The 144,179-nt window shown below is 35.1% G+C and overlaps 1 protein-coding gene and 2 non-coding genes across 5 annotated transcripts; 1 reads left to right on the top strand and 2 right to left on the bottom strand.

Moving 5' to 3' along the window:
• Nucleotides 1-30,589: 30,589 nt before the first annotated feature.
• LOC114088292 (U6 spliceosomal RNA) lies at nt 30,590-30,696 on the top strand. The gene has a single exon (XR_003581955.1). It is a non-coding gene; the product is annotated as a U6 spliceosomal RNA (small nuclear RNA).
• Nucleotides 30,697-31,590: 894 nt separating this feature from the next.
• On the bottom strand, nt 31,591-31,697 carry LOC114088291 (U6 spliceosomal RNA). Its single transcript, XR_003581954.1, has one exon. It is a non-coding gene; the product is annotated as a U6 spliceosomal RNA (small nuclear RNA).
• A 26,439-nt stretch (nt 31,698-58,136) lies between these two features.
• Nucleotides 58,137-132,904, bottom strand: Arhgap5 (Rho GTPase activating protein 5). Of its 3 annotated transcripts, none has more exons than XM_027929611.2 (7): nt 132,866-132,904; nt 115,644-119,526; nt 92,056-92,203; nt 70,271-70,348; nt 67,226-67,357; nt 65,472-65,577; nt 58,137-61,612 (listed from the first exon to the last, which is right to left on the bottom strand). In XM_027929611.2, exons 2-7 carry the CDS (start codon nt 119,361-119,363, stop codon nt 61,285-61,287), a joined length of 4,512 nt encoding a protein of 1,503 aa, XP_027785412.1. In that variant the 5' UTR covers nt 119,364-119,526; nt 132,866-132,904; the 3' UTR covers nt 58,137-61,284. The 3 variants fall into 3 exon arrangements, with proteins under 3 accessions (XP_027785412.1, XP_071463927.1, XP_071463928.1); XM_071607826.1 differs by lacking the exon at nt 132,866-132,904 and adding an exon at nt 132,488-132,650; XM_071607827.1 differs by lacking the exon at nt 132,866-132,904 and adding an exon at nt 132,488-132,650 and having other exon boundaries at nt 92,056-92,200.
• Nucleotides 132,905-144,179: the final 11,275 nt, after the last annotated feature.

Here is a 144,179-nt window from a genome sequence, read left to right as displayed (position 1 = left end):
CCAGCCTCAGCAATGGCAAGGCACTGAGACTGTCTCTAAATAAAATACAAAATAGGGCTGAGGATATGGCTCAGTGGTAGAGTGCCCCTGAGTTCAATCCTCAGTACCCACCCCCGCCAAAAAAACCATCCTCTCTGGGTAGACAAATGATAAACAGATCCTGACCATCTCACGGCATCAGAGGGCAGGAGCACATACTTGGTGACTGGAGATGGGTTTAATTTAAGAACACTGCATGCTCACACCTAGCTGGCCTACATGACACCTTTTTGCCTACTATCAATTCATGGCTTTTAGTACATAAGTGGTAGATACTATCTGCAGTTTCTCACCACCAAAACCCTGAACAAGAGGGGCTCTACTTTCTAGAGGAAGTGGATATAATACATTTTTGTACACTTCTCAACTTGGAAACTCATCTGAAGTTCCTTAATGCCTGAACTTTCTTTATCTGCACATTGTGGCCAATCCTCACACTACTACTCTCCCAATAGTAAAGTATAAATTTGGATTATTGTCAAATGCAACACAAACATAATTCATGGAAAACCATTTTACCAAGAGGTAGTTATGAAGCATAATATCCCTGGATGACCAGAAGTCTGACAACTGCTATTAGAAGCAATATGAAAGATTAAAATCTTTTGTTGAGCAAAGGGGTGGGAGGAGTAGGGAGGGGACATGGGAGCAGGAAAGATGGTGGAATGAGATGGTCATCATTACCCTAGGCACATGTATGACTGCACATATGGTGTGATGCTACATCGTGTACAACCAGAGAAATGAAAAGTTGTGCTCCAGTTGTGCACAATGAATCAAAATGCATTCTGCTGTCATATATATGTAATTTAAATGAAGTAATTAATAATTTTTAAAAAAAGAAATATTCAAGTAGGACAGAGAACATTGTGCAGCTGGGTTGAAATGCTAAATCATTCAGAACAGGATACAGATAAACAAGTGCCCATTTTCCCTGTCCTTAATCACTTTGGTTGTTTAGGCTTGATTGATTCTTGGCCAGTTCAAGATGAGAAACATACTAGATTATTTTGGTTAATCCTCCAACTGAGGATTCTAGACACTCCTTTTAAGGTAAGCCCCAGTCCCTAGTTTAGCTGAATGTTTCTAGAACTAAGATAACCTTTCTTTCCATAAACTTGCAAAGTGGGTGTGTATGTTAAGTCACAATAGCAGTAAGCAGAAAAGTGAAAAGACTCAATGTTGCATCAATGCCATTTATCTGCATTGTTGAAGAAGAGAATATTCTGTACCTAGGGTAGCAAAATCTCCCTAAAGAACTAGAGACAGGGTGACTGCTATATTTTCCACACCTTTGGCATGGCCTTATTACCCAAATGACATTTGAGTAATAATACTCAAATGTTATGCTGCATTTCAACTAAGAACTTTTCAGTGAGTCTTTCAGTATAGAGCAAACAACAAATAAGGGAACTATGGATTTATAGTCCAAAGATACTGAGTCTAGAAACCATTACAAATTATCTTCTCTTTGGAAAAAAATGTATTGAACACCAGGGTGAGAGATGGTTTGAAGATGACATAAACACAAAAACCCTCTCCAAAGAACCTTAAAAGGGGGGGAACAGACACCAACGTGAATAAATAAAATAAAAGAGGGAAAGAGTCCAAGTATATGGGATTATGACTGCTGAAAAAGAACCAAATTTAGAACTTGCCACACCATCAATACCTTTTAAATGTTTTTCATTCTTCCAAAATAAAACCTTATCATACCTGCCAAGGACAGAAACTACAATAAACAGAAATATGTGTCTTGGGGAAGACTGTCTGTACTCTTCTATTTTCTAGACAGAATCTCTAAGACCTTTTCAAATTGAATTTTTTTAACTTTATGAATTTTTTTATTTGTTTTAATTAGTTTTACATGACAGTAGTTATACATGGCCTATGGTTTTTGGTGATTAGTGGGCTTCGCTTCACATAATATTCTCTTAACTCCATCCATTTACTGGCAAATGCCATAATTTCATTCTTCTTTCACGCTGAGTAATATTCCATTGTGTAAATGTACCACATTTTCTTTATCCATTCATCTATTGAAGGGCACCTAGGTTGGTTCCATAGTTTAGCTATTGTGAGTTGAGCTGCTATAAACATTGACGTGGCCAGTATAGTATGCTGATTTTTAAGGCCTTTCGGTATAAACCAAGGAGTGGGATAGCTGGGTCAAATGGTGGTTCCATTCCAAGTTTTCTGAGGAATTTCCATACTGCTTTCCAGATTGGGTGCACCAATTTGCAGTCCCACCAGCAATGTACCTTTCCCCCCACATCCTCACCAACATTTATTGTTGCCTGTATTCTTAATGATTGCCCTTCTGACTGGAGCAAGATGAATTGGTTTTGAAGTATAAAAATGATTTGGTTATTAAGACAATAAACTATCCAATATATCAAAAGGATCAGAAAGGTCCACTGAGGCAAAATCATGATCCATACACTGGTAGGATCATACCTGGATTCTATAGCAAGGCTCAGAGGGAAACAGACCTTACTAATTCAAAGGCATGCCATCATAACTGATAAGTCCCTATCAGTATTTCACACCCTGGAGAAAGAGTAGCTGTGGTCCTAGCAGGAAGGTCTGGGAAACCAACTCAGACCTCCTGAATATACATTAAAAAAATAGGAGACTTTGCTGATGAAAGAAGTTGATCATTTGAGAAAGTAACAGGATACTTAAAATCTTCCATCAGATCCACTTCAGCTTAATTGCAAATCTTGATTCCAGGCTTATTTCTGAAATATATCAAACATATAAAGAAAAATAAAGTATTAGGGAAAAAACATAGTTTATGCTACATGGGGGATAGAGAATGAGACATGTAACAAATGGCATGGGGAAGGGCAAAGAGTTTAATAAGATTTACTACAGGATTAGGCATTCATTTGTTTAAAAGCAGCCTATACAGGACAGAAGCAGAAAGAAATCACACTGCTTTGACTCATCATGCTTCAGGGTGTGCAGCCACCATTGTGTAGACAGGACCAGGTAGAGCCATGTACACACAAGCCCTAGTAAGAGGCATCACAATTGGTGAAGTGAACTGTGAAGGTTATACCTTGCTCTTTAGTGTTATTAAAGTCTAGGTCAAAAAGACAGTAGAATGAATCGGACATAACTTTCCTATGTTCATATATGAATACATGACCAGTGTAACTCCACATCATGTACAACCACAACAATGGGAAGTTATACTCTGTGTATATATGTCAAAATACACTCTGCTGTCAGGTATATCTAAAAAGAACAAATTTTAAAATTATAAAAAATAGATAAAATCTAGAAAAAGGAAAGAACAGCTCATCTGGTACAAAAAGAAAAAGGGCCAGTTTTATATCCTCAGCATCTAATATAATAACAGGCACATTAGTGCTTAATAACTGTGATTTGAATGAGTTAAGGTATAATCTCTTGCTTATATCTAAGAGGTCCAGAAGGATATATAGGTTTAGTCCAGATTTGCCTGACAGTCCTATAACTTTGTATCAGCATAAGGCTTAATGTCATTTGCATTTGCAAATGGTTATCAATGTAGATAGTAAATTGAATTTTACTTTAGTTTTATCATCAAAATGAATGGCCTTCTATTGGTTAGATTATCATAGAGACACATGGGGAACTGTATTTTTTCCATCAAGTTACTCCTTATAGAGCGTAGCTTAGATAAATTTGGAAAGTCCTTTTCTCTCTGGTCTCCCTTTGTTTTTACTCCCTCATGTCTTCATCATTTCTTCTATCCCAGTCTTCCCCCCAAGTGTCCTGGCATTATTCTTGGAGTAGGGGAATACAAATCAACTTTGATGTCCTTCAGAGTCTTAGAAGAATATCAACTATAACATTGCTTTTCCTGACTCTACTAATATTTGCCATCTTTCATAGTATAGGTTTAATATACTATTGTTCTGACAGTTCCATCTTTTTCTCTGACTTATCAAAAAATCCTTCCAAGAATGAGTGATAATGAAGAGAAGGAAGCAAGGGAGAAAGAAAATCCTATCTTGCCTCAAATGAATAAATGAACAAATAGGGAGGTTATGCATGTGGGTAAGGAGATATACTTTTAGCCCTTTGGATTTTTTTCTTATTTACCAGAAAGGAAGGACTAAATTACATGCTTGGTTTTTATGTAAGCAGACTGATTTATTCCTGGGACTTATATCTATTTCCATTTATTTAGCTTATAGTTTATAACAGCAGGGTTCAAGAACAAATCCTATTTTGTTCAAGACAAATCATCACTCACTCCAGGAAGCCCAAAGCCATCACAAAAATAAAAAGAAACAGGAAGAGAAAAGAAAGATAGTATTGGTTTGGGCTTTGGTATCTTTTATATTTTAATTTTTATGTAAAACTTTTCAACTCAGATGAGTGGGAGTTTGTTTTCTGGTGTGTAAACCTGTGAGCTTTGGTATCACTTTTTGTATCACTATTAATAAGGAAAGTAAAAGTAGATCTAGGGTCTCTTCCTTGGTAAAAAGGAAGGAAGAGACTCATTTGGCCCTATCAGATGCAAGATTGAATTAGAAATCTTTTAAAAAATAAATAAATAAATTCAACCCCACATAGCATGATATAGACTCTGAAGACATGGATTAGAATCCCATCTACTCTTGTCTCTTCCTATCTGTGTTGACTTAGGCAAAACCCTTAAAGCTTCAGTTTCTTATTTGCACACTCAGGGGTTTGTTTGCTGTGACTTTATCCATCACTAATTACTTGATCAAGGAGAATTTCTTTCCCCTATCAGCCTGTCAGGGAAGATGGTCCACTCTCCTCACCTATGCCCACATCCCACTAATTATCTTCAAACAGAAGCACATGGGATCGTGATGCACTCTCACAGCCCATCATAGTGATTTCTGGTAACAAAAACTGTCTCTGCTCACCATGCTTGGCTATACGTTGACTAGGAACTCTCAGCACAACAAAATACCTCAGATCAAAGGATTCATTTTAAGCTAGAAAAAGAGTTTGAATAATCAAGTTTGCTACAAAGTAGCCATTTCAGGTCTGTCACTGAGAAATCAATTGTTCAGCTTTCTGAGACTCTCTCCAGTATATATTCAATGGATTCAATCCTTCCTTCTCCTTGGCAAGGAATGTTACTTCATTATACTTGCCTAGAAAAGTTCAAGATTTCCTTACTTGCTACTGACACTCCGATTCAAATCTGAGACATATTTGTTTGTTTAAAAGAGCCTAAGCAAAGCACATAATATTTATTTTCCATTAATGAGTAAAGGTCTTGCAGGATCTTGTCAACCTGGTTTAAAAATGGTAGTCACAATTTGTTAGAATCATGTTCTTTTGAGATGGAAACATCTTTAACATAGTCAGTCCCAGTAATTTTAAACATCATTTAGATATTTCCTAAAATAACCCTTATAATACTACCCCCCATGGAATGAAATAGATGATGCATGTGAAATACACCAAACACAGCACATATAGGAACTCTATTTTTCCCCCCAGTGATGGGAAAGATGTCTTAGAGAAGGGAGACTAGAGAAGCTCTTTTGATGATGATAGAGGACTACTGGGATCAGGTGGTAAAATGGTAGGAGTGAAAAGAAGGAATGGATTCCTAAGTAGGTAGAAAAATAGAAACAAACCAATATGGAAGAAACCATGGGTACAATGTGGGAAAGTTCTCCAGATCTGGCTTCTCAGCATCCCAAATGACCACACTCATGAAAACCTTATTTACTGGTGTTTCTTAAGTCCCACTCCCATTATAGCATCTGTAATCTATCTATAAACTTCCTCCTACTGCTTCCTATATGCAGCAGTCATAAGAAACATACCCTCTGCTCTCCAGTTCTTGTGTAATTCCTACATCTCCCCCATGGTATCAAATGGAATTCATATAACTGCATTTGATTTCTGTGATCTGAGTAGAAACAGGCATCTGAGGTTCTATTTTATAAGTAATTTGGTAAATTCCATGTTATCCAGGCCCATGCTTACCTTGTTCTCTAGGAAATTAATTTAATGCTACTCTGTATTCAAGGGTCCATAGTTGATATTTTCCTTATGGAAATCATGGAAGTAATATATAGACTTTCAAATCCCTTCAGTGATGAGCTGAAAACAGTTTCCTACATGAGGACTATTGTGCTCCAAACATCAAGGCTGCCCCACCCTCATTGCTGGTAAACTCTATTTAGACTAACAAAATGTCCCCAAAGAGAAGTTCATCAAAAGCTTCCATAATTCTAAATATTAGGCTTGCTAGACTAACTCTTCCCTTCCCAACTACAAGACAAATTCCCCATGATCCTTGAATCCCATCTCTGGTTCCTGAAAGCTGACCACAGACATTCTTGATCTTCCAACTCAAACCATAACAAGGAACCCTTGGACTGATTAAATTTGTTCCCTTTTCCTTGATTTTCTTTCTCTAGCTTTCTCTGTCCTCCTAATTACATATAAGCCTCTCCTTCCCTCATATATCCTAAACTTTCCTGAAGGAATTATCTGTCAAGTTCTGGCAATTAGAAAAAGTAGCAAGAATGATGAAGATCAGTGCAAAAACAAAAATGCATTTGGTTCCAGAAATCACATGCTTTTATACTTTCTTAGCCAGTAGTACAGAAGGGTCTCCTGAGAAGGAATCAGGCTATAATATTACTCAATATTGAGGTTTGAGTAAGCATTGCAAGGTGATATTCACCATGACTTTCCTTATACTAGAGCCTGGATTTCCAGCAATTTCTTCCCTGGGGCTAATTTCTTTTAGTTTTATGGCCAGCAGAAGTTGCTACACAACTGTGCAGGAGAGAGGCAGGAATTAGATCCAAGTCCAAAGTATCATTGTCACTACACACAAAAAGCTGGCTAATGTAGGGAATAAAAACTGGGAATTGATCTGGCCACTTGGCAGCTTTAGGGTGTCATTAGCTGGAGAGAATGTCTGAGTTATAATTAAGCTAAAAAAGGAAGCTGGCACCTCACCTGCCAGTTCTATGTGCACTGAAATAAAAAAAGGAAGTCCAGCCTCTAATGCTTCTTCCAGCAGCCAGTAGGTTGGCATGACAACTGGGTGCTAGTCTCTAACCCTGCCTTCACTATAACCCAGTGGGAAAGTATCCCCAGTATAGAATTCAATAACCTAGAAAGAGATTGTAGATGTGTTCTTGTTTGGCTTCCCCACTCTGATATCTTTGTGTAAGTTAGAGGGCCCTCACTCTGAATGGACTCAGAACCATGGGTACAAGGGTTAGGTGAAACACAGGCTAGATTTCAGGCCCCACAGGTCCCTGTGCTTAGGAACTATGTACAACACACATTCATACTGACTACCCTATTCCATAGCTCAGGAACAAAAAATAACTTAGGTTGAAGGCAGAGAGCTGGAAAAAACAGTAGCTATCATGCCTGGTCACCAAAAGCTGCCCCTCTGTGCACTACAGTGCAAGTCCATGCCAGGCAAGCAAAGAACAGAGAGTTTAAAGGAATAGGGGTAGAGGGAATATGATGGCCCTGCCAGAACTCATACATACCAGCCATATCCTAATCACACTGTGGCACAGCTACTGAAACTCAACACACTCCTATCACCAGTCTCCAAATAGAATTATTAAGAACAAGTCAGGCTTGCTTGCTCTGGTCATATTTTGGGATCCAATAGTGACATGAGGTGTGAGTAATGGGCAGAGCAGCATAGTTACCAATTAAGGAATCAAAAAGAAAGGGAAAGCTCTCGTATCAGGATGATTAGTTCTTGAAAGAAGAGGAATGGAATCACACCCCTCCCAGCAAAGCACCAAAAACAAGTAATAGATAAAATGTCAAAATAGGCTCAAAAGCAAGATAATAATCTCCTTGGACCCAACAAATTTCAGCTTTTATGGATTCATGGGAATCCTACACATAATGGGGGCTCTGAAGCAAGTTCATTGTGGAAAATCAGGACTAGACCAGGGTCCCCCATGGCAGAAGAGCTACTTGCTGCTGCTGCCTAAGGTTGAGTCTCTTGTGAACTACAAACTAGGGATACAGGAGGAAATTGACCTGATCAATCAAGATGACCTGACAGGGCCCTTAGTAAACTGCTCACAAATGCAAAAACTGGGCCTGTAATGTATTCCGTTTCACAGATGACAGGAGTCCACACAACCTATATAATATTCAACTCTGATGTGTGGCTCCTGGGGGCTTGAAGTAGAGACAACCATTCAAAGAGATAAGTGAAGAGAGAGAATCAAGGAAGAAAAGTAAGCAATAAATGTCAGCTGATATTACAAACACAATGGAAATTGTAATCTAAAAAGGGTGTATGTATTTTCAGGATCCTCACAGAGGTAAAGGAAGGAATAATATTCATTTGAAAAGTGAAACAAAAACAGGCACAAATGAAATTAGAGGAGATGGATGCAAGATATAATAAAAGAAAAATACAGAAACTGAAAACTTAATAACAGATAAGAGAGCACCTCTAGTCTATATACACTTAAAGAAAGAATAGGAAATTGAAAAATTATGCTGAGCACATATTTCTGAGAAGGAAAAAAATTATGAAAGTTCAAAGACACAGAGACTTTATTGAGAAGCTTCAAAATACACCTAAATCAGTTCCATAATAACAAAGAGAGAATGGAAGAGAAGCAATATTCAAAGGGTCTGTACCTAATAATTTTCAAGAATTGAAGAAATATGAGTACACAGTTTGAAAATGCATTCTGAGAGGCAAGATGAATCAATAAAGATAAATCCACAACGCCAGTGTGTTATCAAACTACAGAACATTGCAAAAGCTACTGGAGAGAAAAGACAGATTCCTACAAAGGAATGACAATTAGACTGACAAGAGATTTATCACCAGCAACAATTAATTCCAAAAGAAAGTGGAGCAGTATTAAGAGGAATTCAGGGGCACAGAGAGCACTGAGTCTCAAAAGGGAAATGCCCATGAACCCTTGGAATGCAAAACAGACTACTTGCAAGCAAACTAGTTGCAGTCCTTGCCTGAGGCTTGCTGACTGGTTGATGAAAAAGCAAAAACAATCTGAAAAACTAAGGAGGATTAAAACATGGGAAGGCAATGCTCAAGCGTAAGGAAACTACTGGTGACAAACTGTATAACCCTGCCCTGAGTCCACCTCTACTCCAGCCCCCAGCTTCTCTATAAATATTAGAACCCCAGCCTAAAATGGCATGACCTCCTCCCTCACTCCCCCCCCCTTTACCCCTTTCTCCCTCTCACTTCCCTGAGTTCCCCTACACTCCCATTATTGAGTGTGTACTGTCCCTTTATGATAAATCTCTTGTTCTGCTACTCATACTGATTTACATCCTTAAATTCTTTTTTTCTGCAATGTGGCTAAAAACCAGGAAGGTCTGAGTAGAGCTCTAGGAGGAGATGTCCTTGGACCTCCATGTCATGACAAGATCTTCCACATACCAGAGAAAATTATTATCCACTCTGAATTCTATACCCAACTATTCAGGTATAAGAAGGGTGGGGGGGGCACGGGAGAAGGAAAGATGATGGAATGAAATGGATATCATTACCCTAGGTACACGTATGAATTCACAAATTCTCATGGGGAAAAAAAAAACTAAAGAATGTACTTTAGCAAGAAAGAATTCAGAGGGCAATAAGCAAAGAAATTAGAAAAGAATAATAGTAGTATATTTAATTCTTAACTATGAAAATAATTTTTTGTGACTTTTAAAATAAAAACCCTAGATAGTAATAAGAAAATGTATAAAGCAGTGGTTTGTGGAGAAGAATAATCAAGAAATTCTTATCTACAGAAGAGAAATGCTGACTACACATAGGCTTTATAGAAATTTCAAAAATTATGTATATGTTAGAATTTTGAGAACGACCTCTAATACAAAACAAAAAAATACATCACATATATTCCACGCCAACAAAACAAATGAAAAGAAATAGGGGGAAAATGTCAATCCCAGGAAATACCATACAGGGAAGGGAGGAACAGCAAAAAATTGGGTGGCTGTGACAGAAGTATCCAGATGTCTGCCAAAGGTATGTGTTATTCCACCACAGTGAAAGACTGCTGTTAGGAAGTGGCTGCCATACCAAAAACTACATTTCCCAGGCCCCTCATGATTCTAGGTGGGATGGTATGTCTAGTTCTCATTAAAAAAAAAAAAAAAGAAGAAGAAGTGCTGCTATAAATGTTGATGTGGCTGTGTCACTGAAGTATGATGGGGTTTTTTTAAATATTTTTATTTTATTTATTTTTATGCAGTGCTGAGGGTCGAACCCAGGGCCTTGCACACGGTAGGCAAGCGCTCTACCACTGAGTCACAAGCCCTGGAGTGTGATGTTTTTAAGACCTTTGGGTATAAACCGAAGAATGGGAGGGCTGGGTCAAATAGTGGTTCCATTCCAAGTTTCCAGAGAGGTTGCACCAATTTACAGTCCCACCAGCAATGTAAGAGTGTGCCTTTTCCCCCACATCCTTGCCAACACTTACTGTTGCTTGTATTCTTAATAATTGCCATTCTGACTGGAGTGAGATGAACTCTTAGAGTAGTTTTGATTTGCATTTCTCTAATTGCTAAAGATGTTGAACATTTTTTCATATATTTGTTGATTCATTGTATATCTTCTTGTGAGAAGTGTCTGTTCAGTTCCTTAGCCCATTTATTGACTGGGTTATTTCATTTTTTAGTGTTTTTTGAGTTCTTTATATATCCTGGAGATTATAGCAGCACAATTCATAATAGCTAAATTGTGGAACCAACCTAGATGTCCTTCAGTAGATGAATGGATAAAGAAACTGTGGTATATATACACAATAGAATATTACTCAGCATTAAAAGGGAACAAAATCATGGCATTTGTAGGTAAATGGATGGAGGTGAAAAATATCATGCTAAGTGAAGTAAGCCAATCTCAAAAAAACCAAAGTCCGAATGTTTTTGGTTTTTTTGGTAAGTAGATGCTAATCTATAATGAGGCGGCGGGGGGCGGGAAGCATGGGAGGTATGGAGCAACTTTGGATAGGGCAAAGGGGCGGGAGGGGAAGGAGGGGCATGGGAGAAGGAAATATGATGGAATGAGATGGATATCATTACCCTAGGTACATGTATGAAGACACAAATGTAACTGGCTCTACTTTGTATACAATGAGAGAAACAAAAAATTGTGCTTCACTTGTATACTATGAACTGAAATGCATTCTACTCTCATGTATAACACATTAGAACAAATAAATAAATTATTTAACAAATAATTTAAAAAATAATTTAAAATAATTAAATAAATAATTTAAAAAATAAAAATGTGTAAAAGTGATATAAAGGACTTCTAAGATGATATGGCTAAAAAGCACATATGCCTTCTCCACTCTTGGAAGGTAAATGTAAGGTGTGGCAGAGCCACTAGATGAAAGTAGCTTGCATTCCTGAATGGCTACAGGGAGCAAATAATCCCTGCTATGCCATTGATGGATTTTACATGATAAAATATACAATCATGCACTGCATAATGACATTTAAGTCCATGACAGACCATGTATACAATGGTGGTCCCTATGATTATATCTCTCTAGTGACAATGCAGCTATCTTAGTTTGTGTGAGTATACTTGCACAATGATTAAACTGCTATCTCAAAACATGTCCCTTTCATTAAGTGATACACAACTGCATACTTCTCTGTGCTGAGCCATTGAGGTCTTCAGAATCATCTATAATCTCAGTCAGCATTGCCCTAAGTAATGCAGATGGTAAATAGAAAACACATTACTTAGGCTGGGGTTGTGGCTCTACCTCTGAGCACTCACCTACCATGCGTGAGGCACTGGGTCCATCCTCAGCACCACATAAAAATAAAGTAAAAATATTGTGTCCATTTATAACTAAAAAATAAATATTAAAAAAACACAAAATGAAATGATAGAAAGAAGTCCAAACATTGTCAATCACAAAAATGTAAATAGATTAAGCATGATTGGTAGGCCAAATACAGCCCTGCCCATTCACCTACATATGATCTATGGCTGCTTTGGAAAGTTGGAACAGAGAGTGTATGACACATAAAAGCAAATGTATTTACTACCTGGCCCTTTACAAAAAGAAGATCACCAGCCCCAAGACTAAACACACATTAAAATGCAATAAGAGACTGGGTCAATTTTTAAGACCCAAATAATGCTATTTATGAGAAATATAACTTTGAAAAATCACATCAAAGGTTTAAGAACAAAAATATAAAAATATGCCAAGCATGCTGGGCACTGTGGCCGCATGCCTGCAATCCCAGTGGCTGGGGAGGTTGAGGCAGGAGGATCACCAGTTCAAAACAAGCCTCAGCAATTTAGCGAGGCCCTAAGCAACTCAGTGAGACCCTGTCTCAAAATAAAATACATAAAGGGTTGAGGATATGGCTCAGTAGTTAAGTGCCTCTCAGTTCAATCCCTGGTACTTAAAAAAAAAAAAAAGCCAAGCAATGGTAGCTCAATGGTAGAACACTTGCCTAGCACGTGTGAGGCATTGGGTTAGATTCTCAGCACCACACAAAAATAAGTAAATTAAATAAAGGTATTGTCTGTTTTAGTCGGCTTTTTTGCTGCTGTGACTAAAGGACCCAACCAGAACAACTGTAAAGGAGGAAAGGTTTATTTAGGGGCTCCTGGTTTCAGAGGTCTCAATCCATGGACAGCAAACTTCATTTCTTAGGGCTCAAGGAGAGGCTGAACACCACAGAAAAGTGCGGTGGGGGAAGCAGTTCACACGGTTATCAGAAAGCAGAAAGAGAGGTCTCCACTTGCTAGATACAAATATATGCCTCAAAGTCACACCCCCAATTCCCACCCCCCTCCAGCCACACCCTTCCACTTCAGTTACCACTTAGCTAATTTCTATCAGGGGATTAATTCACCGATTGGGTTATGTCTCTCAGAACCAATCATTCCTCCTCTGAACCTTCTTGCATTGTCTCACACATGAGCTTTTGGGGAAAATCTCACATCCAAAACTTGAATGGGTCATGCTTTTAGAATCACATAAGGAACTTAAATAATACATACACTGGCTACCTTAACCAGACAGGAGAAAAGGGAGAGAATCTTTAAGATCAACTAATTCAGTATACCTCTGTTACTCTCAGGAAGAAGACAATATTAAGGGTATTATGCCATTGTTTGTTTCATGCTTTTATAATGAAATATCTGAGACTAGGTAACTTAAAGGGAACAAAAATTTATTTTCTCACATTTCTGGAGCCTAGAAATTATCTGATGTGGCACTGGTAGAGTCAGTTGTTTAGTGAGAGTGAGGGTGCTCCTATAATGGCACTTTGAACGCTGCATCCTCTGAAGGGTGTCCTCATATGACAGAAGGCAGAAAGGCAAAAAGGGAACTCCCTCCATCAAGCCCTTTCAAAAAACACTTAATCCCATTCATGAGCAGAGGAGCCCTCCTGACCTGACCTCTTAAACTTCTGACCTCTTTTTTTTTTTTTTTAGTTACACATGACAGTACAGTGATCTTGACATTTCATACATTTGAATCAAATGGGGTATAATTTCTCATTTTTCTGACTGTACAGGTTGCAGAATCACATTGGTCTTAATATCATCACACTGATCATTAAATTTAAACATCTGAATTTTGGACAGTACATGGTCACACTTATAGGTAGCAGACAGACATGAGCAGTGGGAACATAAGATTAATCTAGTTCTATAGATTGGGCCTTCTGTGCTGACTGCCACTTTTTTTTTTTTTTAAGCAATTTATCTGAGGCCACTCTGACCCTGTCCTGATTTAAGTCAGTAGGTTATACTATATTCCTCAGCAAACAACCTGTTATCTGCAGGAGAAATGCAGGCCCAAAGACCTCTCCCTGCTGATAAAAAGAAAACAAGTTACCCTGAAGAGGGGACTTTTGTGACCTTTATATAAACCTGACTCCATGACTGGGGGAGATGAGATAATTAGAAGCAAATTTCCAATTAGAACCAGTCTGTGTGGGCCAAGGTAACAGGTTGCCTTGGATCTTTAGCATGTCATTATAATAGTAAAATTTCGCCTCTATGAGATAAGACTATGCACAATGGAAATCTGAAAGTCTGATGCAATCCTATCATTCAAAAGGTGGATCTGGGCAGGACTCTTTAGAAACTTCCCTGGAACCCCCAATAAAATTGGAGGACTGGGGCTGTAGCTCAGTGGTGGAGCACTTGCCTAGCACATGTGAGGCACTGAGTTCGATCCTCAGCACCACATATAAATAAATACATAAATAAATAAATAAAATAAAAGTATTGTGTCCACGTACAACTAACAAAAATATTAAAAAGAAAAAAAAACCCTGTAGGGCAGGAGGGATGTACTGTCCCTTTCCTCTCTCCCTCTCTCCCTTTTTCCCTTTTTCTTTCTCTTCTAATAAGCTCCTGTCTGCTACTATGTGCAATTTGCATGAAAATTTTCAGGCATGTTTAAGAGAGCCAATGGTTGCAGACCATCCCACCAACCTCTTCAAATGGTCCCTTCAGTTCTGAGGGAAGATTGTGCTCTCTCAAAAAAAAAAAAAAAAAAACTAGCAGCTATGGTGAAAAAAGGTTGAATGAAAAGTGAAAGTCTTTCTTGAAGTGTTGGATAGCAGTCAACTTGGATGATAAGTGCTCTCTGAAAATAAATATAAGCTAAGAAATTAACATATAATTATACATGTTGACTTATCAATTACTTAAACCAATTCCAATGCGGGCTAATCCATGGCTACCAGAGATACTGAAGAACTAGAACAAAGAACTACAGCAAAACATCTGTTTTAATAGTGACCAGTTATCTCTCCTAAATTTCTGGATAATTGATTCTAAATTTCATGACTTGTCAAAGTTTTGTCTCTAGTAGTTTCAGTTTAACTAAATAAGAAGTGCTCAGTTTAACTAAATAAGAAGTGGCAGGAAATATTTTTAAAGTTGTTGAAATCGACCTATATTATCAAGTTAAAATTTTGGTCATCCAACTTTAGGGAAATTTTGCCAACAGACACAGTATGAAAAGGTGCTCCATTTCCTTTAAAAAAAAGTTCAAGGTCAAAATTCATTGAGCAGGAGAAATTCAATTTAACCTAAAAAAAGCAGTCAAGGAGAAGTTTAACTTTGATAAAATAGAAAAATACAAAGTCCTCCTCCAATCAAGTCTATTTGATTTCCTTTCTAACCCTCACCTATAGAAAGAAATTTATAATAATGTAGCCCATACAGCAAAAGTTATCCTTTACAAGTAAGTTCTATGTCATTAAAGTCTGCAATAAATATATTTTCAGACTCAAAGGCAAGATAAATAAATTATGTCTAAATAATGGACAGCAGGAGATATTTTAGAGCCATGAGAACACAGCTGTTAGAAAAAAAATCTAATGTGGGTGACGGAGAATTAGTGATGTTTACTTCTGATGTGGGAGACAGAATCACAAGTATTTCCTGAGAAGGTGAGCATTATGGGTTTATGCAAATGATAGTCAACTATGTGCAAAAGGGAGTCAAGCAGGAAAAAAGAAGCTAGAATTTCTAGTCATCTAGACTTTCTGGAGTCAAGATATATGGTCATGAGAGTGGCAGGGGGGTTCAGAAGACCATGAGAATGAGATGTAAAGTAACTGAAGACTAAGGTGAATGAGCCAACTGGACTTAGTGAATAACTGGGTAAGAAAGAAAAAGGAGCTAGGGATATAGCTCAATTGGATGCATGCATAAGGCCCTGGGTTCAATCCCCAGCACCACAAAAAAAAAAAAAAAAAAAAAAGTCATTTTGGGGGATGGGGTTGTGGCTCAGTGGTAGAGTGCTCGCCTCTCACGTGCAAGACCTTGGGTTCGATCCTTAGCACCACATAAAAATAAATAAGTGATATAAAAGTATTGTGTCCAACTACAACTAACAAATAAATATTTAAAAAAAAGAAAAAGGAGAGGGAAGGAGAAAGAAGAATAAATAGAGGAAGACAACAATGCATTTGTAAAACTTTGGTCTAGGTATTACATAGGGAAGAGAAACATTTATTTATAAAAGGTTAATTTTAGGTGCCTTGAATGTGAGATAAAGGGGGTGGGGGTAAAATCCAGGCCAGCAGCTAGAGAACACAGTGATTCTCAAAAGGTAGCCTACAGAACCGTGAATCAAAATACTTTGGGTGCCTATTAAAATAGAGATTCTAGGGCTCTTTCCAGATCTACTAAATTACAATCTTCAGGGGTAGAGAGGAAGGAATGGGAGTTCAGAGAAGGGAAGAACTGAGCAAAATGGAGTATATTACCTACTTAACCAGAAATGTAGATATGCACACTGTATAGACCAAATCCTGAGCAGCTAAGCTTACCTAGTTATTGAAAAGGAAGAAAGATCCAAACATTAAAGCTTGAGGGTCTCAACAGTTATGGGTCATGGACAAAGAGTAGCCAATAAAAGACACAGAAAAAAAAAGGAATTTACAAACTTAGCCTACACCAGAATTATACATTATCACAAGGATAGGGGAGTTTCTAGCAGAAACACTACCAGATGCTTAGATATTGTTTTGTTTTGTTTCTCCCTCTAAAGTTCTGGATGATTGCATTGACAGCTTTACAGCTGACCAAGAATACAAGTGTGACCAATCTTCCTTGAATTAGTCCATGAAATTGAAAGGGAAAGAACACTCCCCAATACATTCTATGAAGCCACAATGACCCTTAATCCAAAGCCAGACAAAGACACATCAAGGAAAAAAATCTATAGACCAATATCTCTGATGAACACAGATGCAAAAATCCTTAATAAAACATTAGGAAAATACATTCAAAAATTCATCCAAGAAAATAGTACACCATGATCAAGTGGTGTTTCATCCCAAGGATACAGAGTTGCAAATAAATAAATGTAATTCACCACATAAATAGAATTAAGGACAAGAGTCATATCATTATCTCAATAGATGCAGAAAAGACCTTTGATAAAATCCAGCACATATTCATATTAAAAACACTGAAGAAACTAGGGGTAGAAGGAACTTACCTCAACATTATAAAGTATATATGAGACAAACTCACATAAATACTATATATGACAAATCCACAACATATTGAACAGAGAAAAATTGAAATAATTTCCTCTAAAGTCAGGAATAAGACAAGGATGTCCACTCATCACTCCTATTTGATATAGTCCTTGAAACTCTAGCCAGGGAAATCAGGCAAGAGAAGGAAATTAAAGGGATACAATGGGAAAGGAAGAAGTCAAATTACCTGTTTGCAAATTATCTATACAAAAGACCCCCCCCCAAAAAAAAAAACTCCACCAGAAGACTTCTAGAGCTGACAAATAAATTTAGCAAAGTAGCAGGATACAAGAACAATATTCACAAATCAATAAGTTTCTAATGGTGATTCTGCAGAAAAAGAATCAGGAAAACTACCCCATTCAGAAAAACCTTCAAAAATAAAATAGAGAATTAATCTAACTAAGGAAGTGAAAGAACTCTACGATGAAAACTATAGAATACTGAAGACCTTAGAAGATAGATAGAAAGACATCCCATGTTTTAGATAAGCAGATAATATTGTAAAAATGGCCATACTAGCCAGACACAGTGGCACATGCCTGTAATCCTACTGGCTCGGGAGGCTGAAGCAAGAGGATGGGAAGTTCAAAGCCAGCCTCAGCGAAAGTAAGGTGGTAAGCAGTGAGACCCTATTTCTAAATAAAATACAGAATAGGGCTGGGGATATGGCTCAGTGTTTGAGTACCCAGTACCCAAAAAAAAAAAAAAAAGTCATACTACCAAAAGTGTTATACAGATTCAATGTAATTCCTATCAAAATACCAATGACATTCTTCACAGAAAAGAAAAAATAGTCCTAAAATTTATTTGGAAAAATAAAAGACCCCAGATAGCCAAAGCAATCTTAAGCAAGAAGAGTAATGCTGGAGGCATCACAATACCTGATCTCAAATTATAGTACAGAGCTACAGTAGCAAAAACAGCATGGTATTGTCATCAAAATAGACATGAAGACCAATGGAACAGAACTAGAAGACACAGAGACAAACCCACATAGTCATCTGATACTTGAGAAAGGTACCAAAAATATACGTTAGAGAAAAGATAGCATTTTTTTTTTAACAAATTCTGGGAAAACTCGATATCCATATGTAGAAAAATGAAACTAGATCCCTATATTTCAATCTGTACAAAAGTCAAATCAAAGTGTATTAAAGACTTAAGAATTATACCAAAAACTTTGCAACTGCTAGAAGAAATCATAAGGTCAATACTCCAACATATTGGCACAGGTACTGACTTAAGACCCTGAAAGTACAAGAAATAAAACCAAGAATCAGTTTAAGTGGGACAGTAACAAATTAAAAAGCTTCCATCCAGCAAAGGAAGTGATAAGAGTGTAAAGAGAGAGAGCCTATAGAATGGGAGAAAATCTGATTCCTCTGGCAGGGGATTAATATCCAGAATATATAAAAGACTCAAAAAGCTTAACAACAAAAAACAAATCACCCAATCAATAAATGGGCAAAAGAACTAAACAGACATTTCTCAAAAGAAGAAACATAAATGGCTAACAAGCAAATGAAAAAATGTTCAACATCCCTAACAATCAGGGAAAAGCAAATCAAAACTACACAGAGATTTCATCTCATTTTTGTCAGAATGGCAACTATCAAAAATACAAATAAGAATAAATGCTGGCAAGGATGTAGGGAAAAAGGTATACTCACATTGTTGATGGGACAGCAAATTAATACAACCACTCTGGAAAGTAATATGCAAATTCCTCAGAAAACCAGAATGGAACTACGATATGATCCAGTTATCCCACTTCTCATTATTTATTCAAAAGAATTAAACTCAGTATGTTATAATGATTAAGCCACATCAATGTTTATAGCAGTGCATCTCACAATAGCCAAGCTATGGAACCAGCCCAAGTGCCCATCAATAGATAAATGGATTAAGAAAATATGGTATAAGGCTGGGGCTGTAGCTCAGTGGTAGAGCGCTTGTCTTCCACATGTGAGGCACTGGGTTCAATCCTCAGCACCACATAAAAATAAATAAAGATATTGTGTCTAAATACAACTAAAAAAAAGAGATTTTTAAAAAAGGAAATATGGTATATATTCACACAATGAAGTTTTACTCAGCCATAAAGAAGAATGAAATTATGGCATTTTCCAGTCAATGGATGGAACTGGAGAACATCACAAAATAAGCCAGACTCAGAAAATCAAGGATCAAATGTTTCCTTTCATAAGCAGAAGCTAGAGAAAACTAAGGAGGAAAAAAGGCAAGGAGGTTGGATATTATAAAGACAGAGGGAAGATCAACTGAGTAAGAGGAAGAAGGAGGTACAGGAAAGGAAAGGAAATGCAGAATAAATTTGACAAAATTATGCTATGTCCATGTATAAGTATACCACAGTGAATTACATCTTATTTATACCTATAAAGCACCATTTAAAATATATAAATGAATGGAAGGTAGACCAGTAGACTAGAAGAAGGGAGAAAGGGAGATGGAGAAGGGGAGGGAAAGGGGAGCACGGGGGACTAAAATGGAATAAATTAAATTTCATGCATAATTATGTCAAAATGAACAACAAGTGTTATGTAAAATTATAATGCACCAATAAAATCAAAAAAGAATAAAAGAATACAGCCTGAGCCTGTTGATATTCACAATAACAAAGGCCAATAGGCCAACAGTAACTACAAGTAATAAGGCATTTAAGTCTTACCCAAAGTGATAGTGAATCTTCTCTAATCTTCACCATGTACTTAAGAAGGATGACCCAAGAGCTGGGGTTGTGGCTCAGAGGTAAAGTGCTGGCCTAGCATGCATGAGGCACTGGGTTCAATCCTCAGCACCACATAAAGTAAAAATAAAGATATTGTGCCCACCTATAAGTAAAAACTAAATATTAAAAAAAAAGGATGACCCAAATGTACATAACTTTTGGGTTTAAAAAAATGATTAAGAAATATCTGATACAGGCCTGTGCATTAAGATCCTGTTAATATTTTATTTTTTGCTGTGCTGGGGCTCAAACCTAGGGCCTTCTACACACCAGGCTAGTATTCTATCACTGAGCCACATCCCCAGGCAAGATCCTTTTAATATTTAATTAATATGTAAGATCAAAAAACTAGGTTATATTAACTACTATTTCCTCATTTACTACTATCTTTCTAAGATGAATGATTTCTTTTTCATAGTCCAACAGTTTTGATATTAGATTCTCCTAATGTAGTTTGATTTTTAGTACAGCAGACCCTCTTTCCCTTGTGGGATATGTTCTAAGATCCCAGTGGACACCTGAAACTGCAGAAAGTACCAAATCTTATATATGCTATCTTGTTTTCCTACACATACATACCTATGATAAAGTTTAATATAAAAATTCAACACAGATATTAACAGCTAACAATAAAGTTATGTGAATATACACTGTAATAAAAGTAATATAATCTTTTTTTAAAAAAGTTTTTTGTAGGTGTAGAGAAGCATAATGCCTTTATTTTATTTGTTTATTTTTGTGCAGTGCAGAGGATCAAACCCAGTGCCTTACACATGTTAGGCAAGCGCTCTGCCACTGAGCTACAGCCTCAGCCCAAAAGCAATTTAATCTTAATCTCTTTCAAGATCTTATTGTACTGTATCCTTGTTGACTACAGGTAACTGCAACCATGGGAATAAAACCATGGATAAGTGTTTAAAAAAATGATTAAGAAACATATTTAACAGATGCCTAGTATTTTTAAGTTTGGGGAGAAAAAAATTTGATTGGCCCCAAATGAGCTTTTCCTAAAGTCACACTGTTTCCTTTCTAGTGATGTTTTTAAACAAATATAGTTTCCAAGGTAATGGCTAGCAGCTGTTGGCTTACATTCCTCCTCTTAAAAGAGTTGTAGGCAGGTGCTCTTTGGGATAAGGTCTCTGAAGCTAACACCCAAATGCTTTTCTTGAAGTGAGTAAAAAAAAATAAAAATAAAAACCCAATCAATGTAAGCCATACAGATGAAAAAATTTCTCACTGCAACAACAGCAATTTATACACCTGCCATACTTTACAATGCACAAGGCACTCTCTCAAGCATTTCTCACAGATGCTCTCACAAATAATAATTATTATCCCTATTTCACCAGAGGATATGAGTTGTCCAAGAGCTGGAGCTGAGATTTGATCTCCCACCACTGGATCCAAATATCTTTCCATGACACCCTATATTGTCTCTGAAATAAAGGGGGATAGTAAAACACCATGTTCCTTAATGTCCCCTTTCTCCTTCCAAAAACCTAACCAAGTTATGGAAACAATGAGAGCAATTCTAGACTAGAAAGTCCAGACACATATTATCTTGAAGGAGTCTGGTTTTCTCTTATGCACACTAGGAACTAGAGCAAATTAGTGTTATCTGTAGAAAGTTACTTTCTAAGTGTGTGTCAGGACAATTGCTACTTGGAATGCTGGTCATATGAGAAAATTAATTAATTAGCAAGCTAATGCTGATTACATCACTGCTTTTGCAGCCTAACATATAAAACCTCTCTCTGAATGGGGACAGGCACAGAACAGAGAGCACTCTAAAAAGGATAGGTATCACTTGTCCAGCTGGCCACCACTGGACCAAACACTGTGAGGGAAAAGGAGGCACTGCTTGGCAAAACATGGTGAGGGACAGATTCTTTCTGTCAGCATGTCACCACTGAATTCTCCTAGGAGGAGCCGCCCATCTTTTTTAAGTGTTCCCCTAATAAACCATATGTCTCCCACGCTGCCTCTGAACACTTTCTTTGTCCTGTCTGCAATCTATCCCACTGCCCTGGCACAACCAGGCTATGGACGAGATTCACACAAAACATGATTTATTAAAAAGGGATATTTTCTTTCTTTAGAAATAAATCAAAGAGAGAGTTTGTCTGATCAGTGTTTTGTATGCAGTCAACATTATCAAATACTACAATGGAGGCAGCCTTAGTTTTTCTAATGGACTTGAAGTTTAAAATTTCCTGGGAAACAAAAACTTTTTGCTGTTTAAACCAGCAAAAGTGGTAAGAGAAATGAAACCACCGGATAAGGAGATATGAAAAATAAATGCTTTTTGCAGCTGGGGTCTTGGCATTAGAAACTAACTCCTACTTGCCTTATGATCCAGGAATATATAGAGTCACTCCTAGAAGCAGTAAGAATGGAACACAGAAGTAGTCATCTTATACCAGGATCTAAACAGTCTCCCAAGGAAAGAGAAACTGCAGACTCATAATATGGGCCCCGGGTGAGGGATCAGGGCCTCACCTGATCATTTGTGATCATTGTGGCCTCACCTCACGTTTGTCATTCAGATGCACTGTTATGGAATGATTCAGGAACTAATCTCAGCTGGTATAGAGGTGGCTAAGATAAAAAGAGAAAATTAAAATAATGGATTATCCAACATCTTCCTGAGACCCTAAGAACCTAAGGCAACACTTTTTTCTGGTGTTTTTTTTTTTTAACAGACAGTAGGTAGACTGAGCAAAGGGAGGTAGACAAAAAAAAAAATCCAGCTCCACTCCTGAGTGGCACCCAACTGGCTATTACCATCACCTAGGAACTACACTTTATATCCAGTTTTCCCCATATTAGTTCCCTCCTAATCTGGGGAAAACTGGATACAGCCAGCCTGAGAGACTACAGCATGAACATAAGGACTGAAGTATATAGTCCTTGGGTGATCCCAGTTCACAGTGGTATCATTTACATTATGCTATGCATGCAAGGGGTGGGCTGGGGGGTTGCTTAAGTTGTTCCAACATAGGAAAATTGACAAAAGTGAATCAAACCGAGGTGAAAACAAATGCAACCACCCCAAAATGAATAACTCAGGAGAAAGGATGAAAAAGATCTCAAATAGGCCATAAAAGCCCACAAAGCAGAAGATACCAGGCTGCTCCCTCTCTTGATATGGCTAGCTCTACATTCTCTGGAGTGTACTTTCATTTCTGTAAATAAAACCCTTTGTGCTTACTTTGTGTTCCTTGACTGAAATCTTTCTTCCTGAAAGACTAGAACCCAGGAAATTTCACCCAGTAACAGTACTGGTTTTTCTATAGAGCAACATGAAAGCACACAGGGATACAAAAGTTATTTCTGAAATGACTCACATGTGAGCATAGGCCATCTTAAAGTGTAGTAAGTAAGGTAAAGTCATAAAAATATTATGTTGTATGGCCTTCCTACACATTAATTCACTCAGAAAGTACTAAGGAGACTTTGTGACATCATTTTTTGTAGATGAGATAAAAGCAGTGAACAACAAAGATGAAGTCTTGCTCCTCAGAAAATTTATTCTAGGGGGAGAAGACAGAAAATGAGTGAACAAATAAATATATATGTGGTGTATGCAGCTGCTGCAGAACAAAATGAACAAAGTAAAGCAGGATAAAAAGAATGTGACTTCGCAAAAAATAAGTTGCATTTCTGTTTGAGGTGTTTTTTTAGATCGTCAAAATTCATTTGATTAATCTTAGTAGTTGTGATTGTTGAGAAATGTTTCATAATGATAACAAGATCGATTCATCAAGAAGACATAGCAATCCTAAATATCAGAGATTCCAAATGCAGCAAAAATTGTCAAAACTAAAAGGTCAGGGGCTGGGGTTGTGGCTCAGCAGTAGAGCACTTGCCTCAAATATGTGAGGCACTGGGTGTTGTGGGGAGACGGCTCAGAAAACACACCAACTCCAAATTTGAAATAATTTGACGGATTTTTATTTTACCTATTTTACCAATTATACCTGGCCAGCGGGTGAGTCTAACAGAGTCCAAGTGGCTCTCTGAAAGAACAGTAATTTTCTGGCCTGTGTCTTGGGAATTTAAGGAGAAAAACCACGGCTTAGGGACTTTTCTTAGTGTCCTGCAAGCAAGCCAATCACAGAAGCTAAAACAGCAGTTAGCAGAGCAACTCAGACAACTGCATCTGGGGTTTAAGCAGGTGTTAGACAATCATATCCTGAGTTGCATACATTTTGTGGGGTACAAAGTACAGAAAACAATATATTTTTTTTTAATTTAGCAGAAAACAGCTTTCATTTTGTTTTCTCAGAAATGGGTCCTGCAGCTGTCTCTTCACAGGAGCAATAACAGAAAAACTAAGGTGGAGTCTAGAATAGCTGAGATGGAGTCCCTACAGCCATACCTGTTTGCTCTTATAGCCATAGTGACTCTATTATTGCTGCTTCAGCAAGGAGGGAACTGTTACAAGTGATCAGGTAGTTTTACCATAGCAATTGCTTTACACAACCAGTATTAATCTATAACCTATACCTATAGCTTATACTCTTATTGACTTTATTGATTAGTCCACACCACAACATGGGTTTGATTCTCAGCACCACATAAAAATAAAAAAACAAAATGAAGGTATTAAAAAAAATTGTCTTTCCACAATTACAGCTGAAGATTTCAAAAGTCCTCTCAAGAATTAATAGAAATACAAAAAAACAGTAAGAATTTGCATGATTTGAATGTTATCAACTAACCTGACCTATGAACATTTATATAATGGTTGAGCAATCAAATGCATATTTTCTTCCTGCACATGTGGAACATTCACTAAGGCATAATATATTCTGGACCATAAAACAAGTCACAATATATTTTAAGTTATTGAAAGCATACCATAAGAGAACTAAACTTGAAAATTTATATAAAGATAAATGGAAATATTTGAAACTACAAACAAACATCTAAACAACCCATGTGACAAAGAAAAAATGAAAGTAAATATTTTTAACCAAATGAATATATTAGCACAGCACATTAAAATTTAAATGGCTAAAGAAGTGCCTAAAAACAAAATCACATAAATATTATACTAGAAAAGGAGAAAAGTCTAAAGTTAACCATCTAAACTTCTACCATGAGAAATTAGAAACAAAAGAGCAAATTAAATCTAAAGTAAATGGAAGGAAACAATAAAGAACTTAAATAAATAACTAGAAAATGAACAATAAAAAAGAAATTAAAAGCTGTCTTTTTAAAATATGGTAAAATTCATAAAAATTTCAGTCAGAGAGAACAAGAAACAAAGCCAGGTGTGATGGCACACACCTGAAATCCCAGCAGCTCAGGAGGCTGAGGCAGGAGGATTACGAGTTCAAGGCCAGCCTCAGCAACAACGAGGCAACTCAGTGAGACCCTGTCTCTAAATAAAATTCATAAAAGGGCAAGGGATGTGGCTCAGTGGACCAGTGCCCTTGAGTTCAATCCCTGGTACCTAAAAAAAAAACAAACAAACAAGAAACAGGTACAAATTACCAACATTAGGAATGAAAAAAGAGAGATCTTATTATAGATGCTAGAGAAATTTCTTTAAAAGTAATATAGGGGGGCTGGGGTTGTAGCTCAGTGGTAGAGCGCTTGCCTAGCATGCGTGATGCACTGGGTTTGACTCAGCACCACATAAAAATAAATAAATTAAATAAAGGTATTATTATTTTTTTAAAGTAATATGAGGCAGGGGCAGAGCGTTTGCCTAGCACTTGTGATACACTGGGTTCAATCTTTAACACCACACCACATAAAAATAAACAAGTTAAAAAAGACAGATCACAAAAAAAAAAATAAAGAAGAATATTTAAATTAGAAAAACAGAGAATCAGCCAAATTCTATTGTCATTTGGAAGTCAAGATAAATATGTCTAGGCTTTAAGCAGCTTATAGTTGTGTATGCTTCTATGATGAAAAGTATGCCTGGTTTTCTTAGATGAATGCAATGGACAACTGAGTGGAAATCCTCCAAACTTTTATAATTAACGAGAAAAAGGAAAATCAAACCTCATATGGATTTTTAAAAGAACAAGTATTAAAAGTTTGATTTAATATATTAATCCATGAGTATACAAATGGAACAAAACTAGCTTCTTGCATAATGGTAGAGAGATCAACTGAACTTCTACTGGTCAAGATAGAATTTGCAAGTCTATAAACAAGAATTACTTTTTGCATTATTATCACCTATCTACAGTTTACAGAGTTGTAAAATAGCTTTCATAGAATTGGAATCAGCTACTAGATTCCATACAATAAACTTGTAACCACCCAAGCACAAGTTTTTCCCCCCAGTTCAAGGGACACCTCCCCTCTAAGACAAGAAGGGAACAGGGTGAGTATTTACATAGGTAAATTTGTAGTGATTATAAGAAATCACTACAATCTTTCTCCCTCATTCTGTGAAAAAGAACATGAGGTTATCTGCTACAAATTAAGGGAACTGATTACATTGAAAGGGCTTGAATGCACAAAAAATATTTCACAACAGCCTCAGGTGAGTGACTCTATTTCATTAAAAGTAGATGTTAGCTCTGGGGTTGTAGCTCAGTGGTAGAGTACTTGCCTAGCATGTGTGAGGCACTATGTTTGATCCTCAGCACCACATAAAAATAAATAAATAATATAAAGGTACTGTGTCCATCTACAACTAAAAAAAAAATTTTAAGTAGATGATAGAACACAAATAGGTCATCTGAAAGATATACTAGATCATTCTTTGAATAACTGAAATGGGCCGATCTTCTGGAAGCAATAGGTGAAGGATATGGAAAATGACAACCCCCAGGACAGGAAAATGACAACCCCCTAAAACTGTCTGACATGAAGGAAGATGCAGGAGGAAGGGAATCATTAATCATCTCCCAGTAAATCCTTTCCCAGTAACAATGGGTCCCGAAGAAAAGAAAGAAAGCAATATTTCATCCCTTCCTGAGTTCATCCACCAAAAGCAAACACTCATCCCTTCCCAACCACAATGGATCCTTTTTTTTTTTTTTTTGCTACCAGGGATTGAACTCAGGGGCATTCAAACACTGAGCCATATCCCCAGCCCTGTTTTGTATTTTATTTAGCAACAGGGTCTCACTGAGTTGGTTAGCACCTTGCTGTTGCGGAGACTGGCTTTAAACCCATGATCCTCCAGTCTCAGCCTCCCAAACTGCTGAGATTACAGGCATGCGCAAATATGCTGGGCCCTGGACTTCAATCCTTTCCCATTGCCAAAGAGTCCTGAAAGGAGAAAAGCAAATACTGTAGCTCTGGGAAACGATGAATCACAGAGAAAGAGGATAAGCAGTGAATACCGAGTTCTGAGCTTTTCCCAGTGACAATGAGTTTCGGACTTTTTACACCTTTTTCTGACTACACAAATCTACACATTCTGATTCAGTCTCCAATGATTAAATCATCCTCATTGTAAACTATGAAACTCAAACCCCTTCCTACGCAGAAAATGAGCCCCTCCAATGCCTGATTGACTCCCCTGCAGAATAAAGGAAAGCTCACTGATATGTTTGAGGTCTGCTTTCGTCCCAGTTATTTGTGTTTCCATAATGGCACCAAAACCATGTTGGTTATTTTTGCTTACAGTAGGTTCTGGGAATCTATCATTAGACAAGTTTGAGAAATACTGCCATAGCATATTTTATTTAGTTTATGGGGCTAACTACTAGAGCTCTGAAGAAATAAAACCCAGCCTGATGAGTTTTTAAAGCTCCTTGTAGTTATTTCCAGGTGGGACATTAAGAAGGAGTCCTGGGGAGCCACTGAGTGAATTATTTGGAGGGAGAGGCTATGACCATAAAAGGAAGGGAGTAGTAAAACAAGTGGCAGGGTAGAGAATTCAAGATTAGCTTCCCCTGATGGACAGTTTCTGAAGAAAAAGAAAGGAGAAGAGGGAAGAAAGGCTGCTGACAAGCCAAAAGAACAAGATGGACTTTCTATTTATCAGTGTGTGCTGTCCTGTTGTTGACAAATGAGAACTCAAATGTGACTGTAAAATGTCAGGCAGGAAAGTCTTTTTTCTTTTCTCTGTAATTGTTGCAAACCTTATGACTTAGTAACACCATGAGTGATGCAACAGAAAGAGCAAATGAAGTTGGCCTCTGAAGATGGTAAAACCAGGGCCAGTACTGCCCAGGGATACCATTGCACTTATCTTCACCTCAGTTTTCTTCTCTGAAAAATGAGACACATTTCTTGGATCTAAAATGTCCTGATTATAAGCATTATAATAGTTTTTATTATCTACTCAAAAATGGTAGTTGTTTTATTCTACTGTAAATATAAATAGTTGGAATTATTATTAATAGACTCTACATCTTCCAGAATATAAAAATAAAGCTTTTTTATTACAAAATGTGATAAACTGAGGAAAATCAATGTCTCCTAAAATCAATTTAGCAATTGAGATTTATCCTTCTCAAATGAGTCAAATCTTAAGATACAAAAGATAAATATTTAACTAAAAAGTCTTTTACCTCAGTTTCCTATATAACTTCCAAGAGATATGATAAAGAACATTATTTTCATCTAAGAAAGTAATTGAAAATTCTTAGTAATAAGAGCAAGAATTAATTTTGTCAAAATGAAAATATGAGATCTTAAATATTTCTGAGTAATATCATAAGCCAATAGGAGATATATATATATATATATATATATATATATATATATATATTAGTTGTAGATGGACACAATACCTTTGTTTTATTTGTTTATTTTTCTGTGGTGCCAGAGATCAAACCCAGCGCCTCACGCATGCCAGGCACTCTACCACTAAGCCACAACCCCAGCCCACCAATAGTGTTTTAATATTGCAAATGTGTAATGTGAAGATATCAGCATAATAATAAAGGCATAAGGTGATCTGGATAAACATGTTCAGTTAGTGATGCATAAAATGTAATGAGGGAGGTAAACCACAGGAAAGAAGAAACAGGACGAAAAGGCCATAGGGGAGGACAATGGTTTGAAAAAAGACAATTTTTAACAAAAATGAGAGAACAGAGTAAGGAAACCCAAGATGTTTAAACTTGAATACCCCTGGCACAATGCCCTACTAAATGATGTGTAATGTAAGTGCAGAAAATATCCAAAAAAGAAACACAGCCTACATTCAAACAGAGATGAGTACAGGTGAAAAGCAAAGCTATTTCTGTTTATCCACTTGATTGGACAGGAAGACAGTATAACTAAAGTATAATAGTGCAGGAGAGGTATGGCCTAAGCCCTCAGGACCAGCATTAAAAGACTACAGAAGAGACCTCAGCAGTGAGGAGACAGACAACTTCAACCTAGCCCAAGTAAGAAAGGGAATTTGTTAGCTAAAAAACCTGCATTATGGAAAGCACCTGTTAATAGGTGACCCAATGATCCGGAGTCTCAACATGAACAATTTATTTTAATCTCTTTTCAAGGTCTTATTCTCTCAAGTGTCTTCCGTGGAGTACAGAACTTTGCCACCAAAGACCTTGTGGTTACATCTTTGTAACTCATGAGCCTAGGATTCAACACAAACCCTTTACCTGGCCAATGTTCATCATTGTATTCTAAAGCCACTAAGTGAAAGATTTCATGAGTATGTTATAATGGAGGGATCGGGCTGTTGATACCACCAGAACTCACTGGTGAGGGTTGCACGTCACTAACACTATTTCATGTTCCCTGCTGAGATGCAATAGCAAGTGCATATCCTATCAGTATCCTGTATATGCAAATATAAATAACTTAGCAGGAATCTGACTTTATACCTAACTATATATTTTCAAGAAATAATGGGGCTGGGGTTGTGGCTCAGCGGTAGAGCGCTCACCTAGCATGCGCGAGGCCCTGGGTTCAACCCTCAACACCATATAAAAATAAGTAAACGTGTACAACTAAAAATAAAAAAATATTTTAAAAAAAGAAACATTGCAAACAACATCCTTAAAAAATGGACCAAATTAAAGGCATTTCACAGGGCAAATATCCCGTTTTCTCAATAAGTCAATGGCATGAAGAAAAACAGAATGGAGACCATTAGTAGACAAAACAGACCTAACAGTCATAGCAACCAAATACCACGTGAAATCTTGTTTGGGTCCTTATGAAAATTCAATCATGAAGTGGCATCTTTTGAAATAAATAAAAAATTTAACATGGATTGAATATTAGCTAATATTAAGAAATTACCTTAATTTTTATAGGTATGACAATGGTCAGGTGATAACTCTCTCTCTTCTCTCTCTCTCTCTCTTTCTCTCTTTCTCCTCTCTCTCTCTCTCTCTCTCTCTCTCTCCCCTCCATGTTCTCATCAGAGGAAGTTAAGTTTAAGTGGTGAAATGACCTGCTATAAATGTGCGCAACCCACAAACCACTATCTCAGCGAAGCGTCTCCTGACGGGACGTCCCGTTTCCCGCTCCCTGGGCTTTCTACAGCCAGGAGCGTGCATTCCCAGCATGCCTCGCGGGCGGAGCGCTACGGCCGAAACTCTCAGCCTGGTGCCTGGGTGCAACCTGGAGGCCACGGGCCCAAAGTGCCACGGGCGCTCATTTGCATGTAACCCGACAGGTAAACTTAGCAGGTCCCTCACTACCAGATGCGATCTAGCAACGCGAACACCAAGCGTACGAATCTGGTGATGCGGTTCCGTAACTGCAAGCTTTCCTAAACGCCCCGGGGTGGATGAGATGGCGTGAGAGTAGGTCACCCTAAGTAAGAGAGGCGAGAGCCCGCCGTACTTTATATAGACTGTGTGCAGTGTGGTGAGCGTGCTCGCTTCGGCAGCACATATACTAAAATTGGAACGATACAGAGAAGATTAGCATGGCCCCTGCGCAAGGATGACACGCAAATTCGTGAAGCGTTCCATATTTTGTGCAGTTCCCAAATTAGACTTCCGTGAGGATAAAAGAAGTTACAGGTTCCTTGCTGTCTGGTTCTCCTGCTCTGTGTTTGGGCCCAAGCACCCTACTATCGATACAGCATCCTATTCACGTTACTATTACCGAAATAATCCTTCTGTCTGCACCTGAATACTATTTTCCATTTATCCGATTCTGCTTCTGAATTAAGCAGTGAACTTTAAATCATATTTCCTATAACAGAATCCGTCAGATATGTGTAAACCGACCTTTCTGATGGCCCTTTTTATACAAAAAGAGACTAGTGAAAACAGATCCTAATGAACTTGCTGCTTTTAGCCAAACTTTATTGGTCCTGGAGCTCCTCAATCAATTCAAGGCACCGGCCAACAGTGAGCTCATCCAGACAATACCAGCCCTTGGTAATAACCTTTGCTTTTGTGCGGCTTCACAGACCGAGAAAGAAAGGGTGGATGTCACTCAAGAAATAAATAATGTTGCTTCCTTTTGAAGGACTCATTAATTTAGCAATGATTTAGTAAAAATCCATCCAGCAATTCGCATGTCAGGTATCTCCTAAGTGAATAACAAACAAACAAACAAAAAAGCCAAACTATCCGGGCCTCTGGAATTTGTGCTCTTAGGTAGACAAATCATAACTCAATTTCTGACTTTTAAGTTAAATGACAGGGAGAGGCACACTGACATTTTCTCATGTTTGAGATACGTACTAAGGACATAGTCACACACAATTTTTCAAATGTAATTCCTTTTTGTTCTCTTTTCATAGATCAATTACAGGAATATTTTTGTTTGAAAGTTACATTTCAATATTGGGTGTTATCCACTGTATTTTGAGCCTGTTTTCTCATATAAAATAATGAAGTGCATTACATTTTGTGTTTGCACAAAATATGGAACGCTTCACGAATTTGCGTGTCATCCTTGCGCAGGGGCCATGCTAATCTTCTCTGTATCGTTCCAATTTTAGTATATGTGCTGCCGAAGCGAGCACGCTCACCACTCTGCACACAGTCTATATAAAGTACGGCGGGCTCTCGCCTCTCTTACTTAGGGTGACCTACTCTCATCTCATCTACCCCGGGACGTTTAGGAAAGTTTAATGTAAGGGAACCACTTCACCAGATCCGCACTTCTGGTGTTCGCGTCGCTAGGCCGCTCCTGGCAGTGATTTTTGGGACCTGCTGAGTTTACCTGTCGGGTTACATGCAAATGAACGCCCGTGGCACTTCGGGTAAGTGGCCTCCGGGCTGCACCCAAGCTTGGGGCAGAGTGTTTTTGGACCTTAGCTCTCGGCCCGCAGGGCATGCTGGGAATTCACGCCGCGCGCAGGCTGTCTCTCAGAAGTCATTCTGCGAGCTTGGGAATCCTTGGCCTGCTAGTCCCTGAATCGTACAAGGGTCCTACTAGAAAAATTTGGAACTCTTCTCAATATTTCACCGTGAAGTAGGGGCCTTTTGCCAGAAGGCTTTGAAGTTCGCCCAGAGCGATTCCTCTGGGCGATCCCTCCCAACGACTCAGTCCTGTAACTGTCCACACCACACTCCAAGTTGCCTGGGACTCTGCGTGCATGAGCACGCATTTATCCGTAGTACGCAGGCTCCGGACCCGGAGCGGAAGAACTTGGACGGGTGACCACGCCCCTCCTCTCCCAGTTTCCCCCCCCCCCCCCCCCCCGCCGCCTCAGGTAACTCAAGGCTGTGTCCAAAGCTGCGCAGGCGCAGTGGACTCCCGAGCGCAGAAACGCTGACCAGGGCCACGCCTCTTCACAGGTGTCTTGCCCTAGAGCCGGTTGCAGGTGCCAGGCTGCCTAAGATTCGCACTACTGAAGGACCGGCTGAAGCCTGCCTGTTTGGCCTGAGAGCTTGTTTTGAGTACTTAACACCGTCCACTTGCAGAATCATCCTTATACTGCACTCTGCCCCTATTACGATACAAACTGCCAGACAAACCTATATGCAAGAAATGTTCCATTACTGTCAAACATTCCGATTTTTAATTATAGTAAAATTTGTGCTGTTCGAGTCATAGCCTTACGCGTTGTGAAATGAAGTCCACAGGTTAAAGCCTCTGGTATTGATATGGTTACGGTATTCCACATACGGAATTAAGTGAAGGCCTCGAATTTAAATGGCATCATTAATAAGGAATATGGCATGTTAGTATAATAACTGGAGTTTTCTTTTTTTCTCCTTTCTGTTATTGCACTCTCACCCTCAACTGTAATACAGTATTTTTTGGAATAAAAACCTGCTGAACGTCAGTAATTTCGAGGAATTTCCTGACACCCTATTTTCTGATGTGCAAAAAGAAAATAGTGTGAAATCATATAAGAATTCTAGTATTGCTAAGACAAAAACCAAGAAGGGAATAGAAAGCCCACAGGGATTATTGCTAAACCTACCTTTCTTTTTGTTTATGATTGTAATTATCTTCTCTCACAGCTTTTGAAAAGTAATTAAAAACTATATTCATTCTCCACTCAAAAAAATGACATGCCTGTTGAGTTAAATTTTCCAATTACAAATAAAATATGCTTTGATATATTTCTTCTAATGGCCTGTCTTTCCAATATGCTATTTCTGACTTCAAAGCTATTAAGAAATAGTAAATTGATGTTCAGTTTTATAGTTTGAAGAAATATATCAAAATTCTTTCATCTTACTTTCTTAAAAACTTTACATTTATTGAATGATACATGCTTAAAGACATCTATAGTCGGAAAGCTGGTCAGAGTTAACAGGGTCACCAACTTGATGTCTCTACACGTTTTAAGTTCTTTCTGAGTCAGGCTACACTCCAGGATGATTATTTATAAACCTTTTATTCTTAAAAAAAAGGAGGAGGAGGAGGAGGAGGAGGAGGGGGAGGGGGAGGAGGAGGAGGAGGAGGAGGGGGAGGAGGAGGAGGAAAGAATTTGAAAGAAATGTTTGGAGGAGGAGAGGAGGAGGGGGAGGGGAGGGGGAGGGGAGGGGGAAAGGAGGAGGGGGGAGGGGAGGGGGAAGAAAGAATTTGAAAGAAATGTTTACCAAATATCAAATATATACAGAAAAAAATGGAAGGTTTGCAGCACAACAAATTTATTGAGATGAAAAATCTTTATATATAAAGTGGTTTTAAAGTATCAAATGTGTACAGAAATAGTAAGAAAACATAATTTTAGAGTCATGGCACTATTGAACAATGTAATGTTAAAAAAACTAGAATAGAGGGGATGGGGTTGTGGTTCAGTGGTAGAGCGCTCACCTAGCATGTATGAGGCTCTGGGTTTGGTCCTCAGCACCACACATTAAAAAAATAATAATAATAAGTAAATAAAAGAAAGGTATTGTGTCCATCTACAATTAAAAAAGAAATCTTAAAAAAAAAAAACTAGAATAGAATTTCTCACAGGTGATTTTTATGACACCCTTTAAAAAAAGAAGTTCTCCCTTGGACTTCCAGTGTTATTTCAGTGACCTATTATTTAGATAAATCTAAACAGAAAACTGGGCATAAACTCCTCATTCTTTCAGCTGTTATACAACTCTAAAACCAAAACCATATTTACAAATTAAATACAAAAGTAGAGATCAACAAATTCAAATTAACAACATTAATTTATTGCAGTAGAAGATGTGTTTGGCTTTAACAAAATCACCACTATTGGGTTTGCTAGTAGAAGGATGTAGCCTCAGGACACAGCACACAATAATGGGATCTGAGAATCTATGAAAAATGGTAATTTAAGAAAATCAGCCCTCCTCCTTAACACTGCCTCCCCAAAAAGTTTTTGTTTTTGTTTTGTTTTTTTATTTTAGCCTGAGTTCATAAACTGTTGAAGGCAAAGAAGGAACAAGGCTTCTCAATTTGGCCACTATTCCAACAACTGTTGGCAAGAGAGAAAAGGATTGACTGACAGAGTCTGTGTACTCAGAAATTCCCTCTTATTCCCAAAACAAAGCAGACAGTTTCCTAGAGTGAAACCAGTCTGACACAGGTATCACATGGCTTGGGTATTTTCAGATAGGCTCAGCATCACATCTGCTATGAATGAGGCTTGTGAATGCTTAAACTCATAGTGGTAATAAGCAGGTTACAGAAAGAACATTTGAACTCCAAGTCTTCAGAATCCAAATCGCATGCTTCCATAATTCTGTGATATAAATTAACATTAGAGATATCCACATATATATATATATATATATATATATATTGAGCCAGAAAAATCTTTATGAACTGTTTTGAAATTCCTAGGCAATCAATACATAGAACATAAAAATTTCAGCCAGGTCTTGTTCTGTTTCTAGATTATGAAGGAAAAAAAAAAATCAATCTCAAACTAGCTTTCTTCTTTCTCTCAAAAAGTGCTTCATGGTTCCCTTCTTTAGACTTATGATGTTTACACATGAAATGAAATGTAATATAATTGTCATAGAGGTAAAAAAAAAAAAAAAGGAAAAACTGCAGCCATATAAAACAGTAATGAAATGATCAAAGTGAGGTCATCTGTGCCTATGTTGTTCTCCAATAATACAAGTGATTCAGAATTGCATAGTGTTTTGTTATTTGAATGCATGTTTTATCAAACAAGATCAGCTTTCTAGTTTAGGCAATAAACTTTGGTTCTAATCAATTATTTTTCATTGTAGCATCCCCGTATAGCTATAGTTTATTTGTATTTCTTAGAGCTCCTAAAAGGGTTGGTAAAACTCAATTGTCTTTCAAGTGCACAAAAAAATAATTTGAGATATAGATTCTAAAAGAAAGCATAGGAAAGCATTTTGCAACCTCAAGGTTAACAAAGATTTCTAAGTCAGGATCCATTAAAATTTTGATAAATTGCACTTCATCAAAGCTTAAAACTCTGCTCAACCAGACATCCTTTAAAAAGTAATAGAGAAGACACATGCTGGGAGGAAATAATAATAATCAAATATCAGAAATTTATATAAGGAATAAATTAGGAGCCAGGCACATTGGCACACACCTTAATGCCAGTGGCTCGGGAGGTTGAGGCAAGAGGATCAGGAATTCAAAGCCAGCCTCGGCAATTTAGTGAGGCCCTAAGCAACTCAGTGGGACTCTGTCTCTAAATAAAATATTAAAAAGGGCTGGGAATGTGGCTCATTGATAAAGTTCCCCTGGGTTTAATCTCCAGTATGGAAAAAAAAAAAAAAAAAAAAAAACAAGAAGAAGAAATCAGGAACCAATAATTAAAGAACAACTCAGAGAAAATATTATCAAAAGTCTTGAAAAGACATTTCACAAAAAGATGTTTAGCATCATTAACCATCAGAAAACTTTAAGTTACTACACAGTGAATACCATTTCACACCTACTAAAATGGCAAAATTAAAATGACTAACAATACCAAAGTGTAAGTATGTGAAAAAACTAGAACTCTCACACATTGCTGGTAGGTTGTACATGTTTTGAAGAATTGTTTGGCATATTTTTATAAACATACACTTACAATGTGCCCCAGCAATTTTACTCCTACATATTTTTCCAAGAGAAATTAAGACATGCATAAAGATTCATGTTGTTAGGTGCAGGACAGGCTGAGTAAGCTGTCTGCAGGGCATGCCAAACAAAGTTAGCTGCAGGATTACCTGGCCTCTCAAACCCTCTGTCTGGTTCTTTATCAACTATTTGCTTCAAGCCCAAACGCCCAAGCCCCAACTCAAGGCTGAACACTCAACCCCCTGCTTAAGGCCAAATACGTAACCCCCCTTGTGCTAACAAGGCAACTTGCAGACCCAGAGACCTCATTAGATTTGGGTTATAAAAACTCCCTCCTGCCGGGCCCCTCTCTCTTGCTATCTCTCTTTCTTTCTCTCTCTCTCTCTCTCTCTCTCTCTCTGTCTCTCTTCTCTTTCTCTCTTTTCTCCTCTGTTGCACTGCTGCAATAAAGATCTCTTGGTTGCTCTGAGTGTTGTGGTCACTTTTCTTTCACATGTAAGAAAGTTTAAAATAATTTTATTTTATTTTTGAGAGAGAGAGAGAGAGAGAGAGAGAGAGAGAGAGAGAGAGAATTTTTTAATATTTATTTTTCAGTTTTTCAGCGGACACAACATCTTTGTTTGTATGTGGTGCTGAGGATCGAACCCAGGCCGCACGCATGCCAGGCGAGCGCGCTACCACTTGAGCCACATCCCCAGCCCAATAATTTTATTTTTTAAACATTTTTTAATTTTTATTTTTGGAAGTGGTTGGAAACAATATCTTTATTTTATTTATTTATTTTTATGTGGTGCTGAGGATCGAACCCAGGGCTTTGCATGTGCTAGACGAGCGCTCTACTGCTGAGCCACAATCCCAGTCCCTAAAATAATTTTATTTATAATTGCCCCAAACTGGAAACAATCGAAATGTGCATCAACAGGAGAATGAATAAATTGTGGCATATTAATAGAATCCAAGCAACTCCTGAGGCTGATGCAGAAGGATCACAAGTTCAAGGTCAGCTTCAACAACTTGGTGAGGCACTAGCAATTTAGCAACACTCCGTCTCCAGATTAAAAAAAAGGTTTGGGGATGTAGCTTAGTGGTAAAAGCACCCCTCAGTTCTATACCAGTACCAAACAACAACGGAATATTACTGAGCAATAAAAGAAATACACTACTGATGTGCACAATAACATGGATGAATTTCACAGACATATTGCACAAAAGAAGTAAACATGAGAGAGCATGTGTTGTATGATTCCATTTATATAAATTCATGATCAAGCAAAGCTAATCCAATAGTCATAGAAATCAGAACAGCAGTGCTTAGAGAGGAGAATAGAAATGCAGACTTGACTAGAAAATGGTAAGAGAATTTTCTGGAATGATTTAAAGTTCTATGTTTTGGTTAGTGTGTAGGTTATGTGTGGATGTATTCATTTATCAAAACATATCAACTATACACTTGAGATTTGTGTGTCACCATTATAAATTATATTGCAATTAAAAACATGCTTACTGAAAAGAAGGAAGCATCTGAAATAAGAGAACGATTGCTTAAGTCTAAAGCCAGTGGGTTTGCTGTTTATCCACTGTGCCATGGTTTCTGGAACTTTGTACTCTATCTGTAACTTTTCACTAGACATGTATTAATCCCATCTGATAACAAGGCACTTAGTAAAGCTGGAGGCTTCAGTCTAGTTGAGGTGAGAAATATATATATAATATATATGAACTTCTGAAGTAATTTGTTAAATGTTTTTCAATTTATACTACTCTGCACAACCAGACATTCTTTAAAAATAATAGGCAAGACACATACTGGGAGGAAATAATCATAATCAAATATCAGAAACTTGTATAATGAATAAATCAGGAGCTAGGCACGGTGGCATACACCTGTAATTCCAGTGGCTCGGGAGGCTGAGACAGGAGGATCATGAATTCAAAGCCAGCCTCAGGTGCTCAGTATTTATTGAGCACCTATTATGTGCCAAGCAATATTCAAGATACCAGAGATTCAGCAATGATCAAGACACTATACCCCTTGCCTCATAGAGTTTCATCTGAATGCAGAAGAGACAGAGAAGGAAAAGGTATGCAAACAGAGACCATTTCCAGTAGAGATGAATATGATAAAGAAAATTAATATACAAAAATGAAATATTTGGCCACATTTTACTCATTTCTGAGAAAGGGTATGCGAATCACACATTTGCACGTCAAATTACATTATATTTATCTCCACTATGGTTTTAAAAATCAATTCTCAAAAATTTTTGTTCTCACTGTATGACAAAAACATAGTTTCAAAACACAGGAATATATATATTTCATCAAGCCACATCTATGTACATTTTATTTTTTCACACTCTCTGTCATCAGAAGGACAGATTAACTGTTTTACCAAATCATTACACACAAATAAATAAAGAGCATGTGGACTGTGTTTAATCCGTTTTGTCTCGGGGTGTTCTGTATTATGGGACACTGGGACATAATGGGTTAATCTTGTAGCATCTCCTCTACATCACACGATTCACATGCAGAGAAACCTGTGCATATTGCCAGCTGAGTCTATATTTATGATCATTTGCCTTGTGAAATAAGGATGACAATGGTGATGTTGGCTCTAGTGAAACCCTGGAACAGGTATTCAAATAAAGGTAAGCAATTAAATTGAGAAGGACAGTTGGGGCCACACAGTCACCTGAACAAAAAGGAAATTTAGAAGCAAAACCATTATTTATGTTAAGACATAATAAGGGGGTGAGGGAAGAATAGAAGATCATTGTATTAGACAAAGGGGAAGGAAGAGAAGGAGAGAGGATGGGAATAGGAAAGACAGTAGAGTGAATCAGACATAACTTTCCTATGTTTGTATACGAATACACATCCAGTATAACACCACAACATTGTACAACTGCAAGAATTGGGATCCTAATTAAGAATACGTTTTACTCTATAAATGTATAATATGTCAAAATACACTCTACTCTCATGGATATCTAAAAAGAACTAAAAACTGCTAGTTCTTAGATTTAATATCACAGCATGGAGGGAAGGACTGGAGAGAAGGGGACTAGATAGAATAATATTTTGATAATCCAAACTTGGGAATAGGAGAGCAAGGACCAAGAAAACAGAAAAAGAAGGAGGCTAACCGAGCAAAAAAGATTTGACAAGACATGTTGATTGATTCTAGAGGACAGAAGGAGAGGGAACTAGAAAGCTCTAGATGGTGGGGATAAACACTCTTGACAAAGGGGAGCTGTTTTCTGCGGATGGAGGTAGATAAAGCAAGAGGTACCCTATTTTTTTTGAATGTTAAATTATCCTGTGTTATTCATTATCTTGCAAATAAAAATTTTAATTTATTTAAAAAACCATCATTAATACAGATAGCAGTATTAATGAGAATAAAAGTGGAGCGCTATATTTTATACAGTGAGACTGAGTTGGGTTTTCTTTTTTTCTGTTTCATGAAAATATGCTGAGAGGTTTGGTATCCATGTGAATAATAAAACTCCGGCTGGGGCTGTAGCTCAGTGGTAGAGCCTCGCATGTGTGAGGGTCATTCCTCAGCACCACACAAAAATAAATAAAGATATTATATCCAACTACAACTAAAAAATATTTTAAAAAATAATAAAACTCAATTACTGGGCTGGGATTGTAGCTCAGCAGTAGAGCGCTCGCCTAGCACGGGCGCGACCGGGTTCCATTCTCAGCACCACATTAAAAAAAAAAAAAGGCATTGTGTTGTGTCCATCTACAAAAAAAAAAAAAAAAGATATCCTCTCTCTCTTCCCCCTCCTCTCTCTTAAAAACAAAAACAAAAACAAAAAAACTCAATTACTTGTATCTTTTAAAGGCAGACTTTGAGGCTGATGGCAGAGACAGGAAAATGCCATCTCTTCCAGCTGAAAAATGTCTCACTCTAAACTAATAATTTCAAATCACCACTGGATGGTACAGATGTTTTAAGTCATCATAAAATGTTTTATCCTTCTTATCAGTCTGAGACACAGGATCAACAAAGAATCCCTTTTCTGTAAACCACATGGCTCCTAATCTATGGGATTTTTAGAAACACTTTGGGGCAGAACATATCTGGATTTGAATCTCAGCTGTGCCACTTACTAGGGTGATCCTGGGTTTGTCCTCTGTTTTTTGAACTGATAAAACCTTCTTCATAACATTATCCACATGAACATTTTGTATTTTCTATTTACCTTTTTCATACTTTCAGACAATTCTCTACTCGTCTTGTTCTCCTAACTGGAAATATGAGATCAGGGGCCAGAGTTACTTGTCTTTTGGTTTCCTGAAGGTCTTTGCACCCAGTAGGCATTTAATAAATTTTTACCAAAAGGAAAAATGGTATATATCATTAGAACTTTTTATCGGAAGTATTAGGCAAAGACATCATCAATTACTCACCCTTCCCTGTGCTCAATTTATAATGTCCTACATGAGATGAATATTCACCAGCTTTGAGCAGCCCACTGCTGTTGCTTTAGAACATAACTATTTTTGAACAAGTTCCTCAATTTGGACATTTTTTTTTCTGGGTTCTAAACTGTGAATGTATGATCTCTGGGTATAATTCGTCCATGTTCAGAGTTAGAGGCAGCAATGAATAATGTTTTCATTATCTGTAAATTAAATTAAATTCACACTATTGAGGAGTCAAAGTATCTGTTTACTAGAATAAATATCCTTTATCCTTCATTTAAATGATGTTTTTAAGCTGGGCGTAGTGGCACACACCTGAAATCCCAATGGCTTTGAAGGCTGAGACAGGATGATTGCAAGTTCAAGGCCAGCTTCAGCAACTTAGTGAGGCCTTAAGCAACTTAGTGAGAGCCTGTCTGAAAATAAGTAAGTAAGTAAGTAAGTAAATAAATAAATAAATAAATAAATAAATAAAGGGTTCGTGATGTGGCTCAGTGGTAGAGCACCCCTCGGTTCAATCCCTGGTACCACCCCCCCCAAAAAAAAAAAGAATAAAAAATGATGAACAATTTTGTGTCAATAAATTGGAAAACTTAAAAGAAACAAATTCACAGAAAAAAATTACCAGTCATATCAGATTAATAAGATTAGAGAATGGTATCTACTGGAAATTCACTTAAGAATTTTCAGGCACACACCAAAAAGGGAATCCCCCTACGATCCTCCCCAGATTGTTTGAATATGTCCTGTCCAGAAAAGGGAGGACTGACTGAATTCTCAAGTTTCGTGCTAAATTCTAATGATAGACTGAAAGTCAATTTAAATATTATCTGAGGTGGGAGTGAGAGAGAAAGGACAAAGCATCAGCACTCAGGTCAAGCATGGGAGGCCAGACAAGTCATGGAATTACTGTAAAGGTCACACTGAGAGAATACCTCCACTGCTCCTTTTCATTATTTTGTGCAATCTCGGAAATTCAAAAGTTTCCATCTTGAATTTAGAGTTGAACTCTTCCTAATTTGATCAAAACTGGAAGAATATCAACTTTGCAGGTTTATCTGCCATTTCCTGTTTCAGTAAGGATTCACAGTATTATGAACTTCTTCTTCATGTAACTGCGTTTCTACTACTTCTGCCCAATCAACAACAACAAATAATTAAGAAGTGGATGAAATTATGCAAGAACATGGGCTTTGAATTCAGTGGAACCAGGATTCAAATATACCATGTATTTTGTACAGTGGTATAAGATTTAGTAATTATTAGAATTACTAAGCCCAGTACAGAAAGCCTGTATGTAGGTGCTCTGTAATAAGTCTAGGCCCAGCTCCTTCAGAATATTGGTGGAGATAGCATGTTTCTAAATGGATCTAACTCATATTGATGAAAATGCTTCTCCTAGGGTCTGGCTTGGGAAGCTCTGAATATCACATATTTAATAATCCTATTGTTTGAACAAAAAGGTTCAGATTAAAGAACTTTTTTTATTTTTGGTTTACCACATTTCCCAGGAAGCTTGTTAATGTTTTAATCTGTTAGTATGAAAGATAACATCCTTTTTAAGTGGCTCTGGAAAAAGATAATAGAAGACACAGGGGCATCAGTTGGCTGGCTGCCAACCCCAAGCTGCTCTCCTGGTGTTCTATTCGTGTGTTGAACTATATGGAAAGCTACTTCTGTGGATTGGCCTGCCTTTAAAAAATGAATTCCCCCAGTGGGAAATGTATTTACAGCATAAACAACTTCTAATAAATAGTTCATATTTGGCAAATTCTTCTTTGGGTACATAATGATATCAAACTAATTTTGGACTCTAGGAATTGTTAGTTCTTATAACTCTCAACATGGGAGTTTTCCTAAACTCTAGGACCTAACTTATTACTGAGTTCTGAAGTCACCTGCTGAGGAGAACTGCAACTATCATTAGTTGATTATAAACAATGCTAAAAATATAGAGAGACAATGTCAGGGATCATCATATATAGTAAGGGGAAGTATTGTTTGGAAAACTTTTGTGTCTATGTTATATGTGAGTGTGTATGTGTGTATACACACAGGTATGGTGTCAAAAGTACTCCTTACTCTGGGTCTTGATCAAAATGAGAATAAAAGCAGCTCCATGTTAGCTGAGAAAAAGGTTTCCCAGTATGTGGGCCAGGGGGTCTAATTCTAATGGTTCTAAAATATGAGATCCCACAACAAATGCTTCACACACATAGCCCCCTTATACAGTAGGCAGTTGCCAGTGCTCAAGTTTGTATGTCAGTTTTGGGGGCTCAGAGTATATCATATAAGACTTATTAAGCCAGTCCACTAAAGTCTTCTTTTTGTACTCATTTATTTTTTTGTTTGTTCTTTTTTAGTTATGCATAACAGTAGAATGTGACTTGATATATCATACATACATGGAGTATTACTTCCCATTCTTGGGGTTGTACATGATATGAAGTTAAACACTGGTCATGTATTCATATGTGAATTTAGAAAAGTTATGTCTGATTCATTCTACTGTCTTTCCCATTCCCATTTCCCCTCTATTCCCCCCATTCTCCCCTCTCCGATCCAGTGAACCTCCACTCCCCACCCCCCCACATCCCCACCTATAGTGAATTAGCATCTGTATATCAGAGAGAACATTCAGTCTTTGGTTTTTTGAATTGGCTTATTTCACTTAGCATGATAGCTATCCATTCACCAGCAAATGCCACAGTTTCATTCTTCTTTCAGGCTAATATTCCATTGTGTATATGTACCACATTTTCTTTGATAATTCATCTACTGAAGGGCATCTAGGTTGGTTCCACAGCTTAGCTATCATGAATTGAGCTGCTATGAACATTGATGTGGCTGCATCACTATAGTATGCTGATTTTCAGTTCTTTGGGTATATGCTGAGGAGTGGGATAACTGGGTCAAATGGTGTTTCCATTCCAAGTTTTCTGAGGAATTTCTATACTGCTTTCCAGAGTGGTTGTGCCAATTTGCAGTCCTACCAGCAATGTATGAGTGTACCTTTCCCCCCACATCCTTGCCAAGATCTATTGTTGGTTGTCTTTTTGATAAGTGCCATTCTGACTGGAGTGAGATGAAATCTCAATGTAGTCTTAATTTGCATTTCTGTAATTGCTAGAAATGTTGAACATTTTTTCATATATTTGTTGATTGATCATATTTCTTTTGTGAAGTGTCTGTTAAGTTCCTTTGCCCATTTATTAATTGGCTTATTTTTTTGAAGTTTTCTGAGTTCTTTATATATCCTAGAGATTAATGCTCTGAGGTGCAGGTGACAAATATTTTCTCCCATTCTGTAGATTCTCATTTCATGTTATTGTTTCCTTTGCTGTGAAGAAGCTTTTTAGAGGGCTCGGGCTATAGCTCAGTGGTAGAGCACCTGCCTTGAACATGTGAGGCACTGGGTTCAATCCTCAGCACCACATAAAAATAAATATATTGTGTCCATCTACAACTAAAAAAATTTTTTTTTTTTTTTTTTTTAAAAGAAGCTTTTTAGAGTGAAGTCAAGGACTGGCCATAGAGATGTCTTGCTGGATGCTGGGTCATCCCATTCTGGAAAATTGTAGATGGGATTGTAAAATAGTGATCTAAAGTCAAATTTATTCTACTAATATATTTTTAGCTTGGACAGTGTGTTAAGAAATTTTGATTTAGACATTAATAGTTTTTCAAAGACTAAAGATTCTACACACACACACACACACACACACACACAAAGAAGCTTTTTAGTTTGATAAAATCCCATTTATTGATTCTTGATTTTATTTCTTGAGCTTTAGGAGTCTTCCTGTTAAGGAAATCAGGTCCTAAGCTGACATAATGGAGAATTGGGCCAACTTTTTCTTCTAGTAGGTGCAGCGTCTCTGGTCTAATGCCTAGGTCCTTGATCCACTTTGAAATGAGTTTTGTGCAAGGTGAGAGATAGGGGTTCAATTTCATTCTGCTACGTATGGATTTCTAGTCTTCCTAGCACCATTTGTTGCAGAGGCTATTTTCTCCAATGTATGTTTATGGTACCTTTGTCTAGTATGGGATAACTTTATTTATGTGGGTTTGTCTTCATGTCTTCTATTCTGTACCATTGATTTTCACGTGTATTTTGATACCAATACCATGCCATTTGTTACTATAGCTCTGTGCTCTGTAGTATAATTTAAGATCTGGAATTGTGATGCCTTTTGTTTCACTTTTCTTGCTAAGGATTTTTTTTTTTTGCGCTATTCTGGGCATCTTATTTTTCCAAATCAATTTCATGACTGCTTTTTCCATTTCTATGAAGAATGTCATTGGAATTTTAATAGGAATCGCATTAAATTTATATAAATGCTTTTGGTAGTATGACTATTTTGACAATATTAATTCTGCCTATCCAAGAATATGGGAGAATCTTTCCATCTTCTAAGGTCTTCTTCAATTTCTTTCCCACTAAAGTCTCTTTAACCTCTAATGTACTCTGACAGAAATACGAAACACCCCAAGAACCACGCATAAAAATACACTATATGGACAATGCAATTATTTTCCATTTATAAAGTAAGAGGCTCAATAACCTCATGATGACTTTAGTTAAAACAGTCACATCTCACACTAAGCCTCAGGCTAACATCATTCTAAATGGAGAAAAATTGAAGGCATTCCCTCTAAAAACTGGAACAAAATAGGGATGCCCTCTTTCAACACTTCTATTCAACTCAGTTCTTGAAACACTGGCCAGAACAATTAGACGAAAGAAATCAGAGTGATATGTATAGAAAAAGAACTTAAATTAACACTATTTGCTGATGATGATTCTATACCTAGAAGACTCAGAAAACTCCACCAGAAAACTTCTACAACTAGTAAATGAATTCAGCAAAGTAGCAGGATATAAAATAAACACCCATAAATCAAAGGCATTTCTGTATATCAGTGACAAAGCCTCTGAAAAGGAAATGAGGAAAACTACCCCATTCACAATAACCCTCCCCAAAATAAGATACTTTGGAATCAACGAAAGAGGTGAAAGGTCTATACAATAAAAACTACAGAACCCTAAAGAGAGAAATTAAAGAAGACCTTAGAAGACGGAAATATCTTTTGACAATATTAATTCTTGGATAGGCAGAATTAACATTATCAAAATGACCATACTACCAAAAGCACTTTGCACTTAATGCAATTTGGATAAAAATCCCAATGACATTCCTCATAGAAATAGCAAAAGCAATCATAAAATTCATCTAGAAAAATAAGGAGACCCAGAATAGCTAAAGCAATCCTTAGCAGGAAGAGCGAAGCAGGTGGCATCGCTATAGCAGACCTTAAACTATACTACAGAACAATAGTAACAAAAACAGCATGGTATTGGTACCAAAACAGACTGGTAGACCAATGGTATAGAATAGAGGACACAGAGGCTGACCCACAAAATTACAATTATCTTATATTAGACAAAGGTGCCAAAAACATACACTGGAGAAAAGACAGCATCTTCAACAAATGGTGCTGGAAAAACTGGAAATCCATATGCAACAAAATTAAATTAAACCCATATCTTTTCCCATGCACAAAACTTAATTCAAAATGGATTAAGGACCTAGGAATTAAACCAGAGACTCTATGTCTAATAGAAAAAAAAGTAGGCCCTAATCTTCATCATGTGGGATTAGGCCCCAACTCCTATAGCACAAGAATTAAAATCAAGAATCAATAAATGCGATGAAATCAAACTAAAAAGTTTTTTCTCAGCAAAAGAAACAATCTGTGAGGTGAACAGAGAGCCTACACCTGAGAACAAATCTTTATCCCTCACACATCAGATAGAACACTAATCTCTGGGGTATATAAAGAACAAAAAGCTAAGCACTGAAAAAACAACCCAATCAACAAATGGGCCAAGAACCTGAACAGAAAAGGATATACAATCAATCAACAAATATATGAAAAATTGCTCATCATGTCTAGCGATCAAGAGAAATGCAAATCAAAACTACTCTTAAGATATCATCTCACTCCAGTCAGAAATGGCAACTATTATGAAGACAAACAATAAGTGTTCGTGAGGATGTGGGGAAAAAGGCACACTCATACATTGCTGGTGGGACTGCAAATTGGTGCAGCCAATCTGGAAAGCAGTATGGAGATTCCTTGGAAATCTGGGAATGGAACCTCCATTTGACCCAGCTACCCCTCTTCTCAGACTATACCCATAGGATTTAAAAACAGCATACTACTTCTTTGATATAAGGGGGGAGCAACTCAAAACAGAGCAGGGAGGAAGAGCATGAGAAGAAGATTACCATCAAACAGGGACAAGAGGTGGGAGGGAATGGGAGAGAGAAGGGGAATTGCACGGAAGATGGAAGGAGACCCGCATTGTTATACAAAAATACATATAAGAGGATGTGAGGCGAAGGGGAGAAAAAAAAAAGAGAGAAATGAGTTACGGTAGATGGGGTAGAGAGAGGGGAAGGGAGGGGAGGGGAGGGGGGACAGGAAGAGGATAGGAAGGGCAGCAGAATACAACAGACACATGGCAGTATGTATAAACGTGGCTGTATAACCAATGTGATCCTGCAATCTGTACAGTGGGAATAATAAGAATTCATACCCCATTTGAAACAAATGTATGATATATGATATGTCAAGATCAATGTAATGTTTTGAGCAACTAATAAATTTCTGATGTTTAAAAAATATATAAATAATTCTAAACTGTGAATTAGTTGTAAAGAAGTCAAATAAAGATTTAATTTCTTTGGTGATGAGAAAAAAAGAAACAGCATACTACAGGGACACAGCCACATCGTTTATAGCAGCACAATTCACAATAGCTAAACTGTGGAACCAACCTAGATGCCCTTCAGTGGATGAATGGATTAAAAAAATGTGGTATATATACACAATGGAATATTACTCAGCAATAAAAGAGAATAAAATCATGGCATCTGCAGGTAAATGGATGGCACTGGAGAAGATAATGCTAAGTGAAGTTAGCCAATCCCCCCAAAAACAAATGCCGAATGCTTTCTCTGATATAAGGAGGCTGACTCATTGTAGGGTAGGGAGGGGGAACATGGGAGGAATAGATGAATTCTAGATAGGGAAGAGGGGAGGGAGGGAAAGGGAGGAGGCAGAGGATCAGCAAGGATGGTGGAATATGATGGACATCATTATCCAAAGTACATGTATGAAGACACAAATTGGGTGTCAACCTACTTTATATACAGAGATATGAAAAACTGTGGTCTTGATGTGTAATAAGAATTGTAGTGCAAAAAAAGTACATGTATAAAGACATGAATTGGCGTGAACATACTTTATATACAGATATGAAAAATTGTGCTCTATGTATGTAATAACAATTGTAATGCATTCCGCTGTCCTGTATTTAAAATAATAAAATCAATTAAAAAAATGAAAAAAAAAAAACCAGTCACATCTCTGGACTCAGATAACTCTGGAGTGAAATAAGAAGGATATTTGAGGGTTCTTCTCACTCCATACATGATGTTTTTAAAATCACCTTTTACTATTTAGCCTTTCTCATCACAATGGAAGAGGGAGTGTGGGTAGAGGGACAAAAACAGACTATTGCATTAGCTGTGAGCCACTTCCTACATCCACTCTCATTAATTAGTTCTCTTTACTTTTTGCTCTCCCAGAAAAATCTTGAGCTTTCTTATGACCAAGATAAAATATATTTCTGACTCAAAAAAAGATTAAGTCATAATATTTTAAAATACATTTGGATATTAATACTTTTACATTTTATGTTATTTGACTAGTTATTCTAGACTGATAAAATAAAAATTAAAGTGCCAGGTATCAAGATTTGAAATGTTCTGTTAGCAAGAAATTGGTAAGGCTAGAAAGGAAAGATAAAATCAAAGATGATTAAGAAATATCTGCCAAGTCTTTAGTCTGGCTGGTGTTTCCTATTAGAAAGCAGATGGTTGTAGAGAGATAGAATGCCTTGTGGTTTACTTAAGATTGATGAGAATTTCCTATGAAGTCCACTCCTAAAATAAAGCTGAGATAAAGCTGCAGTCCATTTTTTGTTTATTCCCCCACAGAGCCTCAATTATAAAATGAGTTTAGATATTATTTTCCTTTTCCATCACCTTGTCATAAGGGACCTTCCCATACAACCTGTGTTAGTTTGGGACCTCTGGGAAGCAGACACCAAGATGGAGTTGGAGATACAAGATATTTATTGGGAGTAATCCTGTGAAAGATACAGAAGTAATGTTAGTAGGCAGGGAAAATCTGTAAGGCCATTAATTCCTGCATAATGTGAATCATGATATAACCAGTAGATTCCCATGGTCATGGACCCACACCTATACCTCTTTTACTGAATGCTATAATATGTGAGAATTCATGCCTATTGATGGACCAGGTACTTTGTAAGTCTCCAGTCAGTGGTAGTTTTCCTGAGGTTCTGGGGATAGAAAAAGGCAAACTCGTACTTGAAACTGATGTTCGTTCTTCTGAGAATGAACTGCTCATCTTTCCAGGGCAGAGTGGGCCAAAGCTAATCAAAGTGTTTGATTGGTCTCCACAAGGAACAGTACCATATTGGAAGGCTCAGGTTTGGTCTCTTGTTAGCACATTGGAAATTCAGAATAGTTGAATTAGCCTGAATCAGTAGTCAGATCAGCCTTGTTAAGTGAAAGTTCATCTCTGCTCTAGTGACCACTCTACTCATGAGTTCATCATGCCACCAAAGTGCCTGATGACAAAGCCTAGCTAATGTCAACTGAGTCATCTGATCTATTTGGTCAGTGCCTTGTTTGTGACTGATACTTTTCTGGTGGGCATTATTAAATAAGTAAAAAAAAAAAAAAAAATCATGCTTCCTGTTCATTCCCATAAGCCCCTTACAGAGAACTCCTTATCTCTGATTTTTTAGTCTTTTTCTCTTCCAGGCCCTCACCAGCCAGCCAGGCTATTCATTACAACAGGTAAGTCAAGAAAATGTTCACCTCAGGCTTTCTCCTTCTACATAAAGTATTGATCAGGACAACTACTCATAGTTCCATCCGTTGGAAATTTTCTCCCTCAACACTGTCTTTTGAGATCAACCCAGGGACTGTTTTGAATGCTTTTATTGATAATAAACCAGGTACAGTCACAAAAGAAATAGCAGAGGCTCAGGAAGACAAAGTTCATTCTAATCACAGGTTATAGAGACAGAAGTCAGAATATCCCACACATGATGATCCCAGCACGGCCAGGAGTTGGAAAAATAGGAATGAGGGGAAAGCATGAGACCAAAGATTTTAGGGATTTCTGCTGGAAAGAAAATGCAGAACAAGGTGAATAGTTTAGGATTTTAGCAGGCTTTAAGCTGTCAGGGTGGTCTCTGGTTGTTTGACCTGACCCTGGCATAATTACAACAGAGGAATATTGTTTTCTGGGGAGCAGGGAACAGATAGAGATGGTTTACCTCTGGATTCATTTGCATAGCAAAGACATGTTCCCAGCTTATAAATCTAGTTTGTTTTTTTTCTCCTTCTTCACCTGGTCATACAACCGTAGATGGCCGAGGAAAAGAAACAGATGCAACTGGGGTGGATGATAGAAAAATATGGACTACTTGCCTATGTAGCTTATTTGTGCTCTCTAACCCTGCTCAGGTGCAATCCCCAGATGTACTATTTCCATCTCACAATGAATTGATACTGGGCATGTCATAAAATTGATGGGTCTAGCAGAACCTGTTCATTATGGGCAGCTCCAGAGACAAGGTAGTCAGATGCTGTCTCTACTAGAGACCAGGAATATACCAGGAGTTGTTTTTCAAAAGACATAGAAATATATCCACTGTAAATGGTATATGCTTGTGGCAGAAACCCAGGGGCTTGCGTTATAATTTTCCGATTGGGTTTTCCATAAACTTATATTCTCTCTCCTGCTCTCGACACGTCCAATGCCATAGGATCTGCTGTACTGCATGGCCCAAGAGGCAAAGTTGCCTGTGCCAAAGGCTGGGCCTTCTGCAGAATTCTTTTCTGTTCATGACTCCATGAAATCTGGAAGCCTTTCCTGTCACTTGTTATATGGGTCAAAGCAGAATTCCTAGGTGTAGAATAATAGTTCTAAACCAGGTATGATTTTGTTCCCTAGGGGGCATTTGGCAGTTTGGAGCCATTTTTTAAATTTCTGACTGGAGAAGAGATACTGCTATTGGTATTAACTTGGGTAGAGGCTTAGGACGCTGCTAAACATCCCATCCTTCAATGCACAAGATGTCCCCTTACATGAAGAAATATCTGGTTACAAATGCTAACAGTGCGAAGATTGAGAAACCTGCTGCAGAATGTGTTGCTTTCAAAGTCTGAAGAGGCCTACATACCAGATGCTGTGCAGTACAAGACGAAAGATGCAGCAAATTTTAAATGATTTGTTCTTAGGTGCCTACAAATTTAGGTAATTTAAAATTTAGAATTGCTCTTTTTCTGAATTGAACCCTTTATTATGATTATTCTCTATCTCTACTGATGTTTTTGCCTTACATCTGGCTCTGTGTAATAGTATGGCAACACCAGCTATTAACATTTATATTTGATCTTTTAAGTGCTTTTGTTTACCTATTGACATAACCAACATTTCCTTATTCTGATTTGTCAAAATTAAGAAAACTTAATTTTCCTCATAATACTTTGCTAAATACAAGTGTTTAAAATGTTTGCATTTCTACTTGAATGAGATTGCCCTACAATTATATGCTTGTTGAACTTTCTTATCAAGATTATGCTAGTTTCATAAAATCAGTTTCCTTTTTTAGTTTGCTGAGAACTTACTCTATCTCTATTATCCTTTCCTTAAAATTCAATAAATCCTTACAAATTACAAATAACTGAATATCAATATATTTGAAAGTTTGAAAAAAACGTTTTCCTCCCAAAGCACAATCTAACTTTTTGATAAACCTTTCTCTTTTATTCTCTGTAATTTTAGTTCTTGAGGTTTTATTCTTTTTTTTTTTTTGTGTGTGTGTGTGTGTGTGTGTGTGTGTGTGTGTGATGCTGAGTGTTGAACCCAGGGCACCTTGTGATGCTAACCATGACTCTACCACTAAGCTAAACTTTCAGCCCCATTTCATTCTATTTCCTTCTGATGGGTTTTTCAGACCTATGAATTCTATCTTTAGCTGTGACTAATCGGTTATAAACCCAACCAATGAGTTTATTACAGATTTTTAAGTTGAATGGCAAACGCATAAAAATTGTACATATATACACATTGTTATGTTTAAAACATTTATAATTTTTAACATTTAAAATCTTTTCTTCTAGCTTTTTGAAATAAACAGTAAAATATTGTTATCTATAGTCACTCTACTGTGCAATAGTACACTATTACTTCTTTTAAAAATAATTTTAAGTTATAGATGGACACAATACTTTATTTATTTATCTTTGTGGTGCTGAGGATCAAACCCAGGGCCTCACATATGCTAGGCGAGCACTATACCACTGAGTCACAACCTCAACTCCACAACATCCAACTCTTAGTACCTATTGATCTACCCCTTCCTATACACCTCTCCCTTCAACTCTCTTCATCCTCTGGTAACAATTCTACTCTGAATTTCTGTGAATAATATTTTTAGATCTATCAGGTCATGCAGTACTTACTTGTCTTTCTGTGTCTGGCTTCTCACTTGACATAATGATCTCTAGTTCCATCCATGTTGTCCTAAATGTCAGAATTTGCTTTTTATGGAAATACTGAAGAATATTCCAATGTGCTTATGTACCACTTCTTCTTTATCCATTCATCAGTTGATAGACACTTAGAACCTATTTTCATTTCTTGGCTATTGTGAATACTGCTTCAATAAACATAGAAGTGCAGACATCTCTTGACAAACTGACTTCATCATTTAGGATGTATACCCAGTAGTGGGTTTGCTGGATTATATGGCAAGCTATATTTTTAATTTTTTGAGGATACTTAATAAATAAATGATACTTAATTAATTCAACTGTTGTATTAATTCACATTCTCACCAACAATGTGCAAGGGTTCCTATACATCCTCACCAACACTTGTGTCTTGATAATAGTCATTCTTATTGTAGTTAAGTGATACCTCATTGAGGTTTTGATTTGCATTTCCATGATTAGTGATGTTGAACTTTTTTTTCATAGGGTTGTTGGCCATCTGTATGTCCTTTTGAGAAATATCTAATTAGGTGTATTACTCACTTAAAAATGTTTTTTGAGTTCCATGTATATTCTAAATATTAATCCTTTATGAGGCTTCCTTTGCCGAGTTTTTAGTTACTCTATGTTTGGCCCTACCATTCCATTTGGTACTTTCTAGTTACCTGGTAAACTCTTCATCTCGTCTCCTAGGTTAGGTAAGCATAATTAAAAACCTGTGGTCCTGTCAATTGTATTTTTAGTTGTTTTGCGTCCACACATGCCTTGTTACTTTGTGGTAGACATCTAATTTATAAAACTGTAGTTAATACTTGGAAGGCCTTGAACTCCAATTCCTGTCCACCTTTATCTGCAGGAAGCCATCAGAAGTATTTAAGTATTTTCATCTTCTTGGATACTTCCTCCAGGAATCTTTCTACAAAAACCTCAAAGAAGTTGCTCCCATAGACAAGTTCACCTAGGTTTCTGATGTCCTTCAAATTGATTTTTTGAAACAATTTTGTCCACTTTCTAAATGCTCTCAATTGGGAAGTTGGTTCAAATCATCTTAACATTACAGCAGAAATCCCTTCCTGTTGAAACTATACAAGAACGCTTCTGAAAGATAAAGGTATATGAAAAGGGTATAGATAACAGGTAACATTTACAAGTAATCAAATTTGGCTTTTAAAAAATTCCACTTATGTTCACATAAAATGCTTGCATGCACAGATACATACCAATATTGGCATAATGTATAATCTTGGTATGATGATTAGTATATCCTATGCAAGAATATAAGTAACAGCAACTGGGATCATTGGAAGTCATCTTGGAAGAGGGCTTTAATTCTATAATAAAGTTTGATCTTTGATTAACAGTCTTTCTACATTTTGTATATAAGATTTCTCTTCTCCATGAAATTTTGGTATATGAATTCCTACTTTTGGGTTAAGGCTTTTCCATAGTCACTCCATTTGTATGTTTGGTGTGCATTCTTTTGATACCAGTTCACCTTAACATGTTCATAGGTCTCTCCAATATGAACATAAATGGATATGAGGCAAATAATCCTTTGGTGACCATCTCCCCAAATATTTCTCCATTGATTGCAGATATTGAGGTGTGACTTTAAGAATTTCCCATGATTACATTTTCTCCATCTGAATTCTCTGACATCCAGTAAAACTGAAGTCCTGCTCTCACAAATTATGTCTCTCCTATAAGATTCTCCAAAGGAACCTAAAATACTGTCTGGTCAGTGTGGTCTAAATATTGGAGAAATCATTCATGAATTGACTATCATGTCTTTTGGACTCATTATGGTTCCATAATTTTTATATTTTTTATGTTAACTACATGTCACTTCATTAATCTATGCTACAACTTACTGAAATCTTTACCTGGTAGTCATTAATATAGCATATGGAAATGCAATTACTAACCTCAAATACCTTAGTCCATCCTTTAGAATAGAAATAAAGCTGTGAAAACAATTCAGTACTGAAGTATATATCCATCTATCTTCTTTTAGATGCCTTGTTTCAATAATTTAGTTAAGTTTTTTTACAAACACTCCACATAGCTCTTTTTAACTTAGTACTTAAACCCAAAAAAGATAATTTACTTTGGAAAAAAAGTGATAGGAATAGAGAATATCATTCCTTGTAAAATTTTACTCCAATCTGTATTATTTTGAATTAATCTATCATTATTCCACAGATTAAAAAAATTAGAGAATTTAGTTATTACTAATAATCAATGCCAGGGATCAGTCAAGCATAGTTTGTGGGCCAAACTCAATTTTATTGGAACACATTCATGTTCATTCACTTCTGTATTGTTTATGGCTAATGGCAAAACTACAACAGCAGAGCTGAATAGTTCCATAATGATTGTATGACTTGCAAAGCATAATATACTTACTGTCCTTTCCTAGAACAAGTTTGCTAACTCCTGATCTATACCACAAAAATAATACTTAAAATGGACTTTAGGGTAATCCAACAGTCATTTTTTAATTAAAGTACTGGGTGAAACAGATTTTCATTTGTATTTTAAAAGTACATTGCTAATAGTTTCGCTCACTTCAAATACTATAATACCAAAACATTCACAACTATGTCTAATTACCAACAAATGTAAAATCTAGAAATGAAATTTCCAAGAAGTAAATCTGAGAAGATATCTAAAGACTATATTCTCTCAAATAATTAGTTTATAACTATTATGTTTTAAGATAGCTTTTTTAACAAATGGTGCTAGGAAAACTGGATATCCATATGTAGAAGAATGACACTAGACTCCTGTCTCTCACCCTACACAAAAGTCAAATCAAACTTTATCAAAGACTTAGGAATTAGGTAATATACTTTGCAACTGTTAAAAAAACATAGGATCAAAACTCCATCATATTCATGCAGGAACTGACTTCCTTAACAAGACCACTAAGGCTCAAGAAGGAAAACCAGGAATCATTAAGTGGGATGGCATCAAATTAGAAATCTATGCACAGCAAAAGAAATTATTAAGAGCATGAGGAAGTGCCTGCAGAAATGGGGGAAAAAAAAACCTCTGCTAGCTATTCCTCTGATAGGGGATTAATGTCCCTAAGAACTCAAAAAGGTTACCACCCAAAAAACAAATAACCCAATCAATAAATGGGCAAAAGAACTAAATAGACACTTCTCAAAAGAAACACAAATGGCCAAATCATGAAAAAATGTTTAACATCTAAATGCAGATCAAAACTATACTGTTTTATCTTACTCTAGTCAGAAAAGAATTATCAATGCAAATAATAAAAACCGGCAAGAATGTGGGGGGAAAAATCACACATATACATTGTTGGGGGAATTCCAAATTAGTGTAACTGCTCTGGAAAGCAGTGTGAAGAGTCCTTAAAAAACTGGAAATGGAAATCAGACAGACCCAGCTTATTCCACTCCTTGGTATTTATCCAAAAGAATTAAAATCAGCATGCTACAGAGATATAGCCACAATGTTTATAGCAGCACAATTCACAACAGCCAAATTATGACACCAGCCCAGGTGACCATCAATAAATGAATGGACTGAAAAATGAAGTATATATACAAAATAGAGTTTTACTTAGCCATAAAAAAGAATGGAATTAAGGCATTTGCTGGTAAACAGATGAAACTAGAAAAACCATGCTAAGTGAAAAAAGAATCAGAAAATCAAGGGTTCAATATTTTCACTCATGTGGAAAGCTAGAGCAAAATGAGAGTAGATATCATAAAGATATACAGATGATTAATGAAGGAGTGAGAGAAGAGAGAGGAAGGAGAGATGGGCAAGGGGAGAAAATACAGAATGAATTCAACAAAATCATATTATGTGCATGTATAAGTATACCACAATGAATTCACCCTTTATGTAGATTGATAAAGCACTAACAAAAAACAAACAATTTTACTTGAACAGCAGAGGAAAAATGGAGGGAGGGAGAATTGGGAAATGTAGTAGAACCAGGGACTGAAATGGAATAAAGCAAATTCCATGAATGGATGATTTTGTTTAAAATGAACAACTACTATGTGTAACTATAATGCACTAATAAATGAAAAAAAATCACCTCATCTATACACTTAAAAATGAGTTCTATACATATGACTGTGCTTGTTTCTGATTTCACTTATTATATGGAATTAAATATTATAATAATTCTGCTTCTTTAAACACATGAATTGAGGAAAATAAAACAAATAAAATAGAATACCAAGAATCTGGAGTAAAAGGAAACTAAGAGCCACACATGGAAAGTTGGTAAAATATTTTCAGAACTTACAGCAAGAACGTGGAAAACACTAAACAGGACAAAACATTCACAATTCAAGGACACAAGAAAAAATTATCTAATGAAGAATACAGACACAATTAAAACTAATTTGGGTGAATAGTGAAGTAATAAACAAAAGGTCAATTGCTAAACCTACATCATTCATACTGATATAAAACAATATAGAAATAAGTTTGAAAAATGTTAAAACTGAAAATTTAAACTACATATCTGGCAAACTATCAGGACTGAAGGACCATTATTAAATTGCTCAAAATAACTTTCCAGTTGAGAGAATAAAATCAAAACAGAAAGTCTACACTGTGGGAATAAATCAAGTAAAAATTCTTAAACAGCTAATTACAAAGTGCATATATTGCAGGTCTTAATACTCCTAATTACAGGTAAATATGACAAACCGTAACTTAAAATATTAATTTTAAGGGTAATATATTTATTAATAAAATGTTTTATTGACTATTGACTGGCTTTTCAAAAATCACTCCCACTGCCTTCAAAATTTCCACAGAACACTAAACTTATAACTTTTAATTAAGTTGTGAACAATATTAGATGTCATTGCTCTATCTTCTTCCTCCTGACAAAAATAAAAATAGCATGTTTATATGTAAGTGAACTGAATCATGCATGTAGAATGATGATGAGGTTCGACTGAATGGTGAAGATTCTCAAAGTTCACTAGTTAGAATTGAACTACTTTATAAAGACTAGTACTTGTATCATATCAAATGACAAGATGTTGGAATATGAGGTATTAATGCTTATAATCTTTTCAAGTATAAAACAATGCTACCATAAGAAAATGATTTTAAAGAGTAGCTTCTTCCCTTATTCAAACTTAGCAAATTTTATTTTCAGATATATGATCACCCAAAAGGCTAAGAATTTCAAGAATTTAAATACAATAAAAAACTAAACATGTCCCAAATGTACTGAAACAAGAGAGAAGTTATGCAGCCTAAGAATTAAACTGCTTAACTAAAACAATTAAATTCAAGATAAATACAAAGATTCAAGTCAAACAGACCTCACCAGATCCATAGAATCTGACATCATACACTATTAAGGTTTGGGTTAATATTTCCAAACCACGAAAACAAAAATATTGTTATCCTTTAATTTTAACATCTCTGCCATAACTAGGATACACTTCAAAATATTTCCAGTGGCTCAAGAAAGTTTAGCCACAGCTCAAAATTCAGGTAACATTTGAATTTTAGAAATCTATACATAATCTCATTTCCCTGACCACTTTTAAAATCCAATTTTCATCTGTATACATGAATTTTAGATCTCCTTTTATGATACAGGGGAAGTGCAGTAATACATCTTCCTAATAAAAATTTCATATTAATGTCAATTTATTTTTCATATTTTACTTGAAAAAATTAGTTGATTTTTACCAAAAAAATGGTAAAAATAGAGGCAACTATAACTTAGAATTACACAGCTTCTTAATGTTTTATTTATAGCACTCTTTGTACATCAGAAGCTTCACTGATACTTAATTTACTGCAGCATCCTCTGGGTGAAGCACAAAATTACATTAATTATAAACAAAGAAACAAACCACTTTGACTTTTTAAAATTATATATATATTTATATCCAGTTGACAAATAGCATCACAATTATTACTGTATAAAAAACTAAAATTCACCATGGAAGCTAAGGCCTAAGTTCTTATTCCAATCAATCCCTTTTAATCTAAGAGATATTAGAAATTAGATTCCAGTACCTCAAAACAAACAAACAAACAAACAAAAAACAAAACCAAAAGGTCTACATTATTTACATTTGGTATGGAAAATAAAAGCTGCTTTTTGGCTAAGTTAGATTGCTGTTACCTACAGTATTTACATTGTAAATGTTAAGGGGGAAAAAAGTACTACTAAATACCATTTCAAATAGAAATATGTTGTGTGTCTGGAATTTTGTTCTAAAATTATTTGTATATTCTAATAAGTATCCGTGAATAGTATCTGACTTCTAAAAAAATCTACTGAAAGTTTGAAATAGAGTCACTATGCTTCTTTATATTGCTAATCTAGATACTGTTAAATCCAATATTGTAGTAACTGTTAAGCATTGAACTTTAAATGAAACAATGGCAACATGTGTAGGTGGAATTTTATTTCATATTTTAAAATATAATGCCTTATATTTACCCATAATAATGAGACTATCTACTATTCTTTAAATCCTTTAAGAAGTCTCATATATGATACGTCCCTAAACAGTGAAATCTTCTAGTAACTTACCAGAAGAAAGATTAATTTGTTATTTTTGTCTTTAGAATTATTTTGCTAATATTTAAAAACATATCTAAACCCTTGGCAAAAACAAACACAATCAATTCAGTGTAACAGACTGAGCTTTAAACCGTACTTTAATTTTCAAAAACTGTAACCTACTAGTTGATTGAACCAAATGTAGAATATTTAAAATGACTCACTATGAAGTGAGTCAAATCAACAATAGAAATGCATAGAAAAGTAGAGATAAGATTTGGGAAAGGTGTAAGGGAGTTCATATGAAAAATGGTAAATGCTAATTTTAATAACAAAAATGATACTAAATGCAGATGAATGTTAAATTAACACAGTATAAAAGAGAATAGCTTAAATAAACTGGGATTCACATATTACAATAGCAAAGTTATGACAGAATGGACCAGACACGAACAGTTCTGAAAATTCTTTTCAGCCTACTTCCAATAGAAATAGTCAGGCTTTTTTCCTGTACATAGTTTGATGCTTTGTCTATACCATATATAGTAGAAAAATAAATTCTTTAGCAACCTAGAAACAGTTTATAAAACTCTTAAAGTTTAATTTTCTTTGCCAGACATGCCAATGTTAAACTGACAGCTATAAATTAAAGCTATATAGACAATAGGTATAAGTAATATAGAACAAGTTAAGAATACTACATTTACCGGATTTTTTTTTTAAAAATTACTGTACTTTCTTAATTCCTGTGTGCTTTGCAATAGGAATAATAGGGACTTTGTTTTCTTAGAAAAGATAATAACATGTAAGAGTATAACACAAATAAGATAATTTATAATATACATGTACTTCAACAGCAGCCTGGTTCATGTCAACATCTTGGTTCTGAAGTTAAAATTGGAAGTACAATGCCTAGGACATAACAGTTAGGAAAGAATATTTTAGAAAAAAATGGAGCAAATCAAACTCTTAGGAGCCTTGAATCTCAAAATCATCTATTTACTATCATACATGTAAGATAACCTCAAAATTCCAGTATGGATGAAGATTACAACATTGATCAAAAAAAATTTATTCTTTACTACATAAAATATGATGTAGCAATGAAATACAAACCATTTCCTTTTTTCAGGAAAAAAAAATGGCATGGTTTGATAATTAAAGAATTTTGAATAAAGCCTAACAAAATTTACCTGTGCCATCTATTCCAAATTTTTTTCCATAATTTAGTGCTCTGGTTGTATCTTCACTAACAAAATATTTAACCCCAAAAGCAGCAGTGATTTATAGCAACTCTGGTACCAACATGAAAGGAAAAAACTGGTTTAAAAAATGGTGTAAAAGCCATTTTGGATTTTAGTACAACACATCACAGAAAAGAATATGAATACAAGTTTGTAATTTTATATACACACACTCCAAGGAGTCTGTCAGTACCCAAAGTATTTTTATTGCTATATTAGCAATGGATTTTTTGGATATGTTTCTAAGGGCCACATAAAAATAGATTCAAGGAACAGATTAAATTGAAGTCCTAGATTAAAATGTTTGGTTTAAAGAATTTTCTACAACAAATTTCATGTTTATGAAAAGTTATATAACCTTATATGAAAATGTCATGAAGTATTTCTCTACACTATACTAAATGTATTCCCCAAGAGGGAAAAATTAAAATATCTAAAATATATTAGATTAAGATTACAAGACCATCATAGATCTTTTGAACATGCATCTGTTTACAGAATTAACCGTATACAAAATGTTTATTTCATTATGGACCATAAAGAAATGAGTTGGTGACAACTATCCTTTGTACAACATTATCAACTCACTTTAGCCACAAACATGTCCTTGGTATGTTCATAAAAGAAATAGGTTCATTTATCCCTCATCAAATCATCCACAGGTTTACTCAGAATTAATGATGAAGGTATAGAAATGTAAAATATGCTGTATAATTTTTCTTTCTTTTAAACAACATCCCAAGCATGGCATTAAGTAGCCTGAAATTAAGAAATATTTAACTGGGCTTTTAGTTATCTATGCAGACTGCTAGAATGTAAATTAAGTTGTCCAAATTAGCACATCAAATAACAAAACCAGCCATAAAGCAGGCTGAAAAGCATTATATGTTTCATATATGTGAGTTTTTAAATCAATTTCTATAGAAAAATTTTATTCACAATATAATGTGACAGAAATTGCCACAGGAATGATATACTGATTGCAATAAGGTTGCATGCAGCAGTAGCTTTGTATTTTATAGCTATTTTTGTTTATAAAAATTAAACCTCTCCAGTCATGCTTACCACATGGTCTTAGATTTGTAATGTAAGTGAATGAGGAATACCATACAGTTCAGAGAGAAAATGTCTCATCATTTTGAATGTGAATTATCTGTACGAAACATGAAGTATTCTACTGAACCCTGAAACATGCATGTGTAGATTTGCTTTTTTTCCAATTTCAGGCTGTCTGCAATCACTTTCTATTTATATAATACCAAGAGGATCCGTCTGTAATTGTGGTTGTATCAGCTGAGGTTGCAATGGTGGTGGTAACTGGAGGGGTACCATTGATTCAACCAACTGTCCTGGATTTGAAGGTGGTGGAGGAGCCACAGTGTTCCCAGTATCTACAATTTCTCCATTGTAAAAGAAAAACTGACACTGTTGAATGAATGTTTCAACAACAGATTGATGGATCTTAGTGGTAGACAGAAACTCTCGATTTTCAAAATCAGGTCTCATCAGGGTTGGCCAAAAACAGATGGATAAGTTGTCTGCTGTCATTAGGTTGATTTTATTTTGCTGACTAACCCTGAAATTATGAAAGGAAAAAACAGAAATCAGAACTCATGACAATTACAGAATCCTAGAGCTAGAAACTATCTCATATTAGTGTTACCTTTTATCCTAACATTGAATTTATGTATCTTTCTTCTTATTCAACTACATTTTGAAAAAGGAAATGAAAATAAAAATCCATATTGTGAGAATGTCAGACAGTCTTTTTAAAAAGTTGTGCCTTGGAAGCCTTCTTAATTTGTGTACATATGTGGGGAAACCCTAAATTCATAAGACAATTAATTGAGATTATAAACAAACAAAACCCCACACATTCTTAAACTATTATGAGATTAAAAAATAACCAGGATATGCCATCTCTTTCAAATAGTTTTAGAAAAAAATTTTAATATAACCCAACCAAGAATATTTTGAACTTTCAAAACACTTTTTTTTTTTGCATTCCATAAAACATCCTTTCTTGGGGAAAAGTTGGAGGGTGGAGGGGCACTGAGGATTGAACTCCGGAGTGCTCTATCACTGAGTTACATCCCTAGCCCTTTTAAAAAAATTGTTTTTTTGAGACAGGGCCTCACTAAGTTGCTGAGGCTGGCCTCAAATTTATAATCCTCTTGCCTCAGGCTTCTGAGTGGCTGGAATGAGGGAGGTGTGTGCCACTATACATAGCTTCATAAAGCAATCTTTTAAATCCTTTAGTATATTGTTAGAAACATCATCTGAAAGACAACATTCAGTTCATGACACATTCTACCTTAAATTTTGTATGTGATTTAATAATAATTTACAAATGATCATATACAATATTAAGTCAATGGCATACAGTCCTTTAAATTTGGAGGCAAGCACTTCTATTATCTTTAATAAGCAAAAAATTTAAGAGGCAAATCTTGGGCTAGAACTCAAAATTATTCAACTGGGAAGGATCTGTGGAGTTAATCTAACTTTCCTAATTCATACATAAGAGTCCAGAAGCATGTAGGACAGGAGGAAAATCTTAAATATGAAAATAAAAATTCCTAAGATCTAAACCAAAAGAAACCCCAAAATAAAAGTTGTTCATCTGAGATAACATATGTGGTCAAATTATATATATATATCTCCCTCCCCCCATGGTAAAACTCATTAGTATTTGTTAAAAGAGGCTTAAAATCAACCTTTTGTTAAAAGATGGTAGGTACAGCAGATCTAACATAACCCTCTCCTTACAGTACTGTACTCTTCAAAACAGGAAACTGCTAAGTATACTACAATACTGTGTATGTTGGTATGAGAGATTTGTGGAGAGGGTTATAAAAATAACATGGTATTTTTATGTAATAGGAAAATGCTAGATTTGCTATTTTAGGTACCACTTTTTAGGAACAAGAGAGGCAGCCATGTCAAGATGTAATGACAAACTAGATACAAATTGATACTTTTATATCAATTCAACTAATTGCTATTAGTTAAAATACAGCAGAGTTTAGATTACCTATCTGGGAAAAGGAAGGGTGATGCAACTGAAGAAGTTAGAACCACCTAGTGTTACAAGGTTTAGATTTGCTCCTAAGAAAATAAAAACGCTATTTAATCATAAGGGATCTTTACAGAAAGATGTTTTTAGAAAGATCTTTCTGGCATTAGGAGAAAGGAAAAATTAGTAAGGAAAGATGGCAGAGAAAGAGCTCAACTACAACTATGCTGTAAGTCCCTACGTAAGAAATGTTAACTAAAGTAGTGGCAAAGGAAAGCAAATGGGGAAAAAAATAGAAAAAATCTCATCTGACACTTAGTGGATGTGGAGAGTCAAAGAGAATATAGCCAAACAATAATTCCGCAGATTAGTTTTTGTAACTTTTCAATCATCTCCTACCCATTTATTTTCTCCTTTACTAGAATGTTAGCTCCATGAAATATATAGCTATTTTATTTTGTTCACCAACATCCCTAGCACTTTGAGAGTACCTGGTACAAAGAAGGCCTTATCCAATTATAGTCTAGTTGAACATTCATTTTAAAAATTTAAGTCTGATTGTGTTATTTCTCTGTTCTACTCTCTGGTGGGTCTCCATATCATTCAAGTTAAAAGAGAATGCATTCATGCAGTGCTTCTTTTATAAAGGAAGAGAGGCCTTTTCATTTCTTTTCTTAAAAGAAGAAAAAAATCAGCTAAACTCAATATGGTACTTAAATACAGGGTCTTGTTAAGTTGCTCGGGCTGACCTGAATCTTGCGATCCTCCTGCCTCAGGCTTCTGAGCTGCTAGGATTACAGGAGTATAGTAATTACATTTGATGCATTCATTTCTGTACCCAGCATTCCCTAATCTTTTAATTGAAGCTGTATTTTCATTTCAGTAAAATAGTATATATTCATAAAATACTCCTATACTTCATGTTAGTTAGGTAAAGTCTACTCAGTATCCATTTACACTGTTATCATTCTGCCAACCTCTCCTTACAGTACTGTACTCTTCAAAACAGGAAACTGCTAAGTATACTACAATACTATGTATGTTGGTATGAGAGATTTGTGGAGAGGGTTATAAGAAATGTTAATACAATTTGGTACTACACATTTATAGCAATAATAAACTTTAAACTTCTTTTAAGAAGTACAGAGTAAAATACACTTTGTATAGACCTTGATACTATTTAGTTTTTAAAAAAAAAAAACAAAACCCAAACTCCGCAGTTACTGACTAACTGCAGTGCTAAGGATCAAACCCAGGGCTTCACACATGCTAGGCAAATGCTCTACAACTGACCTATATCCCTAGCCCTGCAGTTAATAAAAATACCAGTAGAAAACACCATGAAGAGTAAACACAGCTATTAGTATAAAAACTAACAATCCCATTCAGTCCTCAGAACAACTTTGTAAAATGTTATTTTTCTCACTTTACAGTTGAGAAAATCAAGACTTAGCAAGAAAAAGTAATTTCCCCCAAGGTCACAGAACCAGAAATATTTCACACTGACGTCCATTTGATTCTACAGATTAAGCTTTTAATTATTAACACATTATTACCTTTTAGTTAACGAATGCTTTTTGAGAATATCATCTTTTCAGAAAAAAGCAAAAGCTTGAAGCTATGATAAATGTTAATATTTAGGCATAGAAATGTAAGGATTAGTGCCCGGCATTTCAAGTAACAGGATAATTTGTGATAAAATTTCACTGTGTGGGTGGGTGCGGTGGTACATGCCTGTAATAGCAGCAGATCAGGAGGCTGAGTCAGGAGGATCTCAAGTTCAAAGCCAGCTTCAGCAGCTTAGTGAGGCCCTAAGCAACTTAGTAAGACCCTGTCCCTGTCTCAAAATTAAAAAAAAAAAAAGGGCTAAGGATGTGGCTCAGTGGTTAAGGGCCCCTGGGTTCAATCCCCAGTACAAAAGAAAAGAACCACCGTATGGAATATTTAAAATAAGAAAGATATAAAACACCAATATAGTATAGTAGAAGAAGCAAATCAAACCTCTTAAGAATTAGATTCTGGGCATAAAATGTGTCACTTATTAAAATGTTTTATGATTTGGGGATTATAATTTCCTTCTTTAAGCCTCAATTTTTCCAAATCCAAATAGGGTGATTTGATTAATTATATGAGGGTCATTTTACAAATAAAATCATAATTTATCCAAACTACAAAAGAATAAGCAGGATAAAAAGAAAATATACTGATCATACTTGGTATTTATGTTATTATTTCATGTACAAAAATAACCATATAGTTTTAGAGATAAACAGGAAAATATAAATTAGACAACCATTATAGAAAAACCAATCATGTTTAGTTTGCATTCCTTTAATGAAATTTACAATTATCCAATTTATAAAGTTTACATTTTTTAAATGGATAGTGAATTTTATTTGCAAAAACAAAGCAAAAATACCTGTTTAGATGTGTTATTACATATCTGAATACATCATAGTTTACAGGATGAAATTTCTTAACAATTTCTTTCAAGGCATGAAGACGTTCTGCTTTTTCTGGGATTTCTGTAAGGGTAGTAAAAATTTTGTGTGAAACCCACATACTTAAAAAAACAATTAAGAATGTGTTTGAAACATATTAGGATAGGTAAACAACAACAAAAAGTAATTAAGAATCTGCTAAATTATCTAAATTAAGAAATTAATTTGACTGACATTATCTATACTGCAATAGACTTCTTATAAGTAAAGCTATTCATCAAAGATCAAAGTGACTCAGCACTGATAATATTGGAAATGGTATATTAGCAATTTACCCAGGCAATTTATATAATTAGATACTGATTTAAAATTTACTTATTCCTTATAAATCTCTGGCCTCTTAAAATTAATGCTACAGATAGTAAGTAAATATTTCAGGCTTTGTGGGTACAACTACTCAAAGTTGCAGGAGAAGCACAAAAGCAGTAATAAATGATATAACAAATGAATGTTGGCTATCTTCCAATAAACTTTTGAAATTTGAATTATGCATAACTTTAACATGTAATGAGATTTTCTCTTTCTTTTGTTGTAATATTCTGAAAATGGCCCCTGGGTCATAGTTGTCTATACACACTTACTCATAATCTACTTATTAAAAATTGTCATTTATAGGCAGTATAAGCATTTTAAGATAATTACTCTTCAAAAAATATGTAAATTATAAAATAGGGTAACTGAAATGTGGTCCTGTGAAAACTGAGAGATAAAGAGATTGCTTTCGTTTTCTTCTTTCATTTTGGAGGCCATTGTGCATGCTATATCATAATAACTAACAAATACTAACAAATTCTCATGTGTCACATTTTACCTCTGATCCAGCTCTTGAAAATGTCCTTAAGTAGAAAAGTTATGGTCAAGAAATAAGATTTAAGCTATCAGCTGAACCCCTTTCTTAGTTTACAAGCTACACATGTGCATGTATAGGGCAACTATATTTTTTTGAGAATATACCAAAGTGGTTTTTAATTCCTTAAAAAAAGTTTTAATATAATCAAAACTATAATGAAGTAGTAAAAGAACTTGAAAACTACTAATAAAAAGAAAATGTTAAAAAGAAATATAAAGACAAATTTAGTTGTTAATGTAAATCAAGCAGGTTACTTGATGCCCAAAATGATGCCTTATTTTCCAGATAAGCGAGTATCTGCTTACTGGAAACATCTGAATGATTTATATCAAAGTAGGAATTAAGTATCTCATGTTTCTGCCTTACCTTTTCCAAAAACTTAATATTTGAAGCCAAAGTTAATTTCCTTCATTTAAAAAAATGTTTAAATATGTGCAGACTCTACACAGGTTAAGATTTTACTGAAGTACATTACATATCCATTCATTTGAAGTATTTAATATTGTTATAGTGCTTCTGGAGTTTGAATTAAAAATATAAACCACAATAGCATTTAAGTCATCTGGGAGGCTAACTAAAACTGAATATTCTTGGGGGCCACCCCTAGGGATCCTGATTTTATTTCAGTTTAGAGGAAAACATCTTTAAGAAACAGAGTTCTAGTAAGATGAACTTTTATAGCTATATATTTGAGTGTATGACTTGATTTTTTAATATTTAGCAATCAATACCTGAAAACTGACATCAGCAACTTTCTCCCAAAAGGGTGCGTGTGTGTGTGTGTGTGTGTGTGTGTGTGTGTAGGTAGAAATTTATACTTACTTGCTGCTTCCAATAGCTCTGGATGAAGAGAATATGGAATTAAAGGATCTGGAAGATCTGCAAAAAAAGCTTTAAGAGCTCCAGCTACAGCATTTACTGTTACTTCCATTGAGACTAGATTGATATTATGATCTATAAAACAAAAATTAAAATTTTAACTGATTATAGAAGAATAAGCTAAAAAGATACTTTGAGATCAGAAGATATTAAAACTTCTTATTAGCCACTTTTCTTTAGAGACTGAAAAACTGTATAGATAAGGGAAAAGAGAACCAAGCAAGAAGCTCTTTCTGTTAACAATAAAAAATGCTGTTAGGTTTATTATATTGAAGAACTTTACTAATTCTTAGAGGAATTATGTAAATAAATTATAACTTGAATTTTTTAACTTGTTTTGAAAGGTTAATTATGTAACAAGTTTTTAAAATGAGAAAATATAGAACAGCAAAAAAGAAAATAATTACCCCCATCACCTAGAAACAATAATTGCTTATGCTTTTAGCCATGTTCCCTTTCAGCCCTTTTCTGCTCATTAAGAACAAACAAACAACAGCCTAAACATCTGTCCATTTTATATTTGATTTCATTTTTAAAACATTACTAAAGGTTATTAAAATTTCATGCAACTTTTTAAAACATTTTGTTTTCTCTGGGTAACATTTAATTGTCATATAATTTCAAATCTGCACAAGTTTTCAGAATAGTTCTAAGATATCAAACATATCCTTAACCCAGAATCTCTTAACTTAGAATCTCCAACTGTTAACATTTTGCTCTACATAAACAAGTTTAATGTCTACAAGATGCTCTGTTTCATGTATAAAAACTTACTTCCTTAGTCTACATTCATTGGGTAATAATAGCTACCCAATGAACACACAGAAAATTCTTCACACGCATTATTTTCATGCTCACTCTTGACACCTAAACTAGAGATGAGGAAACCGAAATTTAGAAAGATTAACTTTAATAGAGCACAAAGATAGTAAGTGGTAAGACTAGAAAACAAAACCATGAAATTAAATCTAAGAGCCTTGGTATTAACTACTAGCCTGCCTTCATTATTAGAAATGAAATTTTACCAATTTGATATTATAAAGTCTAAACAGGTTCTCCATAATATTTTTTAATGGAATAATATATATAATAATCTTTGGCAAATCATGTATTTTTTGTACACATACATGCCACTCAACAACTGATATCTTGCAATTTTAACAACCAATTATTTTACATGGCTATTAAGTATTCTACACTTACAGAGACACCAGTGGTTCCCCCGTTCCTTTTTTTTTTTTTTTTTTTTTAAAAAAACTACCAGGGATTGAACCTAGTGCCTCACACATACTAGACCAAATGCTCTGAGCTATATTCCAACCTATAGTTGCCCAGGCTGGCCTCAAACTGGCTATTCTTCTGATTAAACACTGGGGATTATAGACATGTACCACCACTCCTTGTACCCTACCATTTTTCTTTTTAATTACAAAAAATGCTGCAACAAATGCCCTGGTATGTTTGTGCAAAAGCTTCTGTAACATCAGCTGCTAAATGTAGAATTTCTCTAGTAAAGCTACCTGCTTTTTAATAGATATTCACAATTTTCCCTTAAAAGGCACCCACAATCAACAGTGCACTTGATACTTGATTGCCCACACTATATCAAATAGTCTTCCACTCTGATAATATAAACTTTCAATAATTTTTTTCTTTTATCATTGATAGAAGCTAAGCATATATTCAAGTATTTACTGGTGACTTTCTTCTGATATAAATTGCTTCACCTAGCATTGGTATTACAATACCATCATTAAGATTATACTTTGTCTTCAGGTTTTACATTTTTTATTTTGCTTGTGGTGCTGGGGATTAAAGAGTGGTTCTCTACCATTAAGAAGCATCCCTATTCATTCATTATTTTGAGACAGGGTCTCCTTAAGTTGCCAAGGTTGGTCTCCAACTTGCAGTCCTCCTGCCTCAGCAGACCCTGAGGAGTTGGAATTATACAGGCATTTTCCATTGTGACCAACTTTATGTTTTATCTATATTCTCATACAGAGCTTTTATATTTTAAGTAGTTCAGTCTATATTACTTTGGTTCATTCTTTCTAGTTTTTACATGAAGTTTAGGAACTTTCCTAATCCAATACTATTAAAAATATTCACTCATGGTCCCCCTAGTACTTTTGGCTTTCATTTAAATCTTTCAATATATACAAAATTTACTTATGAAGATGAAGGTTATTTAGCTTTATTTTTATTCTTAATGGTAAATATCAAGGACACCCCCCTCCAACAACATTTACATTGGATTATCTCTGATATAAAGATGCTAATCTATCATAAGTCAACTTATTGCTTTTCCAATTCTGGTGATGGATTTATAAAGTTCGGTCATACACTCTTATTTGTGATAGCTTACTGAATTAAAAATATAAAATATGGAAAGAATATGAAATATTGAAAGAAACTGAGAGTAGCTTTGTCACAAAATATCTAATCTTGCCCCCCAAAATTTATTTTGAACTATTCTCTGTAGTCTTAGAATATGACATAGTCTCGCATTATTACCAGAACAAAACCTATAAATTCTACTTCTTTATTCCATTGGTCCTATAACAGACTATTTCAATACTGAGGGCCTTCTTTTTCAGTACCTCCTTTCTTATAGCTCTTTATATATACATAAATACTGTATTTTCTTGATCTACTGTTATTGTTTTCAATCTTTCTTCTCCTTCAAATGTATTTTAAAAGTTTATTTTTTTATCTCCAACTGCCTGATTCCCTACTAGTCAGTACCTTAATAACAAAAGGTTCTAAAATAATAATTTTCTTGCTAGTGTAAAAAACAGACTTTTGCCTGCTCTCCTGTACCTTTACTATAGCATCTATTCTATTTAATACTTCTAATCCCGCTTTGAAACTCCCTCCTCTAAATATTCATTTCCTTAAGAAGTTTTCAAATAAAAAATCTTCCCACCATGAAACTCCAATAAGGAAAACAATAAACAATAATTTTATTGTACACAATTATCTTCCTACCTTGATCAAACTGCTTTTGAATGTTGTCTTGATCAGTTTTGTTACCACTAACACGGTACAGTCCTTCAGTACATAACCCTAAAAGAATAAAGAAATATACATGTTTTCAGAAACACATAAGAATATACTTAATCTTATGAACTTAGTGACTTACCAAAACATGATGATAAAATATTTTTAAGAATAAAATATTTTGGGCTGGGGCTCAGCAGTTGCACAGCATGTGTGAGGCATTGCATTTGATTCTCAGCACCACATGTAAACAAATGTCCATTGACAACTAATAAAAAAAAAAACTTCAAAAAAAATAGAATAATTTGAGCATTTTAAGTTTTTTTTTTTTTTTGAGAGAGAGAGAAAGAGAGAGAATTTTTTAATACCTATTTTTTAGTTTTTCGACAGACACAACATTTTTGTTTGTATGTGGTGCTGAGGATTGAACCCGGGCCGCACGCATGCCAGGTGAGTGTGCTACCACTTGAGCCACATCCCCACCGCATTTTAAGTTTTTAATGAACTGATTTCTATTTTAAATCATTCAGTACGTCCATTTCTGAACAAAATCAGTAGACAAAAAACTTTTCTCTATTCTTCCCAGTAATTGCAGCTTAAAACCCTGAACACAGTATGTTTAAAAAAAAGGATTCTTGCTGGGTGCAGAGGCACACACATAATCCAAACAACTCGGTGGCTGAGGTAGAAGGATCGTAAATTCAAAGCCAGCCTCAGAAACTTAGAAAGGCCCTAAGCAACTTAGAGACCCGGTCTCAAATTTTAAAAAAAGACTGGAGATAAAGTTCAGTGATAAAGTTCCTCTGGGTTCAATCCTCAGTACCCAAAACAAACAAACAAAAAATAACCCTCTTATAGTGGAGCAAAGGTGGAGTGACTTATGATCACAGAACTTTAACAGCGACATTACAGGAAGTTTCTACATTTTCTTTTCTTTTGGCAGGGTGGCCAAAGGGGCACTCAATCACTGAGCCACATCCCCAGCCCTTTTTTATATTTTATTTAGAGACAGGGTCTCACTGAGTTGCTTAGCACCTCACTTTTTCTGAGGCTGGTTTGGAACTCATGATCCTTCTGCCTCAGCCTCCTGAGCTGCTGAGATTACATATGTGTGCCACTGCACCTGGATGCATTTTCTTTATGCCTCTTATATGCCTTGGACAGGGCAACAGAGAGGCCAATAGCCCCAAAACACCAATGAGTACCAACAACAAACATCCTATCCCAAACTAAACAACAATAATAGAACAAAAAGCCACCAACAAGAAAAGCTTGTTCTCTTTTTAGATCTGGAAAGGTACAGGATAGCAAGACAAATATATTTTTGACATTAATGGTTCCATACTCAAGCCAAACAGCATGAAATGATTCTCTTTACCCTTGTCAATCAGTGGGGAGGCCTACTGGGAAGACTACAGACTTTCACCCTTGATAATTCATAACAAGGAGTTCTTTATCTTCCCTCAGTGTCAGTAGAGGATGAATGGAGAGCCTAAACTTCTACTAATACCCAGAGGTCATAGATACCCTATCTTCGCAAATGTGGTACTAATCAACGGATGCAAAGTGGGGACTTGGAAATTTTCAACAACACCTGGCAGGGAGGCCTCCTCTCCTGCTGGTTCTGCTAAAACACAAGATTTAAATAAGATCCAAAGTCCCACAATATCCAAAATGGCCAGAATATAATAATAATAATACAAAAATTACTTATCATACCCAAACCCAAGAAAAATTTCTATTATTCTACTATTATCTGACATGGATTTTAGGGTAAGCATTATAAAAATACTTGAATGAGGAATTATGAACACACTGGAAACATGAAAAAAAAAGTTTCAGTAACGAAACAGAAAATACAAAGAAGAACTAAATGGCAAGTTTAGAACAAAGATATTAACAGAAAAAAAAACTCACTGAATGGGCTTAATAGCAGGAGAGAGATGACAATGAAAAGAATAAATGAATTCGAAGATTAATCAGTACAAATTACCAATCTAAGTAACAGGAAGAAATAAGACTAAGAAAAATGAAAAGACTTCAGGAATGGGGAGAACAACAAATAATTTAGCATTTGTCAATGGCCAAAAGTGCGAATATAAAAGGGAAAGTGAGAATTAAAATGTACTTTGCAAATACATATACATTACTATGGTTTTGCTCAAGGCTATCCAGGAAAAAAAAAAACTTACACATTGGAATAAAGGGCCTGAAGCCTTAAACTTAACTGTCAACATATGTGTATACAGAAGAGAAGCAATGGAACAAAATAAAAATATATGGGAACTTCTTGTGTTAGCATTACAACTTTTCTATGAGCACAAAATTAGAGGAAGTAAGTTACAAAAAAATGTTACTCGGCTTTATACTTAGTTCTTATGTGAGAACTGCTAGAAATCTAAACAATTTTATTAGTTTCAAACTGGGCAGTTCATTGATTCATTTATAAAAGAAATAAAAATTGGGCTGGTGATATGGCTCAGTTGGTAAAGTCCTTGCCTTGCATGCACAAGGCCCTAGGTTCAATCCCCAGCACCACCCCCGCAAAAAAAGAAATAAAAATATGCTTATTTTTAACATACTTTGTTAATTATAGATAGAATAATGGTCAGTTTTGTGTCATCTTTTCTAGGCATAATATGCAGTTAGTCGATGAAACATTAATTAGATTTGGATATGAAGGTCTTTTATTGTGATCAACATTAAAAATCAGTTGAGATCATCACCAATAATATGGGTAAGACTGATTTAATCAATTAAAAAGCATTAAAAACAGAACTAAGGTTTCCTTGAGGAAGAACTTCAGCTGTGGATAAGAGTATTAGTTCTTGCTTAAGAGTTTCCAGCCTGCATTTCCTGACCACTCATCTTCTGATTTTGGACTTAGCTAACCAGCATTGCATAATCACTTAAGCCAATTTCTTGTAAAAGTGTCTCATGTTATCTCCTACTGATTATATCTCTAATAATTAAAAGAAAAAGAACAAGAAAAAAATGGCTAATATTTTTATATCTTTCTGTTTCAGGTATTCTAATACCATACAGGAAATATTTTCTTTTAAGAGCATATAATTTCCCCAATGCCTATTGACTTAATGCCTAGCTCTTTTAAGGTCTAGTTCCAACACATTGTTTTCCTTCTACTCTTTCATTTACATAACCTAAGTGCTACCCCCAAACAACCTATAACTTTATTCTCTAGATAAAAATGTCTTGCCTTTGTGAAAAAATTCTTTTATGAAGTTAATTCTTACTATTCCAAGTCTTCAGAACCCAGTTAACACATCCACCTCACTGACATGTTTCCTAATGCCAACTAGAAGCTATTTTTTCTTCCTTACATTCTGATAGCACTTTATTTATAACCCTTTACTACTTAGTACTTTCTGGATTGTATTATAATAGAACATTCTTCTACTCAGCAGTAAAGTATTAAAAGGAACAGCAGTGTCCTTTTCAGAGTCCTCTGGTTCATTCACAGAGCAGTGGTTTTCAGCTGGGTGACATCATACCTCAGGAAATACTTGGCGATGCCTAGAGATATTTTTGGTTGTCAAAACTGGAGGAGGGAGATACTATCATCTAGTAGGTAGAGGCCAGGGATGTTGCTAAACATCCCAGAAGGCACAAGACAAGCTCAAATGACACAGAATTAAATGGCCCCAAATACCAATAATGTCAACTTGAAGATTTTCTTACATAGTGATAAATAATTAGCAGTATTTGTTAAATAAATAGTATAAGGTATTTAATCTCCATGTTAAACTCTTGCTTTCTACACACTTATAAAACTAAGTGGTTTGAAAAAACAAAAAAATACCAAATTATTTAGATATGAACTACTCAAGTTTTACTTGGACTTAAATCACCCAAAGTTTCTATCCTGGACAGCTAATCAATAAGGGGATCAACAATCTATCCCAATATACCAAAATTAAACATAAAAAATTTGAAAATTTATATTACCTTTAACCAAATATCACTGTAAAAATTCATTTGAAAAGGTCATTAACTAAGCTCATAAGTACTCTACAGTATTAGAGATAACTGAAGATTTAAAATAGTTCAAGATGTGTCAATAATTCATATAGTAGACTAATATGTTCTTGGGGGGGGGGGTAGCACCATCAGAAGTGGTAAAGGAAATTCCTAAGCCCAGTCCTTTCACAAAAATGATTTGTGAGTGGCCAAAAGATTCATAATTATCTTTTGCAGAACTCTAGAATTTAGTTAAAATAACCCAACAATCAGAGGAAGTCTTGGTGAAGAATGAAGTTTTAAAATTACTCATTTATCATCTTCCATACCCCAGAATAGTAACAACTATGAGTAGAGTGTAGGCTGTTAAGTGCCAGAGGGAGCAATAAGGATGTTATTCAGAAAGAACCTTGGTTGTGAATTTTAACATGTCTGGTGGCCTCAAGAGTAAAAGGACTTGCCTTTGTTTCAACCACAAGACTTAGAAAGTATTTTCATTTTTTTGGCTCCAGGCATTTAAAGAAACTACCAAAACATTAAACTAATGGAACACAGACTTCAGTGGCAACAAATAACAAAGAATTCAGACTTTACAACAGGAATTTTGAGAAGCTGCTGAACAAGCAAACAACCAACAAACAGCAAATAAATAAATAAATAAATAAAAATAAAACAGTGAAGGGGAAAATCTGATTTCCAGAGTTGCCATATTATAAGGTTCAAAACAACTTATTTTTACCAAAAATTAGGAGGCATGCAAAGTATTGTCCATTGCAAGGAAAAAGAAGAAATTAATAAAATGTCCATTTGGAAGCACAACCATTACACTTACTGGACAAAGAATTTAAATTAATTGTTTTTACAAATTATTAAAAAAAATTAAAAGTCTCCAAAAAGAAATTCTGGAGCTAAAAAGTACAATAAATGAAATGAAAAAGTCACTACAGAGATTCAACAGCATATTTGAGCAGGCAGAAGAAAGAATTAAAGATTGGTTAATTGTGAGATAATACATCTAAGAAGCAAAAAGAGAAAAGAATGAAGATACGGGAGAGAAAAGACTGTCATACAAGCATTCTTGAGTAACATTACGAGTCTATTTCTGGAAACAATAGTGGTCAGAAGGCAATGGAAGGATATATTTAAGGTGCTAAAACAAAAAATACCTATCAAAATTTCTCCTACTACTTGGAAAAACTTCAAAAATGATAGAGAAATTAAAACATTTTCAGAGAAAAAAAACTGAAAGTTCATCACTAGTGGAAAGGAATGCCCTAAACTGAAATGGAGTAGCAGTAATTTCAATCTCATACCAAAAATAAATAAATAAATAAATAAACTAACGAGGTAAAGACAGATAAACACACAAGCCAGTAATATTATTTTATTTTTGATTTATAACTCTCTCTTTGTTGTGATATGATTTGAATGACAAATGTAAAAAATGACAATTACAAATGTGTGTTAACAAGTACACAACGTATAAAGATATAACTTGTGAAAATAACATTAAGGGGCCAGAGAGAGCTACAAAGGAACAGGAGTTCTGTACACTTTTGTAACTCAAGTGAGTTTAATTACAACAATCATTATAAAGTTAAAATATTAATTCTAATCCCCAGGGTTACGTTTAAGAAACTAAACTCTGTCTTTACTAAGACGAGATTGGTACAATGGACAAAACAGAAAAATGATTCGTATTTTCAGTCTACATGATATTTGGTATAGAATCAAAGACATCAATATGTTGGATATAAAAGTTCGAAAGGCTTGGAGTAATGGCATGTGCCTGTAGTCCTGCATACCTGGGAGGCTGAGGCAGGAGGACTGCTTAGGCCAGTGTTTGAAGCCAGCCAGCCTGTACAACATACCAAAATATGACACAGTGAATGAATGGGAAATATATTCCATGCAAATAATAACAAAATGACAACTGGGATGGCTATCCTAGTATCACAAAAAGTAGACTGTAAGACAAAAACTGACACAGAATGACATTATACCTTAACAGAAGGAATCCAAGAAGATATTAATTATAAACATGCATAGCTAGTGAGTGTTCTATATTATGTGAAGCAAAAATTAACCGAAGTTCAACTTAATAGTACACTGCAGTAATGAATTAAAAACAACAACAACAACAAAAAACACCTGGTGTCAAAGATCACCAAAGAAATGGAACACTTGTATAACACAAAAAACAGACTAGAACAAACAGAAAAATGCAACCAGCAACCGTACAATATGCATTCTCTTCAAGTATACAGGAAACATTCTAAGGACAAACGACACGTTAAGTCACAAATCAAGTCTAAATAAACTTAAAAGGACTGAAATAATACAGAGTATGTTCTTTGATCACAAAGAAATGAAATTATAAATCAGTAACAAAAAAATCCACAAACATGTGGAAATTAAAACTGTCTAAAGGAGCCTATAGATCAAAGAGATTACAAATGAAATTAGAAAATACTTTTCAAGCCACCCTTAATTTTTAGAAGACTATACTACTAAACAAAAGCTGCAGTACCATGTAAATATATTTCAAAAGGAAAGCAGCTATTCAACAAAGGCCCTTATCAAGCATTTTTAAAATAGTCACACAATAAATACTATTCAAATGAAAGAAGCCAAGAGGAAAAAATAAAATACCCTTGAGATGAATAAAAAGGAAAACCTATGGAATGAGGCAATAGCAGTGTTCAGAGAGAAATTCTGTAGCTGTGAACATTGACATTAAAAACATCTCAGGCTGGAGATGTAGCTCAGTAGAATGTGTGCTTGGCATGTACACTGCCCTGTGTTCAGTCCCCAGCACCACAATACAGACTAGCAAAAACTTGATTTTACAATTAATTTTAAGGAAGTAAAAAAAGAGAGCAAGATAAACACTAAGCTAGCAAAATGAAGGAGTATAAATCAGAATGGAGATAAACAAAATACAAAGCAGAAAAAACAACAGAATCAACAACTCCAAAAATTAATTCTTAGAGGAAAAAGATGGTGTGTGTGTGTGTGTGTGTGTGTGTGTGTGTGTGTGTGTGTCCGCATGCGCGGGGGGACTCCTATTACTAAAATCAGAAATGAAAATAGGGATATTACTACTGAAAATACAGAAGTGAAAGGTTAAAAAGAGAGTACTATGAATAAATTAGATAAACTAAACAAAATGGGCAAATTCTTGGAAACACACAAATCACCAAAACTGGCTCAAGAAGAAATAGAAAAGCACAACTAACCCACAAATAGAAATAATAAGATTCATCCAGTGATAAAAAAATTAGAACAAAGGAAAGCTCAGAACCACATGGCTTCACTGATAAATTATACTGAACCCTTAAAAGAAATACTAATAAGAATTGACCTCAAATTATTAAAAAAAGAAAGAAAGAAAGAAATGCTTTCTAACTCATGTTAACAAGCCAATATTACCCTAATACAAAAGCCAGATTTAAAAAAAAAAAAAACACTGGAGAAGAAAACTATAGGGCATTATTCTCTATAAGTATAAATATAAAACTGTTCAACAAAATACTAGTAAAACAAATCAAGCAACATATTATGAAGATTATACATCATGATCAAGTAGGATTTATCCAAGGAAAGCAAGTTCAACTTTGGGAAATCAATTAATGTAATAGACCACATTAATGGAATAAAGGGAAAAGACTACATGATCATCTCAATTAGTAGACAAAAAATGTGATACAATGTAATATCCTTTTATGATAAAAAATATTTAGATTAGGAACGAAGGGATCTTTTTCAACATGATAAAAACTGTTTATGAAAGATCCACAGCTAAGCGTGACATTCATGTCAACTGTAGTAAAATATGGTGATAGAATAAAAAACAGTAGATCAAGAATAGGACAAATATGTCCGTTTTACTATTTCCATGAAACATGGGAGTTCTCATCCAAAGAACTGGGCAGGAAAATAAATGAAGGACATTTATCTTATAAAGGAATAAAGTAAAAATGATTCCTATTTGCACATGATATGACTTGCGTAAGGAAATTCTAAAGAATCCACAAAAACATAGTACGGTTAATTCAAGAATTCAGCAAAGTTGCAAGATATAAGAAATTAAAAAATCAGCTGTATTCTTATACATTATCAGGACAATAACCCCAGTTACAACAGCACCCAAAAGAACAAATACTGAGGGATAAACTTGACCAAGAAGGTATAAAACTTGTATACTGAAAACTACAAAATAGTATTAAGACAGTTAAAGAAGACCTAAATAAATAAAAGACACCCTGCATTTTGTGGATGAGAAGTTTAATATTACCCAAACCAATCTCATAGATTCAACGCAATCTCTAACAAAATCCAACTGTTTTTTTGTGAAAAACAAAAGCAGATCCTCATAGTCATTGAACTGCAGGGAATCCTTTGGCCAAAGGAACTTTGGGCGGGTGGGGGACCCAATTTGGTGAACTCCACATTCTTATGATTTCAAAACTTACTATAGGTTGAACATCCCCAATCTATATGCTAACACTTGGAGTTTTGGGGGCACTGACAATGCTACAAGTGGAAAATTCCACATCTGACCTCACATGATAGGCTATAGTTAAAATACAGGGACACTAAAAACATTATATATAAAATTGCCTTCAAATTCTGTGTATAAGTTGTATATAAACAAATGAATTTTAGACCTGGGGGTCCATTCCCAAGATATCTCATCCTATATATGCAAATATGCCAAAATATAAAAAATTCAAAATCCAAATCACCCCTGGGTCTTAAGGATTTTGGATAAGAGATGCTCAACCAGGACCAGCAAAAACCTAACACATATAGATCAGGGGAATACAACTGTGAGTCCACACATCTATGGCCAATTATTTTTAATAACAGTGTCAAGATCACTTAATTAGGAACAGATAATCTTTTCAACAGATGGTACTCAGACAGCTGGATATCTACATACAAAAAAAAAATGAATTTAGATCCTTATCTCACCATAAAAAAATCATCTGAATGTAAGTGCTTAATACCATAAAAACAGATAAAGGGTACACAGTGATAAATCTTAATAATTTTGAATTTGGCAAACATTCTTACACATGATACCATAGTATGATCAATAAAATTTTAGAAATATATATATTTTTAGTTGTAAATGGACATAATACCTTTATTTTATTTATCTATTTATTTTTATGTGGTGCTGAGGATTGAACCCAGTGTCTCCACATGTACTTTACCACTAAGTCACAACCCCAACACAACATTTAAAACTTTTATCAAAGGACATTATTAAAGACAAACCATGGTACATGCCTATAATCCCAGTTACTCAGGAGGCTGAAGCAGAATATCAAGTTTGAGATCTACATGAGGAACTAAACTCCATCTCGAAACAATATAAAAAAGACTAGGTATTACCTAGAGATAGAACACTTGCAAGAGGTTCAATCCCTGGTACTATCAAAATGGCAAAAAAAAAAAAAAAAAAAAAGAAAGAAAGAAGGAAGGAAGAAAGAGCCTATAGATTGAAAGAAAATGTTTGCAAATCATTTATCTAATTAGGGCCTAGTACCCAGAATCTATAAGAACTCTTACAACTCCACAGGAAAAAAGACAACTCAATTTATAAAGGGCAAAAGACTTAAAGATCTTCAACATCACCAGTTATCATAAAAATGCAAATAAAAATACACAAACAAGTATCACTTCACATTAAGGATAGTTATAATTAAAAAAAGGAAAAAAGCAAATGTTGGTAAGGACACAAAGAAACTAGAACCCTCTTATTACACTGCTGACAGAAATGTAAAATAGCACAGCTGTTGTGGAAAATAGTTTGGTAGTTCCTAAAAAAAACTAAACATAGAATTACCATATAACCCAGCAATTCCACTTAGACACATGCCCTAAAGAATTCAAAATAGGTACTCAAATAAACCTATACGAAAATGTTCATGCAGCACTGTTCACAATAGCCAAAGAGTAGAAATAACTCAAATATCCACCAGTGGATATATATGGATAAACTGAATGTGGTATAGTTATAAAATATTACTTAGCTAGAGAAAGCAATAACATAATAATACCTGATATAATAAAAACGAAATCTCAAAAGTGTTAAGCTAAATAAAAGCGCCCACCATAAAGGGTTCTATTTTGTGATTCTGGTATATGAATACCCAGAATAGGCAAATCTGCCAAGTCAGAAAGGAGACTGGTAATTATTAGGGCTGTGAGAGTTTTAACCGATTTGTGGGTTCATAATTTCTTTTTGGGGTGATTTCCTTTTGGATCTAAATAAAGGTGATTATTAAACATTATAAATGTACTAAATGCCACTTAATTATATACTTCACAATTTGAGTATACTTTAATTTTATGTTATGTGACTCTTCCCTCAAAAATTTTCAAGTCCACCAGGGGGACAAACACAAGAATTATAAGTTGAAGGGAGACTCTACTGAATTAAAAGCACATTCTCATTGCTTAATATAAATTTAAAGACCAAAGAGTGAGGTATATGGGTAAATGGTAACCTTAAGTAAAAATTGCATTTCAAGAGGGCTGGGGATGTGGCTCAAGTGGTAGCGTGCTCGCCTAGCATGCGTGAGGCACTGGGTTTGATTCTCAGCACCACGTAAAAATAAAATAAAGATATTGTGTCCCCAAAAATCCAAAAAAACAAAAAGCAAAGAAACATACCAAGTTTAAAGTGCATTTAAACAAAGTAACAGATATTCTGCATTAATCAATTAGCAAAATTAAATAATTGTTTTATTATTTGAGAACATAAAATGAAGAACTAGCCAGTCAACATGGTAATTATGTCGTGGTACTCACTGAATTCTCCCTCTGGAAATCTAAAACTGATCAAGTATGCCTGGTTAGGTTCAGTATGTGGTTAGAACTCAGACCTTGTGAACAGCTGAGTCTAGAGACAGAAAAAATGACACAGAGAAATAGAGTAGCATACTGCCAGGTTCTAATTCACCAGATTAGTTGCTTTTGTTTTAGGCTTATATCACCCTTTGTTCCAGTTAAATGCATTTTTTGGATTTGGGTTTTGTTGATGTGCAACCACAATAATTTAAATAAATAAAACCTCAAGTTCTTGGCTATAAGTTAGGTATTGTCTTTCTATACACCCAACAGTTTTAAGTAGGAGACTACAAGTTGTAGGAAGGCAACTTGATTGAAAAGAATACAATGTAATAGACCTCAATGTGGTAATGATCCTGTAAAAAACGATGTAAGACAAAAACTGCTAAGAATGGGCAAGGATTAGCAATTAATGATATGTGGACACAATGAGTGAAAAAGTCAGACTGATGAGATACCAAAGCCCAGGCAACTAGAAAATGAAATTGGCATTTTGAGAAAAAAGGAGAACTAAGAAAGGAACTGGTTTGGAGGAAGGCAAATTGTACTTTAATCTTTGGTTCTGTTTCAGAACCATTCAGTAGGAAGTTTGAAATACAGTAAAACCTGAGATAAAAGAAAAGATCTGGGAGGTATTCTCGTAAAATGTGATGGCCCCAGCAACAAAGAAAAATAAACCAGATATGTATAAATGACAAACACTAAATGAAATGACTATAAATTATTTAAACTATTTAGAAGATGTACCTAAATGACAAGTGAAATAAGTCAATCCCACAAAACCAAAGGGTGAATATTTTTTCTAATATGCAAATGCTAATTTACAATAAGACGGAGGTGGGGGGGGGCCCACTGGAAGAGTAGTGTTACCTTAGATTAGGTAGAGGGAAGTGATGGGAAGGGAGGGGATATGGGGATAGGAAAAATAATAGAATGAAACAGACATTATATACACATATGTATATATGTGACTACATGACCAATATGATTCTGCAACATGTACAATCAGAAAAATGATAAATTATATCTCAGATATATATGACATATCAAATTGCATAAATGTATTCTACTGTCATGTATAACTAATTAAAACAAATTTAAAAAAAAAGAAATGTTGAGTATGGGCTGGGGTTGTGGCTCAATGGTAGAGCACTTGCCTTGAATGTTGTTGAGGCACTGGGTTCGATTCTCAGCACAGCATATAAATGAAAAATAAAGGTCCATCAACAACTAAAACAAATAATTAAAAAAAAAAAGAAATTTGAGTATGTAGAGGCATACTACATGTTTTTATTTGAAATAGGATTTAATATTTCTTTTCTTTTGGGGGGGGAGGTAACAGGGGTTGAACTCAGGGGCACTCAACCACTGAGCCACATCCCCAGCCTTATTTTGTATTTTATTTAGAGACAGGGTCTGAATTGCTTAGTGCCTCCAAGTGGCTGAGGCTGGCTTTGAACTTGCAATCCTGCCTCAGGCTCCTGAACTGCTTGGATTAAAGGTGTGAACCACCAGACCCGTGGAGGATTTAATGTTTCTTAAATGCTGTTATTAGAATATGCATGTGTGATACAAGACATAAAGTACACTGTCCCTGCACATATAGTTCAATACATAGCCATTTTGAATGTTAAAACAATGGCTGAAGTTAATATACTCATGCTGTTTTCAGTGATCTAATGGAACTTCACATCAAACTGAGTGAAGTGAGATTTTCACATGTTAAAAAGCTGACAGAGATGAAGTGACATCAACAGAGCTAGAACTTTTAGCACTGGCCCTGGACATTTCGGGCACAAAGCCACTTCAGGAATAATAAGGACTAAAGGCAATATTTCCTCTTTTCAATTTACCAAAACAATGTGGGTTTTTTTGGGGGGGCAGGGGTGTGGGAAGACATGCAAATTATTATAACCTTAGCTTACTGAACTATAAAATGTCACTACTTTCTAGTCACTAAACTTTAATCACTGAGACATAATAATAGTTTTCTGATACTTCATTGTTAATTTCATTACATGACTAAAATTTCAAATATTTATTATTTCAAATAAATATTATGTGCATCATTTCATTCCATCTTTGAATAATGCACTAGTAGACTTATTAAAGATAAGGAGGCAAGTTTTAAAAAGTGAAGTGGCTTCCTTAAGGTCACAGGGTAAACAAGCTGGGGTCAGTCTGTCCCATTTAATACATAATATAAACTTTTGAAATTCCTCTCATTTGTTTTATGTGCTAAATGTTTTCCTCTCTCTGCAAGACTACTATTATTGGAGGTAGCTCTAGAAATTTTACGTTTAGACATTTTTCTCAGAAAATACGAATACAAATAAATAAAGACATATATAAAAGGGTAACTGCCAAGAATATTGAATGTTTGGAGACTTATGCCCAGAATTAGGAAGTTACTGAATAAGTTATAATTTTCAGTATGTTATAATATGACATACAGCTATTAAAAGTAATTCCAAAAATTGATACCTACTTGCATAGAAGAAAATTATTTATATATTAAAAATATTACAAAAACAGTAAGCTTAATTTTCCCTTAAAAAAAAAAAAAGCTATGCATGTTTAAACATGTATTCTATACTGGGCAAATTTATAAGAAAAAAATCACAGGTGATTTTTAGTTCTACTCCTTATGGACTCATCTGTATTTCTATTGTGTTAAAATAAAACAGTAGTAGCCGCTTTTCTTAAAAACTTCTGGTTATCAAAGATCACCTGAAAGATGTGTATGGGCTAGAATCCAACTGGGTGATTTCAGATAAGTTATATAATTTCTCTGGGCTTCTGTTTCATTCCTTGGTAAAATGATTGTAACTACACATATACTGTATTTCACCACAAAACTGTTGCAGATTTTATGACAAATGTTAAAGTGGGATGCAACCATTATGTGAAGTTTGATTAAACAAATTGTGCTAGCATTATTTTAAAATCAATTAGTGAACCGGCTTTAGTAAAAGATCAGGATGCATGTTAAAATTGAAAAATCCAAAATGACACACATCATTTCCTTGTGATAGTTAAAAGAATATTTTCTTCTGGAAAAACAACTCATTAGTTGTTACTGATTTGTGCATTAAGGCTGAAATATTTATTACCCTTGAGGAAATTTACTACAGTGTTGTGAAGTATGGACTTAGAAAATTTAATCTTCTATATCCGAAGATTCTGTGTAGCTATCATTGATTCATTACATGATGTACCATCCTCTGTACCATTCTATAAGATGTATTTATTAGTAGTACTGAAGCGCTCTACACAAAACATGAAAGTTGGCTTTAAGAAATGTACTGACAATTGCGTATATGCTGAGAATTCTAGGCTCACAGCTCCAGAAAAGACAAATACAAACAGATATGCCACTGTTGCAAACATTCCTGCTGTGTTTACCTTTTATACAATGTAACGAACAGAATTCTACCATGTGACAATTACAGGATGAGAGGTATACATCAATTTTTGGACTGAAAAAACAATGCAATGGTTATGTGGTAATGGTGATTATGCAGTGAAATACAGTATTCTGCCCAGGTATAAAAGTTAAGTAAACAAACATTCTTTTTTAGCTCACTAAAGGTTTAATGTGTAAATAACAAGCTTTCAGTAAAACTTTGATTATTACATTTTCAAAATAAGTATTCCACGTGGAGGAGTAAATGGGTAAAGACTAGTGCTTCTTCAGCCTTTCACTAGATTCCTTCTCCTGTATGAATTTCAACATTAAAAAAAAAAAAAAAAGGTGGGGATTGTGGCTCAGTGGTAAAGCACTTGCCTAGCCTGTCTGAAGCACTGGGTTTGATTCTCAGCATCTCATAAAATAAATGAATTAAAAAAAAAAAAAAGCCCATCAACAACTAAAAATACATATAAAACTTTTTTTTAAAAAAGGTGGTCTAGATGTACATCATCTGTCAACTACAAAAATGGCAATTTCAAATGAATCCATCTAACTTTAAGCAAAGCATTGAAATAGATTCTGCCTAAGGCTTTTTCTCTTACAACCACTGAGCATCTTGAGCTCTGTATAACTGTTATCACAATACATAAAACCATTCAAAACCCCTGCTTTTATAACACTATAACTTAATGGTTAATCTAATGCAAATTACTCAGTTGACATAAAATCATGAATAAGTCTCTGTAACACAAATGCATTAGTCAGTCTTTCATTACTATGGTGAGACATTTAAAGCATCTTAACTTTACAAAGAGGTTTATATGGATCAAAGTTTAAGAGGTTCAATGATATGGTGCCTGCATCAGTTCCTGGCTATATCACTTGAAGGCAGAAACATATTTGGGAACAGTCCTCACATTACCAGACAGAAAGTCAGAAAGAGAGCTGGGTCAAGCCAGGCTCAGGCATTTATAATAAGCCTCTCTAGAAAACTTCTTAATCCTTTTTGAGGGCATATATAGGCCTGATCTCTGAAAGGTCCACACCACCTCTCAATACTGAAATACAAAGGACCAAGCTTCCAATACAGGGATCTTTGGGGGTGCGGGGGTCAACGGCAACATTTAAGCAACAAATGATAGCATTCTCTTAACTTTTAAATGATCATGCATTCTTTATATTTGCAGGGAAAAAAAACAATAATGGTAATTTTAGTTTGGAAAATAAAGAGAAAAATTATCAGTGTGTAATGTCACAAGGATACCCTATTATTAAAATTTCTTTATTCATTTTAAAAAGCATTTATTCAGAACTAATTATGTGCCAGACACTGTCTTAGGAGCTTGGGGTCTCTATACACATGAAGATTAAATTCTAGTGGCTGTGGGTAAAACACAAAAAGTTTTAGTTTTTGGTTTTTTTTTGGTACCTGGCATTGCATCCAGGGGTGCTTAACCACTGAGCCACTAACGCTGCCTTTGAACTTGTGATCCTCCTGCCTCAGCCTCTAGAGTCACTGGGATTACAGGTGTGTGCCACCATGCCCAGCAAGCTTTACCTTTTTGACCAGTTATTATGACCAGCTACTTTAAGAAACGAGTTCTTGGTAACAGATAAAAGAAAGTTTCAAAGTCAGAAACCACAAAAGGCAAAATACATACACCATAAAACCTTAAGGAATTTGTTGCTAGATATAAGCTTACTAAAAGAATCTTAAGAAATGCTTTAAGGCCTAATTTATAATTCTTTTGTGTTAGAGCAAGAAAAAAAAATCACCTAATTATCTCAATTGCCACACACACAAAAAAAAATCATTTAACACTCTTTCATCATAAAAACAAGTCAAACAAAAAAAAAATCACAACAATCTAGGAATAAAAGAATATTATAGGTTTAAGAGTTCCCCCCCCCCCCAAAAAAAATTTGTTCAAGTCTTAGTCTCCAATATCTCAACAGGGTAACTTTATTTGAAAATAGGGTTCTTACTGATATAATTATATAAAGATAAGATCACACTGTGGCATAGGGTAGGTCCTTAACCCAGTGTGTTGGTGTCCACATAACAACACAGACACACATAGGGAAAATACCAAAGGCAGAGATTGGAAAGATACAGATTTCTATCTTTCAGAACAGTCAGAGTAATTTTCTGTTGTTTTAAGCTTCCCAGTTTGGGGGCTTTGCTATGGCAGCCCCCAAAACAAACACAGGACGGAACTTCCTCAACATTATAAGGAGCAATTATGAAAACCCCACAACTAATATTCTCAATGGTGAAAGAAAGAAAGCTTTCTCCTAAGAAAAGAAATAAAAGATGCTTGTTTTCACAACTGGTATTCACCACTGCACTGGAAATTCAGCTAGAGCAATTGAAACAAGACAAAGAAATAGAAGGTTTTCAAATATGAAAGCAGTAAAGCTATTCCCTAATCCAGAGAACAACAACAAAAAAATACAAATATGTGTATGTATATATAAATACAAACACAAGAAATTCCAAAGAATATGCACACACAAAAGCGCTTAATAGAGTTAATAAAATAATTTAACAAGATTGCAGTATACAGGATCAACACACAAACAATTGCACATAAAAGCATATACACTTCTAAAAAACTAATGCCATTTACAATATCATCCCCTAAAATATCCAAGAGTAAATTTACCAAAAGCCAGACTTGTACACTGGAAACTATAAAATAGGATTAAAAAAATTAAAGAAGACATAAATAAATGGAGATATCAAGCATTCTTGGACTAAAATGACAATACTAAAAAATAATCTAGAGATTAAATGCAATCACTATGAAAAGAGATAGGATGGCTTGAATTCTCTCTTTCCCATCACACTACGATGTGGAGATATTCAAGTCCTCATACATTTGCTAGGGTAATGTAAAATGGTACATATACGTGGAAAATAGTTTGTCCTCGGAAACTTAAACATAGAATTACCAGGAATCCAAAGAATTGAAAATGGGCACTTAATAGATGTATATGAAGCTTTACAGCAGAACTATTCACAACAGCCAAAAGGTATAAATAACCTAATGTCTACCAGATGATGAATGAATAGATATAATATATATCCATACAGTGATACATGCTATAATACAAATTAATCTCAAAAACATTATGTTAAATGAAAAAAAGAGACAAAAAGTCATGTTATATGATTCCATTTATATGCTATATCCAGAATATGTAAATCCACTGAAACATAAAGCAGATTGGTAAACTGAAGAAAGGGAGTAATAAGAAGTAACTCTTTGTGGGTTTAAACTTTTCTTTGGGGGTGATAAAAATGTTCTGGGACCAAAAGAGGTGGTGGTCAAACAACATTGTGAGTGTATTACATGCCATTGAGCTATACACATTAAAATGGTTCATCTTTTACACATATAATTTCACCTTAATAAAAAGTAACGTGGCCTGGAGTTGTAGGTCATTGGGAGAGGCACTGGGTTTGATTCTCAGCACTGCATATAAACAAAGGTCTACTGACAACTAAAAAAAATTATATATATAAAAAAGTAAAGTAACAAAATCATCATGAAGTCATTTAATACTAACAACCATGCTTTTTCCTTAATAACTTTTTTCTCTTTTTTTGCAGGGGGTGGGGGGTGGACAGGGGGATCAGGAATTGAACTCAGGAGCATTCAACCACTCAGCCACATCTGCAGCCCTATTTTATTATTTTATTTAGATACAGGGTCTTGTTGAGTTGCTTAACACCTCTCAGTTGCTGAGGCTGGCTTTGAACTGTGATCTTCATACCTCAGCCTCCCGAACTGCTGGGATTATAGGCGTGTGCCACCATACCCGGCTAATTATTTCTCTCTTTTGTGTAGTCTGGCAACTTTCCTTCTCATTTTAAATATTGACCTTGAAGCCCAAGAACAAAAAAAGCTACATTAAGATCTTATATACTCAAAATTACCAAAACAGTATCTAAAGACCAAAACATTTTCCAGAGCTTCACAGCCACACATATTCATTCAACTAAATTTTGTTTTTTTATAGGGATTTTCCACAGGCACTTTAAGATTTAACATGTCCAAGATATGGATCCATCATGAACTGTTAAATCTGCTTTTCATATTTCAACTTCCATTTTCATTAACAGAGTACCACCTAACATGGTAATCTGAGAGGCATTTTAAAATCCTCTTCCAACCTCACAACTGTCTGTCTTAACATGGTAATCTGCAAGGCATTTTAAAGTCCTCTTCCAACCCCACAACTGTCTGTCTTATTTACTTAAAGAAGCCTATTGTTCCTTTCTTTTGTATTTCTTCCATACTACCCCTTTTTGTCCTCTTTACACTTAATGCTACACAAATTGCCCTCCCACAGTAAAGAACTAAAATTTTAAAAACACAGTTTTTCTAGCACTTAACAGGCAGCTTAATATTATGATTCATAAAGAAAAATGAGTCAAGCTAACAACGCTGGAGAGTATTTAGGTGGTTGTGAAGGCATGTGGAATAGTTTATAAAAACTGAGGAGAAAGAGACACAAGTTCAGAAAAGCCGAGAAGGCTACATTTGTAGGGCAGAGTACCAAACAGACAAACATATACACAGATAAAGAGCCTTAGATACGTGCAGAGTCCCTGGTGTCTTTGGATACTGCACAGGTACAAGTGGAAAGTTTCTGGGGCCAGGGCTGAAATTATTCTCAAAATATCTTTTAATATATAGGGCACTGGGTCAAATCCTCTTCTTGCTTTTCTGTAGACCCACATAAGTACCAGAATAGAAGCTGCTTTGAATCCTTCGCATTTTAGCAATTGAATCCAGCAATATATAAGAAGAATAAAAACACTACGACAAAGTGGTGTTTATCTCAGGAATGCACCAGTAATTTAACATTAGAAAATCAATTAATATAATTCACCATATAAACAGAGTAAAAAAATTCCAAAGATCATCTCAAAAGACACGAGAAAATTGTGTGACCCATTTGGGAGAAAAACTCTTAGAGAACTAGGAACATTAGAATACTTTCTTGACCTAATAAAAAGCATAGGAGAAAAGTAATAGGGTTGGGGTATATTTCAGTGGTAGAGCACTTGCTCAGCAGGTACAAGGTCCTGGATTCCATCCCCAGGACCACAGAGGGGGAAAAAAAGGTCAACAGTGAATGCTGTACTTAATCATGAAAGACCAGAAATATATTGTATGTTAATATATCAATGAAACTTTTTTTTTTTTGGTATTGGGGACTGAACCCAGGGATGCTTTCCAACGGAGCTACATTACCAGCTCTTTTTTATCTTTTATTTTAAGACAAGATTTCACTAAGTTTCTGAGGCTGGCTTCGAATCTGCAATTGTCCTGCTTTAGCCTCCCGAGTTGCTGGAATTACAGGCATGCACCTAGCAATAAAACTGACTTTTTAAATCTACCATTATATTTTCAAAGTTGTTCAAAAAGTTTAGTCTTTTAAACAAGAGAGCTGATTATAACAAGAAACTTGTCATTTGTTACTATATCTAAGAATCTATAAACAGCAAAATGCAATTTTAAAATAATGGGTGTCTGCAATATATTTCCATTACTGCATGTTGAACCTTAAATATAAGAAGACCGTGCAACAGTCCATACCAAAAGCTATATAGTGAACTCTTAAGCAACTGGAATTTAAAACCACTAATTAAAAAAAAAAAAAAATCAATCACTATACTAAAATAACAGCAATAGAAGAATTAGCTTTAATTTTTTATTCTATTCTTATGGTACCTAAGTATAAATTACTTGTTAGTGACTTGAACTAATTCAAGTGTATTAAGAATTAGACTACAGGGTTGGGAATATAGCTCAGTGGTACAGCACTTACCTAGCGTGCCTGAGGCCCTGGGTTCAATTCCCAGTGCCGACAAAAAAAAAAGAAAGAAAAAAAAAATTGGGTGGGAACCGCATTTTACCCTGCACTTGAAATTTAGTCATTTTGTTCAAATCACTCAGCTACTTTGAAAGTATTCAAGAAATGAGATTTTTTAAAAATTATAATAATAAATGCTAACCCATCATTTTATTATGTTTCAACAATTAAGGGAAAGTATTTTATAATTGCTCAGTCACATCTGTAAGTAAGGAATTATATTACAAGAAAAAATGAGAACTGTTTAAAGCAGGAAGGTAATATTATAAGAATCTGTATTTCTTCTATGTTAAAGATGAACAGAAACACAGACAAGAAATTTGCTTGAAACACACTTCTCAATTTGTTCAGAGAAAAAGTAAATAGTTAATAGCATATCCCATGTAGGTTCTATAAACTAACCTTTCTTTTTTTTTTTTTTGGAGGGGGGTGGCAGTACCAGGGATTGAACTCAAGGACATTCAACCACTGAGCCACATCCCCAGCCCTATTTTGTATTTTTATTTAGAGACAGGGTCTTGTTGAGTTGCTGAGTACCTCACTTCTGCTGAAGCTGGCTTTGAACTCAATCCTCCTGCCTTAGCCTCCCAAGCTGCTGGGATTACAGGCATGTGCCACCTCTCCCAGCTATACTAACCCTTCTTAATTGAAGGAAGACTATAATACTAGCAGGTGACAGTTTAACCACCCACATGTCACACCCTTATTAAAACTTAGAAGTCACCATTCCTCAATAGAGACAATACAATATGTATAGAACTTAGGTGACAATCAGACTAAAAGGATAAGATGCACATATGAACAAAAGTAAGCATGCTTATTTATATACAACATTGTTATGCTTTTAAAAAAAAATGCTCCTATATCAAAAGAGATCATTAAGTAAAGCTGAACTACCTTAGCTCATGTTTTCAAACCATTAAAACCTGTAGTCCATTCAATCAGTAAGGTTCCATGGTTAACTTGTGTTCATTTTAAATATACTCTAACATAACAACCTTCTGCTATCCTACCTCTTGACTTGTGCAGCTCAATTTTTTTTTTTTAGTTTACATTAGGCAAAATAAATAAGAACAAGCTTATTTTTTAAAAAGTAAGAATAATTATACATTTCTTGAAAATACCACTCAAACCATATAAATCACATCAAACTAGAACTGCTGAATAAACTGGAACATCATAATAAGCTGCCTTTCATACATCTATAACTATGTCTGTTTTAAAAGAAAATAATCCACATGTAAGATAGGTAACAAATAGTATTAGATTTTAAAATATTGGAAACTTCCAAATTACTGATTCAAGTAATAATGATCTGTTGATAGCAATAATAACCAAGTTATTCTAAACTTCAAAGTAATATAAAGTTTAACGCTTTAGCATCAATTGAGCCATTTATTAGGTTCAAGAGAAGTCCAACAAAAGCATTACTGGTCAACAAAATTCCTTCCAAATATCAAGTGGTTATCTTAAGAATTAATACTCAAGACAAATAAGACTCAACCCTAATAATGAGAACTATAATCCTCTTTAAAAATTTAGCTTAAACAAGTCACAAACATTTGATAAACTGTTGGGGTAGCACAAGTGAAAATTTAAATCAAATCTTGTTTTGATATTTCTATCCTACCTGTATCTTCAATAAATTCCACACATTTTTCAACAAACAGTGGTATGGGCTTCTCAGCTGTAACCAGATCCTGGAGGGGCATCCCAAAGTAATTACTTTCCCAATTTCTACGCGTTGGTGGATTGAAGTTCTTAGTTTTCTTTTTCTGCTATAAGAAAACATATTTGAGTTAAAACTATTAAAAATTAATCTCCCTCAAAATATTAGTATCAAGCAATATAAACACACAGTTTGGATAAAAAAAAATATTTACAAGCCATATCCAATTGAAATGTCCATGAAAACCGGACACATTACATTCTACTAAGAGCAGCAACCTGATCAATGGAGGCAAAAAAAGTGAATAGGGAAAAAAATTAGCTGACTAGAAGAAAATGTTCTCTTTGGAAAATAACATAAGACTAGATAGGGAGAGATGAGAAAGATTAGATAGTAAAAGACAGGGAAGATCATTTTTCAATGCCAATGTAGGGGACAAACTAGAAATACACAGAGTAGGGTTTTGTATAAATCTGTATTTCTGAGAATAATTTACTGATTACTGATTATATAATGAGGTTATATATTTGCACCAAGATTTTAGTCTATTTTCCCCACATTTGTGCAATCCACTGTGACTTAAATATTAAGACAGTTTTCAGAAGAAATTTGTAAAATATTTTCAATACAGTAAAAACCAAAACAATTTTTTTTTTTTCAGAATTTAACTTTTATCTAACCATTAGAAAAACATGGATTATTAACCAGGAATGTTCATCTCAAAACCCAAGGATGAACTGTCTGGAATCAATGTTGGGGAGATTCTGATTCATTCTTTTTTGAGTAGGGTATAGCAAGCATCTTCAAAGATGATTCTGTTATGCATATCCAATTGAGAATCTCTAAAGTATAGGAAGAAAAAGTTTTCACAAATTCAAAGAGCTTATTAAGAGCACTTTTACTAACAGCCCTGATTTCTTTTTCAGTATAACTATCTAAAATTTTTTATTTTCTCTAGTATAAATCACAAATCTATTCATATTGCTCATATCACTACTGGCTTACAAACAGAACAACAACAACAACAAAAATTTCCTTCTATTTTAACCTAAAGAATGGTCTACCTTAGGACTTTTGCATGGCTGTTTCTTTTATCTTTTGAATGAGGCCTACACTGATCACCTGATTAAAAATCACAAACTGCAATCCTACTGCTTGTCTTCCCCAGTACTTCCAATCTTTCTTATCCTAATTCTTCTCTCCTCAACATTATAAAATTTATTCATGCATCATCTTTGTTTCAGGGGTGTGAAGAAGGAAACAAAGATGATGCATGAAATTTCTGCTACAATAGAAACTCTACATATGGGCAGAGATTTTGATTTGCTCATCAATATATCCCAAAGATCAAGAATACAGTCTATAAAAGGAAATAGTACAAATGGTCCTAAAAAACCCATGAGGTCTCAAATTGAAGAAGACCTTAGAAGATGGAAAGATCTCCCATGTTCTTGGATAGGCAAAATTAAATACTGTCAAAATGAACATACTACCAAAAGTGCTAAACAGATTTAATGCAATTCCTATTAAAATCCCAATGACATTCTTCATAGAAATAGAAAAAGCAGTCATGAAATTCATTTGGAAAAATAAGAGACATAGAATAGCCAAAGCAATCCTTAGCAAGAAAAGTGAAGCAGGAGGCATCACAATACCAAACCTTAAATTATATTACAGAACTCTAGTAACAAAAACAGCATACTATTGGCACCAAAACAGACATGAAGACCAGATACAGAATAGAAGACATGGAGATAAACCCACATAAATACAACTATCTCATACTAGACAAAAGTACCATAAAGATACATTGGAGAAAATACAGCCTCTTCAAAAATGGTGCTGAGAAAACTAGAAATCCATATGTAGCAGAATGAAATTGAACCCATCTCTCATCCTGTACAAAACTCAACTCAAAGTGAATCAAGGACCTACACATTAGACCAGAGACCCTGCACCTACTAGAAGAAAAAGCAGGCCCAAATTCTCCATTATGTCAGCTTAAGAACTTAATTCCTCAACAAGATTCCTAAAGCTCAAGAAATAAAAATCAAGAGTCAATAAATGGGATTGTATCAAACTAAAAACTTCTTCACAGTAAAAGAAACAACCAAGAACACGAAGAGAAAATCTTTGCCACCTGTACCTCAGAGCATTAATCTCTAGGCTGTATAAAGAACTCAAAAAGGTACACTCATACATTGCTGGTGGGATTGCAAACTGGTGCAACTAATCTGGAAAGCAGTGTGGAGATTCCTCAGAAAACTTTGAATGGAACCATAAGATATTCAAATCAGCATACTACAGTGATGCAGTCATATCAATGTTTATAACAGCTCAATTCACAACAGCTAAGCTGTGCAACTAACCTAGGTTATCCTTCAACAGAAGAATGGTATCTATTCACAATGAAATATTACTCAGCCTTAAAGAATGAAATTATGGCATTTGCTGGTATATGGAGAGAACTGGGAGGTATCATGCTAGGTGAAAAAAAAACCAATCCCTCCAAAACAAAGGTTAAATGTTTTCTCTGATATGCAAAAGTTAACACACAATGGGGGCGGGGTGTGGAATAGAAGTTCACTGGCTCAGACAAAGGGGAATGAAGGGAAGAAAGGAGGGATGGGAATAGGAAAGAAAGTAGAATGAAATGAACATAACTTTCTGATGTTCAAATATGATTACATCACCAGTGTTTAACTCCACATCATGTACAACCACAAGAATGGGAAGTTATACTCAATGTATGTATAATATGTCAATACATTGCACTGTCATGTATATCTAAAAAGAACAAAAATGAATAAATCCTCCCCCCATATTTGAGGTCTCTTCTAAAATAATGAGCTTGGTTTATAGTTTGAGTAATCTTACCATATACTAGGAAAGATAAACAGAAGTGAATCATCAAATTAAGAGATATATTGTGCTATATTCAGTAAGTCTCAAAGAATAGTAAAGGTTCCAGACAAGATGAAAAATAACAACAGTGGGGAAAAGTAACAGGATAGATAGCCTCAGAGTTCTCAGGAAAAGTACAAGTCACAGGATTCACCTATAGGAATGCTCATGGGAAAAAAAAAGTGTCAAGAATTCTTTACCTAGCCAATATATATGTCATTCAGGTGTGCATAACCACCAGCTGTAAATTTTTTAAAAAAATTTTCAAATATGCAATAATCAAATTTAAATTATAGCATGCACAAACTCCTTCTTGAAAGATCATAAAGAACAATGAAGAAATCAATAAAAAAGAACTTATATTGGAGAATGTCGCTATGAAAACAATATGAACACTATACAATGAAACAAAACTAATTCTAAGTAATAATATATATAATCAATAATTTTCCAGGCAGCATTACAAAATATAAAAATTATTTGTAAGAGGTCAAAACCAAATTCTCAACCTACCCCAAAAGAGGAATGGGTGGGATATAAGAGATAATGTAATTATAGTAGTGCATGACAGGTTATCAGAATACACTGGTAGGTTGAGCAAGAATAATAAACTGAAATAGGTTTGTAATATTTAAAGAAAAAATAAGCAAACCATAAATTAATAGCACCTTCATTTTTCTTATCTTTTCTCTGATGGCAAAGAAAAAAATTGAAAATAAAGAAAAAGCAAACTGATATTTATAAAAACAAGTGTAAATAGAATAAGATCAGCTATATAAATAAAATTCTAAGACTTGGTATAAAACTAAACCAACTAACCATATGCCATTTAAACCAAGGGACTTAAATAAGTTAAAAATGACAGGCAATTGAACAAAGTATGTACAGAAGGACTGTACATAATGTACTCAATATGATATGGTCTACAAATTATCAACCCACAGCCAATCATACCTAATGAGAAAAAGCTGAAAATCTTTCCTCTAAGATCAGGTACAAGAAAAGGTGTTCATTCTCACCATTCTTATTCAACACAGTACCCAAAGTTTTAGCCAGAACAATTAGAAAAGAGAAAGAAATAAGACATACAGATAGGAAAAAATCAAATTATTCCTGTTTGTAGATGATACAATTCTCTCTATATAGAAAAACCTAAAGACTCCACCAAAATACTATTAGAACTAATAAATTCAGTAAGGTAGCAGGATACACAACCAATGTACACAAATCAGCTGCTTTTCTATACACCATAACAAATTTGCTAAGAAAGAAATCATGAACATCATCCCATGCACAATAGCTACAAAACAATAACAACAAAACCACCTAGGGATAAACTTAACCAAATTAGTAAAAGACCTCTACAGTGAAAAATATCAAATACTAATGAAAAAGAAACTGAAGAAGGCACAAAAAGCTGGTAAGACATCCCGTATTCATGGATCAGGATAAATATTACTCAAATGTCCATACTATCCAAAGGGATTTACAGAGTCAATGCAATCCCCATCAAAATACCAGTGACATTCTTCAGAAACAAAAGAAACAATACTAAAATTCACACAAAACCACTTCACCTGAATAGCTGAAGCAACTTGGGCAAAAGAAAGAAGCTAGAGGGACCACAAAACCTGATTTCAAAATAGCGTGGTACTGGCATAAAAACAGACAAATGAAACTGAAGTGATATCAGAAATAAACCCAAATGACTAACTACAGACAACCGATTCTTGACAAAGGTGCCAAAAACATTCATTGGAGAAACATACATTGGACAGCCTCTTAAATATGGTGGGAAAACTAACACAATTAATAAAACTAGGTTATTCATAAAACTATAAACAGATATATCACACGATTCCACATGCACAAGAAACTGAAATTTGACCCCTATATCTCACCCTGTACAAAAATCAACTCAAGACAGATCAAAGACCTAAATATAAGCCTGGACATTCTGGAAAGTAAATGAAGAAGCACTTTAAGATATTGATGTGGCAACGATTTTCTGCACAGGACCCTAAAGTACACGGAAAAAAAAAAAAAAAAGTAAAAATTGGCAACAGGAATTACATCAAACTAAAAGGTTTCTGCATAGCATAGCAAAGGGAGAAAAATCAACAGAGTGAAGGAACAACTTACAGAATGGAAGAAAATATTTGTCAACTAACTATGTATCTCACAGAGGGTTAAAATTCAGAATACATGAAGAACTCAAACAACAACTGTATTAAAACGACCAAATTATCTGGATACTTCTCAAAAGAAGAAATATAAACAGCCAACAAACATATGAAAAAATGGCTCAAGATCATCAACCATCAGGGAAACACATATCAAAACTACAATGATACCATTTCACCCCAGTTAAAATAGCCGTTATTCAAAAAACAAACAATAAATGCTAGTAAGGATATGAAGAAAAAGGAACTCTATACACTGTTGATGGAAATGTAAATTAGTACAATCATTATGGAGAACAGTATGAAGGTTACTCATAAAAATAAAACATAGATTATTTCACATGATTCCAGCTATCCCACTTCTGGATATATATTCAAAAGAAGTGAAAACAGCATACCAAACAGATACCTGCACACCCATGTTTACTATCCACAGTAGCTAACATATGACATGACATCAGCCTAGGTGCCCACCGACAGATGAATGGGTTAAAAAAAAAAAAAAGGAATACTATTCAGAAATAAAGAATGAAATTCTGTCATTTGCAGAAAAAGGGATGGACATTATATGAAGTGAAATAAGCCAGATCAGAAAGTGAAGTATTTTCTCTTATCTGTGAAAGCTAAAAATGTTAACCTGGCAGTAGAAAAGAGACTATGGGTTAATTTTATGACTTGCATGTGTTAAGTTTTAATATAGTTTAGCTTTTTATAATAGATCTGTGTAAACGTTCTGTAGTAAATGATAACTCATCTACATGTATTTTATGCATTCATGACCTACTTAACTTTTTTTTCAAAAAGGAAAAATAATTCATAGGGTAGAAAAAATGATTTTTTTAAAAAAAGCAACACTGGACTTGTCTTTAAGGCAACAAGCTTTGAGTTATACAAAAAGACTCACTTGATAACTAATCAGAATTTGATCCATTAGGTAGTAATATTATATTAGAAATAAATATAAACAACTATGGAACAATAAATTATAAATGATCTCCTTTAGTTCTCATCAGCTCAATTATGTCTAACATAATGCTAATAAAGGCTTGAATTAAGGCAGCTGAGTTTAATAGAGCCATATATACTGGTACACATTAAAGTTTAAGAACAGTATAAGCACTACAATACTACTTCTCTAAAACTAAGTAATTCATATTAATATAAGTACAATTGACCCTTCAACACTGCCAGGGGTTAAGGGTGCTGATCCCCTTAATAAAAAAATTGAGTATAATTTTTTAAAAAAATTAATTAAGCTCTTTATTAACGGATACTTGCAGTTTGACTTTTCAAAAAAAAAACAAGTTTTTATTTGTAAGTATTACAAATTTAAAAATAGATTTTAAAAAATTTCAGATATAATCAGATACAAAACAATTTTAAAACCTTTAAAGGTATACCGAGAAAAATAAGGCTTTAAAAAAACTATTTTTTTTTTTTTTTAACCAAAAAGATATATCTTTACGTAAAAACAATGAAAGCCCTATGCATGCTGCATAGATAATGCAGATTGTCTATCTGGTCAAAAAGTAAAAAGCAACCACTGTAAAGGTCTTCAGCTCCAATCTTCTACACATTTTTTACTGCTAGAATTCTGTTGGATGTGTTCCATCACATTTCCCTGCACAGGAGAGCTGGAATACTGTGGTCAATACCCAAAGGATTTCTTCATATGCTAAAATGGGAACCTCCACCTGAATTAGGGCAAGTTTTGTTGAGCCTACTGAGAGTACTTGTTCTTTTTCACACTCTCACTATTCTGGTAATTCTGCTGGTAATTGTATAGAGGACCCGTAGGACATGGAGAACATCTGTAATGTTTACAGTATGTTGCATATTTACTGCTTTGAACTCTAAAACTTCACCAGGCCCTGCAACATTTGGTCACTCCACACCCTTTCCTCCTTCAACATCAAATTCGAGACTCTTCATCTCATACACTTGGAAGGTACTTACCTAGGATTATTCTTTATGGCAGTCTGATATACAACTACATCTTCCTTGGTGTTATTTCTGGCATTAAAACCTTATGAGTTTCTTGCATTGAATGATTTCACTCTTCCATAAACCTTCACTGTATTAACTTTCCTGGCTCCACCCACCAATAGAGCCTGCCAAAGTGAGTCGTCCCTTTGTCTCCTCTCTGTACCACTGCTTTTGGTGCCTGGCTTGGTGTCAGCAGTGCTGGAAGTGGGGGTGGTAGCAGCTGTGGCAGCTGCAGATCTTCTTAGGCTTGGTACCAAGAGAGCAGTAGAGCTGCTCAGCTGCTTTGGAGTCTGCTCTTGGCTCCTAACTGAAATTTGGGTATAACTTTTACCCAAATCTACCCACTGTTGACCAGAAACCTTATCACATAAGCAGTCAATTAACATTCCCCCCCCCCCCTTTTTGGTGATACTAGGGATGGAACCCAGTGTTACTCTACCACTGAGCTACATCCCTAGCCAGTTTTATTTTTTATTTTCAATCAGGGTCTTGCTAAGATGCCCCAACTGCTTTGAACCTGTGATCTTCCTGTTTCAGCTGCTAGGATTACAGGTATGCACCACTGCACGTGGCTACATATGCTGAAAAATTAGGCCTTTTGGGGTGTGGGGCAGGTGCACAATACAGAGAGAGAGTTAACTGCTCAGTTGAAGATGAGTCCACTCTAACAGGCATCTCCTACAAAATTACAGTAAATCAGTTATGGACTACAGTTAATTTAATGTTACTATGAATTCACATTACATCTTTACATATGTTTACATTTCTCTTAACTGGGGCCATTTATGACTTGCATCCGTTAAGTTTTAATATAGTTTAGCTTTTTATAATAGCTTTGTGTAAACATTCTATAGTAAGTGATAACTCACCTACATGTATTTTATGCATTCATGACCTACTTGACTTTTTTTTTCAAAAATATTTTTTAGTTGTAGATGGACAATACCTTTATTATATTTATTTATTTTTATGTGGTGCTGAGGATCGAACCCAGGGCCTTGCACATGCTAGGCGAGCACTCTATCGCTGAGCCAAAACCCCAGCCCCAACCTACTTAACTTTTAAAAATGTTTTCAGTATTTCTAGGCTACACCAACTCTCCAAATAAAAACTCCAAACCTTAAGTGGTTTTGTGCAGTTTGAACCTGTATTATTCAAGGGTTGATTGTGTACAAAAATGTAAAAAACAAAGAAGGAGTTACAAAGTATTTCCATTTTAAGTCATAAATTTCCTTGAAAGGAAAAAAAATTTTAAAAGGAAAAAGATTACTTGTGTATCCTGGTAAAAAATATATAAGATTTAAAAAATTATGGGCTGGGGTAGTGGCTCAGTGGTAGAGCCCTTGCCTAGTACTGGGTTCAATCCTTTGCACCACACAAAGTTTTTTCTTTACATATGTTTACATTTCTCTTAACTGGTGCCATTTATGATTGCATGCGTTAAGTTTTAATATATTAAAAAAATAGATTTATTTAAAAAAATTATCCACAAATTCTGACTTCTCTTTCTAAAAGGAAAGAAATGTGAAATCATACTTCCCTCCAACAGCTTCCCATTTGAACTTTCTCTCATCACTATATACTCTGGTCCCTCTGTCCTAAACTCAAGGGATTTTCAACATATCCCAGCATACAATGCAATCAAAGAAATCCAGGTAACCACAAGAACTACCTAACCTCTCCCTTCCTAATGTTCTAAAACCACATTTCATTATGTTACTGCCATGACCAACTTTCGTATAGTTCTACCATGTTTCATATTTTCCCACCTGTAACAACTACAGTATAATTATAAAATCTACTGCCCCTTCCATCATCTAAATCGTGCTTTTTCTCTTTTATTTCTTTGGGGCTACTCCTACTTTTCATACTTTTTTTCTTTTAGCATCAATTTGTCCCAACATACAAATACTCTTTAATCTTTAAAACCCTACTCCAATACCACATTGCCTTCTAATCACTGCCTCAATTTTTGCTTCTTCTCACAGAATAAAAAAAACTTGAATGTCATTTAAACCTTCATTTTTCACATCTTACTCTTCAACTCACTTTCATCTGGCTTTTCATACCATCTCATTAAACTGATTGTGAAGATCAGATACTTCCACACTAAGAAATTAAAAAAAAATTCCTTCCATCCTTATTTTCCTCCTTAAGTACTTGTTCTTTTGGCTTCCAGAGTACTCATCTTTACTAGTTTTTCTCTTTTCAGTCTCATCTGCCAAGAACTCTTCCTTTTTCTAGCCAAATTCAATTCTGAGCTCTCCTTTCTTCTCTAGCTATCTCCCCTTGGATGAATTTATCTAATCACGCATAAATTCTTTTATGTCCTGATAACTTTTCCTCTGAGTACCAGTTTCACACATTTAATTTTTTAGACTAATTCCACTTGGATATCAACAGGTATATTTAAAACATAAAACACACAAAATAGATGTCTTAACTCCCCCCCCATCTGAGATCTCTCACCTCTAGATTTTATTATTTAATAAATCCACTCAGTTGCTCAAAACATAAATCAAAATACTATCTAGAATCTGGTCACTTTTCTGTTTCTTGGTACTTGAACAAGAAATAATATAGATACTTAGTAAACACTGACAAGAAGCAAACAAAACTGTGAACAAGAACCTGAAGGCCAGGTTCAATAGTACAGTTCTGTAATCCCAGTGGCTTCAGAGGCTGAGGCTGGAGGATCACAAGTTCAAAGCCAGCCTCAGCAAAAGTGAGGTGCTAAGAAACTATGAGACCTTATGTCTACATAAAATACAAAATAGGGCTGGGGATGTGGCTCAGTGGTCAAGTGCCCCTGAGTTCAATCCCTGGTACCATTAAAAAAAAAAAAAAAGAACCTGAAGAATCTTTACCATGTAAAATTTCTGTGCTGTTCCTTTATTTACCAGTTTACAGAAACCATTTCATTTCCCTAATGCTTCATTCCTACGAAAGGCACTAGACAGCTATGCCTAAACTTACATATCTTAACTGAAAAGAGATTCATACAAAAGAATGATTACTTGCCATAAAGTTATGGTAAGAAATAAGCAGCTAGCTCTACGTAAATTCATCTGAATATAATGAAAGATGCTTTCAACAGTGTATAAACTGAGAAATATAACCTGCTAGGTTACTGTGAAGGATACAAAAACCAGTAGAATTTAATATACTCAAGAAATATACAATCTATTATGAAGAGTAAAACACCCCACTACCAGTCATTTAACAGCACATATAAAATGGTATTTTGTTGTTGTTGTTGTTTATTTTTATGTGGTGCTGAGGATCAAACCCAGGGCCTCATATGAGTGAGGCAAGTGCTCTACCACTACAACCTCAGCCCCCATCAAAATGGTATGTTAAGTATCAAAATAACTAGAGGTAAGGCTTAAACCTAGATTTTTAAAAATTTTATTATTATTTTTTTTAAATATAAACCTAAACTTTAAAATATGGGCTGGGGATATAGCTCAGCAGGTAGAGTGCTTGCCTCACATGTATAAGGCCCTGGGTTCAATCCCCAGCACCACAAAAAATAATTAAAAAAAAAAAGGTAAACCTCATATAAGAAATAAAGCTAGGGACATTTTAGGAATTTAGAAAGGAGTAAGTCTAGGCTCTGTAAGTGATTTATTCACTTAAATGTTTGAGTGCCTATTAACTAGTACCTATCATATCAGAAAAAGGACTAGAAATTGCCATTTATATACTGCTCACCATCAGGCACAAGTTAAGGCTATGTACACAATCTCACTCTTCATATCAGCTCTGAGACAGGGCTTCTATTTTACATCTATTTGGGTGTTCCTGGAATTTAAAAAAATGCACACAATGGAGGCAGAAAGGTAGACAAGGGCTATACTGCAACAGCTTTAGGTAAAAAGTCTGAAATTTACACAGAGGTTACAAATATATTTTGTAGAGCAAGTGACCAGGTATTACTGTATAATCACTATCCCTCACAAAGTAACATAAGGAGCTGTTTGAATTAATGTTGAATGTAACAGAGAAACTCAATTAAAAAGTTATTGCACCACAAATATTGGTGAGGATGTGGAGAAACTAGATACATCATATATTGCTAGTAGGAATTTAAAATGGTACATCTTACTCTGGAAAACACAAGAGTTTCTCATGAGACTAAATATGAAATTACCATATGACCCAGCAACTGCATTCTTAAGCATTTATCCCAGAGACATGAAAACTTATTTTCATATAAAAATCTACTCTCAAATGTTCATAGCAACTTTATTCATGATTGTTAAAATCTGAAGATAACTTGATGTACTTCAACAGGTTAAAAAACTGATATATTTATACCATGAAATATTATTCAACAATAAAAAGGAATAGTTGATACATGCAATGACTTGACTGAATCTTAAGGGAATTATACTGAATGAAAAAAAGTCAAGTCTAGAAAGTTACACACTATATGATCCCATTTATATAGCATTCTTGAAAGGACAAAATTATAAGCCAGGTGTGGTGCTACATGCCTATAATTCCAGCTACTTGGGATACTGAGGCAAATTGATCTCAAATCCCAAGCCAGCCTGAGAAACTTAGATCCTGTCATCAAAAAAAACAACAACAAAAAAAAGGTGGGGTGGGGTGGGGGAGTAGGAGGCTAGGGATGCAGCTCTGGTGGAGTGCCCTTGGGCTTAATCCCCAGTACCAGGGTGGAGTTGGGGGTGGTGGCAGGAGCAAAAAATGACAAAATTATAGAAATAGAAAACAGATTAGTTGCTGCCAGATTAGGTCAGGGGTGGGGGAAGGGTAAGGTGGAGGTTATGATATAAAAGGATAACACAAAGGATATTTATGGTGATGAAGGCAGGACATACACAAAGGAGTACAAGTGAAACTGAGGAACTTAAGATATGGACTGTATTAATGTCAATATGCTGGTTGTGATATTGTACTAGTTTTCCAAACTGTTATACCATTGTGAGAAAGCAGGGAAATGGTACACGCGATCTCTATTATTTCTTACGATGGTATGTGACTCTACAATTACTTAAAAATAAAAGGTTTAGTTAGGAAATTTTAAAAATCACTGTAATAATCCAGATAAAAATGTAATGACAACCTCAACTAAAACTGTGACAATTTTATAGCTGAATAAAAAGTCAAGTATTATAAATAGCAATAGCATGTATCTCTGGTTTTATAGTACCACTTTCCTAAAAGCGCATTCTTACTTCTTACTCAGTCATGGTAAAGACAGGGAAGTAAAAACTATGACCGATGAGGAAAAAAATGCTTTTCCTACTGAACAAGTACAAACATGACATGAATGATTGACTTCTAAAAACTCACAGCAATTTTTTTAATGACCAGCTACTACACCAAGGTTTCTCAACTTCAGTATTATTGACATTTTGGGCTACACGATGTTCTGTTGTGAAAAGTGGCCTGTGAATCTTACAATGTATAGCAGCACCCTCCCAAACCCAGTTGTGACAGCCAAAATGTCTCCAGACATGACCATATGCTCACTAGAGGGCAATATTGACCCTGGTTGAGAACCACTGTGTTCTTAAGGACCAAGGGCTGGGGTTGTGGCTCAGTGGAGGAGCGCTTGCCTAGCATGTGTGGAGCACTGAGGTCAATCCTCAGCACCATATTAAAAATAAATAAATACAATAAAGGTATTGTGTCCATCTACAACTAAAATACAAACACAAACACACACTTTTTTTTTTTTTTTTTTTAAGGATCAAGAACTCAAGCTGGGAAAATGGATACAGATGTATTTCTGAGTAAGTCTGAGAAACTTAAAAAAAAAAAAAATCCATACATGACTCAAGGTTGGGAAACACCACTGTACACAAGGATGAATGATAATCTCAACTGCTCTCAAAATGTTTACAATGTAGGGAAAAAAACACAAAAATTTGTGTACTGTATATAAAGCAATTATGTTAGGTGGGGAAGAAGAAATATTAAACTATAGAATAACATCAGTTTCAAGAAATTCAAGCGAATGGGTAAACTTCTACCCTGCTTCCCCAAATTTATATTTTCATGTATATTCAAAAGAACGTAAGTTTTATATTATACCTCACATTTCATTCTTAGAACCACTGTTGTTCCCTTTGCTTCCCATCTCATCATTAAGTACTCTTTGTTACTTTAAATGGTTGGAATTCAGAGCATTAGCAAAGAAAGAAGAAAATTTTCATTGTATCTTCCTTTCCCACACATCTTATAATGAGGTCTTAAACTGGGGTCCACAGGTCTTTAGAAGTATGTGAAACTCTTAAAACTTCAGTAAAATTTTGTGCATGATCATTTTTCTAGGGAAAATACTCAAATCTTTCCTTGGATTTTCAAAGGCTAAAAACAAACTTCCAAAAGTTCACAATTATTTTGTACAAAGTATGCAAGGTGTACCTCTTATATGAACAGTTACATATAGTCATGAAAACCCCTTTGTTACACACTCATAATTTGTTCTAAGGACTGGAAACATCAAAAATTACTATTTTTTAAAAGCAATCCTCACCACGCACTATGGCACACGGCTATAATCCCAGCAGCTCCTGGAGGCTACCACAGGAGGATCTTGAGTTCAAAGTTGGCCTCAGCAACTTAGCGAGGCACTTGCACTTAGCAACTCAGCAAGACCCTATCTCTAAATATAAAAAAGGGCTGGGGATGTGGCTCAGCGGTTGAGCACCCCTGGGTTCAATCCTCAGTATTAAAAAAAAAAAAGCAATTCTCCTTCCCACTGGGCTTTCTCTTCTTTAAAAAATCACAGATTAAACCTTATTTACTTGAGTACTCCTTGACAACATTGGTGAGATGACAGGAAAACATTATAGAGGTAGAAATCATAAAATTGAATCTACTGCAAAAACAAAACAAAAAGAAAACTCTTCTAGGATTGAGTAGAACAATTTGTAGTATACCAAATTTGAAGTTTATAAAATTGGCAATCCTATAAATTTACCTATAAAGACTATAAAACACAATATTCTGTTATGGGAGTTAAATGCTTCTTTGACAAACATTAACTATGTTCCTAATAATCAATAATCCACTGCAGAAATAAGTAACTTAATTATCCTCATTAAAATACATGAATCTGAAATACACTTTTAAAATTAAACAGCTAATTATATTTTAACTATTTGAAAAGCAACAAACCATGATCAAATGGATAGCACAGAACAAATTCAAAGAAATAGCAAACAGCAGACTGTTAAAATACTGGTAGGAATCCCTAAATTTATATATCATAAGTTAGTGAGGCCAGCACCAGAAATGCTACTAAAGAAATCAATTTTAGCTTTACAGAAACATCATAGATCTAGGTAATGATCAAGAAATAGAGCAATTTAGCCAATTAGTAAGAAAGCAACAGAAATATTTATTACAAAAAGTTTCAGTGAATGCTTTTCAGATAAAACAGATGCGAGGAAAAGGAGTTTGGATAAACCTTGTGGAAAATATATTTAAATTTCAAAAAAATCAATTTTGCTAGGCTGAATTCCTTGACAGCAGAGCCAATGACTAAGTTATCCCTCTATTAGCTTCTAACAATATTCAGGCACAGCAGGTATTCAATAAAATGCTTATTAATTAAAATAACAATTTCCTTAAGTGAAAATAACTTATAATTATTAAGCAGATTCTTTTATTACCAGTTTTCTACAAAAACAAGGCCATATATATTTATACTGACTTCAACTGATCACAGCACAACAACATCTCCCTAGGTTAGGGAGATGAACTATAAACAGTTTATAAATTTTGTCCATAGTGGACACCACGGTTTTCATCTTTTAGAATTTTGCCCAATTTAGAGGAAAGCTGGCTTCACCCAGAGCTCTGGGATAAAGAGGCTCAGAACTAAATTCAGTAGTGAATTCTATTCCTCTGGTCAGAAAATATTGACTAGGAGTAGATACAGACCCAATTCAAGACAGCGAAGATGCTAATTGAAGGGCTTGGACTAGAAAAGATGCTAACTGCTAGCTTTCTCATTCTTCTAAACATACTTCCTGCTGGGAATGGTGATGTGTGCTACTCAGAATGCAGAGGCAGGAGGACTCCAAGTTTGAGGCCAGCCTGGGTAACTAAGTACAACCCTGTCTCAAAAAAAAAAAAAAAAAAGATTGTGTTGGGAATGTAGCTCAGTGGTATAATGTTTACCTAGTATATCCAAGGCAATGGTTTCAATTCCCAGTATTACAAAAAAGTAAAAAACAAACAAAAAAAACCACAACCACCTCAAAACTTCCTATACAAAGATGACCCTCTCATTTTAATGCTGTCCAAAAGGTAATAATGTATATAACTGACATATTTTATCAACTTCCAATAAAACCTAAGCAAGAAATTCCCAGAAAATAATTTTTAAAAAATTTTGAAACTTTCAAGCATCAAGACTTTGTTAAAGAATCCTTGCTCAGGGGCTGGGACTGTGTCTCAGTGGCAGAGTGCTTGCCTCGAACATATGAAGCAGTGAGTTTAATCCTCAGCACCACATAGAAATAAACAAATAAAATAAAGGTATTGTGTCCATCTACAACTAAAAAAAATTAAAATTAAAATTAAAATATGTATTTCTTGCTTATAAAACAAAATGCAAATCTAACCCACCAGAGCTGTAAATATTTTTCTACTGTCTCTTAACATCCAATTCATATGTAGCCTTAATTAAATTTACCTCAAAAACCTGATGTATCTCAGATGTGAACACCGATAGTCAACCTCTGGTTAAGGATATACACTAAATCCCAAACTACATTTTCCCTAAACTTATGCATTTTCATAGAGTTCAATACAGACATGTTTTCATATACTTCATTAACTTTATATCTGGAATGAACCAAGTTAGAAATCAACTAAAATGGTGGTTACCACTGTTTGGTTAGTGGTATTTATTTTTTAAAAAGTGTTTTACTTGATAACGACTGTAAGGTTCTAGAATTCAGAAGTCAAATAAGTCTGAAGATTTACTACATTCTAAAGGATCTACTATATTAATGGTATTGCAAGTTGCTATTTGCTATTATCAAATTAACATCTTTTAACCAAATACATACACATTAATGTTTACCTGTTCAAGTCCTATTTTCATATCCCCCCACCCCAAAAGGCTTCAAACCCTGGTTTCAGCAGTAGCAATCTTGTAAGCCTGATAGTGCATTTAGATAAGAAGGGCACAGTAAAATGCAGAGAAAAGAAAGGACTGGAAAGTATATTTGAGTACAAAATAATATTTGGTAAGTGTTAATATAAATAAGAGGATGAAAAGAGCTAAGACCTGGAAGACAGGAAAGCAACTTAAAAAGAAGTTACAAATGAAATATCATTACAAGACTTACACAAATGCACCATAAAATTCAATAAGCATTTTACCATTTACACCTGCTGAACCAAATTGACAACACTGAAGCAGATACTGAAAAAAAAAAAAAATCAGCTTGAACACAGGTATACTTCCCTCCTTCATTGAACACTGAACAGGAGTTAAAAACTGGCAATTTTATTAATGACTCAAATTTTCTCAGTTTCATTGTCTTAAAACATGGCTTTTCAAATATTAGGTTATGAAAACAAAACAATCCAGTAGATTCCAGCTAGCACTTCTTTTATCACTGTAATAGACCAGAGAATCAAAGTATGGTACAGCAATTGAGCACAGTGGTGCATGTCTATAATACTAGCACCCAGGGAGGCTAAGCCAGGGGGGATTACAAGTTTGAGGCCAGTCTCAGCAACTTAGTAAGATCCAAGAGCCTGTCTCAAAAAATAAAAAGAGATGGAGATATAGCTCAGTGGTAAAGTTCCCCTGGGTTCAATCCCAGTATAAAAAAGAAAAAAAAAAAAAAGTATATAGTCAAACTAGGTACTGTATTGCCATTTCAATTACAGAGATATATTTAGGTAATACGCCATGATTTAAAAAAAATTCTCACTGCTTGTGTCTTATAGGTTAAATATAAAATGTTTACCATAATTTTATAAATATAAAACTCTAAGGTTAAATTTTTTTTTAAGGTTTTGTTCCCATAACTAACACTAAACTCATTTGGAGGATTAAAAAGATAGCTAAGTATAAATCTTTCTCTGATTCTAAACGGATGAGCCCATTAATGACTCCCTTGATGCCATTAATACCCAGAAGTTACAGATCAAGGAATCTGAGTGAAGATTCCTAACTCCTAGACTTTGGCTCCCATCTTAAAGAATGAAGGTAAAGAAAATGATCCTTTATGTGGTAGGGGAAAAAGAAAAACTTCAAAGATGTGCATAAGCTCAATTAAAAATTATAGGAGTATTTAATTTTGAAATGTGTCAGAGATTAATTCAGCAAATGGGACAAAAGATTGTTCTGAAATACAGTACACTGGGATACTTCAGGCCTGATACTATTTTTGAGCAGTATGATATGCCAGGCACTTGAAATACCTAGTTCTAGTTTCTACCACAACACCAAGGAAAGTACTCTAAGTCCTAATTTACAGCTGAGGAACCAGCTACAGAAGGGTCAGGGTTAGTAGTTTTTGTTGTCTTTTTTTGTGGGGCTACAGATTAAACCAATGACCACAAATGCTAGGTAAATGCTCTACCACTCAGACACACCCACAGTGATTTATTCTTATAGTCTGCTTAATTAAGGATCATCTCAGTTATTTGTTTGGCTATTCAGTACTAGCAGTTCCTCAGAGATCTATGTTAGGCAATCTTCTATATTCACTCCCAGACATTTCATCTATTTCCATCTCTATTTCATTGTCTCCTAAATATGTATCTCTAATTCAGATCTCTCCTGAGAGCTCTTAACTACCTACTCAACATATCCATTGAACTCTATAACCAAAGTTGTAATTCCCACTTCCCAATCCAAAACCTGGCAAATTTCTAATGGTCTATTATTGGATTTCAAAAATTAAGAATCAAAAAAATAAATTAAGGATCTATAAAGCCTAACTATAAGGTTAAATTTTTATTTAAAATTTTTGTTCAGTCATGAATAAAACAGACATGTATTTTTCTTTTTAGTTGTAGATGGACACAACATCTCCATTTATTTATTTATTTATTTTTGTGTGGTGCTGAGGATTGAATCCATGCCTCACACATGCCAGGCAAGTGCTCTACCACTGAGCCACAGCTCTCTAGCCCTGCATTTTTCTTTTTTTAAAAGTACTTTTTTAGTTGTAGAGGAGCACAGTATCTTTATTTTTATGTGGTTCTGAGGATTGAACCCAGGACCTCATGCATGCAAGGCAAGTGCTCTACCTCCACTGAGCTACAACCCCAGTCCCTATTTTCCTTCTCTTATATCACTTGTCTGGTTATAAAATTAAGGATAAACCAGGTGAGGTGGCACACACCCATAATCCCAGAGACTCTGTAGGCTGAGGAAAGAGGATCACAAATTTGAGGCCAGCCTCAGAACCTTAGCCAGATCCAGTCTTTAATTAAACAAAACAAAAAAAAAAAAGAAAGAAAAAGAAAAAAAAAAAAACAGAAAAGGGCAGGGGGTGTACCAGCTCAGTGGTAGAGAACTCCTGGATTCAATACCCAATACTATTAAAATAAAAAGTAACTAAGATAAACAGATGACTTAAGAGAATGAATTGAAAAATGTCTTCTGTTTTCTGGAACAATTTTTTAACAATGGAATGACCTATTCCTCAAAAATCTTCTGTAATTTTTATTTTATTTTTAAAATTTATTTTATCTGGGCCAGATATTTCCTTAGTGGGAAAATTTAACTGCTATTTCACATATTTTTATTAAAAGCTTTCTTATTTAGGTAAATTGTATTTCTTTTAGGAGTTTATTTTGCCTAACTTCCAATTGTGCTGGCATAAAATTATAGTACTCTATTATCTTTCTAATCTGATCTATCTCTAGTTTTGTCCTTTTTATTCTCAGTGTTTATGCATTCTCTTTTTTCTCATCCATCTTACCAGGTTTGTCTACTTTTCTAGTCTTTTCAAAGAATCAACTTTTAGCTTTGGTCATTTCTCAAGTAGTCTCTAAAACTCTTTATCATTTTATAGCTCAATGGTCCATACCTGTCCTTTAACATGACTATCTGATACAAAATCTTTTTCCTTAGTATAACCTGAATTCCAACACAGCTGACCTTATGGCTCAGGCTCTGCTTAACCAATTTCAGCTCTAAATTAGCTTTTCAGTTTAGCAAAAAACCCTTTTAAATGTAATGTTATTCCAGAATTCCATGACTAGGACATCTTCCTTATACTTATGCCTCTGTACAAGAGATTTTCCCCACCTAAAATATCTTTTATCTTTTTAGAAGCCAACAAAAATATTTGTAACTGATAATTTATACTGTTTTCATCAAGTTTTGTAAAACTACCACCACACACTACTGGTGGTCTCTTTCCATCCTATGTTCCCATAAAATATTTACATTTGGATTACATTATCACAGAATAATATATTTTTTTAGGGGTGGGGCAAGTACTATGGATTGAACTCAGGGCTTCACACATGCTAGGCAAGAACTCTACAAGCCTTTTAAAAATTTATCTTCAGACAGATCTTGCTAAGTTGGCCAGGCTGGCCTCAAATTTACAATCATCCTGCCTCAACCTCCCAAATAGCTGGAATTACAGGCATATGCCACCATGCCTGTCTACGTAAGTAATTTTTATTCAATTTTACGATGTCCCGGGCACTATTTGAAATAAATATTAACTTATTTCTCATAGCAATCCTAGTAAGTATGATTATTTCCATTTTCCCAGATGGACATACACAGAAGTTATATAGTTACATAGCTAGTAAGTAGCTGAACCTGGATTCAAATCCCTTAAGTCTGTCTCTAGACCATGTGTTCTTGACCATCGAACTATGCTTCTTTCAATTGTTCTAATAATATTCTCCTAAACCTGGGCAAACCACAGGTTTACAGGGTCCCAGGCTACCATATTTCACCTCGTTAAGGGATACAAGTTTTCAAATTCTTGAGAAAGAAGCAACTTTGATGATTTAATATTTTTAATACAAAAACAATTTTTAGGCAAAACTAAGATGTACAGTCGTACTCCAGTCATTCTGTAATGACTGAATGTAATGGAAAAATGCCATGGATAGTTATATAAATGGCCCTTTATAAGAAATGTCTTAGACATTTCACTATGGATAAATAAAAGCACAAAAGTATAATTTTGGCATAAAACTTTATCTATGATGTTGCATTATAACCTATGTTTATCTTCTTGAGACCTGTGGTCCAGAAATCAAATGTGTTTTTTTTTAGAGAGAGAGAGAAATTTTCTTTTTAATATTTATTTTTTAGTTCTCGGCGGACACAACATCTTTGTTGGTATGTGGTACTGAGGATCGAACCTGGGCCGCACGCATGCCAGGTGAGCGCGCTACCGCTTGAGCCATATCCCCAGCCCCAGAAACCAAATGTTTATGACACCAGATTTAACATTACTTTAAGACCTAAAAGTTTTGAGGCCTGTCATTTTAGTGTTAAGAGTTCAAACATAGGGGTTGGGGTTGTTGCTCAGTAATAGAGCACTTGCCTGACACGTGTGAGGCACTGGGTTAGATCCTCAGCACCACGTAAAAATAAATAAATACAATAAAAAAAATTGTCTATCCGCAACTAAAAAATATTTTTAAAAAAGAGTTCAAACTTGAATAAAAAGCATGAATCTACTACTTAAAGCAATGTTATAAGTGTAAGGCAATTCTGGAAAAAAAAAACCAAAACTACAAAACAGCTAAGACTAAGTATAATCAACTGAACACTGATTAAAAGTCTAGAGTTAAAACCCAGTTACTATTTCACTGCAAATGAGGAAAAGCCAGACACCAATTAAGGAGAAGTACTAAGCAAATAATTACAAAATACTAGATTCAGTGAATGTAAGATGCTAGTGATTGTTAGCAGCACTATTATTTTCTCTCTCTCTAAAAAAGAATAAAAATAAAACCTGCACCATTTAAATTGTGATATGCTATCGACTGTTGGACACGTCCAGATTTCAAAAATGAGAAAAAAAACCCTGGATTTTAGAACCAACGAAATATAGTTTAAATCACTATTTAAAATAGTGATTTAAATATAATCAGGTATGAGGAGACCGAATTCAATTCAAGGCATACTAACATTCAATTCAAATAACATCATTAATTAAAGGGAATTAAGGACTGTGCTAAACATTCTAGAACATAAAGCTGGCACATTTTCCTCCTCAAGGTGCTCAAGAGTTGAGAAATTTAACACTCCTAAGAACTGTAGTAATAATAAATTTCAATCTGAAATATTCAGGCATTTTGAATGTAGTAATTTGATTCAACTGTATATTTATTCTAAAAAAACACTCATTTATGCAAACTGGCCAATGCAAAAATAAATAAATAAAAAAGTAAGACTTGGAAATCTAACCAACCAGTTTTGATAATTTTGCTAAATGGAAAATTATGTAATGACTACAAGTATAATCTGAAAGACTACATAGCACTATGGAAAAGTATGATTGTACTACTGCTATTAAAGAGAACAGTTCTGTCTTAGGGGGATATGATGAAGAATTTTATGGCAAAGAGTTTAGTATCTCCAATTTAATCTTAAAAGGGCTCAGAACAAACAAAAACTAATATATATACTGTTCAAGCAAGTGGAACTAAACGTAAGCAACTGGTAAATATGTGTAATGGCTGTACAAAAACTTTACTATTCCTGCAACTACTACCCTAGTGGAAACTATATCAAAATAAAAAGTTACCAAAACATTTAGATTTGTGAACAAAAATGGAAAACACACACACATAAAAAGCAATTTAAAAATGGAAAAGACTGTGGATGCTTTATTTTTGTTAATAAGTATCAAGTAGTTTTCATAATATAGGCTGTGTTCCTTGGGGCCAGGAATGTTTTAGATTTCCAATATTTTCCCATTTTGTAATATTTGCATGTACATGTAATATTTGTGGATGACACCCAAGTCTAAAACCAAATTCATTTGTTTCATATACACCTTACAATATAGTTTTAAGGTAATTTTATACAACGTTTTTAGTGCATTTGCATTTTTTTGGGGGGGCTGCATAATAATAAATTTTATTTTATTGGTAGATAAATAATTATACATAACAGTAGGAAGTACATGTACATAATTTGATCAATCTCATTCCCCAATACCTTCTCTTCACCCTTTATCCCCAGATTTGTTTTAACTGATACACATCATAAGAGGTCAGGTGTGGAATTTTCCACGTGTGGTATCATATTGGGGCTCAAAAAGTTTCAGAGTCCGGGGAAGGGGAATGGGAAAGACAGTAGAATGATTCTGACAAAACTTTCCTATGTTCATATATGAATATATAACCAGTGTAATTCCATATCACATACAACCACAAAAATGGGAAGTTGTACTCCATGTATACATGTCAAAATATATTCTACTGTCATGTATAACTAAAAATTAAAAAAAAAATTTTAAAAGGATGTGCTATATGAGTTTATAGTTGAAGGAAATTTTGATATTGGAGAGAGGAGTGATTACTTAAATGTCCACAAAGAGAGTATGCAGTATCAATATTTATACATTAAAGTCTTTCTGAAATTTTAATATTTGATTTGGAGTTTGAATAAACACCTTTAAACAAAAAAAAGTATGAGTCTCATTTAAAAAGTTTACATGCTTAGCGAAAAGAATAATGATAAAAGAAACACTGTTGCTTAAATTTAGAAAATAAAATGCAGTCTATCCAACTATAATGGGGAATTACCATATGCAGGAAAACTATCTAGAGTAAACTTAATAAAAATATTCATACCTTTAGTTGAGCCAAATAACAATCACCTGTAGTAAATATGTATTGATAATTTATGACTATGGAATTAACTGATGGAGAAACTTTCAATAATTGAAATACCACTTTAACAGAAACATTTAATATATGTATATTTAGGTTTCTCATGTTTCATAACATCAGATCAATTAACCATCTATTGAAAATGTAAAAGATGAAAATTTGCTATTTGGTCCAAATTCTACAATTCAGATTTAAGAAATCCCTCTGCATGTTTTCAGGCAGTATAGCACTATACACAAAGAAGCTTCCTGGAAAAGTTAATACATTTCCAAGACTATAAATGGTTGCATTTTAAACCTATATTGATATCCCTGAGTAAAATAAATGAATCAAATTAATATCGCAAAACTGGTTGTTAGAAAGGAAAAACACAAACAGGATTACAAATAGAAAAAAAAAAAAAAAATCACTCCATATCTGGGTTTCTGTTGAAAGAATAAAGCCACCTACAATTTTTATGCTGAAGGAGATGAAGTCAAAATTCTACTAATTAAGCACAAAAAAGAATAAATTTGCCCCCACAAAATACTGAGAAAACTAATAAGCTATTAATTATACTTACTGAATGAATAAATCTTAAATTGATACTGATATCAAATCTATTATCTTAAAACAAACATCTTTATAAACATCATTTACCTTTTTATCTTCTTTTACTTTGTGGGTTTTCTTCTTCATCTTCTTTTCATCGACCTCCTGGTCAGAAGTGATTGCAGGATTATCAATACCACCTTTCCAAGTTTCAACAGGAGAAAGAAGTGGATCTTCTTCACTTCCACGATGTCTTCCTTTTCTTTTTGTTTTTGAAGTAGTGAAAGCTTCATCATCACTTGCATCTGAATGTGTTCTTCTATAATATGACTTGGCTTTACTAAACAAGGTTTTAGATTTATATTTATATTTAGAAGGCCTCCGTTCCCCATGACCTTTTGAGGTTCTATCAGAAAATCCATTTTCTTCATCTCCTTGTGTGTTATTTACAAATGAGTTTCGAATTTTAATAATTCGATTCTGACTATCATCTGGGACAACATAAATCTCATCAGAATAGCCCTTCTGTTTGAAAATTGTGTCAATGGGTTCTGCGTAGTTATCTGAAGAATCCATATCTTCAGGATGTGCCAAAGGCACCCGGGAGGTCTGTTTTCTTGGATTTTTACCAATACCAGCTTCAATTGTTTTTAAGAGATTTGGATCCAATTTTTTCACATTTGTCTTAGGTACAACTGGTTTAGGTTTAATAGGTGGAGGCACTTTATGGTTGCGTTCATGATCGTGACAGTTTGGAGTGCTATGAACAGGGTATTCATTTCCTTCCAAATCTAACCTGTATCTGGAACGGTCACTAGGTGTTGGAAGCAACTGTACATCATCCCCAATTGGACTATAAGGAGGTGGTGCTTCTGTATCATCATCTGAATCAGGGTAGTTGTTATAAGGAAAACAATCTCTGGGAGATGGTAGAAAAACATCTTCACTTTGATGTGTTGACTCCCTTGTATTATCAGACAAGTAAGAATTTTCTATCATATTTTTTTTCTCTAGAACATCACTAAAAAACAGAGTAAAGACCTCAGTTTGCCGATGATACTGAGATAAAGAATACAATGCTGTAAATTTAGCAGTGATCTCAGTTGCAATGTGTTCTCCTTCAGTCATTAACTCCTTGATAGCCTCATTTTCAAAAAAATCTGCTTGGCTGTCAGTAACTGCCACCAGTTGTACAGGAATGGTATCTTGAACTTCTGATAGAAATGCTCGAAGCATTCCCATTGATGCTTTCCGTTTAGCGGAGTAAACTAATATATACCCATGAACCAGTTCATCCTTCCTTACTCCAATTGAAGAGTGATATGACAATATTGTGATCTGTATTCGCCTCCTTTTTTCACCGATAATTTTATCAAGCATTAAGGAATTATTTTGTCCAGCTTGAGCAGCACTGCAAGAATGAGAATCAAGGAATGGTGAAAGAATAAGATCCACACTAAATGGATCACCACACATGGCACACATGACAATTCTCAAGTCAGCTTCTGATACATCCTTATTGGTGGGAACTGGGCTCACCACATCTAAATTGTGTTTAACTGATTCCAGTACTCCTCTTAGAGCTTGCTTTATTTGGGTTTCATTAAATTTACGAGGATATGTACCTGCAGGCACATCTACAAAAGGACACTGTAACTTGTTTGCCAATTGCTGCCCTTGGTGCCTGAGAATGGGAAGGTTCTTGCTAATGGAATCTCTCTGATTAGCCAGAATTAATGTAAATGGAAGATTAGCCATATATTTATCTTTTCTGATCTGGGAAGCTTCAGTTCTTATTTTTCCAATAAATTCCCCAATAAAACTCAGTGACTCAATGGAATTAAATACACAGAAGCACCCATGTGGTTTAAAGGCAGCAGTCCATAATTGACTCAAAATGTAAGGCGATTTGGCATCAACTGGCCGAAGATCAAGTTCATAAATTTTTCCATCTAAGGCATACTCATCATCAGTGGACTGTGTCCTTATCTCATTTGCTAGTTCTTGGGCAAGTCCATCTTTCCCTAAAATGAAAAGGTTAACTTTATCTATATTGGTACTATCATGATATAACCGTGAGCGGCCATGATCCAACTGCAAAAGACTACTAGCAAGTAACTGTTCCACTTTAATGTCTGTACAATTTTGGCCACTAAGGCATGTTTCTTTAGTGGGATGATAAACAAATCCGATATGCTTAAGTAGAAGAGATTCCCTATCAGGTGCAAGTTTCTGTAAAGCTTTATATCTAGGTTCTTCACTCAGAACTGTATGAATTTCGCTCATTTTATCTGAACTTGGTGTTGCGTTAAGATCTAAATCATAAAAAAGTTCAGAATGCTCAAAAAGCATTTCCTGAAACTCTTCTTTGGCTTTTTCAACTATCTCTCGCTGATGCCTACCATATACCTCCTTACTATCAGTCTCAGTGATATATTTGAAGGCTTCATCCTCCATAACAAAGCACATAACTTCCTCCCATGGCTGTCCAGGTGAAATGAAATGAATTTTTTCCAAAGTCTTTTTGAATTTTTCCTTCATTTCTACTCTCCTTTTCTCTGATATTAGATGCTGTACATGGTTCTGGTAGACTTTTTCAGCTTCTAAAGTGCCTAGGAGGTCAAATGGGATTCGTCTATCATTAATTTTGTCTATATGGTCAGTTTCATCCCAAGGTGTTTTTTCTAGCACCACAAAACATAACTGGAAATCTGCTCTCTTCTCCATTAACTTCAAAGCTTCTGACCAGTTCATATGTTCAATCTCTTCTAGATTTGGCAAAAGAGTGTTAAAAGCTCTTGGTAAGGTACTTATATATTCTTCTCTCCTTTTTCTTATATGTTCCTGTTTAAGTTGTTCTATGTGTTTTGAGAATGTATTTCTGGCCTTTCTTGTTCCCTCTAAGTTGATGTATTCTTCATAATCAGGATGATTTTTTAATTTGTTACTAACAGTTTTCCAAGTTGCATGATAATCTCTCACAGTCTGCACAAGTTTTTCAAACTTATCTGTTGCTGTGACAACAAGTTGTCTCTGTGTTTTATAAGCATCCAGATAGGGAATAATTTTAGGCTTGCCACGAGTTTTATCCAACATTTGTACTAGTGCAGTGAAACATGTCTCAATGTTGACATTAAATCGTGCTGATGTTTCTACTACAAGAAGGTTCTTTTTGTTTGAAGCAAATGCCTGAACTTCTCTAAGATAATGATCCACGCATTCATCACATTTAGTTGCTGCTATTATTACAGGTTTTTTTGATTTTGACAGCTGGATAAAAAGGTTGTTCACAAATTTAAGTTGATCATCAAATTTCCTATTGCATCCCTGACTTACATCAATGCACAATAAAAATCCATCTACATTGAGCTTCCCTTCAGGCATCTGCTTCTGCTCAAAGTCTTGCTCTAAGCCTAGTTGATCAGTGCAAATGTACATTAGTTTTTCCGCTGACTGCAATTTAGAGGCAGCTGCACGTTTTATATATGGTTGCAAATTCGTACTCCGATGAGGCAAGAAAGTCTGGTCATCAATGAACTCTGTTTGTTCAATGACATGAATTTTGCATTCTACTCCATCTTCACCATTTTGTGTTATGTCACCCCAGTATAAAAAGTGATCATTGTTTACTACTCGTCCTCCAAAGTCAATGGTGCTAAGCACAGAAGTATGCTCTGGATAATATTCATCTGCTTTTGAGCGTACAAATCTATTGCACAAACAAGACTTTCCAACTCCACAGTTACCTTTGTCTTTTTCAGTCCCAGAGAGTCCAACTACACTGATAGTATAGGATGGGGGACGAGGCTCTTTGTTTTTTGCCATCATAACCGTTTTCTCATGTCTCTACATTCATAAAGGTAACCATGTATACTTCTCATTCTGAAAATATCACCTCAAAATACAGGTCCCAAATTTCAGAATTGTATTTGGTTCTTTGTATTTCCCTCATTTCTGCGCAAAGGTCTTCAAGGTCATGTGGATCATCTTCCTAGAAAGAGGGGGGAAAAGGACAAATCTTAATCATGAATTATTCAGACTGAATTACCATATTAAAGATGTTCATAAAAGCACTATGCAAGTTAATAATAATCCTAGTTATAAGGTTACATGTATTTTAAGAAACCACAACATAAACAGTTGACTCACTATTAAAAATGCAAAATGCTCTCAAATTTTAAGACAAACCTGACAATAATTAAATACAAAAACCTAACATAGTATTTCACTCTAAAATGCCTACTAACCAAATGTGCGCTTTGCCTCTAATTACTCTTTGTGAATCTGAAAAAAACTAGTCCTTTCCACTCCCTTAATTTTCCTGCCTTCTGCAAGACTATGTTGGTAATAACTAAAATGCATTGGTTATTTTGGCAACTCCTTTGTGACTTTTAAAAAATACCAACAATCTTTCTATTACAGATTTCCTCAAAATTTATTCCCAGGCTGGGGTTGTAGCTCAGTGATAGAGTGCTTGCCTAGCATGCAAGGCACTGGGTTCAATCCTCAGCACTATATAAAAATGAATAAAAGTTCATATGAATTTAACAAGATTTCAGAATCTAAATTTTTCAGGAAGTTTCAACTTCTATGGAATCTATCAAATTTTATGCCCCAAATTAAGAATATTCAAATATTTAGTGGGGCACAATGGCACACACCTGTAATCCCAGAGGCTCAGGAGGCTGAGACAGGAGGATCTCAAGTTCAAAGCTAGCCTTGGCAACTTAGTGAGATCCTAAGCAACTCAGAGAGATCATGTCTCTAAATAAAATTGGCTGGGGATGTGGCTCAGTGGTTAAGTGCCCCTGGGTTCAATCCCTGGTACCAACAAATAAACAAACAAACAAATATATAAAATACTGAAAGAAGGGAATTGAAATAAATGGAGAGGTGAGAGTATAGCTCAGTAGTATGAATTTCACCCCCAGCAAGAAAGAAAAAAGAGGGAAGAAGGGAGAAATGGAAAAACAAAGAAAGGGAGGAGGGAGCAGGGGTTGTGGCTCAGTGGTAGAGTGCTTGCCTAACATACATGAGGCGCTGGGTTCGATCCTCAGCACCACATAAAAACAAAATAGTGCGTTCACCTAAAACTAAAAAAATACATAAATAAATAAATATTTTTTTTAAAAAAAGAGGTCGGTGGGTAATACACATAACGACAGCAGTTAAGTAGATTGGTGCTTTTCAAACTCTAAGATGGAAGAGATCTTTATTTTCATATGGATAAGTCCAATTGTAAAATAAATTTTTTTTAAAAACCAAGCATTTTAATTAGATTCAAGATATATAAAATTATTGTCAAACTGTTTCTAAATGTTCTTGATTTCTGTATTTTCTTTCAGAGTAATCAATAGCTTTAAGACCATATTCTGAGTAGTACCGAGCTAAATAATTTTAAGATTATATATTTGAGACAATCTTTTAGAATTTTTAACATTATCAGACACATTAAATATCCTTCCAAGAATTATGAAATTTAATTTTGGTTATATATTTACAAGTAAGCAATGAATCACTTTTAAAAAATAAGTTTTATTTGGAGAGTCTTCATATACTTTTGAGGCTGAATTAAAAGCAATGTCATTTCTACCACCTAAACTTTCACTAGATAGGAAAAAATATATTCAGTCATGTACATCAACATATATGAAAATTATTTACAATGTAGACCCCCCCCCACAAATATAAAAAGAACACAAAATATTTTAAGGAAAGACTGTATTAGCTCTCCCCTTCCAAATTGCTGGCTTCTTCCCTGATCTCAATTGCAAGGTAACATTTATTTTTATTATAGTGCACATTTGCTATACTAATGGTGAAACTCTCCTTATAATTTAAAGGCTTGACTAATATTTCTGGCAAAACTGTAATAATTTTAAAAATAAAACTGAAGATTATTACATTTTATAAGTTAATTCTATCAGCCGCAATTAAATTCTAACAATCAGCCATCTGATAGTAAAACAAAATGTGTATTAGGTTCACTTCTGAATAAATATTACCATATGGCAGCAACACTTGAATTATATAATGAAATACAACTTTTTATGAAAGAAACATCTAAGATATAATTCAGAGACTATATCTAAAAAGAACTCAAAGATGTTTAAGACTGTCTCTTGCCTTCCAGTTTACAAGACAGACAGGTTAACAGAAAAATAACACCACTATGTGATAAAGACTTGAAATATTAAAGAAAATTTTCAACTAAAATCTAATCCTTATCAAAACAGTAACATCTTTATTAATACTTCTTATATATTCTTACCTGAACACAATATAATTCTGGATACTTTTACTCATTAAAAGTTAAGACTTGGGGCTGAGGATGTAGTTCAGCTGCAGAGTCAGCTGCTTGCCTAACCTGTGCAAAGCCCTGGGTTCAATACCCAGCACCACCAAAAATAAGACTCACCTCTGGTCTTTTATAGAATAAATCCCAAAATACTGAAATATACTTTATTGCTTTAGAAAGCTAAGAGTAGAAATGAAAACACTCTACCATAAAATGTATTATTAAAGTTTCTGAGTTTCAAAAAGGGTTTTAAAATTATAAAAATGAAGATCAAGTGGAGACATGGAAATCTTTTTTTGTTGTTGATGGACAAACATCATTTATTTATTGATTGATTTGTGGTGCTGAGAATTAAACTCAGTGCCTCACACCTGCTAGGAAAGTGCTCTACCACTGAGCTACAACCCCAGCCCGAGACATGAACTCTTCACCTTGTCATTGGTCACTGAAAACTGGAAGTCTTTTTATCTAAGAGACAAACTCCTATTATATTGAAGTTAAATTTTAATACTAAGGCTTCAACTCATCCTAATTAACACGACAGTAGCAATCCACCAAACATGAATATTAAAGTTCAAATAAAAAATAAATTAGTTTTCTGTGAGTTTTACGGTTTTCACACCAATTCACAACAATCTGTCAATTAGACACAGTGAACACCAAAGTCCTTTAAAAAAAAAAAAAAAAACCACTGCCAGACAAGCTGCTTGCTGGTATTCTGAAGTCAGTCCCAGAGCTTATGACATGAATTACCACACGGTGATTTTTATAAAAATTATGGTAGAAAAAATCCTTTCACCTAGAGGTAGGAAAGATGAATGTTGGGCAAATAGTTGCCTTTTCAACTATGACTAGTGTCATCTTTGCTTAATTTACAGGTTTGACTCAGAAGATTTAGTTTGAAATGTTTCAAAATTAAAAAACAAAAGTTTGAGAAACCCTAGACTAGAAAAAATTGTTGCTACACTGACCTCAAAAGGATTTTGCTAGGTTTTTACTATGGTTAAGTGATATAATAAACTTTAAAGGGTAAAGTTAGATCTCATGAAGTTGGCCCTAAAAGGTTTATAAGAGAATTTCATTTCAGACACTGGGATAGTTATATTATTAATTATCCACTGGCTTCTAACATCAAAACTGTACTCCATTAACTAACCAAAGTAGTTTTATTTTTAATTTCAGTGCTAAGAATAAAAAAATTCCCTTCTGTCTTTTATGTTCCCATTAATAAACCAATGACTACTATCTTCAACTATATATAGGTTAAGATAAAAAAGTATCTTTCAAATATGATCACTTAGTATAGTATCCAACTGTGTCAACTATGCATATCTTCTTTTTTTGATGTAATTTTGCTTTTGTATACAGTACCTTGGTTTCATAACTTCTAACAGCATGTTTACTTTTACTGAAGAAAAAAACCAAGACAAAAGTAGCAATGACCTACGCGATACTATAATATTTGGTAGGATCAAAGCCTCTTCATGCCCAATCTTAGTACTGCTTTTAATACTATACAGTCTTTCATTTTGCCTTTAAGATGACCTTAGAAACTTGTTTTATTTCAAGGAAATATTTCAATAATTATCTTAACAGAAATTAATGACAATGCATTATATACATGAAACTCTTATAATTATCTATCAAAATGAAGCCATTTCTACAATAGGCCATTCAAACATTACATGCCCCTTTTAATGCAATTTTACTGACATGTAGTGGCTTTCTGCAAATTAAGAGAAAAAAAGTTACACAAGAACTCTCAAAGTGGAAAAAATATTTTTTTAATAATTCAGGACTTAAACCAAAACATTTTTAGAAAACAGAATAGTAGTTACCAGAGTTTTAGAAGGGTATGGGAAGAGGGATGAAAAGGATGGTTTATGGGTATAGGGGTATAGATAGGAGGAATAATGTCTAATGTTCTATGGCATACATAGAACATACAACCATAGGATTATGGTTGACAGTAGTGATTTCAAAATAGCTAGCAGAGATGATTTTAAAAATTCCTGACACAAAAAAATGATACATGGCTGCAAAAAGAGATGTCAATCATCCTGATTTGATCATTCATTACACACTGCATACATGTATTGAAACGCTATGCTATACCCCATAGATACGATCACCATGTGTCAGTTAAAATATAAAATTAAATGTCAAAGAATTAGTTTAAAAAAATAAAACTGTTCTATATCTTTTTACAAAACTGTCACATTCATTAATAAAAGGTGCAATTTAGCTGGGCGCAGTGGTGCACACCTATAATCCCACAGGCTCGGAAGGCTGAGGCAGGTGGATCAAGAGTTCAAAGTCAGTCTTAGCAACTTAGTAAGAAACTTAGCAACTCAAGTGAGACCTGTCTCTAATAAAAAAGGTGCAATTTTTAAAAAGTATGCTTTTAAATTGCTATGCTATGTCAGGAAATTCCTATTGGCCCTATCTTCAAAATACATTCATAACTTACCTATTTCTGCTAACTTTATTATTATAACCTCATCCTACCTTCCTCATCTCTGGCCCAAGCTTACTTAAAAGTCTTTACTAATTTCCCTTATTCACTCCTATCTCCCCCTCCCCCTACAATCTATTTATATCCATGCAGTTGGAATATTCCTTTTAAAACCTAAGTCAGAGTTTGCCATTATTCTGTCCAAAACTTTCCGGTGCTTTTTATTACCAAAAAAAAAGTAAAAGTAAAAGCCGTATCTTTTCAATGACTTGCTACAAGATCCATCTTCTCCAACTCTTCTCCTACCTCTCTGGTGCTCTCTTATTATATTCCCCATTCTCATTCTGCTCCAGTCACATTGAGGACCATAAAATGCTAAGGATGTTCCTACTTTTGCACTTACTTTTCCCAATACCTCCAAAGATAGAGTTATATTCTATCACTTTTCCCATTCAACTCCAGATTTAATGAAAGGGCTAGAAAGGCACAAATCTTTGTTCATTCCACTAATATATCCGAAGACTAGAAGAGTGCTTCCCATACAATGGTTACTTGTCACACGAGTCTTAACAAATACTAAAATTGAAAATACTAAAATTGAAAGCATCAAAATAAAGGCAAACTAAATCTAGAGTTATGCATTAAGCCAGAATAATCACCTAATTTTTATATGCAATACTTATAAAAATAAAACAAATTTTATAAGATGAAGGTAAATATATATATATATATATCCCAAACATAGTTAATTCAAAATATTGGCTAAAAAGTTTTTAAAATCATAGATATTATAGTAAATTACATGTTCAAGATCTAATTACATGAAATAAGTTTTATAATTACCTGCTTTATCTTAAGTCAAATATATATAGTAAATACTTCATAGTCTTAGACAAAGTTGTCCAAAACAGCTTAAGAATTAAAAATAAGAAAAAAAGAGAACTACATACTAAGCAAGGAGTAATGTAATACTAATGTATTACTTTTTTCATTGTTGTTAAAATTTCAGTAACAAATTTGCCAATGTTAGGATGAGCAAAAAGAAATGACATTTTAGCATGTGTAAGGTAATTAAGTAATCTAACAATATTTGTAGGAGAGTCAATCATATTCCATAATTTAGTTTACCACTGAATCAAGGTTCTGTTATATAAACACACAACCTGTAAGTTTAAAGGAAACTTAAAGTCACCATTTCTATCAATTAGTCTTTAGACAAAACAATAATCAGGTTCACAAAGAAAGCCAATAAAAAATTTCAACAATTTATGTAGTGACTAAATAACCTGGAAATATTAGAAATTTTTTTCTTTTACCTTATCTCCAGCACCCAGAACGGTGCCTGGCATACAGTGAAAGCTCAATAAATATTTGATTAATAATAAATGAATATATATCCAGGTTTGGAACACTCAACTCTAAAAACACTAGACAATCCTGATGACCCACGTGAAGGCACAATTAACAAATATCACACATGGCAGAATATTCTAATATTAAAAAGTCCAGGAGGCTGGAGTTGTAGCTCAGTGGCAGAGCATTTGTCTAGCATGTGTGAAGCACTGGTTTCAATCCTCAACATCACATAAAAATAAATAAATAAAATAAAGGTATTGTGCCCATCTACCACTAAATATATATATATATATATATAGGGGTGTGTGTTATATAAAGTCCAGTCTTTAAAAAAAAAAACCTATAGTTTGATTATTAACACACATTAAACAGTGAGTCTCAAGATTCCACATAGTTCTTCTAAGGAGGATCCAAGCAGATAGGACTCCAAGAGCTTCCTACACCCTACTCAGCAAATGTAATTGTTGTTTTACCTTTTGACGTTTCAAGTTATTGTTTGGAAAAAGTTTCAATGCTGAAAATATCTGAAAACTAACAATCAAATGATTCCCAAACAGGTTAACCATGAAAACTAACAATCAAACGATTCCCAAACAGGTTAACCATGTACCCTATTATTTAATCTACATCCTCCTCTAATGTGTTGTTCCTAAGGTCTTGGTATAAGTTATTCCTAATTCGTCCCAGTCTACTTCCTTATTCTGTGGTGAAAATAGAAGAACCAAAGGTCATTTCATTTACATCAACCTAGAAAAACAATCTATAAGTATTTACTGTGCTTAGCTACTATCTGTTTAACCTTATGTCAAAGGTTTTAAAGGTTCAAAGGCATGTACAGGGAAGTATACACTAAGCCAATATAGGTCTGAGTCCTTTTAAACTTCCCACTCAGAACAAAGCAATGGGGACAAAATCCAACCTTTGATATTGTAATGCTATACACAGAGGACTCATCATTCATAATGTAAATAACACTGAGTAAGTTTTAGCCACTTTAAAAAAGATGAGAAATATATGCTGATGGGAACACTGAGAAGTCAAATAATCACAGGAAGAGGGGTACAGAATTAAAAACATGGGATTTAAAAAGAATGCGGGGTTGAGGGTTGAAAAGTACTTTCCCTACTACATATTTTTAAGAATATTTAGAGTATCATAACTGAGGAGATAAAGGCAATGTGCTACACCTTGGAGTTGATAAATACAATAGGAATTTAAAGAACTGAAAGGTAAGTACAAACTGGAATTGATCAGGATTTGGATTTTTTCCTTTTTTTCTGTGAAGAGCCAGCCAAGCAGCAAACACTTAAGGTCTGCATACTACACAGTGTTACACTACTTGACTATGCAGTCATAGTGTAAAAGTAGTCACTACTAAAATGAATGACTATTGTCACATTACAATAAACCTTTATTCAGGTACACAGAAATTTTAATTTTATATAATGTTCACATAACAAAATAGTTTTTTCCACAACCATTTTAAAATGTAAAAAGTCATTATGCAAAAACAAGTAGCAGGGCAGATTTGGTTAAAACACTGCAGTTTACAAACCCTGAAACAGATTAAAAAGTTTCAGTGATGGGACTGGGGTTGTAGCTTAGTGGTGGAGTACCCGCCTTGCACAGGGGAGGGACTGGCTTCGATCCTCAGCACCAGCACCACATAAAAATAAATAAATTAATTAATTAAAAAGGTATGTGCCCATCTACTACTAAAAATATTTTTTAAAAAGTTTCAGTGCATAGCCAGACATGGTGGTGTATATCTGTAATCCCAGTGTCTCAGTAGGCTGAAGCAGGAGGATTCAGAGTTCAAAGCCAGACTCAGCAATTTAGTGAGACCCTAAGCAACTCAGTGAGACCCTGTCTCTAATAAAATATAAAAAGGGACTGGGGATGTGGCTCAGTGGTTCAGACTCCCTGGGTTTAATCCCTGGTATCAAAAAAAAAAAAAAAAAAAGTTTCAGTGAATAGAAAGGATTTGAGTGAATCTTAGAAAATAGGCTGGATTTAGTTTAAAAATTAAAGTCATTCCAGGTGTGTGATTAGGATGGAGTGACTGAGCCATACTGGAAAGTAATTAGGTTGAAGATAAAATATGACTATCATCTTCAAGGGTAAATAGGACCTTGTAATAAGCATAGTCAAGAAGTAAAATACTGGATTTGGTGGGGCACAAAGCCCAAGACTACTGCTGGCTTGAAGTACCTGAACTATCATAATAGAACTGAAAAGAGTAATGTAAGACACAGAACTTAGTGCCTGGCTACTAAATATAAGAAATAAAAGACAAATGAATCAGTGTTTCCTAATAACTATTCAGTTTTAGCAACAAATGGTGATATCACCCAAGTTTCAGGCATTATTTCCAAAGACTAATTAAATTTTAGCAGTGAAATGAGGCAAGGTCAAGATGACTAACATAAACCCGGTATGGTGATGCATGTCTGTAACTGTAATCCCAGCCTTGGGAGGCTGAGACAGGAGGATCATGAGTTTAAAATCAGCCTCACCAACTTAGTGAAGACCTAAGCAACTGAGTAAGACCCTGTCTCAAAATAAAAAAATAAAGAAAAAATGGGCTGTGGATGTGACTCAATGTTAAAGCATCCCTGGGTGCAATCCTTAGTACGTACGTACACATGTACACACACACACACACATACAAAGATGTAGAACGTAAACTTCAAGACTGTAAAACAAAGAAAATTATCCAAGAGACCATTTAATATTCTTTAAAGCATCTGAAAAGTTATACAGTCAAATAATAGGGAAGAATGGAACATAGCAGAGAAGAGCAGAAATCTGCATCTTTCAATTCCCCAGATTAATAGCAATATTAATTTTCTATTTGTTATCTAAAGTCAACAATAAAGACATCAAGAGGAATTATCATAGCACTGGAAAGAGATGTAGAGAAAAATGGACAATTTTCTATCTGACAATGTCTAAAACAGCAACTAGAAAAGCAGTTACATGTATTTTTTCTTCACCACCCCATCTATTATCCTTGCATTAATACTTCCCTAAACCTTTCAATTTGGCTTATTAGGTACAAACTAATGCTCTTACATCTTTACCTTATATTTTCATCTCACTTGCCAATTTGTCCTTACTTCCTAGCACTTCTGGTCCCAACTGTCATTAATGTACCTAAATGTGCCCCCCCACCACTACCCCAAATCTTTACCTACTTTTAAATACTGTCTCTTTTACCTATCTCCCTTTATAAACTAAATTTTAAATCAGTAATATACTTCCCTATATAGAGAGCTTCTATTCTGTACCAAACTGGCATTTAACACGTGGTCTCTTGATCTCACCATCAAAACTGTAAGCTCTAACGGGAGCTTTTAATGAAGTAATGTTATTCTTTTGTTGTATCACTCAACAGTGCCTAGCTGCTCAATAAATAATGGTCTGGGATTATAAAAATAGGCTAAATCTAATCTGATACTTACCATTAACTCTTCATAAGAAAAAACAGGAATCTAACCAATTGACACATATTATTCATATTTTAACTATGAAATTACAGTTATATGTAACTTTTTCCCAATTAATTAGCTTTAATATAAGGAATGAATCCTACAGGTGGCGTCAAAAATTGACAATCTGTTCCACTTCATTGCATATTCTCAGGCATTATAATCCACAGTGAGCCATCTAAAAACAGTGGGAAAATTTTAAAAAAGACTCCTTGCTTGTCACACATTCAAATTCCCTCTTGTAGTTAAAGCAGTGAAATTGGTGTTTAATTTCATTAAACAAAACAGGCCCTGATACAAATAGCTGTTCTCTTTTTTGCATCTTTTAGTATTATTTACTCCTTGATAGTTACTACCTCTCCAATTAAGGCTCAAGCTTGAGCTACACCTTAATTTATCTTAATTTCCTAGGGTGAGGCACATAGTTAGTGCTAAAGAAAATTAATCTGAATTAATGATAACAAATCTGGTTTTAATATTTTTTAATGTAAATAAACTTTTTAAAAAGTAATTCTTGTATTTAAGTAATAGATAAAAATAGAAGCTGCCTTGGTTTGGAAAGGTTGTTCCTAAGAGGAAGTCTCCAGGCATTTAGGAAAAACACCAAAGGGAACCAAGAAACAGAATTTGAAAATCATTTAAAGTTCACATTTAAAATTCTTAGCATATTTTAAGTGTGAACATATAACCATTTTTCTTAATTTCTAATACTGTTTTTCCTAGTTGGATTAAAATAATCCACAAAAGTCTACACATAAACAGATAAGAGCTTCATTACTCAAATTACCAAATGATGGATCCTTTATCAAATTTTCTCACAGTTCTTTTAGAAATCAAATTCTGCTGGTAAACTTTAAATGTATATTACAGACATCTTTCAGGAACCTAGTATTACTAAAACAGAACAATGCTTCTGGAGTCAATTATCTGCATCCCTTCTTGATGTATAAAGAAAAAACAATGGAATCTTAAAGCCCAAATAGTACCTGTGGAACTTAAGCTGTGATAAAACTTATTCAGTAACTACTAAGAAAATCCCTATTATGCTATTTCATATTTAAGCTGTGAAAACCAAGGCAACACTTACCTTACATCCTAATGCTGAAAGTACAGTCTTAATGAAAAATACTTTTTCTTCAATTAAAAAACTATTACTCTAAAGCTGCACCATAACTTCAAATCCAAAAAAGGAAAGCAAATATTTTATTCACTAGAAAATCTGAACTTTCAAGGTCAAAACAATTCATTTTCTCCAAGAGTGTGTGTTTACTAAATCTACCTTTCAAACAAAAAGGGGGAGAGGAGGAGAGATGGTTTTCAAAACATTTAGGGTAAATACCTTATGACAGAATTAAGATATTAAATTAGTAACACATTTTTTGAGTTGCTAATGTAGTTTAAATGGAGGGATACTAAAAAAAAAATTGATAAAGATAACAATTCTGTAACTATTCTTAGTATCAAAGTGTAATCAATCCCACTACCAATATCTCTTAATAATTCATATACAGAGATTTGTAAAGTAAGATGCTGATCTGGGTTAAAAAATGTAGCCTATGCAAAATTATCAAATCAACAATTACCTGTAATCTGTACTCTGATTCTGTTTTGAGTCAATCAGATCTATTACGCTATTTCTTGAAAGGCAAAATATTATGCATTCCAACCTTTCAATATTTTTAGTCATAAAGTGTTCCAATGCCTTTGCAAGTCTTTGGTGACCCAAACACTCTCTTCCTCTGTTCTGTTTACCAGATTCTAGAAATGTGGGTCAATTACAAAAAATAGATGAAAGAGCAAAAAAAAGAGAGAGAAAGTAATTTAAAATGGACAAAATTTGCTCTGGAAAAAAAAATGTAGTAGGTTACCTACACCATTAGTATGTATATTTAAAAATAGTGAATAAGAATATCATTTTATCATATTAAAGTACAAATAACTGGAATCTGCAGTAAAACATTTCCAAACACATTTTACTAATCTGCTTTAAACCAAAATATCTTTCCTAATAGCTGCCATCTAGATGAAATTTTTGCTAGAAGTAATTTAAAATGTAGATTTAGAGAAATCTTCCAAAAAGTGAATGAGATCCTCAATACAAATAAACATTCCCTAAAATTCTGTTCGAACAGAACACTGGTTTGAGATTTAAGTGGAACCGGCAAACCTCCTCCCTTCCCCAACACCTGTAGAAGGCAGCACATGCAAAGGCTCGTTAATACAGAGGTATTCTACTGTTTTACATCCGAACATTTAAAAAATGTTGTCACTGCTTCCTATCTAAAAGGAAAAAGTAAATTATGGATGTTAATATGAATTTTAAAATGCGAGCACAAACCCAGGTGTATGGCTATTCTGGTGTAGATTTAAATTCCCATTTTCTAAGTATTGGTCCAAACTGCATTTCTATCATATGGTAAAAGTATAAGCGTCTTCCCTCCAACTTTCTTGGAATTTTACTAACCGTCTGAATAGTTTGCCCTTACTTGCGAACACCTTTCGGTCTCAGCTACACTCACAGCCTCCACCTCACTTGCATTTCTAATAACACTGTAGAGGGAGGGTGTGAGTGTGTATTTATGTGTGGATAAGTGCACGCGCGCTCCCGCGCAGCTCCCCACCCCCACCCCGATACTTTTCTTTAGTGGAAACAGGGAGAATCTAGAGGTTATTCTACCGAAAACTCAATAGCAAACCCCAACCTTACGAAGTCAACCGACTGGACTCCGTGTTTTCGTTGCGCAGTGCAACTTCTCACACCCTACCCCAAGCTGAAGCAGCAGAAGGGAATCTGAAGAGAACCCAGGGAGGAGTCGGGGAGATAACGAAAAAGTGAAAGGGCCGATCCCTCTGAAAGGCGTTTAAGTTTGCAACCGAGATCTTGTTTCCGCGAATCTGCGCCCACCCCGCTCCCTCTTCCAGGTGGAACTCGTTAAGAGCAGCAACCCAGCCAACAGACACCGCCACCTTCCTTCCCCACGCACCCTCCCAGACCAGGGCAAGTCACGGCGGCGAGCGAGAGCGGACGCCTGGCGGGGCCGCCACGATCCCGGGCCACCACCAGGCCTCCGCCGACCCCAGCCCCGTCACCTGTGGAGAAAGCGCCCCCTCCCCGGCCTCTCTGCCCTTCAAGCCGACCGTATGCCCGCCGCAGCAGCCGACCCCCGTCCGGCCTGCGAGAACCGAACGCGGCGCCGGGCTCCCCTCCGCGGTTGCGGGGCCCCAGCCCCCCGAACTGGTTACAACCGGCGGCTGCGACCGAGCGGGGCAGCAGGCGGCGGGAGGGTCCCTGTCGGGGAGGGGAGGGGAGGGGACGGGCAGGCCCGAGGAGCTGGGGGTTGCAAGGTCCTACCTAATAACGTCGGTCTCCTCCGGCTCCTCCTCAACGGCAGCGGCCCCGGCGGTGGCGGCGGCAGCGACATTCCTGGGGAGCGCTCCTGCCGCCGCCGCCTCCTCCTTCACTCAGCTCGCCTCTCGCCCCCGGCGCGCTCACCGAGCGCCGCGTCCCTTCAGCCACCTCCTCCCGCCCTCCCCAATACACACGCCCCGAAACCCAGAGCCCTACGGCTCCCGCAGCCTGGTAACCCACCCGCCCTCCCTCCCAGCCACCAGCGGCGGCCCCGTTCCCTCCCCCCTTCCCCAGCGCCCGCCGCCGCGCCGGGCTCAGTAATGGCGGCCACTCGGGCTCCCTCGCGCTGACGGATCTCTCTCCCTCTCTCCCGAACTTTACCTCAGCATCTCTCCCGGCGCGCACCGCCAGAACGCACGCGCGCGTGCACAGCCACACACCCGGCCGGGGGCGGAGCGGCGGCGCAGCCGGGACGGGAGACGCGGGCGCGCGCGCGCGCGCTCCCAGCCCCACAATCCCCCGCCCCCGCCGCCCCTCACCTCGCGGCGCCTCCCGCGCCGCGCGCCCGGCTCGGCCCCGCCCCTGCCCTCGTCTCCCGGGAGCCTGGGAAGGCGCGAGCGTTGGAGCCAGAGGGAGGGGAGCGAGCGCGCGGGGAGCGTCCTCGCTCCCCCGCTCCCCCATTGGCTTCTGCCCCTCCCCCTTCTTCCTCCGCCTCTCCCATCCATTGGTTCCCTCTCCTACTCCATTCCTTCTCACCTTTTCCCTTCTACCCATTGGCGTGAGTATTTTCCCTTAGCTTTCCTCTTTCTCCGTGTTCTGCTCCTCCTCGGTCCCATCCTCCACGCTTTAGAAGCTGCATGCCGTGCGCTGTAGTCTTCGAACCTCCCCTGCTTTCTCCCTTTCCTTCGTTTCTGTTTCTGGCCATAACTCAGAACAAACCGCAATACTGAAAAGGAGCCTGATGTTGTGTTAGCCGTTGTAAAACATGGCATGGGCACTGAATGCTTCTCGATAAATCCCTCTATGGTCTCTGAGCATTAAAGAATGCAAAGGAGGAAAATATGTGTCCAAGCTCGTTCGCCGGAGCATGTTCGCGTGTGTGCTTCTGGGTGTGCTGCCAGTTTTCAGCCTGGAGAATTGCTCGCCAACTTATAGACATCACCCTCCTAGGACCTGGTGCCACACTCACCCCAGAAACCAGAACTCCTCAAGGGCTAGAAGAGACCATTTCTCCTACACGGCACGGGGCGCAGGCCCTTGAACCAGTCCGTTCTTGTGGAAGTTGAGGAAGAGTGGGTTAATTTAGGATGCAAAAGACCCCAGCTCACACCACCAGCAGCCCAACTTTAAGAACTTTTGGCTTTTGGCTTTTATTATACTGCTTTAAATATATTCATTATTTTTTGAATACTGGTTTGGGGGTACACTGGATTTTCCATGTAGTTTTCATCTGTGCATTGACATTGAATAGTAGAGGGAGAAAGAATGGTAAAAATTAATGCTTTCCTCTTACCAATAAAGAAACTGAGGTCCTGTGACTTTCCCAAGGTCATCAGACTCTGTCTTACACAGAGGTCTTGAAATAGTTGTCAGTAGATAAAATAATGAGCACAAACACTAATCTGCCCCAATTCGTTGTAAAGTTTAAAAGAAAAAAGTCATTTGGAGAGAATTTCTCTTTGGAGAAAGATTTATATCCTGCATTGAAAATTGTTTATCATCAGTAAAGTTAAGATAAAAAAAAGTCTCTGAAATTCAAGTTATTCTTTATTTCTTGTGTTACATAAGATACTGAAGTTAGCCAAGGTTGCTTTTTAGTGTTATAATGGTGCAGCTGCTGCCAACCAGAGTACATTTATGGTCTGTCAGTAAAGAAAACAAAAACTGCCTGTTGGTAAAAATCTGTTAGAAAATATTTGTCAGTAAATCTGTCACAATATTCCAGCAGAAGTTCTGTTCGTTTGTTCCTTCCCCCTGCCCCACTACTCTCCATATTTCTCAAAGGTAAACTTATTAGCAGAAAAGGCATTTCTAATTTCTCTATGTGCCTCTTACTCCCTATAATTCCTTATTCCAGCCACTCCCTTGCATCTGAATGTTACCAAGCAGATTTAAGACTGGTTAAGGTCTGTAGGTACTTCTTTCTTTCAGGTACAAATGATAAACAAGGAAAAATACACTGGAAAAAACTTTCAATGAAAATAAACACAGGGAGAAAGGGGAAAAAAAAGAGAAGAAAATTGGGGAGAGGGAGGTCAAACCACCAAAATGTGCTACTAATCCCATTGGTATTCAACCACTTATATAGGAAAGTTAATGTATTAAAATGCATTTTTTTTTGTATTGAAAGTCCATAAAATATATAAGCCAATTCAAAGTCATAACCTTATTTAATGTTAAGTACTATATAAGTGGCCACCCTAGAGACAATTTTTAAATTATTTCCTAAATAATTAGAAAATTTTTAACCATGAATGTATATTATTATAAACTGGAGCTAAATAAGTCAGGGTGTTTAAAAGGAACACTGAGATAAAAAAGATGTAGTTTTCAATTATAGGATTTTAGAAATTTAGGATTTTGTTTCTTATTAATAGTCTAAAACTACAAATAAACTACAATTTGTATTATTTTTATGTTACTTACTTTTTCCAAAAAATAAAGTTCACTGTTTTCTATACCAATAGAAATCTGAAAATGGGAATTGGGAGCCAAAAATCTGTGGTTGCTTATGTATCTACAAATAATGGAGGGGGGATAAATGTCATCTTTTAAAGTATATCAGGAGTCACACCTCACAGCCACACCACACTTTAAAACATTACCCTCCCCACTCAAAAGGGAATATTTTGGGAAAAATAAGAAGTTTATTCTTTATACAATGCAAATATGGGGGAGAGATGGAATAAATATTACCAAGCCTTCTCATATCAGCTATTCTTCTTATCTAGAATAAAAAATTTAAGCACTTGTTCTGCTGTACTGGATAATTAAAATCACCCGAAGCTTTGTACTTCGTTTACTTTGAAAAAATTGGCAGAATAAGATTTCAGTCAGGCAGTTTAGGTTTTTAATTTAAATATTCTTCTCCACAAATTTCTGCTTCTTCAACATATCCTAATAAAGTATTAATATGCATGGTCTTTTTGGATCAAAAGAGGTGACAGTCATTAAAAAAAATGTTATAATTCCAGCCTTTACCATCAGGAGTAACACTGCAATATTCAAATACATAAGTGTGATATGGCTTCCAAAGAACTTACCCTATAGAAGTGGCTACACCCCCTGCTGGAAACCTTTGATTACAACAACTTTGGCTTCTGTAGCCTCAAGAACACGAGAAGTCAAATATAGGACCTTTCCACTTATGACAAAATCCACCAATATTTTTGCCTGTCTGATACAAGACAAGCTTTTGGGGAACAAGCTATCTCAGAATGTCACCTTGATTACTAACAAAATACACAAAAAGTTGGATAATAAGGATGTAAGTAAATACTCAAAGCAGTTGTAAGATTATTTATTAATTTCCTACTGTTTTTCTCATTTCCATCCCCTACTCTATCTCCACCTCCTGCCTATAATTCTCTTCCTCCCTGTCTTGAACAGTTAGGATTACTCAGGTGGGGAGGCAGGGTAAGATGAGGTGTTATTCTTGCAGGTAGGCAAATCATGATGTACCCAGAACCACAGCAGCCATTTGCTGAGTTAAGGTGCTTAAGGGCTTTCCTCAGATTTGTATTATGGCTACCAATAGTTTCAACATGGAAAAAAGGGTGATAATTATGTCTTGGCTGTTACAATAGGAAATATTTTGATACAAGTTAAGGTCATTATGAGTAAGGTCCTAGAACAGGAGGAAAGTAAGTAAAGCATTGACCTTCCTGGCACTTTGTTCCATAGAACCTTGTTTTCTTGATTTTTCCAGAATCATATTTTCAATCCCAAAGATGGTATCATGCTCATGCCACTCTGGTCCTAGGACATAACTAAAATAGTGAAAGCATCACTACATTTTAAAATAGTATTTTATGAAGATTATTTGTAATGCAGACTCCTCTTAAAGGAATAACAATTCAATCAGGTCCCACCAGCACAAATACTTTAATTAGACAAAAATCTTCAAGTTATTTCCTCTCACAAAAGGAGGTATTGTTGGGCCATCTGGACCCTCCATTGAGTTTTTATGAAAGATCACAGCTTGAATTTAATCAACCTCAATAAGGTTAACCCTATAAAGCTAAAAAATAATTGCAAGGGTTGCTAACTGAAGGATTTGAATTCTCTCTTTGATATTGTTACCACAGATATTTGTAAATCATTTCAATGGGAAACATCCACGTGTATTGCTTGACTATTTAACCATATGAACATAATTTTGATTTTTTGTGAATTTATTCTCACTCTGTTTTGACAAAATTTAGGTCGTGAGCCGTTCTACATAGGTATCACAAATATTAGGCTCTATACAGTGGCTAGAAGATTGTTAGTAGAAAACTCAACAAATGTTTGATAATACTATGAAACACCCTAGGTTTTATGGATTCCTGTGAATTTATTGCTAACAGAAGTATTTAAATTATGTTTTGAAATAACAGCTTAGATAATCACTTTGGGAAAAAATAAAATCATTTAAAGAAATTGCTGAATTAGCCTGCAAAAGTTGAGTTAGATGTCCTTCCCCAAGTACAGCCCACATTCTCCACATAGCATCTGTCTGGTAGGTAAATATGAGTTTCTAGCAACAAATAACTCTGGGTCTGAAACATCAGGGAACATTTTTAAAAACTGATGCAGTGTAAGAGCTTCTGCAATCAACAATAAAGGTGGTTAATCACTCTGCAATTAAGCCTCTGTCAATTTTCCCTATTATTATAAACTATCGTGGATGGTAAATATTTGCCTTGCCAATCCATGCTTCTGCATTTCTTTAGAAAGTCAAAAATATCATGGCTATTTTTCTAGCTCAATAAATATATCCTTCTAAATCTTCTATGCTTTTCAAATCACATGTGATCTTTCTGACGACACAGCTTCTTTCATATACATCTATTAGTAAGGAATAATAATACTCATCTTCTCTCTCCCGCTAAGCTTCCCACGCCTCTTCTGCATAGCCCAGGACAGGGCTATGTCATTACTTCATTTGTTTTGAGCTCTAGTTCCTATAGCAATGGACATTCAATAATTATTTTTTATTCTTTTCCACATGAGTATTTATATTAGGAATTCTGAGATTTTTATAAATGTAATATAAAAATTTATAAAGAGCAACATGTATCTTATAATCCAAATCTTATAAAATTAAACATAAAAGGAAGTAAATACTTAAATAAATTAATATTTACTTAAGTATTTGTATTTAAGAAATTTATATTTATTGAGGTAGAAAAAACAGCCATAATATTTTATGTGGAAAAAAAAAAAGTCAGGCTACAGAGCAATAAAGGCTGATTTTTGTAAAAAGAAAATGCTTAAAAACAAGACTTGAATTTTATTTTGGGTTTTGTTTACTATTGTGATCTTTAGAAGTCATTGAATTTCCCTGAGCTGAAGTTTCCTCATCCACAAAAATGTTCCCTTTACCACTCTAACATTTTCTTTTTTTTTTTTTAATTTATTTCTTTTTAATGCGGTGATGAGGATCGAACCCAGGGACTCTCACATGAGAGGCAAGTGTTCTACCACTGAGCCACAACCCCACCCTCCACTCTAACATTTTCTTCTTTTTGATTTTATTTTCTAATTTTTTTACAATTAACATATTATTTTCTTATTCAACAAAAAATTGGGTTTTATTGGGGTTGAAAATTGAGGCAGACAGTGCATAAATCAAGATAAGGCAAACATCTTAAAGCAACTAAACTGCCTACCATGTATATCTTTTCATTTTTCTCTTTTAGCCTTCCCTTTCCCCTTTCTGTTTTTTCTCCTCTTACTCTTCCTTTAGATGTTTCTTCCTCCTTTTTTTTTAATTTATTTTTTTCCTCTACTGATTCTCTATCTTTTCTTTCTTAAATATCTCTAAGGCCTTTTATCTTTTTCCCTTCAGGTACTGGGGATTGAACCTAGGGGTGCTTTACCACTGAGCTATATCCCCAGCCCTATTTATTTTTATTTTCAGATAGGGTTTCACTAAATTGCCCAGTCTGGCCTGGAACTCTAGATCTTGCCTCAGCCTTTCAAGTAGCTGGGATTTCAGGCATGAACCACTGCACCAGACTATTGCACCTCTTACGGTCCAACCTGGGCATTGCTTAGTTCTGTTTGCAGCAACCTGATATCTCGAATGAAATAGTCTAAGGGCTAAGACTTAACTTTTGTGATCTTCAAAAATCATTGAATCTCCCTGAGCTGAAGTTTCCTTGACCATAAAATTGTCCCTTTGCCACTGTAGCATCATTTAGTTGAAGTTATTTTGCAAGGTTAGCCCACACACCAAGCTTCCCTTTTTCCTGGTTTACACTTAATTAACACTGAGCACCACACCCAGGACAAAACTCTTAGCTTTAGCTTTCCTTTTGGTTTTGTCTGGGGTCCTTATTCCATCCCGCCCACAAAGATTAAAACAAACAAAACACCATAACAAAAAGTTTCATCCTTATGAAACCAAGTAAATTTATGTTCATTCAAATCCCGTTCCTAAAATCTATTTCATTAGGTTTGAATTTTCAGACTTCCTGGAACAAACTTGTCCCCTTCATGTTATAAGATCACTGGCTCTGCACCTTCTTTGGCAAAAGATTGCTTTGTATGTTCTAAGCCTACAGTTCTTTAAACTTCCCAAATTTACTGATTACTTTGCCCCCTAAGCAGTACAACCTAGAACATCCAGTAGCCCATATTGGGTCTTAATAACTCTGTTTAATAATCTATTCAGGCCACGTCTTTTCTCCCTACTGCCCATTTATGGTCAGTCTTGTTTCCATCCTTAGCTCCACATGACCACAAATCAACTTTCTTTCTTTAGAGAAAGATCTGTCCTATTCTGGACATTTCTTATTGATGGAATCATACAATATGTGATCTTAGGATCTGGCTTTTTTACTTAGCCTAATACTTCTGAGGTTCATACATGTTTTAGCTTGCTTTGGCACTTCGCTTCATTTCACTGCTGAATAGCATTCCATTGTATGAATACACATTTTTTTTTTTTGTATTTTGTTTTATCCATCCATCAGTTAATTTTTTTTTTAATATTTATTTTTCAGTTCTCGGTGGACACAACATCTTTGTTTGTATGTGGTGCTGAGGATCGAACCCGGGCCGCACGCATGCCAGGCGAGCGTGCTACCACTTGAGCCACATCCCCAGCCCCTTCCATCAGTTAATTGACATTCAGATTTTTTCTATCTTTGGGCCATTATGGGTAATACTGCTACAAATAACCATGTACAAAAGTTTGTATGGACATAAGTTTTCATTTCTCCTGGCTAGATTCTTATTATATAGAATTGATAGATCATATAGTAAATTTATGTTTAAACTTATAAGAAAATATCAAACATTTTCCAAAGTGGCTGTATCATTTTATATTCCCATCAGCAATGTATGAGTGTTCTAGTTTTTCTACAATCTGGCCAACACTTATATTGTCTGCTTTATTATATCCATTCTAGTATGAATGAAGTGGTATTTTATTGTAGTTTGAATTTACATTTCCTTGTATGATAAATGGTGTTAGCTTATTTTTATGTGCATATATTTGGCCACTGGTATCTCATGTTCGATAATATGTCTTTTCAAATCTTTTGCCCATTTTTAAACTGGGTTTTTGTCTTATAATTGAGTTGAACCTCACTGGATATTAAGTTCTTAGGTTGAATTTTCTAAACAAATCCTTAAAACTTCTTAATGCACTGTTGACTTTATTTTAATATTTTTCCTGCAATACTTCCTAAGATTCATTTCCTTGCATTTTTGAAATACTTCTTTCCCTCAACTTGCATAAATTTTTAAAAGACTTGTCTTGAAGGAAAATACTCTTTTAGTTTATCTTAATTTAGTTTACTTTAGCAATATGTAGTTGTTTAGACTTTTTCTCTCTACTTTTTCTTGCTCAAACAGAATAGCTGAATACCAGTTATGGGTATCATTATTATTATTGTTACTTTTTTAAAAGAAATAATATACTCATTTTATCAGAAAATCTGTGTAGACTATTAAACAGTGACCAATCTGTTCCCTGATCCACTTATTATTGTAATCTCCATCTCAATAACAAGAGCCTTCAAGCAGGACTTTTGAGGCATATCTATCAAAAGTGAGAGAGACTACAACTAACCTTCTTCTTGGTGTCTAACTCACTTTCAGTTAGTAACTGTCTTTGAGAGTAAATGAACTCCTGTAATCCCAGCAGCTCAGGAAGCTGAAGCAGGAAGATTGAGAATTCAAAGGCAGCCTCAGCAATTTAGTGAAGCCCTAAGCAACTCTCCAGACCCTGTATCTAAATAAAATATAAAAAAGTGCTGGGGATGTGGCTCAGAGATTAGGTGCCCCTGAGTTCGATCTCTGGTACAAAAAAAAAAAAAAACATAAAAAATTAAGTTAACTCTTTTAAGGAGTACAATTTTAGAGTAGCTCAAAGTGATCTTTTCATTTGATATCTCAGGATATCACCATGCCTTTTAATATTTTGCTGTGCAAGGCAACTTCTTAGCCCCAAAGAAATCATGTGCCACAGTGATTTAGGGATTAGAAAGAAAGAGGTTACTGCAGTTTGGATACTCACTTCTGATTTACTATGTGTACATCCGCAGTGAGGCCTGCGGGTTCATGTTACTGTGGTACATATCCCAAGTGTCATCCTAATTCTGATAAAAGAGGTCTGGCTTTGACAGTGTTCTGTATGTTTGCCTTGTAATGGAACAGGCTGCTGACAATTCTTAGAATTCACCTGAGGGTAAAACTCTTAACCCTCCCCAAACATCCCATCAGTTAACTCACTATAATCCACTGCCACAGCCCATTGTTTGGATAAGCATTTTTAGCTAAATCACCAGAATAATAGGTATTTGCAAATGTTTTCTGATCAGATACCATTATATACACCTGCAGCTTAGAACACTGGCCTATCAAACTCTCCTAAGACAATAGTGAAGACTGTAAATTTCTAAGAGGGTGTGTCCTCATTCAAAAATGGATGGAGTCTTCATACAAAGGAGACACATTTTAGGAATACTGACAACCTAGAAAGTCAGGAACTCTCCATTAGTTATAACATTGATCCAGATCTCAGTTTTATTTTTTCATTTTGTTAAGAACTCTTATTGTTTAAAAGTGATATGTATTTCATATAAGCTACTTATAGGGTAATTATTTCTAGTTTACTCTACCTGAGATTTTATATATTCTGGAAATTCCATATGACCCCAATTTGTACAAATACAAAAATATTAATATATATTTTAATAGCCTGGAAGGAAATATACCAAAATATTAATATTAGCTATCTCTTGAGAAATTTTCTAAATATAGATACATGTATATATATTTATTTTGTATATGTTATTATATAAATAATATGTATTTATTTATATACTAACATTTTAATTTTATTACATGATATATTAATTCATATATCATGATATATTAATTCATATATATTAGTTTTATACATTTTTGTATATATTCACCTTACATTCTCATATACACTTGTGTATGTATGTGCATACTTTCTTAGAATTTAAAAAAGAAGGCATTTTTTAATCTGCACATGCTAATCATCTCTTTTCATTCAAAACATTCCTTAAAATTACACTGATTGGTACTATAGAACACAAGCTTTAACTCTGAGGTAGACATTCTCTTTAGAGTAGTACTTTAAGACATTCTCTCATTTAATAACTATCAATTTGCACTCACTCTGTGCCAAAGACTGTGCTCAAGTTAGATATAGAAAAATGAAAGGCATAATTTGTGTCTACAACAAGATCATATCCACCCCCCAGGATTGAATCTTAACTACAAAGTAGGCCTATTGATTACATTTTTTTAGTGACGAGCAAATAATTCTTTCAATTTCTGTCACATTAAAATAGCTTCTTCACTTGTAATTTCTCACTTTAAATACAACAAGCATGATAAGATAGACTTTTGGAGGGTGACAAATTTGAATGGATAACACTTTCTCCTTTATCAAACTGACCAACTAACTTGCTCAAACCACTTTTTAAAAGAATATTTTTATTATTTGTTGATAGATCTTTTATTTATTTATTTATTTATTTATTTATATTCAGTGTTGAAAATTGAATCCTCACACGTGCTATGCAAGTACTCTACCACTGAGCCACAAACCCAGCCCTTCAAACCAGTTTTCTGATTAGGGTGTTTTCAAAGCCCACATTCTGAATGTCAGAGGTACTTTGCGTCAACTGTGTTGTTTTTTTCTCTTCTATTGTCACATTTGTAGTCTTGTGGTTTTGGTTTTTTTGTAGTCTTCAGGTTAGGGCCCTACCACCAGATGACACAGGCCATTCTGAGACCGAGTGAAGTCTTGTTTTAACTGGCATACAACTGTTTTTGTTTGGGTTTCTGTGGAATTTAGCAGTCTGAATCTCATCCAAAATAAGGGCATTCCACAAATTCCATTTCAAAAAAGCCATCCCTCCCTCATATACTGTTTCCATTTCCTTCAATGTTACTAAACTTTTCACAGGACATTCCAAGGAATGTGATAAAGGGAGGTGTTTTAAGACAAGGGAGACAAAATTCTTACACAGCAAGTTTTCTTGGTGGTATTAATAGTAGTAGCAGCAGAAGCAAGTAGTCATAGTAGTTAAGAAAATAAAGTCATAATACAGTTAAATACTTAAATCATTGACCCTTTTAAATAAATTCAGAGATTCCAGAATTAAAAACAATATTTGTACATATTAGATGATTCAATGCAAATAATATTTATAATCTTTTAGCAATATGTGTTATTTCTAAAATTGTTTAAACAAGAACTAGATTTTTCTGGGTGGCCAAATTGTTAGCCGCAAAATAAATCTTACTTTTTCTTTCAAATACAAAAATTGATTTGCACCCCAAGTATTTTTAATGCAAAGAGAAACTGAGGGACAGATTCTAGAGAGGAGGCCTTAAAAAAGATCTGGGTTTTTCTCTGATATAACATTACTCCTGTTGGCATCTTGTTTCTTGAGAGATACAGCTAGTGGCAGCTCTCCATATATGGAGACTAAGTCTATTTTGACATGCTGGTAAAACTCATGAAAGCTAATGGGGACAAGGAACATACATAAGGTAAGCATGGAACCTACTGAATATAATAGCAGAGAAAACACTAAGAACATTCTGACTGTGAATGCCCCGTTGATTTGTTGAATGGTAATAAGGTTTGCATTCCAGCGCCCTTGTCAAGGTTTTGGAGGGAAAGCCTTGGCACATTCAAACCCTGCCTTTGTGCAGACTCGTGGTGGAATGTTTTGATCTAGTGATGTGCTGCTTTCTCTACATTGAGCACAATTTAGTACAAATACTTCTGAGTGCTCTGATTTTATGGGAAATACACACTATAAGAGTTGAAGTAACTTGGATTCTTTTGCTTGAGAAAAGGAAAACTATTTTTAAGCATATAAATGAGGCAATGAAGAATGAATAAAAGGAAATGAGCTTACACTGCCATAGTTAAAAAGAAAGATGATGTCCTTACAGTGCTGATGTTTTAAAAATTCTGTAAGGTTTTGCA

The sequence above is a fragment of the Marmota flaviventris genome, chromosome 2, assembly GCF_047511675.1.
Source record: "Marmota flaviventris isolate mMarFla1 chromosome 2, mMarFla1.hap1, whole genome shotgun sequence".
Taxonomy (NCBI): Eukaryota; Metazoa; Chordata; class Mammalia; order Rodentia; family Sciuridae; genus Marmota; species Marmota flaviventris.
Note: the sequence above shows the minus strand (reverse complement) of the source record. Positions and strands in the feature narration are given on the sequence as shown.

What these genes read in the sequence shown, in the direction of transcription:
- Arhgap5 (XM_027929611.2), bottom strand. Translation starts at nt 119,363, where the DNA reads ATGATGGCAAAAAACAAAGAGCCTCGTCCCCCATCCTATACTATCAGT. An exon ending in AAGTAAAAGAAGATAAAAAG is followed by an intron (nt 92,204 to 115,643) that starts GTAAATGATGTT and finishes GTTTTCTTATAG; the next exon opens with CAGAAAAAGAAAACTAAGAA. An exon ending in GTAATAACACATCTAAACAG is followed by an intron (nt 61,613 to 65,471) that starts GTATTTTTGCTT and finishes TCATAATTTCAG; the next exon opens with GGTTAGTCAGCAAAATAAAA.